Here is a 144179-nt window from a genome sequence, read left to right on the forward strand (position 1 = left end):
TGGTAGCTGTGCGCAGCAGGAAGAAACTGCAGAGTAAGCCATAAAAGAAGAGATTAAGAGATAACGAGGGTCTCACACTGCAAAGGATAGTAGAATGCATCGTGGTTTGCGGTGTCATACTGGCTCAGACTCTTGCCTGGTATAGTTACCACACTGAGCAAATCTTTAGGAGACAAGGTGCCTAAGGTGAATTCTTAGGCAGAGCACTAGTTAACAGCTTATGCTGCTAATATTTAGCGCAAGGCAGAGAGAAAGTGAGATGAAAATATTTGTTGTTCTGGGCGCCCTAGATGCGTAGTTTGTAGGTTTTCTTGCCCTCTTTTCTCTCTCCCTTTCCATCTTTGCTACATAGCCACCTGTCCCTGGCACCTGCCAACTGTAGTTCCAGTGGCGATGTGGAGGCCAGGAAGCAAAACCTCTGAAACTTATCTTCAGGTTCACATGGAAGATGCAGGTGGCCTTTGAAGGCAGCCGGGACCCATGCCATTAATCAATTTAAAGATGAAAACCATTACTTTTAAATGGAGTCTGGTAACAAAGAGGCAACCCGAGTAATCACAATAAAATCCCAGGAATAGGCAGGGATCACCTCACTGTTACTGGAGAATGTGTGTGGCTCTATGTCTCATAGAAAGCACGGAATTACTTCCAAGGTGCGCGTGATAAGATCGCCGCCTTAATACGAGCCACATTTTAGATCCGCCTTAAGAGGGAACACCCACACTCGACGTCATCCAATCGAAGCCTCTCTCCGCCGCCCGGATTCATGGTTTTCGCCCGTTCGGCAACTTCCGTCGGTTTCCGCCGGTACCTAGTGCGCAGAACCCTTTTCTCCTTTCCTTCCCGCCGCTTCCCCCCGCCTTCCCTTTCCGCCGCGGTGCGCATGCGTCCCTCCGAGGCGGGGCCGGGCGGGGAGTTGTTGTGGAGCAGCTAAGGAGCACGTGAAGAGAGCAACGTCATCATAAACACTGGTAGCCAACATGGCGGCTCCTGGGAGCGGAAAGGTAAGAGGAAGGGAGGATGAAGGGAGCTTTTGACCCGCTGTGGGGAGGCAGTGGCGGCTGGGAGGGTTCCCTGAGGGGCTCCGGGGGTGGGAGAGGCTGCTTCTCCCTTCGCTGACCCCCAGATACTGCACAGTTGACGGGGGCGGTGGGGAGAGAAGGTGGGAATGACTCGGTGCTCCTGCCTGGTGGTGCGGGGAAAGGCCTTTGGCTTGGCTGGCGGTGGGCCGTTAGGAAGCGGGGGGGGGGGGTTCTTTGGCGGGAGGCGGGCTGTTTCTTAACCTGATTGGCTGAGAGAGGTAAGATTCTTACACGTGGAATTGATAAGGCCAGGGGGTTGTGCTACTGCGCTGAGGCTGCGTGAAACCCTCCAGGCTGGAGGTGGCAGGCAACGCGGGTTTCCTCGGAAGAAAACATCTCTTAAGGCTGAATAATTTACACAGCCTTCGCTGCCATTCCTCCTTTTATACTTTTCAATTATTAATCCTGTTTTACAAGATAGCCGCTTTACACCAGCATTCCCGGAGAGGGAACCTGTCCAAACCTTTTGCTGCTTTCTCACTTCTTGTACTCTGTGTCCAAAAGAGGAGTTTTTTGTTTTTTAAAGCCTATTAGGAAGCCAAACTAAATCGGTCTTGTGTCACTAAAAGCTCTTGAACTACTGTTATCAGGAACCAGCTGTTGCGTTGTTAAAATTTACTGTGGTTGACATTTACTGTCAGATTGTCATTATTATTTTCTGGTAAGATGATTCATGAGGTTAACTGGCTGTCTTGTAAAGTGAAATGCTCTTAAGAGGCAGGGCAGTCAAGAGTGCAGCTGAGAAATATGGCAGGTTGATGACCTGGTGGTGATTTTAATGTCAGGATGTGAAACACTGAAGGAGTAGGGGCATTTTTATAGAAGGTAATCTTTCACTACAGTGGTGTACTTTTCACAATGATTGCTTTAACAGTGTGATTTGGAGAAGTGACTTAGACACATTTGATGTTGCATTTCCAAGACAGCATTGAGACTTCAGCACACTGGCTTCCATATGTTAATTACATGTTATATGGAGAGGTACTTTCTTTTATTTATCATAAATCTACTCTAATTCACTTCATTGTATGACTTGTAAGTTCTGGTATTATAAAAGTGAGATAAATATAGCTCCACTTCCTCCATACCCTGCATTATTTTATAAACTTATATAATGTTCCCCATTATTCACATTTCCCCATTTTAATTCACATTAAAAGCCCCAAATTCCTTAGCCTTTTTGATGGGAAACTGCTTCAGGCTCTTGAATATTTAGGCTGCCATGTTCTTCACTTTTTCAGTTATTATTGTGTGCAATTGTGGTCTCAAAAAAGGATACAGTATTCTAAATGTGGCTGTGCTGTAGGTCTATATAAGGTATTGAGATATGGCTGTCTTATTTTCACTTCCTTTCTTATCTGTAGCATAACTTCACCATTAAAAAAAAATTACTGCTGCTGCTGCACAATGAGTTGTCATTTTTGTTGAGCTATCCACCACTAACCCTGGAATTCTTTCTTGATCAGTCACTCAAAATTCAGACCCTCTCTGTTGATGTGAAGTTAGGATTTTTGTAGCTGTAGATTGATAGAGCTGTGTATTTCTGTACTTAAACCAGGGGTGGCTGGTCCCATGGTATTGGTGGGGTGGAAAGCAGGGAGATTGACAGTAGGTGGAGCCAGAGCCAATGGCCGGCAGAGCAAATTCTAGTTTGCTCTATCCTTCCTGCTGAATTCTCTAAAGCAGTGGTTCCCAATTAGCTAATTACTGAGGATTCCCTATTTTTCAAAAGCTAAGCCACAGACCCGCTACTTTTGAAAATTTTGATAACTCTATGGTAGTTACCTGTGCAATGCAATTTTTTTGAAGAAAATGTGGGATGGCCCCTAATAAGCAAAGAATTTTAGGTTAAAAAAAAGACCATAAAATTTGCAGTTAGAAGTTCTTTTCCGTTAAAAAGTAGAGAGCAAGGGGAAGGGATCCCTTACATTTTTAGAATGATAAGCATGTGAACCTGCCCTGTGGAGCAAGCCATTTGCGCTCTCTCGCTCTCTCTCCCCTCTAATTGCAAGAGCCCGAAGAAACAGTGTCAGAGGTAATCCCAGCTCACTTGCCATCCAGCAACTCTTTCACAAGTTTTCCCCTGGCAGCAAGCAGGCACTGGTTGCTAGCAGAGGCTGGGTGATCCATGGATCACCATTGTGGCTTTCACTGTGCAATTAACAAGATAAGTGAGTCCCTGGCAGGGGCTGGTGCCGCGGACCCCCAGGGGTCCCTGGACCCCTAACTGGGAACCACTGCTCTAAGGCAGTGTTTCCCAACCTTTTTTGGGCAAAGGCACACTTGTTTCATGAAAAAAATCTCGAGGCACACCACCATTAGAAAATGTTTAAAAAATTAACTCTGTGCCTATATTGACTATGTATAAAGTAACTCTCTTTAATAGGAATCAAATAAACACAAAGAAAGTATTTTATAATTACTTTATTATGAAATAGTAAGTAAACAGAAATATGAAAAATTATTTTACTTTATTCAGTGCGCCTTTTGTCCCTCTCCTCGAAATGCTCCAACTCAATGTTCCTCCGCGGGCTGGCCATTGGAGAGCCGTGTCGCCCACACCGCAGCCCAATACAATATGAACCCTCCCCTCGCAAGCGGCAACCCCTCCACACTCCCCACCTTAAGCCTCCACACGCGCCCTGCCCAAAGAGATGCCCGTCCGCGCGGGGATCCTTTACCTCAGCATCCCGCCAAAAAAAAAAAAAAGGGCGGGAGACTGCGGTCCCTCAGAGGCTGGGCGTTAGGAAGAAGCAGCCGCCTTCATCCAAGCAGGAGCAGCAGCAGCTGTAGCTGTAGTAGCGCCAAGCTGTGCCGGGGACTCCGTGCCCATGAGGGGAGGGAGGGGAGAGAGAGGAGAGGGAGCAGGTCGCCCTCTTAAGTCACGCGCGCGCAGGCACCACCACGCATCCCTCGCGCCCTCTCACAGAGCCCCTGCTCAGCACCTCCCGCCTCGGGGACGCCCGTCATGAGCCGCTGAGAGGCCGCCAAGCCTCCAGGCTGCTCCCATTCAGCCTTAGGCGCGCGCCCGCCTCGGGAAAAGCGGTGCTGGGAGGCAGAGAGAGAGAGAGAGAGGACGCTGCTGGCCGCGTCCCACCCTCAGTCAGTCGGCTCGGAGCTACTGAGGAGAGGGAGGTGGGGACGACGGCGCGTCTGTTCCGCTCGGGGCCAGCGCGCCCCCGCCCCCCTCTCCAGAATCCCCAACTAAATACGATGCGCTAAGGGAGGGGGGAGAACCCACCTACAAAGAGGACGCCTTTCTGCAGGGCGCCTAAGGCCTCTCGCCGCCCGACTCGCCCGCCTCCCTCCCACGGCACACCAGGCAACGTCTCGCGGCACACTAGTGTGCCGCGGAACACCGGTTGGGAAACACTGCTCTAAGGACAACACTGAGGCTAAGGAGAATGAAGATCATAACCAGTGCCAATGAATAAGCTGGACCAGTCGCAAGTAACAAGGTAGGCAGGTAGGGCTGGCTAAGAACAGACTGAGTTTGGCGGGGCAGTGCCCCTGTTGCCTTACTGAATCAGCCATGAGTGACCTAACTCTTTAAGACACACAGAGGATAGAAAGAAAGGATTGTACATGTTTCCTAGTGAAAAACCTTTATCCATGATGTTATATCGGACCATTGCCATACCTAATTTAACATGAGGGAAATTATAACAGAAAAGTTCATTTTCCTCAGGGCAGCAAGACTGAAAAACATGGGGAAGGTACAGGTATATGTATAATTTAGTTTGCTGCCCCAAGGCCAATTTTGTATTGGACTTTAATTTTACATTACCTTTCCTAGCTCTTTGTATGTACACCTTTTTTCCTTCTAAATTCCTTGAGGCATGCATGCTTCCACTCTCAATTATCTTGTAATCTCTGCCTGAAATCTTGTGTATATTAGCTGATTAGTGCCTTGTGCTAGAGAATGAAATTAAAAAGTAGCTCCTACATTTTCTTTGTTCGTCCCACTATCCTAATAACGACAAGTTTAAGTGAAACTTAATTCCTGTTTACTGCATGAATAGTTTAATTAGCTGATATATTTGTTCATATGCACCCACCTACAAGTGCTTTGATAGTGTACCTACCTGAGCAGAGGTGCAAGTGAATTTAATAAGAACACTAAATTAATAATTGGTCTATTTTGAGAAGGCAGCAGAAGCTGGCTTTTCCTTCTATCACTGTTACATTGAAACTGCCGTTCTGGATTGTTGCAGTGATTCATTTTGTTCTGTTTTGTTACACAAAGTATCAGTGTAATGCTTTCGAAGGAGAATAAAGATACTTTTGAAAACAGTTGTGACAAATAATACAGTTGTGGTAACGGTGAAAGCCGAGGCTGCCTGCTTCAAAATTTGTAGAATTTGTGTTTTTAATTTGCTCTGTTTGTTATTTTTTGATTTGCTACATTTTTATCCTTTTCCTGAAAGAAGCTTGGAGTGGCATATGTGGTTTTTCCACTCCCAAATGTATTTTATTCTTGCCTTGAATGAGTTGGGCTCAGAGACAGTGATTGGTCAAAGTGACCTTCATAGTTGAGCATGCATTTGAGCCTTCCTATATATTCAAAGTTAACAGTATGTATGTTAATAACTTTATAGGACCAACTGCCAAGTCACATGCAGGCAATAAGCAAGTTTCTGAGTTATGCAGATTTCTTCCTAGGCTGAAATTTTTGTGTGTGTGTGTTTGTAGTAGGCAGAAAGCTGGGGCTTTTTGCAATGGCCCAACAGGCTCTCTTTGGGATGCTTTTCTACATAGGATAGAGGTAGCTGCTTAGGAAGAAAAAGAGTGGGATACAAATTTAATAATATAAAAAACAGTGGTACCTCGGGTTACATACGCTTCGTGTTACATACGCTTCAGGTTACAGACTCCGCTAACCCAGAAATAGTACCTCAGGTTAAGAACTTTGCTTCATGATGAGAACAGAAATCGTGCTCTGGCGTGGCGGTGGCAGCAGGAGGCCCCATTAGCTAAAGTGGTGCTTCAGGTTAAGAACAGTTTCAGGTTAAGAACGGACCTCAAGAATGAATTAAGTACTTAACCCGAGGTACCAGGTGGCGCTGTGGGTTAAAGCCTCAGCGCCTAGGACTTGCCGATCGAAAGGTCGGCGGTTCGAATCCCTGCGGCGGGGTGCGCTCCCGCTGCTCGGTCCCAGCGCCTGCCAACCTAGCAGTTCGAAAGCACCTCCGGGTGCAAGTAGATAAATAGGGACCGCTTGCCAGCGGGAAGGTAAACGGTGTTTCCGTGTGCGGCTCTGGCTCGCCAGAGCAGCGATGTCACGCTGGCCACGTGACCCGGAAGTGTCTCCGGACAGCGCTGGCCCCTGGCCTCTTAAGTGAGATGGGCGCACAACCCCAGAGTCTGTCAAGACTGGCCCGTACGGGCAGGGGTACCTTTACCTTTACCTTACCACTGTACATTGTATTCTTGATTTTTTTGCATTTGTTTATTTAGGAAGAGTTGCATTAATTTTTGTTACAGGCTTCTGTTCAGTTTGCTTCAGCAAAATTATTTCTTTTATGTCTTAGTCACTCACACACTCATCATCTTTAGTTGTTGGTTTCCTGGTTCAGATATAAGCAACGGTCCAGTGTTGTATGCACAAGCAATAGTGACCCTTCGACTCAAACACTTCTCTACGCTGTCTCCTCCAGTGTGGTCATGAGGAGATCAGAACACCTGCTTATTATTTTAATCTATTCAGAGCTTGTGGAACATTTTTGTATGAAGACCAGTTGACCAGGAGGACTATAGCCAATACTGGGTAGAGCCAGAGACAAAAGTGAGTGGAATTTGGAAGATTGTACAGTTTCTCTGCCACCCCATCTTTGCAGTCTGCATGAAGTTAGTTTGAGAGTTGCATATTTTCTCATAGCCCCAGGTTTACATTACGGGTGTTTTAAGAAGCCAGGACAATAAAATGTGGTTTGATCCTGGGTTGGTTGAACAAATGATAGCTTATACCTAATTGGAGTTCCCTGCAGTTTGAACATAATGAAAAATGTTGATTGAAGTAGAAGTGGATGCTTCTGATGTCATTGATTGACTGAGCTAGGGGAAGAGAGGAATTTGAAAGAGGAGTTTGAGTCCAAGGCTTGTTGCTGCTTCTACATATAACACTAAATCTATAACACTAAATCTATAGTTTGTCTGAAAAGCGACCAATTCACCCACACTTTGCCTGCCATTTATCCAGTATTGGTTTCTCCCTTTGTGAATGAAGGTAATTGAAGCTGATGTAGTTATTGATGCATTAATATTTTGATATTTATTTCTCTGTTTCTGATTTCTAATGCAGTATTCATTGCAAACATGTAATTCTGTTTAATTTCCTCTCTGGATCAGCATATGAGGAGGCATGACCATAGCCTTTTGTAACAGAAATCTTACCCAGTTTCTTGCATGATTGTGTCACATATTGAGAAGAACAGGTCTTGTCACCCTAATTCAGAAGTGGGGAACCTGTGGCACTTTAGATGCTGTTGGACTAAAACTTCCATCACCCCGACTATCGTCAGTATTGGCTGTAGCTGTAGTAGGAGTCCAAAAACATATAGAGGACCACAGGTTCCCCACCTCTGCCCTATTGAAAGTCCTCAGGTTGGGTTGGACCTGCCCCCAGAACCAGTTCAGGATATCAAATTGTCAGAAAATGCTTTTAAGAAACAACTTTGCTTAACTTTTTTTGTTTTAGGTTGTATATGAACAGGAAGGAGTTTTCATTCACTCCTCCAGTGGAAACAGTGATGATCAGGATTGTTTGTTATCTGGGATACTGAGAGTCATAGAAAAGGTATTAAATCAATATTTTGTGTGTTATGTTTCTTGTGACTTTACCTTATGTCTTTCTATCCTGCAAAGATATTGTCTTACTGACCAAAATACATAGTGTGCAAAGTAAATGGAGGCTATTTTTGTAAATTAAAAAAAAGTAAAACCTTAATGGCATTGAGTCACTTGAATAATTGCATAATTTGTGTTGTAGGATACTGAGGTGATAGTAGATTGGAGATCACTGGATGATTCATTAGATTCGTCTAATATACTATATGCTAGAAAGGTATGTTGATTACTTGCAGCAATCTTTTTTGAAAGGTTTGGAAAATTGATTTTTTAAAAAGTAAAACAAAATCTCCCTTTGATTCTCAGAAACCATAGCTGTTACATGGTAAAGTAACATAAAGGCCTAATTGTACTATCTGATTGTGGGGTACAGGATCCATAGATCTTTGATCTGTTTATGTGATGGATGCTTTTTAAAAAATGCTATTATTAATATTGGTACATAAAACTGAGTGTATTGGTTGAGATCCATCTATTGCAAATGGAAAATACGCATAACTAAGAAATGGGGATGAGACAATTATTTGGCTCAAATGGCCTTAATGGAGACCATCAGTAAGAATGGAAGGTAGGTTATGACCTGTACAGTACTTTTATACATTTTCTAGTATAAAAATATTTGAGTAATATGTTGTACGTTCTCTAGATAGTGATCAGTGAAAGATAATAAATCCAAATCTGTTGCTTTAAATTACAAACTCATGTTCCTTGACTCTGCCAGAAATACTGTTATTTTGTCCCAATCTTCCCCTCCTACTAAGGATAAATATGGTGGTTCTTGTTTTTAAATTTAATTTAATAGAACTGTCAAGGCAAGGAGTATGCCATTTTTAAGTTATTTAATTACATTATCCTATGACTTCCCCCTTCTAACTTAAGAATCTGTATACATGACATGATTATACATGATATCTATCATGTCATCTCTTGCTGATCTTATATCTAAACTAAAAAATCCCAATCTTTTCCAGAAGGGTAGTTGCTCCATTCTCTCAATCACTTTGGATGCTCTTTTTGGAATCTTTTTCCAACTCTATAATCCTTTTTGAGGTGAGGAGATAAAAACTGTACACAGTATTCTAGGTGTGGTTATACCATAGATGTGTATAACAATATTGACAGTTTTACCTAATGATTCCTAGCATGTAATTTGCCTTTCTCACATCTGCTGGACTGTGGGTCATCATCTTCATTGAGCTATCCACCATGACCACAAGGTCTCATTCCTGGTTAGTTGCTACCAGTTAAGACCCAAGGGCATATATGTGAAACATAGATTGTCTGCCCCAATGTGCATTACTTTACATATGCTTACATTGAATTACATTTGCCATTTTTTTTACCATTCACCCAGTTTGGAGAGATCCTTTTGGAGCTCTTTATAATTCCTTTTTAACCACCCTGAACAAGTTGCTATCGTTGTCAAGCTTGGCTACTGCACTACTCACCCTTAATACTAGAACATTTATGAACAAATTTAAAAGCACAGGTACTTATACTGATCTTTAGGGATTTTTAAAAACTAAAAAACAACAACAACAGGAATATTGGGGGGTGTCTATTTTTATTAATCACTAGCTGCAAGTGAAGCTGTTTTTGATTGTTTTGATATCTTATTTAGGATTCCAGTTCTGTTGTTGAGTGGGCACAGACTCCTAAAGAGAAGACTCCGCGAGGAACAGAACATCCGAACAGTTACGAGGCAGAATGGGATATGGTCAACACAGTCTCTTTTAAAAAGAAACCACAGTCAAATGGAGGTAAATGAAGAATACTGTGTATAAAAACATAGAAGCTATTCCAGTGGATGATACTAGACACTGAGGTTTCTACATGTGGAAGAAACCACTGGGTTGGGCCCCTTTCCTTGCGCAGCTGAAAGCTGCAAACCTTTTGCTCTGCTTGTGGAGCTCCTCTCATCTGATAGTGCTGATCATCTGTCTGTAGTGGGCTTTAACACTCTGAAGTGGGGTGAATTTGTGTAAAATAATGCACTCTGAAAATATTCCATCTGTAGCAGGTAATGACTGCTCCCCACATCAAATGGGGGCACCTTTTGTGTGGTTGCACACAGCTCCCCTGGACCTATGCTGCACCTGGTGGTATAGCCTGGCTTCGCCTCCCCCCCCCCAGCTGGACACCTGGAGGTCTCCGCCTACCTCTGCCCATTATCCTATCCCGGCTGGGGAGGCGTTGCCAGGAGATTTGGCCACCCTGCCCACACAATAGAAGGCGGAACTTACCTAGGAATTCTCAGTCGCCTCCAGAGCCAGCTGTGCATGTAGCATACTTGGGTTTTTTTCCCCTTTTGGGTGTTAATGTTATAATATGAACTAAATTAGTGCCGGTTCTTTTCTAATAATGACAGTTTTTACCATCTGTCTTTGATAGGGTATATGCTATTGGTTCGGCGAGAAGAGTTGAATGAATAAATACTTCAGTTTTTCAGATCCTAGTCAGGTTGCATAGGAATATATCAACTGCGTTTTACTTTCAGACCATTGCTCCATCCCTGTTCATTGAGATAGACAGTAATGGACATGATTCCCCAAGATCTTGGGCAGGGGATTTTCTCAGCCTTCCCACTTCAAATTCTTTTTACCAGAGAATAAGCCTGGTGCTTTCTGAAGGCATACCACCACTAATAGTGGTGGAGCTAGCCACACTGAAGGATTGGATGAAATGTGTGCTACCGTGATGTTAAGTGCACTTATTCTTGGAAGTAGTTTTAATATATTCCAGTGCTATGCATTGCATATTGGCTTTAGATCAAGAAAATAACATACTCTTTTCCCCATTAGATGCTGCTGTTCACACAAATGGAGAGAACAAGTGGTCCTTCCTGTTCAGTTTAGCAGATCTAAAGTCCATTAAGCAAAACAAAGAAGGAATGGGATGGTCCTATTTGGTATTCTGCTTAAAGGATGATGTTGTCCTCCCAGCTCTTCACTTCCATCATGGAGACAGCGCCTTATTGATTCATTCCCTTAGAAAATATGTGGTGCTCTGTGAGTAAGTATTCATTGTGAGGAGTCTATTTGGTCAGTTATTCTAGCTTTACTGTTTGCATAGCCATCATAATGAATTGATCAACTTTTTTTTTTAAAAGCCAGCCAGTGAATAAATAATGCTTCTAGTCATAGTTTTTAAACACATCAATAGGCTCAAGTTGTGATTTTAAAAAGAAATACTAAATTGTAATTATCAAGCACAACTCTGCCAGGAACCTGTAATGTTACTACAGGATGCATTTATTCATTTATTAACTGCCCTTCACCCTAAGGTCCCTGGGCAGGTTACAATATTAAAAATATACACCTCAAGTGTCAAAAACTAGGGTAAAAAGGTGCAATTTTAGTTGACATTTTGCACAGAAACTCATACAGAGATGATTTTAAGATGACAGCCCAAGCTATAGCAAGCAGGTAACACTACATATGGGAGAAAGGAGTGGCAGGTACAGAATCTCCTGAAATACTAAATTCTCCTTCTCCTGCTGGCTGTCTACAGTAGGGAGAAGGTGGGATGCAAAATAGAACACCCCAGCATTCTTTCTCCCTCTGCCCAGTGGCTGTAGCTAGCAGAAAAGCTGCAAGGAAATCCAAATGCAGCGCTTCTTAGTTTTCCAAGAATGGCAGCTTAGTTCAGAGACACTTCTCCAGATGCTGGTGGTCAGGCTTCTGTAAACAAAACATCCTTATTGCTTTCAGGACTAATCTCTTCAATGATATTTCTCTGTTGGCTCTGCTGGATCAAAATGAGTGATCCAGGTAATAGGCAATAAATAATTTCTTTTGGAGACTGGTAATAAACAATTCACCTACGATAAGCTCTCCAGTAGTATATAAACCTAAGATCACAGTACCAACTAGTGAGTGGTTTGAGGGGAAGAGGGAATTTCTGTGATGCCCTGAACAAATACAAACCTAGGCCATTGGCTACTAACAATAAATATCTGACTGACTGACAGATTGTTTCCTACATCTTGTATTTAGTCCCAGACCATGACTGGATATCTTCTAACTTCTCTTAAAAATATACTCTAAATGAGTAGGCATTTTCTAGTTGGCACACAAATCTGACAGAAGCTTTTTTTTAGTTTCAAGCAAGTAATGCCTAATTAGAGAATTGAAGTATACAAGAGAGTAAGTAGGACTTCAAAGTTTCTTTTTAAAGACTCTGAATTCAGTTTAATATTACTTGAAAAATATTTCCTTGGTACAATATCGTAAATAACTGCTCATAGCAAATAAAGTGATGCTAATTTATTGTGAATATTACTCAGGATGAGTTTAATTAAAATGGAAGTATCTTTAAGAGGTTTTCTTATTCTGATGGGTTAGCTAAGTATGACGCATCACAACCTTTGCTTTTTGGGCTGTATTAGCAAACCTCAGTTCTGGTTTATTAACAGCCGTGTCATCAAGACTGATTATATCGCCTCTTCTGACTTTAAGATGCAATCTGTTGTTGAATTTCATATCCTCTGGCACAAATGCTGCATCCTTCCATGCCAGCACTGGGAAGCGATAGCATTTATTAAAAGTCTTATCTTTAATAACAGAATAGGTGGTAGGTGTTCCAGGTAACAATGAATAAATGTAATGGTGTTTTGTTTCAGAAGCTAGTAATAGTGAATCCAACCAGCTAATTTCCTGAATAAGCCTGAGGTGGCAATCAAATACTTTCAACTTTTTTAATAGTGATGTCTTCTTTCCGTATATTTCTGTGTGCACATGCACACATACAATCCTCTTAAAATATTGCGCAATGAATTCACTCTTCTCAAATGTGATGGCTATATTGTTGAATTTCCCAAAAGAAAGACTCTGATTCTAGAAGGGAAAATAGTTTCTTTTTGTTCACAGATCTCCACAGGACAAGAGAATTCTTGTGAACTGCCAGAGTATTTCACAGTCCTTTGAAAATCTCCTTGATGAACCAGCATATGGTTTATTAGAGGTTTGTGTGATTTCCTATTTGTTTAATATTCAGTTTAATATTCAAGATTTTTAAATGTCCAATTATTGAAGGAAACCAAATTTCAACCCTGGGAATTTTCATACTGGCAGATCCTTATTTTTCTTTGCTATGTGTTCTGTACAAAATGAAGTATGTATTTGATTTCATTTTAAAATGTCCTTATTAGTATCCTGCCCTTCTTCCCAGTGGGAACACTGAACTGGTGAAAGAGGCTGTAATGCGTTATTTTGGAGATGCATTTTTCCCAACTTCCTGTAGCCCTTTGGACACAGCTTGTATCAGTTATTACTCTTTGGGCAGCTTGCTTTTGAGAATGAATGTCGTACTATCAGAATTTTTTAAAAAACAAATTTGTGTGAGCCATTTCAGAATTTGTTTACCCCTGTGCCATTCTCAGAAACTAAAGACTGATCCTTACACAGCAACAATGGGAAGATTTTCAAAAGTGACCAACTATATATTTGATAGTATACGAGGAAGTGACCCCGCAACTCAGCAGCGGCCTCCGTCAGAAATGGCAGACTTCTTTAGCGATGCTATACCAGGCTTGAAAATAAATCAGCAGGAAGAACCAGGATTTGAAGTCATTACACGAGTAAGCGTTCTTGATAGCGAGGGTGGTTTTAAGATAAAAATTAGTGCATTGGTAATAATTTAACAGCTTTCCTGGTGCATATTTTAGATTGATTTAGGAAAGCGACCCGAAGTGAACAGAAGACAACCAGTGTCAGTTGAAGAATGGACTAAGAATATGGATTCTGAAGGGAGAATCTTAAATGCTGACTCCATGAAACAGATGATATTCAGAGGGGTAATATCTTAGAATATCTCTTTAAAAATTGTACCGTATTCGCCCAAATGTAAGCCGTACCCAAATATAAGCCGCACCTTTAAAATTCAAGAGGGAAAAGGAAAAAAAGACAATACCCAAATATAAGCCGCTCTCTTAAAATTCCACAGGCACTCACACCTGTTCCGTTATACCGTATGTCTATTTCAGCAGCGATATCATAAAAGCCAATTTTTGTAAGGTTACGAATTTAAGCTGCACTTTAACTTTTCACAGTCGGAATTTGCAAAAAAAAAGGTTGGCTTATATTCTGGCCTATACGGTATTTGATTCCTTATTGCTAGGACAGTAGCTAGCAGGTACATGTATTTGGTTATCCCTCCAGAAAAGGTTAACTGAAATTCTGACTCATGCAAATAGCAATACTCCGAAGCGGCTGACCATCAAATCAGGGGTAGCTAGCCTGTGTTCCTCCAGAAGTTGTTGGATCCCAACCCTCATCCACCCCATCCAGTATGGCCCATAACCATGGATGATAGGGGTTTTAGTCCAACCACACAGCTAGCCATGTTTGATGTATAAACCCTTTAAGTTCTGTTTTGAAACCAGTGATTCCACGCCATGGATTTCTAATGCCATGTTTGGAGAAGCTCACTACTTTTCATGTGTGTCGATACTGCCTATTGCAGAACTGGTCCTTGAGTGGCCAATACTGAATAAGGCAGAGTTATGTGAAAATACGTTGGAGTGAACAATACATAAATAAGAATTTAGCAAATAAAGAATGCAAATCTTTTAGGACAGAAATGAGGATGTGCTAGCCTTAGTTTAAGGTTTAAATGAAGTCCACTATGGCCTTAGCTTTTTACTCCATAGCCGCTGATAGAACATGGGTGTCTTGAAGGAGTTTGCCCTAGGGCTGAGAGGGGGAACTCATGACCCTCAGGGTGCTGTAGGAGTACAGCTCTCCTCTTTCTTGACCATGCTGCCTGGGGCTGATGGGAGTTGGAGTCCAGCAACACCTAGACATCGCATCCTTGTGCACAGTGCCCCTTGCTTAAATCTTTTTTAGGTGGCTCTAGGTAAAGCCAAATAGAACTACCTTTAGAACCTGTTGTAAATTATTTGTAATGTTTTAAGATTTTCCTTCCCACAGTGACTTCAATTTAACCTGAACAGTGTGTTATAGATATTTCGGAGTAATAGCTTTAAAAGACAAATGGTTTCAGTATTTACACTTAAAGCTTTCAGATAAATTTAGAAAATGTAAGTTTCTGCCCAAAGACCTATGAACCTGCATGTCAATAAGATGTGACATGAGAGGGAAGGAGGCAGGGAGCTTAGAAAGGGGATGTTGCGGAAAAACATGTAATTTAATTAACCTCCAGGTTGATAACTTCGTTTTTTTCCAGTGCTACGTTTATAAACATAATGCAGAAAAATATTAAGGCGGGGAAACAAACATAAAAGGTTAGGTCTTAATGAGCATCCTAAAAAGACGTTGAAGAAACTAGGTGATCTCACAACAGGGGAAAGACCCCCCCCCCCCAAAAAAATATACTGACCAGAGGAAATCAAACGTAGGAAACAGTAGCAATAAAATGAGGTAATGTTAGCTCCTGCACAACTACAGGATTTGAATAAAGTTGTTCTTATAAAGCTCCTGATGTTGCCATTGCTATTTTATTATGTTCTGCTTAGGGCCTTTGTCATGCTTTGAGAAAGGAAGTCTGGAAGTTTCTTTTGGGTTATTACCCTTGGCACAGTACTAGGGAAGAAAGAACAAATATACAGAAAAGGAAAATGTAAGTACGGCTCCCTTAAAACAATGTCATAATGTGGAGTAAACTTTGCATACTTGCAAGACAACTGCTTACGAATATCATTACTACTATCATTTTTTCTTCAGAGATGAGTATTTCAGGATGAAGCTTCAGTGGAAATCTGTCAGTGAAGAACAAGAAAAAAGAAACTATAGATTGAGGGACTACAGAAGTCTTATAGGTAATTTTAAGAAACATAGAAGGCAAAGAGATATGTTAGTGATAAACTTTTACTCCTTTTTTAAAAAATCGAGGTGACCTCAATTATCCACCATGTTTGTTAGACATTGTTTCTGTAACAAAATTATGACCTGTTAGGTTCAGTGTGTTAGGATTCATGGCTTCTTTCTCTTCCGTGTCCTCCACTGTGAACAGAAGACAAATATCATAATAAAAGGCTTAATAATGAATAAAAATTAGACAAACAAACAAACTCACCATTCTTTCATCCAGTGATCTCAGGGCTGCCATGAAACAGTGTATTTTAGTCACCAAATGCCTGGATAAACAGGAATGTTTTTAATTTCCTCTTGAAGTCAGCATGCATGCTGTGCAGCCATTTCTTTTCTGATCCTTGTAGTTGATGCAATTTTATTTTGCTGCTGACTGAAATAAAGGAAAGCTGAGTGTGTGCTGAACTTGATTTCACTTTAAATAAGTTTCTGTAGGTTGCTGACCATATGCTTTAGTAACCTGTTATAAACTAAAACTAACATCAAACTTTATTATTCTCTGCTCTAACTAGCAACGGCAAACATTTTAAATGCTTTATAACCTTAGCACTAACTCTTAAAGGCAAGTGGGAAAGTTTGAGACCAGAAAGCTAAGTTGTGTGTTTAATGTGCATCACAGCAGGCATGCAGTCACACCAGTGTAAGAAGCAGAGTAATATCTTTAGTTTAAAAGCAGCAAAAAGGGAGGGGCATATAACTTTTTCCCTTTTTGCTGCTTTTCCAAATTTCTTTCATTTAGCCACTTTTCTCCTACTGACAAGCATGTATTTTGCTACTGAAAGCAGACACACATTCAGAATACTGAAATTTGACTTGGAGATATGCTTTTGAGGGGAGAAATAGTTAATGTTCTTGCTTTTGGCATTTGAAGGCTTTTTAATTTTTTGCCTTTTAATACAACACGAAACGTATTAGAAGTGTCAGCGTTGAATGTAGACGAGAAGCTTTATTCTCCCATAGCTTTACTATCATGATCTTATAGTTTGCACAGTAGGGTACTTTGCTCCTGTCCAGTCCTCTTTGCTCGGGTGCTGAGCTAAACCAGGGTTAGGCTTAGCATGTAGTCTAAGGCAGGACTCATGGTTCAGCACATTCACTTACCACAAACTCTTAAAGTCCTGGTTTAGCTCAGCACAGTGCAGCAGTACAAAATGGCTTCAAAATCCTCTCTGTCTCCTCACATGCTTCTGCTGTTTGAAAAAGCATAGCTAGATTTGATTCGCACAACAAGCTTAGTCAACGCATTTTAATCAGATTCTAATAGTGTGTGGAATGTTACAGTAGCGTAAAACTGTACAGTATATGCTCAGAGACTGAGCAGATAAACCAGGGGTCGGCAACCTAAGGCCCATGGGCCACAAGCGGCCCATGGGGGTCATTTAACCAGCCCAACGACCCCCACCGCCCGCTTGGGGACCCCCACCGCTTGCTCGCTCAGCTCCCGTGAGCTGCGCTAAACAGGCACGGAGCAGACGGCGGACCACCTTCTGCGATGCTGGCCAGCTTCCCATTGGCTGCAGGAAGCTCCTGTAGCCAATGGGAAGCTGCATACGCCTCCTCCGCGCCAGAAGGAGCGCCGGAAATAGTGTTTGCACATGTGTGCGTGTGCGCACACACTCCGCCCCACCGTGGCATTTGCAGGACCGTGAACAGGCCCAAGCCACAAAAACTTTGCCGACCCTTGAGGTAAACTAACTTCAGTAACAATTAAAGAAACATGGGGAAATGGAGTGTCCTAATAAAACATTCTCATGCTAAACCAAGCAATTAAACCTTAAAGGCTTGATTGCATATCAACTCCTCACCATTAGGTTTAATGTAGCACCACATATCTAGTACATTTGAGTGACGTTTTACATTTAACATATTTCAAATAGACTCTGCCGTGTGTTAATTCAATGAAAATGTTTTACATTTTAATCAGGAGGTTTCTATAAAAAGTATACCGTTTTCTAAGTGTTTGGAAATCTGCTTATAAGAAATCATCTTATTTGAGACAGGAAGAATTTGTCTTAAATACTCTTAAAAGCTGCTTTAATGCATTTTAAATGACACCCTCTGAATTTAGTTGTCTTTACTAGGCACTTCAAAGCTCAGCACAGTGTTTGAGAAATTGGAAATTTGAAGAGCATCCTGCATTTTTTAGATATAGGCTTAGCAGAAGCTGTTTTGAAAATGTATTAAATCTGTGTGCTGTTTTTCAGAAAAAGATGTAAACAGAACAGACCGAACAAACAAGTTTTATGAAGGTCAAGATAATCCTGGGTTGATATTGCTTCATGACATTTTGATGACCTATTGTATGTATGACTTTGATTTGGGTAAGTAGGATCCTACTTATGTATGTGTACTACTGTATCTGATCTAGTGTAACTTATTATAATTACCCTTCAGAGAAGACTTGATGTACATTCTGTCTTAGATGCCCAAATTAATTATGTGTTTTACCATTGGTTGCAACAAGTGGGACCTGCAACAAACTTGTTTAGTATCTGTACTTGTGTACTCCTGATTTTGGAGATCAAATAAATGTATCAAAAAGTTTCCATTGCCTGTATGCTTATTTCAACAAATAGCATATTTTTCCATGTATAAGACGCCCCCATATGTAAGACACCCCCTATTTTTGGGGACTCCAAATTAAGAAAACACCCCTCAGCTCTGGCCGTGTATATGACGAGCCCCAATTTTAAACCTATTTTTGGTTAAAGAACAAACAAAACACCTAGTCTTATACATGGAAAAATACGGTAGTTTTGGAAGAGGATGGGAGAAACTAAATACAGTAGTTACTTTTCAGTCTTTTGAGTACAGTTTGCCGCATATTACCAGTTTTTTCTCTCTCTCTGATACAAGGCTATGTTCAGGGAATGAGTGACCTGCTTTCTCCGATTTTATATGTGATGGAGAATGAAGTTGATGCCTTTTGGTGCTTTGCATTGTACATGGATCAAATGGTAAGTCTTTTCATCTTCATTCCTGTTGTTAACTTCAGTTACCGTTTCAGTGTAACTTATTTCTGTAATTTCTGTTTATCATTAAACTTTAGCAATTTATGTAGCATTTCTCTTGCAGCGTAGCAGCAGATATATAAGCAAGAAATGTATGTTCCATAATTATAAAGATAATGCTGTGTTTCAATGTTGTAACCTGCCCTGGGAACTTAGGGTGAAGGGTAGGTAAATAATAATTATTCTTGGCATCTATCGGTCTCGAGAGACAATGGAAGAGTGTGCCTTCAGGGGTAAAGTCCAACTGTTGAAGAATTACAGTGCCTGCTGTGACTGTAGAGACCAATATGAGAGAGACCTATTTTATTGCAGGTGGGGCGGATGAAGGTGTCCAGTCTCACTGGACTCCATATTATTCTAATTGGCTTAATTCAATCAATGAAAATTATCAAACCCATATCTGATCTTGAAAGTGAGCTGCATGGAATGCTGTTAGCATCCCAACAGACCAAAATTACATTAATGTTTAGTTTTGTTATTATATATTTGTTTTGATTTAATACTCACTTTGGCCCTCATGTAGAATAAAAATATTCTAGATGCTGTTTCAATTTGTTTCCCATTAAGCACCAGAATTTTGAAGAGCAAATGCAGGGTATGAAGACACAGCTAATTCATCTGAGTACTTTACTTCGCTTGCTAGATAGTGGATTTTGCAGTTACTTGGGTATGTATGACAGCTCAGAACAACTTACCACTGATTATGATTATTATTGTGATGATGATGTTTTTCATTTCCACATTTCCCCATTCTTATACAGTAGTTCTTTTTGACTTCCCACCCAGCATTCCATGACTGTTCTTTTTACATCTTGTTTGGCTGCATATACATTATTTTTGTCACCTTATTTTCCACGCTTTCATGTCTTTAATCTTGTCAGCTGTTGGTCACAAAGTTACCTGGAATTTATATTTTAAGCTGTTGGTCACAAAGTTACCTGGAATTTATATTTTAAGTCATATTTCTGTAAATATTCCCCCAAGTACCTCCACTCACTTCTCATCTGTTTATCATATTGATTTCTTATTTTAGTCATCACACTGGCTTCTGGTTTTGCCACGCGAAGGGAAAGCTGCAGCTCGTTGCTCTCTTTCCGAGGGAAATCAGGCTGTCATGGAAGTGGGGGGAAAGTGTGGGCTCCATGTCTCCTCAAAAACTCCAGAGCTGAACTGGATTTCCTAAAGAGCTCCTGCAGCACTAGAGGGTCTTCCCCCCAACCACCTTTCACCAGGAGGAAACTTACCACTGTTCTTATCTAGAATCTAGACAGTGGCCCTGTTGGCATGGCCTGTTAAGTCAGACTTTCTGGCTTGTTGTGGTTTACTGAGAATGAGCAGCATGTGCATGCTGCCCAGTTGCTCCCACTTCACGTCTCTGGCATGACCAGAATAAACAAATCAGGAAGCATTGGTTTCACATTACAGTGGCACCTCGGGTTACAGACGCTTCAGGTTACAGACTCCGCTAACCCAGAAATAGTACCTCGGGTTAAGAACTTTGCTTCAGGATGAGAACTGAAATTGTGCGGTGGCAGCAGGAGGCCCCATTAGCTAAAGTGGTACCTCAGGTTAAGAACAGTTTCAGGTTAAGAATGTATACAAGGTACCACAAGGTACCACTGTATATCCGAACCAGGGATCCATGATCAGCAAGCCAACAACAAACAATTTCTTCAGATTGGCTCATGATCATGGTTCAGATGTATTGGCTTCCTGGTTTGTTCATCACATTTAAGCCAGAAGAGGAATGGGAGCAAGCAGGCAGTGTGCATTTCCAGAAAACCAGAGCTTCCGATTCCTGGTAAACACAGGAAGCCAGAAAGTCTGACTTGGGACATTCAAACACAGCCAGTTGCTTAAAATACTTTTCCTACACCAATTACTTTCTCAATTGTTGTAAAGAGAGTTCTGTGCTACTTAGATACTGTTTCAGTCTTGCCTGTCCTCAGTTTTTCACCCTTACTTTCAGAGCCCTTTAGGTAGCAATGATTAGACTCCCACTGACAATTGATGTTCCAAGAGAGACTTGACTAGGACCACAATCTCTCAGCCTATCCTACCTCACAGGGTTGTTGTAGGGATTCACTGTGGAGGAAGGGAACCATGTGTGCCACTTTGAGCTCTTTGGAGAAGAAGGTGGGATATAAATGAAGCAAACAAATGAAATTATGGTCCATATTTTCCTCAGTTTTCCACCCCAAAAAACTCTAGAACAAACTAACTTTTTGTAAGCAATTGTAGCCAGCAAAGCTGTTAATAGATGCATTAATATATTAAACATACTTTAATCGATTCACAACCAGCATTTCTGTCAAAGATTTATTTGTTCATGTTCTTTTTTAAAAACTGTTTTAGAATCTCAAGATTCAGGATACCTTTATTTTTGTTTCCGGTGGCTTCTAATAAGATTTAAAAGAGAATTCAGTTTTCAAGATATTCTTCGCTTATGGGAGGTAAGAAATAGCTTTTTATTTTAGCACCTACTGCCTAAAATGCTGAAAATATGGTTCTGGAGGAAAATACATACAATTTAGCTGAACTGAATCATGTTAAAGCAAGGTATAAACAGTGGCATCTAGAGGTGGTAAGAGTGTGGCCATTGGGCCTTGAGTCTGCCAGCTGGCTGTGTGGGTTGGTTATGGATCAGTGCAGCCCTTAGCCCAAAGAAAACTAGCCACACCTGGCTTATAGCTTTGAATAACAATCTTAGGACCCACTTAATTGCTCCAATACTCCCTGATCTGCTACTGCATGGGTCTGTCACTTTTGCTACCACTAAGAAGGTGACTTGCCCAGAATATCAACTGGTGGCATCAGACCCAGTTTCCTGGCAAATACAACCTGGTCACTTTTGAATCCCAAAAGTCCTGGAATGTGGATGTTTTGGCTCCCAAACGTCGCAAACCTGAAAGTGATTGTTCTGGTTTGCAAACGTTCTTTTGGAACCCAAACGTCCGATGGGGCTTCTGCAGCTTCTGATTGGCTGCAAGAGCTTCCTGCAGCCAATCAGTAGCTGTGATTTAGTTTCTGAAATTCTGGAACTGATTCCGTTCAACTTCCAAGGTTTGACTGTACTGGTTTTCTGATCCTGATTTTCAGTGAGGCATGAAGATCTGAAGGATCCACCCAAAATATCTGAAATTCATTGAGGGTGACAGATGCTATCAGGACATAGCTCTACCGTTTGCCCTTGTCAAGATCTTCAGAATGTAGCATGAAATTAATTATAGATAGTTATTAAGCAAGCTATTATGTTTTTCTGTCTAGATAATAGTTTAATTAGCTGGCAACCTCTACTGAAATATATAATAAGTTAGAAAACTATCCCCCCTTCCTCTGTTGTAATTGTAAGTTGCCAGAAAAATAAGTGTTTGGGGAGACTGTTAAAACCTTTTAGTACCTTACACTTGTGGCATCATGTTCAAGTTCTTGATTCATCAGCAACTTCAATATTCTGCTAGGTAATGTGGACAGACTTGCCTTGTCAGAACTTCCACCTTCTCATCTGTTGTGCTATCCTTGAATCCGAAAAGAAGCAAATTATGGAGAAGCATTATGGCTTCAATGAAATACTGAAGGTATCTGTTGCATGTTACTCTAGATCCAAATTATGTTCTAGCCTTTGTTTCCTGTATTTGAATACTATTAGCATTTCATTATGCAATCTTATGTGAGATGGAACAAATGTTAATTCTCAGCCACATTTCTACTGTGATGAAAGATGCTCGGTGTAGCTTAGTAGATCTTAGTAATTTATTAACTCATCAAGTTGAGAGAAAGTAATATGAAGCAGAGTTTTCATACAGTATATAGACTGGTTGTTTGATTTTCAGAGCTAAGAGAACTTACTGTTTATACTGAGGCTGTTTTAAGTGCTTAATCGGTGAGCTATCCTAGACCAGAGGATTCCAGTAGAAATAGGAAGCTCCAGTTGGACCTAGTGATTTGGCTTCAGGTTATGGTGTGAGGAGAGGCCACACACAGAAACACACAACAACCCACAATTCAAGACAAAACTATCCTAGACTACTGAGGATTGTGCAGGAAGATAGCAGTCTCTTCCAGACTTTTTCTACTCTTCTCAGCATCGCTGCATAGAGATGGTGGTTTTGTTGGGTGGTTGCCCCTGAGCCTGGGGAGGTGCAGTGCTGAGGAACTACAAATCCAAGTAGCAGACATAATTTACATATTGCAATCTTAACCAGATGCTAATTATGCGTGTGTATTACTCAAGTTAGCGTTTCTTGCTTAAGGTTATGCTAACACTAGGAGCCAAAGTTCCATGGCTCAGAAAGCTGTGCATTTAGCGTGACATCCTTGGTTGCACTTCGTCATTCTTTTTGTTCCGTTTTAGCATATCAATGAACTGTCTATGAAAATGGATGTTGAAGACGTACTTTGCAAAGCAGAAGCCGTTTCTATGCAGATGATAAATTGCAAGGTAAAAGTCAAGCATATTTTATGAACTTTGCATAAACAAATGAGATTTAACCAGGTTGATAATTATTGAAACAAACCCTTTACGGTGTGTGTCGCCTCTGATGCCTTCGAATGAAGGGTGGTATGCAAATTTAAGAAGTAAATAATGATGTCATAAACTGCTGCAATACTCAAAATGGTACTGTGCCTACAGATAAAATGAAATCTATCTATACCAATTTTAAATGATACGGATTTTCTTGTCATCCTAAAACTGCTTATTGAACATCTTTTCCTTCTAGAATTAAGAAAAGGCATATTTTAGCTCAAACTTAAATGCCTTTAAGGATATGCTTCTTGTGTACTTAGCATGTTAACTTTAAAGAACAGCAGCACTAACTTAAAAGAGCAACCTGTGCCACATTTTTTCCTCTTCATAGGAATTGCCTCAAGCAGTCTGTGAGATCTTGGGATTAGAGAACAGTGCTGTAACAACACCAGATTCAGACACTGGGGAAGATGAAACTGCTGGTGGAATAAGTCACTCTGCACCAGCCTATCCAAATATCTCCAAGCCTGTTGCTGCTGCCAATGGAACAAGTGAAAGTATTGAGCAAGTGTCCCCCACCATGCTGACAGATTGAATCTTGCACAATTATTTGTCTGCATTTTTGAAGAGACACTTTATTATACCTGTTTTGTTTCTTTCAAGCACTTGAGGTGGATATTTAAGTTTTTGTTTTGATTAAGCTTTAAAGATTTGGAAAACAGATCATGTACTGTAATACTCTTACATCAAAGCTTTACAACATGACCTAATTATTTTTGTAGTTTCTTCTACCAAAGTAGCCTTCCCCCCCCCTCCCCCAGATAACATTCCTTAATACTTTTGTAGCCAAGTGCATTTTTTTCCTTTTTGGTAAAATGGAAATCAGATGAATGTGAATGGCATGGAAATAAATGCTTCTGTATCACTTTGACTTAGAGAAGTCTTGAGCATGGATGGTTCTTGAATATCATAAGATTCAAAAGTCTTCTATACTATTTCCTATGTGAAAAGATGCTAACTTCATAAACAGTGCTTTGTAAATGAAAGGATTATGTCCTTTCTCAAATGTTTACAAAAACACTTGTTAAGTATTTGTGGTTGTTGAATGTAGATTTGCAATGAAGATTTACATTTGTGCAGTTCCCTGATCTTGAATTTTGTAATCCAGGGGGTTGGCTGAACAGTACATTTTTACATTTTAACACCTCTACACTTATACATATGTATGTATAAATTAGTTACATATTCAAACTTGTGAGTATTAAAGGATAAATCTATTTTTGACTAAGTAAACTTGGCTTTTCATTCAGGCAATTTTGACCAAATTTTAATACATAACTGTAAACCTGCCTATTTTTGAAAAATCTTTTTTTCTTAAGGCTATATTCAGGTTCTGAAATACTTTTACAATGGCTTTCTCGCTTACTTAACAAATAACGTTTCTTTGCTCAATAGTATAGTAACTGATTAAAAAAAATCAGCTTCAACTGCCTTTATGCTAGACTACTTGATTAAATAAAAGCAGTTAAAAATAAATGCAAAATACTAATTATGTTGGGTGTGTTTCCCTCATGTAGTTCTGCATAAGCTCCCATGGAGGGCACAGATAGAACGGAAGATTCTTATGGCGGATTGTGCCCATTGTCCTTAATAAATGACTTACATATGAGAAAACTCTATGCTTATATGATACCATTCTTTCCATTTTTATAGTAATGTGGGATCTGACATAGATTCAGTTGTATTTGTTCCTGAGAACCATTGTACATATTATGAAATAAAATGCAAAAATTACTTAATGTTTTTCATTTAAAACAATTAAGAGAATTTTGTGTGGGGAAAAGCCTTCCTAGATTTCAGTGATTTGCACACAGATTTCAGTTATACAGTGAAGAGCTATCTAACTTTCCTCTGGCAGAACACTTTGCAGTTGACCGGTGGCAAAAATGAGGAGAGTTGAATCATCTTGTCCCCTTGAAATCGTTGGAATTGTGTACGCAACCAAAGCACTTTCGTTTCAGTGATTTCAATAGAATTGCATCATGTTTGGCAATGTGGGTCCCTGCTGAAAGTCATCTTTGTAAGGCAGCTGCCTAATCTGAGTATTAACTTGAGCATTCCTGGAGAGATCACAGCCCTGGTGCAGACAACATACAAGCCAAACCATGACTGGACTCTAGGAATTCCCCTGCATTTGCCAAGTCATGTTTTGGCTTTGTTTGGCCTGTAAATTGGGCTAATCAGGGTTGCTGCAGGAGGGGCGGAAGGAAATTATTATGTTAAGGGGTGACAGTTCTCTCCCAGAGGTGAATTCATCAGCATGTGGGGGAGGGATGTGATTTTTTAATTCTTATTTTTTTGCAATTCTTTCATCTACAGCACCCCACAACTCTTCAAAATTAGGTTCAGAGGGTGTGGGGGCCCTGGACCAGCTTTAGGGGTGTTCATGTTTCTGTGGGGAATTGCCAGAAATTGCTTCCTAGGGTTTGTGAAGGATTGTTTTTCTCAGATGTCTCTTTCTGGGGTGAAAACCAAAATCCAAAATGAGTTAAAAGCAAATGTTGTATATATGGACTTGGTCACTTTAGAAGAGAAAGGTGAGTTGTTGCTGCATGAACATGAAAGAACTGGCGCAACTTTCAGTTATGAGCACATAAATCAGAAGGTGAAATCTCTTCAGTCCTTGGCTTTAATATCACCGGCGTGCTTATCTTTTATCAGTTAATAACTAAAGAGCCCATTCTGCAAATGCCAACAATTCAAGGCCCAGCAGCTGTAGGCTTTCATTTCCTGCTTACAGGAAATAATTTTTGAACCACTTGCCCTTGTTCCGTCATAGAGCTTTGGCATTTGCATTATGTTGTACACAGAGCATAGAATATGCTTCTGAGAATTTTTTTTAATGAATACCATTTTATGATACTGAGAACCTCACACAATTTAATGAATACATGTGTTGCTGCTGGAAATGGGGAGAGCATTACATGGTGTGGCTTCCATGTGTATGTATGTATGTATATTTCTCTTTAGATCTTAGTTGTGATTTTTTTTTAAAAGTTTCAGTAGAACTGGTGTAAGTTACTTTCACAGAAATGTGCTAGACACTCTAAGTACGACAGCAGGTCTGGGAGCTTCTAAAGGCATCAGCAAGCATTTGTATGTGCACAAGTAGGGTTTATTTTTATTTTATTTTATATTTATTTATTGAAATTACTAGTCTATCTTATTAAAACAGTGTGCAGGATTGTTTTCCTCATTAAGAAAGATCATATTCAACAAGATAAACTTAATAGTCATAAAAGGTGAGACATCTGCTGCCAATAATATGAGAGGCAGTTTTGACAATTCTCCCTCCTGTAACCTTCCACACCCCCAAGGCCTCCAGAGCAGCCTTTTAGAGAGCTGCCATAGGGGTGGGGGATGAGTAAAAATAACCTTTCCTCACCCCCAACCCCTTCCGGACTGTGTTACATTTATGTAAATAATGGAAGGTAATTTTGCACGGGCATGCTTGCATTATAACTGATAACAATTTACATTTCAGGTAGGCTAATCCTAAAGTAGTAAAAGTCTGCCATTGGTCTAATAATGACTGATGGCAAACCTCTATCTCCCCCTCCCTTAAAAAAAAAATGTCCAATTTCTCATTGACATACTGAAAGTAACATTTGTAGCAAGATCATGGCAAATCGAGCTGGAGAGGTGGTGGAGAAGCAGCCTTGTTTGTACAACTTCATCATTAATCTTCACAGATTAATTGAATTGACCAGATCAAGTGGTTCCTAAGAGTATTTGGAGGAGTGGAATATAGCTATCGAGAGTGCCACTGTGAAAAGCGGCAGACAAACATAATGCAAATTGATTTCCCCTTTCATTCCTTTTATAAAATATCAGCAATCTTTACTCTGGGATGGAGTGATCTGGGTGATACGTTGTCTGTGGCAGCATCAGATATAGACGCCCCAGCTTGCTTTAAATATCAAACTCCAGTACCAACGTTTTATCCAAGTTTGTTGCACTGTCCTCCTTTGGTAAAGAAACACATTTCCAACTCTGCAATGAGTTATTAAAAACATTGCAGCTAATGTTCAAAGCTTATCAACTCCTGACAAAAGGAGCATCTGGAAGAAGCAGCCAGCAGCCTGGGATTGCTAGTTAATATCCTGCGTTTGGAAGAGAGCACGGTCAGTGTGTGGAAAAGAATATTTCCCTGCCGCTGTGGGGCTTTAAAGGTGCCAGCTCTAGCGAGGCTCTCCTAATCAGCCTTCCATCAGTTCTTGCCTAGGCGTATAAAAACCTTCACCAGGGGGGAAATCTGAGATTGCTCCTTGTTCAGCACCAGGAACTGGGGACAGCTCTCTGCAGGCAAACCTGAAGCCCGTTTCCCCCTGCTGTGGAGAGAGAAAATTGCACAGGCCACTATGCAGCCAGCAATGATGATGTTCTCCAGTAAATACTGGGCAAGAAGGGGCCTGTCTCTGGATTCCGCTGTGCCCCTGGAACACCCACTACATGGCAACGTAACTGTAAGTATCATGGGCTGCGTCAATCTAGGATGAATAAATCCGATGTTTAAGACAGCTTTGGGATTTCCCAGTAACTTCTTGGAACACATGCAGGATTCTTCTTTAAACAGATTTGCTTGCTCGGGCTATGGCTCTGCTGGGTTGACTGTCAATTTTCTCCCCCCTGTCCGCCAATCCCATAGCTAGCTCAACCTATTTACGCACAAGTAATCAAGAAAGGATTTTATGGGAAACAAGCCTTTGGAGGGAGGAGATGTCTCTCACACACATCCTTTGAGTGACTTCAGTTCTGTGCCTAGATCCAGAATTTAATCCGCTTTTGTACTGAAAGGTCACTTGCCTCACCTTGGGATTTGCAATATCTGCTTGGTGATTTATTATTTTTTTAATTTTTACTTGTGAAGTCTAATTTTTTTCTCTTATGACAGTCTAAGGCTATGATCCTAAGCACATGTGCTCAGAAGAAATCACATTTGAATTAATGAGTTTCCTCCAAGTAAAGCTGATGGAACTAAGGTGTTAGATTTATTTCTGAAACCAGTAATACCTACAGAAATTCAAAGGGTGTGTGTGAGCTGTCCTGGTTCAGATGCATTGATATGTCATGCATGATAACTGTTGGTCATCACTGGTGATGCAATTTAAAACCGGGGTAAATTTCTGAATGATTTAGAGCTATGTGGACATAGCTTTAATTATTATTATTTTAATAAAAAGATCTGATGAAAATAATGAATGTCCCTTAGCTGGCAGTAAGGCTTCTGACAAAGGAATGAGAAGGGAAACTATTTTCAGCTATTTCCCCTCTTCGTGGCAGTCTCAGCACAGCCTTAATCGGCTTGACAGGGTTGGGGCTCCTCTAGCCAAGCAAGACCATTAGGAACAACCCAGTGTCTCTGCCATAGCTGTGCATTCGAAGGGTAATCAATCTTTCCCTGCAATGAACCTTTCTTCGGGATTTCTTTTTTTAAAAAGACTGGTGAATATTTGATGGTGACAGCAAAGCAGTCTCCTGCAACAATGAACATGCCAATAAATGTAGCTAAAATACACAAAATGAAGAACACGGTGTTAAATGTCTTAATGTAAGTGAATTCTGCACATACATACCTGTTATTAGAAAGCAATTGAACATAAGAAAGTCAGTCCTTTCTGTTATCAGGTGTTTTTTGTTTGTTTGTTTTTGGAGATACATTTTGTGATTCAGATCTTGGAAAGGCATAACTTTTTGATTGTGTCAGTGATTTGTTAGTAGATGTATATCTTTTGCAAGTGGACCTGCAAACATATAATCTAGTTTGACCTTACATTTGTTGCTTCTGCAGCAGTGGTAGCCAATGTCTGGAAACTCCCTAAGTAAATGCTTAGATGTGTTTCCTGCCAAAGCAGGAATAATTTATTCCTTTGTCAGTTTTGTTTGGTGGCAATATCACTGGGTACACTTAAAGAGAGAGATGTACAGTAGGTCAAATTCCACCATTTCATTCTGTCAGGGATTCTTCAAATGTGATGAATTTCTATTTTCCACACAGAACACTTGTATGCATGGAATAATGAAAATCATTCTGGTTTAGCTGCATATGCTGCTGGTCCCCCTGAGGAGCCACAATTTGACACAGCATCTCAACATGCCTACATTATGTGCACATGTAGCAAAATAGGAAAATCTCTTACGAGTGAAACTGTATTGTCGTCCTTAAGCCAATTACAGTAGCCACAGGTTCTTTTAGATCCCACTTGAATGGAGATGAAATTACGCAATGCCCAGTCAAGAGTTTATGAACGGATCGTTCTATTTTAGCACATTAACCATAACACATGGAGCAGAAAACAGATAATAAAATGATCTATATTTTATGTAGATCATGTGTCATCCCTCTGGGTTAGACAGAGGACAAGTCTTTTTACCACAGCACCAGAAAAAGAAGCTAGATCTGGTCTTCAAAGACACCCTGTTTGGTTTTGCAATGGTGGAGAGCAGGGAAATAAATGCCCAGTGTTCCTACTCCCCCCCCCCTTTAATGAAGGTTTCTCTCTCTGCTTTTATACCTGCCTGATTCTCTCACCTGATTTCAGTCCTGGCTGGTTCTTTCAGTCCAATATATACAAATGTCAACAGCAATTTCTCCTAGCAGCAGCTTTCACATGTGGCTTTGAGCAAGGTGTCCTGGTAGGTTTAGGCATCCTGGTTGCCCCAGACATGACCTTCATCACACCTGTTGCATTTTCTATATGTCACACCACACATAGTCATTGTTTGTGTAGTAGCTAAATCATCTAAGTTGTGGCAAGTTCTCTAATTCCCAAGGTGTTTCCTGTGATGGGGTTCCAAGAGAGTGAGCATTAACCAACTTCACAGCATGTAGAATATCTAACTATATATAGACAGAAAATTTCCACCCCCAGAGTCCCTCTGATATGGCAGTTTCTGCTTAGATCCATGTTCTCAGATTCTAGGGACTTGTTTCAGTCTGAGGGTTTGGGAAATCTAGCATTGTTACACTGTCATATGTAAAAGCATTTCCCCACACAGTATCTTACAATAAATCGCAACCTGTTTAGGAAGTTTGTCATGGTTGATGTGGCCCTGAGAGCCCTTTGATTAAGTGTTTTATCTTGTTTGCTTTCGTTCTTTGATTATACTTGCAATTTTCTAACAATTAGCAATTGTAGAGAGTGGCTTTCAGTGTATTAAGGCTTTTTATCTACTTCACATATTAGTTGTCTCATACATTAATGTGCATTCATTGACTTTAATAGAAACAACCTACTGAGTGCCCTCAAGTTAAATGAAGCTGAGTATCCCTATCATCTTGCACTAAAGAGTGCTAATTCAACAGATCCTCTCGTCACAATGTGAGAATAAATACACAGTGGAAAATAAATAGGCACAAAGTAGGGGCGTGTGCTAAGCACAATATTCAGCTGGAACACAGATTTGGCGCTTTGGAAATGCCCCTGTCCAAAGCACTTTGGAGACTACCTGATTTGTCTCAGGGTCAAAAGCTGTATCTGTTTCAGGAAAATGAAGCTTTATTCCCATCCCACTTATTATTATGGGGAAAGATATTTAAAAAGTTGTAACTTTTTCCATTTTGGCAGAATTAGCTGAAATCTACAGGCATGTGGCTCTTTCAGAGGGACTAAAGCCTGCTGAGATAGACAAATAGATCCATGGGTATTTGTGTTGGTCATCTTTAAGATTTAATATATATATTAAAGCCCTTTAACTTTTCCACATTGGACAGAATTGGATGAAATTTGCCATAGGACAGGGCAGGAGGAGATCAGAAGGGGATGTATCAAAAACATGGAGTTGATCGTGGTATGTGTGACTGTTCTAGGTGAAGTTACACAGCCCACAAAATAACAGGTTTGCATCCTGTATCTGCACCCGCTCTTTGGAAGCCATCATCAGTGCTTTGTATCAACTTTACCTGATATATCAGAAGTGATGCCTCCTGCAAAAACCACAGTTATACAGGCCCTCATAACCTCTTAACTGGTAGTGTAATGTAATAATAATAATAATAATAATAATAATAATAATAATAATAATAATAATTTTTTATTTATACCCCGCCCTCCCCAGCCAAGGCCGGGCTCAGAGCGGCTTAATAGGTGGGATTGTCCTTAAAAGCAGACCGGAAACTACAGTTTGTCCAGAATGTAGTAACCAGAGTAGTGGAGCATGTTACACTATTGTTGTAAGAGCACCTAGATTAAAGCCTAGTATTTAAAAGCTTTAAAATCTCATATAGTTTAGACCTGGGCAATGTGTGAGGGAACTTTTAGAAGACATCTGAAGGCAGCCCTGTCTAGGGAAGCTTTTAATGTTTAATAGACTATTGTATTTTAATATTCTGTTGAAAGCCGCCCAGAGTGGCTGGGGAAACCCAGCCAGATGGGTGGGGTATAAATAATAAATTATTATTATTTATTATTATAACATCTCCCATATGCGCCTCTTCGCTCCTTGAATGAATCTAGCATCACAATCTTGCAATCTGGTGGGCAGTGGCTGTGCTTTTAATTTGTAGGAACACGGGTGGTGTTGTGGTCTAAACCACTGAGCCTCCTGGGTTTGCCGATCAGAAGGTCAGCGGTTTGAATCTCTGAGATGGGAGTGTGCTCCCATTGCTCGGTCCCTGCTCCTGCCAACCTAGCAGTCAAAAGCACGCCTGTGCAAATAGATAAATAGGTGCCGCTGTGGCAGGAAGGTAAACGGCGTTTCTGTGTGCTCTGGTTTTTGTCACTGTGTCCCGTTGCACCATAAGTGGTTTAGTCATGCTGGCCACATGACCCAGAAAGCTGCCTGAAAGTGAGATGAGCGCCACAACCGCATAGTCACCTTTGACTGGACTCAACCATCCAGGGGTTCTTCCCCCCCCTTTTGCCTTAAGTTTATGGTACAGTGGTACCTCAGGTTAAGAACTTAATTCATACCGGATGTCCGTTCTTAACCTGAAACTGTTCTTAACCTGAGGTACCACTTTAGCTAATGGGGCCTCCCGCTGCCACCGCGCCACCGCCGCACGATTTCTGTTCTCATCCTGAAGCAAAGTTCTTAACCCGAGGTACTGTTTCTGGGTTAGCGCAGTCTGTAACCTGAAGCATCTGCAACCCAAGGTACCACTATATAGTGACTAGTAGCTATGTTATGCATTAAAAAGAGCAGCAAGCTCTTGTTGTGAGTGGCAATTCCATCAAAGGTGAGGCTGAATTCTCTTGATCTGCTAAGTAGTGTTCCCCTCATTTCTAAAATTTCCTTCCAAGAAATCTTTGACTGCGTGGAATATTTCAGCCATGTTGGCATGCCATTAAGCTCTGTTAGGCAGGCTTTGAATAATTGTATCACCACGAATTTCACCATTTCAGTCTTTCTTGTGTCTCTCTGACTAATTAAGCAAGGTCCTGAGCTGCCCCGCCATTGCTTCCATATTTAACCTGAAGAGTTCCTTCTAGCTTCCAGCTATAGGCTGCTAACTCTGAAAACACATTTAGCAAGTCATCCATATGATTAAACAATCACTTCATTAAACGTTTAGCGTTAATTGTGTTTTAATCAAAGCCGGTCCCTCAGGAAGAGTATTCAGTGCTGAGGACTTGACTGTCAACAATTCTGCATTATTTTGACATCACTGAGGAAATGATTCCCCCCCCTCAAACAGCTATATGATTCTATGTGGAATCTCATTTTCAAGCAAAACTGTTCTTCATATATCTTCCAAGTGTTACTTTTAAGGAAACATGTCCCAATCAAACAAGGGAAATCTGTGAATAGGTTCAGGTTCCTTTGCTGGGTTAGGTCCTGCACAGAAAAAGGGATGCTTCAACATCCACACAATTATTAAACAGTTGGCAAAGAGAAGCACCTGACAGAAGTAAGCACAAGAACATTAAGAAAGAGTCTGCAAGATTAGGCAAATGGCCCAACTAGTCCAGTATCTTGTCCTCGCAGTGGCCAACCAAATGTCTATGAGAAACCCGAAAACAGGACCTGAGCACAATAGCACTCTCCCCATTTGTGAGGATAAGGTTGTCAATGGCTACTAACTCTGATGATTATGTTCTGTCTCCACTATCTGGGTGTCAGGAATGAGCCAGCTCCAAGCAAAGGTTTTCAGCCAAATACAGAAAGCAGCCAGGAACAGGGAGGCTTTGATGTTAGTGAGACAAGGGAGAGCCGGCAGCTGCAGAATTTGGCTCTTCCTGACCTTGATGGGCGAACTGATAAAATTTTTTATTTACAGCTATTAGCCCATAAAATATGTACAAAGAACTGATAAGACAGTAGCTGAGAGCAGGCTAGAACACAGCCAAAGCTCGCTGGAAGCTCAAATGGGCGTGAATACACAAGGAGACAGTTCACTGGAAAAGGAAGAGGTTGGTACTAATTCAATCTCTCCGAGGAGTCGGCGAATAGAAGGGCTTCTAGACAGGATACAAAACAAAAGACACAAGGGGCGTTGGTTCAATATATTCTGTAGATACAGGAAGGAATCTTCAGAAGGGTCATCTTGAGTAATGGTGCTGGAGGCTTTGCTAGAGCCGTCTGGAGCTATCTGTTTGTTTTTGCAATAAATTCTCCTTTTTAATTATCTACACTTACTGTGTTATCAAGCTGGGAACCTGGACTCCTGACACCGAGGCAGTATGCTTCCAAATGCCGGTTGCTGGGAAGGGAGAATGTTATTCAGCTCAGGTCCAGTCCTGCTTGCGGGGCTTCCCAAAGGCTTCTGCTTGGCCATCATGAAAACAGAATGCTGGACTAAATGGGCCACTGGTCTGATCCAGCAAGCTCTTCTAATGTTTGTATTTGATTCCAGCAACTTGTATTCAGAGACACACAGTGGAGGCAGGACATTGTGGTAGGACATTATAGCCTTAGTCTCCATAAGGGTACATTTCTATTGAATCTCTGCAAGGACGGCAAAAGATATATTGAGTATCTATGGAATAATTTGGTATTTTTTAACCATTTTCACCTGCCATCTCCTCTTCACTTAGGATCATTAATATTTAAATAAAAACTAAACTATCATAAATATGCAAGGCAGGGTTGTTCCAGAGGGATACTTCTGAGATGAAGGCAAAACACAGATAGCAGGCGTCTTTCAGGGTTCACCATCCACTGCAAAAGGCCACCTTGCCTCACAAATCTCGTTAGACCATTTACTGATTTTCCTTGCTCTAAAGAGGAAGATCTTTCCAAACTCCAAAGCCATAACTAAAGCAAAACTATTTTTTATATTAATAAATCATAGCTAGTCTTTCATTTGGCTTATCCGAAATGGTGCCACTTTTCTTTTTGACAAAAAGGGCTGTAAAGTAACCTCTAACCTTCACCCAAAGCCCCCACCCCCCCAAAAAACCCCCACAGATGTGGAAATGCTTCAATGGGAGAACAAGATATAAAAGTGCAATTTTCATTTCCATCCAATAATAGGTAATCAAGCAAAGGTGCAATCATGAAATTTTGTAATGTTCTATGTGTGACTCACATTTGAGTTTATAATGCAGAGCTCAAGAACCATAGTTCTGCAAAGCTTGTGAAGTCTGATTTCTCATTGGCAGAAGATCCTAGCCGGATTTTTATTAAAGAATTATAATAACCAAAGTTGTAGCAGTTGGATAACATGCTCCATGATGCTATTTCATTGATCTTTTCTGAAAGAGTAATCATTCATGTCTGCTTGTAACCTGCACTTCTGTTCCTGAGCACACCTTTCAAAAGGGAAAAGAACCTCTCTTGTAGGAGATATCTCAATACTAAAATCAAGCAAGAACAGTCTGCTTGAAAGGAAAGCTTAACGTTTTCTGAGGAGTGCACAGAAACCCTTCTATTTTGCAATGTATTTTCTTTCAGCTAAACAGAACCAGTTCTGGTAAAAACGATGATATAAAGGACAATAAAGGTGCAAGCAAGAATGAATCAACATCAGAAGGAGGAAAGACCGCTGTGGTGTTTTCTTTGAAAAATGAAGTTGGTGGCTTGGTGAAAGCTCTCAGACTTTTCCAGGTAAAAAAACAAACCCATCTTTTTAAAACAGGTGATTGGAAAAATCTATTGTGTGGATCTATTATGTGTTTACTTCAGGCCTGGCCTTCCCATGAGGCAAGGTGAGGCGACCGCCTTGGGTGGCTGGATCCACAGTGGAAGCAGACCCAGCCTCCAAGGTATGCATTGTTTGTGCTGCCGCTGTGGTGGCATCGATGGCTGTGGCACACTCCTTGGAGGCTGAGTGCGCTGCCTCTATGGCAAGCCCCCTCATGCCACACCTATTAGTGAATAGGATGTGCTGTTGGTATCTTCCCTATCCCCTAGTTCCCGATATAGAGCTTCACTCCCCCCTTCTTCTCTGGTGCCCCCTGCTATTTTGTGACTTGCCTAACATGCCAAAATATATTGGACTGGCCCTGGTTTATTTAAATCCCAAGACACTTTGTGTATTGATAGCTGTTAATTTGAAGCTTGAGCCAGACAAGAGGAAGAAACTGAAAGATCATAGTCTCAGCTTGAGGGTTTTCCTGGACCCAGTGCTATCCTGGGGCCAGTAGCTAAATATGCCGTTTGCTGACTTCACCTAGTGCACTGACTGCAGCCTTTCTTCGAGAAAAACAGACCTGGTTCCAGCCCTTTCATGCCGTGGTTATATCCCAATTAGACTACTCTATGCGAAGATGCCTCTGGAGTTTCCAGACTGTCTCCAATTGGTACAAAATGCAGCTGCTGGAATTTTATAGGGCCTATTGATTGGATCACACCCCTCCCTCCACTGGCTACCAATTTGTTGCTGGTCAGAAAGCTCTAAAACCAGGGGTCGGCAAACTTTTTCAGCAGGGGACTGGTCCACTGTCCCTCAGACCTTGTGGGGGGCCAGACTATTTTTTTTTTGGGGGGGGGAAATCAACAAATTCCCATGTCCCACAAATAACCCAGAGCATTTTAAATAAAAGGACACATTCTACTCATATAAAAACACGCTGATTCCCGGACCATCTGTGGGTCGGATTTAGAAGGTGATTGGGCCAGATCTGGCCCTTGGGCCCTAGTTTGCCTACCAATACTCTAAACAGAATACTTTAAGAACTGCCCCCTTCCACAGGAATCTACTGGATTGTGAGGTTGACATTTGAGGCCTAGCTCTTTCCTTCTGATATTTGGTCAGCAGGGTGGGCAGGCTCTGTAGATTATCTCAGGTGTCAATATCCTCCTGGTGTCAATACACCTAGCTCCATCACTGCCCTGAACCCCCAGCCTATCTGGCAGCAGGTCAGTATGTCAAGTCCAAAGACTGGGCGTCAAGCCACACAAGCAAAGCCCAAAGGTCAGGAAACACAGGGTCAATCCAAGTAGCCAAGTCTGAAGTTCAGCAGTCAGGATACAGTCCAGAGTCAAACCCAGACACAGTCCCAAGTGAAAGTCCATCAACATGGGCAGAAGAGCAGACACAGCATCTTAGCTCTGGGGCCCTTTCATACTTTGATTGCTGATTGCAGCATCTGTGCTTGATGAGGCAGGTGACCTTCACTGTTCCAAGCCTACTCCAGCTGAGGAACCACACACCTACTCCCAGAGCTAGCAAGCTCCACCTGGCCAGAGCTGCACTGTGGGCTCTTGCTTGGCTCAGCCTTCAATAGCACCCCTCTTGCTACTCCCTATGCCTCGGAACCCACCTTGTTTGTGGGGTATGGAGTCCTCTGCCTCTGGTGATGGGTCCTGCTGCTCTGGTTCCTGTGCACTGAACTGCATTCCTTCACCATCCTCCATCAGCCTGTGAGTACTTCCTTCGCCACCCCCTGCTTGCCGTGGTGTGTCCCAGTCCTGACTACACCCCATGACGGGATCCTCTTCCTCCTCCCCACTGCCCTGCCAGTTCATGACAACCATTAGTAACTTTTTCACATGGCACTTGAAGTGAATATGTGAAAAAGCAACTACTTTGTTGCAGAACAGAATATTGTTTCCATGCTCTTGATGTGGCTGTTTCTTTGTAATATGTTTATGAATGCTATTTGGAATGTTATCTTGGGGTAACATTGTTCAGTTAGGCTAAAGTAGATTGCAATAAATACTTTTCTTGTATCTTCACACTATTTCATTTCTTGCCCATTAATTTAACTTGTCTATAAATTGGGCATTGAATAGTATAATTTTTTTTTTACAGTGAACACCTGTTTTATAAGAAATGGCCATGGTAAATCACCTTTAATTATCCTACAATAGTTACAGTTTTCGGATATCTAATAAAATGGAGCAATTAATACAAGCATAATTTTACAGCACACTTATTGAACTAAAAATAACAAATAAGTAATTTAATACAGATGAAGGATTTTCTTAACTCAAATGCCTTTATATGTACATTAAACTATATCCTGTTCAGAACACCCATTAAACCACTTCTCTTCTAAATGAATTCAGTGAGTCAATGAACCAATCTTTCGTTCTGTCTACAGGAGAAGCATGTGAGTATGGTTCATATTGAATCAAGAAAATCCAAGAGAAGGAGTTCAGAGGTAGAAATTTTTGTGGACTGTGACTGTAGCAAGAAAGAATTCAATGAGCTCATTCAGTTGTTAAAGTATGAAACGAACATTGTAACTCTGAATCCACCGGAAAACATCTGGACAGATGAGGAAGGCAAGGCTATTGTTTTCTCTTTCAAAATTTATCTTGAAATTAGCAAAGCTTTGTGAAGAAGCAGTGAGAATCTGATGCCTCCAATCACTCTGTATTTCCTGCAGAGCTTGACTGTGTTCCTTGGTTCCCCAGGAAGATTGCTGAATTAGACAAATGTTCCCAAAGAGTTCTAATGTACGGCTCTGAACTGGATGCAGATCACCCTGTAAGTGTTCAGTAAATGCAGCCAAGGTTGGTCAAGTAAACATTTGTGACAATTTGATGATAAAGAACTGAACATTCTTCTTCTTCAAGTAATTAGAACTATTGCTATAATTAACAAATTATTATTAAATATTATGATTCAAAAGAACTTAAGTAGCTTAACTTATATCCTCTCTTTCCACCAAATGGCACCCAAGGCAGTTCCGTAACTATCATTGGAAGAAAATACGAAATAACAATGGAACAAAACATTACAGAGTTGTTATACAGTGCATTATGCAGCCCATGGTGTTTTTTACTTACTCCTGTTGTAGAAATGATAAATTGCTTAGGATGAGATACAATGTCTTGTTGACAAAGCCAAGCCATGAGATGTACAATATAATAGGCAGTGGTATTTTCCTAGAACTGGATGCATTTTTTTATTAAGTATGCTTGATCCCTTCAGCTCATTTCATAAGCATGATGCTAATTTCAATAACATTCACTGAATGCAAAAGGGCGGTGGGTTTCTTTAGAAATCCAGGGATCTTTTGTGACAACGTATGATTCGGAAGATATTTCAGGAGTTTCCTTGAACCTGCCCCTTTGCAATGACAGTTTGTTGCATGGGCCAATGTTGTAGAATTTGTTGTAGGCTATCTAATTCAATTCCCTGCTTGATACTGGAAATCCAGAGCTGTCAAGCTTCTGCTTGGAGTTCTCCAGCAATAAGAAGTCCACCAGCATCCTAGAAAAATGGTACTGTTGTTGAACTGCTTTTAGAAGGAACATAGGGAATGATCTTTTACTGCAGGGATGGAGAATCTATGACCTTCCAGATGCTGCTGGACTGAAAGTCCAATCAGCCTCCCATCAGCATGGCCAATAGCCAGGGATAATGGGAGCTGCATTCCAGCAACATCTGGAGAACTACATGTTCCTCATCTATGGTCTATGCCAACTGCCAGTGGCTCTCTAGAGAGGGACTTAGACCGGAGTCATTCCCAAACCTACCTGGAGATGCCAGAAATTGACCCTGGGCATTTGTTCTACCATTCTTTCCCTGTTCATATTCCTACAAAGTTGCTTCTAATGTTCAGCTGCAATCTACCATCCTCTACCTCAAGTTCCTTAGATCTAGCACGAAACAAGCCATTTCCCTTTTCTGCTTTCTGAGGACTGATTCACCACTCTGATTTGTCCTGCCACCTGACAAGCTTCGATATGACAGACTGATCCCAAAAATATTCAGCTAATGCATTTCAGATTAAGGTGCAAATCCACTCAGGCCATTTTCATGGTCTACAACTTCTGCTTAAAAAAGATTCTTTAGAAGACTTGGGATGGATCTCTTCTGCCCGCTCCCCACCCCTGCCAGCTATTATACTGTATTTTCAGTATGACAAAGCTACACAAGGTATCGCAAAATAAATAAATGAAAATGACAAACTATCCCATTGCTTTCTCCCCCTTTTTACCTTTTAGATTACTTCCCCCCCTTTTAAATGGTGCGTATAAGTGTTGCTCTCCAAAATCACCCGAGTACTTAAAGTCATGCCCACTGCTATTTCACTTAAAGAATATAGATATTAAATGAGCATTCCTAGCGGTGTGGGAGGGGAAAGAAGAAGGCAATTGAAAAGCTGCTCACACTCTGGGAGATAATTATGAGGTAGAAATCATAGCATCCTTTAGGCTCAGCAGGAATGCAGCCTCCATGCAGGTTCCTTGTGTTTCATCCCTGTTTTTAATACGGCAGCACTGTTTCAGCTCATATTTCACACATACTGCAAGGCCCACGTACTGCCAAAAGCCACGACTCCAAAGCTGGGGGAAATTAACCTCTTGCCTTGCCTTTTTTCTCTCTCTCTTCAGGAAGGGAAGTCTTCTCCACTTAACTGTGGGAGGAGTTGCGGTGGGCCACGTGGCCACCCATTCTCCTCTGGGGGCGGGGGACAAAGTCCCACTTTGCTCGGAGGATCCTGGCCTTGTCATCAACCAGCCAGCCAATCCGCTGGCTGGGGATGTATGGCCAGGACCCATTTAAGTGGAGGCATGAGCTGGGGCGCCCTTTCTGCTCTCAGCTGGCAAGGCTATCTGCCGGACTTCAATCATCACATCATAGGGTGCACAGAAGTGGCACAGAAGGTGCACATGCTGGGTGGCCGGGTGATTGCACACCCCACCATTGTTTACAGCAAGATGGCCCTATTTTGAGATGATGGCGTACACCTTTCCGATTGGGGAAATGATATCTGGTTGACTGATATTGCAGAGGGCGTGAAGGATTGGTTGCAGGTTTGAGGGTATTTGGCGGTGAGCCTTTGGGCTCTTGTGGCGGTTAGGCATTGGGTGACCTTATGATGGGGAGGGGAGGTGTGGACATCACCTGTCCCCCCAAGCTTAAGGGTATTCTGTTAAAGGAATCTTGTCCGAAGCAGGTGTGGATCTTGTCCGAAGCCAGGGGCGGGGCTAGGCCACGCCACGACCCCTGTGGGAACCCTGGGGGAGCTCGAGTTGGTTTGCATCAATGGGGCTCCCCCTTCCGGTGGTTTACCCTTACCGGACTCCCTGCGCAATGGGCAGGAGTCAGATATAGTCAGGTCTATTCAATGCCTAAGCCAATACCACTCACATTCTGTAACCAATAAAGTTGTGGCCAATATTTGCCCAATAACACTAACCAAATATTCTGTGTCCTGGTGTTTTATTCATCTTTGAGGGGGTGGTTACGGGGTCTCGACACGCAACCTGGGAAAACTGAAGCCGTTCTGGCAATTCAATGGCTATTGAATTAAAAGAAAGAAAGAAAATGCCATAGATTTTGTTCTGTGACTGGCAAAGGTATCCCAACTCTTCATGATTTAGAGCATCATTACCAAAATCAGCACCAGGCCTAATGGAAGCTTGGGGTACTCAGAAATTGACTTGCTTTTTACAAGCCTAGTGCAAACTCCTTCCACTTTGATTTTTTTTGTAGCCCTCCAGAAGCTGTTGTACTATGACTCCCATCAGCCACAGCCAGCACTGCCAATAGTTAGGGATGGTGGGAGTTAGAGTCCAACAACATCTGGGGGACTCTCCATCCCTGCACTAGCAGATCAGTTACTCTTGTGTGGTGGCAAGGTGCTGGAAGGTTGGAGTTAGGTGGACCGTATGGCCTGCCCTGCCCTTTGAAGCTAGCTTTCTGCCTTCAAGTACAGTGGGGTACTGCGCCGATGATGATAATATTGAAGTAATATTTAACTACTAGTACAGTTGTACCTTGGAAGCTGAACGCCTTGGGTCCCAAACAAATTGGCTCCAAACAATCAAAACCCAGAAGTGAGTGTTCTGGTTTGCAAACAATTTTCGGAAGCCGAATGTCCGGCACAGCTTCTGTGGCTTCCAACTGGAGCTTCCTGCAGCCTATTGGAAGCCACACTTTGGTTTTCAAATGGTTCTGGGAGTCGAACAGCCTCCCAAAATGCATTCTGTTCAAGAACCAAGGTACAACTGTACAGTCAGATTCTGTCCTAGAGTGCTCAGGTGTAAATGAGGATTGGGGAGGCCCGTGCAGAGAGGGAGGGCAGCCGGCTACACTTGCTCGGGCCTTGGAGGGCTAAGCCAGCCAGAGGCCCCCCACCATGTACTGACCGCTTTCTTCTTCTTCTTCTTCATCTTCATCTTCTTTGTCATTGTCTTCTAGTTTATAACTTTATTCTAACAAGACTCCCCACCTCAGACAAGCTCTGCACGGGCCTGGAAATGGGGTCCTGCACCTTTGGTACAAGAGGTATCTTAACAGATTATAGCTAAGGACCCCCTTTCACCTTTTGCCTGTGACCATCCTATTTTGTGTCTGGAGGGGTGGGGACTACATTGTCCTTCACCTCAAGCTTCAACTTGCCTTGGGCTGGCCCTGAGCAGGAAATCCCTGCTATTCCAACAAGCCAGTTTGGGCCCTGATACACCAATTTAGATCCGAGACAATCTTGAACTGACCCGAGCCCTGGATCTGGATTGTGATCCGGTAAAAGCAAATCTGCAGAAATCCCAATGACTTGCATTGGGAAGCTATAGCTTCTTCTCCTTCTCCTTCTCCTTCTCCTTCTCCTTCTCCTTTTGTATTTTTACAAAGGTGCATGAAATTTGGACACATGTTAGCCCCTTAAGAGGGGATTACCAAAGAGCCACAGGTTTTCATGGTAGCCACCTCTAAAACTTGCTTTTTAAAAAAGCAATTAAATACGGTACTACATGGGTATATGGAATGTTACATATATGGAATGTTACATTGTATGTGTGCTGCTTGTGCACTGACTATGAACAATACACCCACAAGGCTCTCTGTCTCTCTCTCTCACACACAGAGCAAAGTACTAATAAAGGCAGACACATAATCCATACCTATCCTATTGCTGACTAGGAAATACAGTATAGTGCTGCATTTTGATGTGTTCCCCGCTCCAAACCAGCTTTGATCTGAAATAAGAAAAAGAACAATATTACTGCATTTTAAGCTGGTGATGTGTGCATAGTCTTAGTCAAGTTTTGTTGTAGTAAAGGGCTGTTCTTGTACATCTTGTTTTGAGTTTGTGCATGCAAGGCACCAATAATTTCTGCATTTACTAAGTGTTAGAAGTTAATCAGTGCTTGGAGTATCAAGATGGGCTGCCAGACACTGAATTTAGTAGTGTCAAAATATAGGCCAAACCAGTTTTTCCCATGCTCAGGAAATCACCTGGATGAAGAGCCATCATGGAGAACAAAAGAAAGGTGATTAACAAAGCAAGTTTTATATATGTGTACATAAACCATATATCATAAAGACACCACAGTCTCTGCTGTGCTTCATTTCCAAAGGAAACGTGAACCCCTGGAATCTCTTGCCACTTAGAGATTGGAGTGTTTGCTAACTGTTCCACAGATGGCATGAATTACTATATTAATAAGCGTTATTTTAGAAACCACTTTGATTACTGATTTTCTTCTTCTGTTAATTCTCTTTGGTACGCATTCATTTTCTTTTATCTGCTTCAGGGATTTAAGGACAATGTGTATCGGCAGAGAAGGAAATATTTTGTCGACGTTGCCATGAATTATAAATAGTGAGTACAGAACTTTGTTTGTTGTGAAATTGCTACTGATTCAGAAAAAAAGACACCATCTGCTTGGGTGATAAACAAGCAGCAGCCATGAGGAGTGGCCCATTTACCCAACTGAATTGGTAGGGTGAGCATCTAAACTGGGCTTTTTGGAGTTGAGCTGTGGAACATAGGAAGTTGACTTTTACCAAATCAAGCCATTGTTCAACTGAATGGAAAGGCTGAGCTCTACCACTGAACCACAGCCTTCTCCTTGACACTTCACTTTATTTATTGATTTGTTCATATCAGAAATGGAGAACCTCTCTGTCTGGCTCTCTCTACTTGCTATACTCCTCCTAAGCCACACTCCTGCTTTGAACCTTCCTTGAGAATTTTCGTCTAGCTGGCATGTGTCCCTTGAACTCTCATAATGCTTCTTGCTTGGTTGGTTGAGAGAGGTGTGTGAGGGCCAGGGAAAGGGGGACAACAATGACCTCCCTGCTCACTCCCCCTTCATGCAGTGTGTGTGTCAACTCACATAATGGGCTATGTAAAGGTCAAGTTAACAGAAAGTTAACACCAGGAATTAAATGACTAGCATTTTTGTTTCTTGATTTCATAAGAAAAAAAGATGTTACGGATCCTAGTGTGAACAAGGGGATATACCAAAAGTTGTAAAACAAGCAAAATACTTTATGGTATGACTAAGAAGTTAAAAACTAGTATGCAGCTTGCTTTCTCAAAAAATTAATTTAAATCTTGTAACCTGACAGCACCAATTCAAAAACTCAGGTTTAGAAACAGTGCAAGAGCACCTTGCAATGCAACTGTAGACGAGCATTTGGAGACAGTGATTTGGAGAGAGTGATGCTGAGAACAATATGCATAAGCTTCTTGTTGGAGCCAATGAGATTAAGTCCTTAACTGGATAAAATATTTACTGCATAGTTGACTTTCTTTTGCAAATGTACGAAATTGCTTGATAAATACACAAGAAAGCTTTCTGAACAGTGGGTTCACAGGGCAACTTTTCAGAGAGAGCGCAAATGCACAGCACCTGGAAATCATACTTTAGAACAGGACAGTCTTTGTCCCCCCCCCCCAAGATTAAACTAACGTAAAAAAATGCATCAAACATAAGGGTAGCTATCATGAAAAACCCATCCTGAATGTGGGAAAGTACTGAGTGAGCAGGCCTTATTCACTGAATTTTTCAGAGGCTTCTATTCCTAAATTGCTTCTGTTCTCAAACAAGATGTCATTCTTTAAATGGTCACTCTCATTGTCAGCCATGTCACAAATTAAAAGGACAATCAAAAGAAATAAATTCAGAGGGCTGGGAGAGCGAAACACAGCTGGGAGGGCACCATTTGCCCCACCTTCACTGTGGGGCTCTCTGAAGAGCTGCTATCATGCCTTGTCACCTCAGCTGCTAGCTCAACACACCAATCACATTAAACGGTTTATGGCACGGGTAGGCAAACTAAGGACTGGGGACCGGATCCGGCCCAATCGCCTTCTAAATCCGGCCCGTGGACAGTCCATGAATCAGTGTGTTTTTACATGAGTAGAATGTGTCCTTTTATTTAAAATGCATCTCTGGGTTATTTGTAGGGCATAGGAACTCGTTCATCTCCCCCCCCCCAAATATAGTCCGGCCACCACAAGGTGTGAGGGACAGTGGACCGACCCCCTGCTGAAAAAGTTTGCTGACCCCTGGTTTATGGCTTCCACCACCACATGAAAGGTCATGTATTTCCCTTACCAAGAGCAAGCCTGCTCCTCTCTCCTTCTCTCACCTCCCCACTTTCTTTTTGAGTCAGGCTAACTCAGTTCGCAGGACGCGGGTGGCGCTGTGGGTTAAACCACAGAGCCTAGAACTTGCCAATCAGAAGGTCGGCGGTTCGAATCCCTGTGACGGGGTGAGCTCCCATTGCTTAGTCCCTGCTCCTGCCAACCTAGCAGTTCGAAAGCATGTCAAAGTGCAAGTAGATAAATAGGTACTGCTCCAGCGGGAAGGTAAACGGCATTTCCGTGCGCTGCTCTGGTTCGCCATAAGCGGCTTTGTCATGCTGGCCACATGACTCGGAAGCTGTACGCCGGCTCCCTCGGCCAATAAAGCGAGATGAGCGCCGCAACACCAGAGTCGGCCATGACTGGACCTAATGGTCAGGGGTCCCTTTACCCTTTACCTTTTAACTCAGTTCACAGAATTTTGTGTGTGTTGGGGTGTGTGTGTGTTTCCACACAAGGATTTTTTCCCAGCCAGAACTCACCAGAACTGAGTTCCGGCACCTCTCAGGTGGGTGCCATTGCCATTATAAAAGAACAAGGGAGGTGTTCATGGTGGATTCCAGCATTTCTTTTTCTAGAAAAAGAGCATTGGTTCCACATTTTGGATTATATCTTGGTTTCCATTTAAGCTCCTATCTGCTCTAGAACCTAACCAAAATCCTAAAGCGCTTGAGCTAGAGCAAATTTACCCTTGGATTGCACCTTTACACGAGTGGCTTACCCTATAACAAATAATACCACCTCCAAATGCTACACTTGCATTTTTCTTTTCTTTTTTTAAAAAAAGTCTTTGCAGATCAAGCCTACATTTTGAATTCATTACGATCCCCAGGAGTTAGTAAATTTTCAGCGCTACCTACAAATACCTGCTGCTTTTTGCAATTTTCTTGTCACGCGAGCTTCCAAGTCAAGCTAATTCCAATCACATTCTCATTTTACTCATAATGGGCCAAACTCTTCACATTCCCGAGAAGGCACATGCTAATTTGATGTACTTTTCTGTTTCATGCTTTCTTTTTTTAAAGTTCTCCTTTCCCCCTCCCCCCCCCCCGTTTGTGGTTTCTGCCTACTTCTTTGAGTTCTCTAAGCGCACAAGGAGGGAGTGGGGGGGGATGAAAACATTTATTTCTCCCTCAGCAAACAGTAAAACTTGGCAGGAAAAGAGCATGCTTAAAAGCCCATAAAAAGACAGACACACACACACACACACACACACTATCAATTCAGAGTAAGGAGAGGGAGGGCATTTGTGTCTTGTGAGCAGAGGCAGCAGTTTTTCTCTCTGGATAGATCACTGCTGTTCTATTAGCATTTTATATGGATATGGATCTCCTAAATGTTCCTTTTTGCAAGTACCTTTTGCATATCTCTGCTCAGTTTCAGCTGTACTTGACTAGTTTCAAACCAGCCTGAACCATTCCCTGCCCCCCCCCCCACTTCTACCCTGCTGTGCTGGTGTAAGAAAATGGGGAAATGTTTAAATGTGTATGCAATTCAGCTTAATTAATGCATGCAAATGAGCCATGACTCCCCCAGCTTCTGAGTAGGGGACGCCTACGGTTGGCAGCTATTGTTATTTACCCAGACTGTATTTCTGAGGTTGCTTTGGCCGTGAAATTCTGCTTGCTGCATAAGATGCAATCAGCATCAGTGACTGGTCATTTCTAGAGGACAGTATGTCTTCTTTGACTGTCCTTAATGGTTTCTTGGATGAATTTATAATGATAGCAAGAACCTGTGCGTTGAATGTATTTATCATCTTTGATTTGTACCCCATCTTTCTTTCAACATGAGACCCAAGGTAGCATGCAGAGGGCTCTCATCCAGGGACTGGCCATAAAAAGACCTGGTTAGGTTCAGCAAGGTGGTAGCTTCATGTGGCTTCAGACCATACCCTGATTTGTTGGTGGGAAGGCTGGGCAATGTTTGCATCACCACGTTCTCTCACACTTTCCAGTGCATTTTCCCTCTCAGTTTCTTTATTGCAAAAAGCCCAGTGTTTGGGGGAAATAGGCTTGTTGCTTACAGCTTCGCAATCAGCTTTAATTGAGTGACCTGAATTTTACGGTATGTAATTGAATCCCACCCAGAAACAGTGGCAGCATGGAAGTAGTCAACTCCTAGGAGGTTTGATGGAAAGGCCCAGGTATGTTTAGCCTGGAGAAGAAAAGATAAAGGTGGGGGAAAGAGCCATGAGAGATGCCTTCAAACCTCTGAAGGACAGCCATACTGAAGAAGGCTTGGTCTCTGTTGCTCTTCCAGAGGATACTATAATCTATGGGTGGGAGATTACCAGGGAGCAGATTCTAACTAACATGAGGAGAGCTTTCCTAATGGTAAGGATTGATCAGCCATGGAACAGACAATTGGTGGGTTCCCCTTTGCTGGAGGCATTGCAGCAGCTGCTGAGCAGCCATCTTCCAAAGATGCAGTGATTACAAGAGCATTGAGCAAGAAGTTTAGGTTTTGTGACCCCCAACTCTATGATTCATTTCCGTCTTCTGTGTACTATCCATTCAGTTCCACCACGGCTTGCTAACAACATCCGCCCCCCACCCAGCTAAGCAAAACCCTTGTTGTAATTGTTTGTTAGTGAAAGAAAGAAGTAAAGGTGGGAAGAAAAGAAAGGAAGACGATTGTGCTTAATGAGAATTTCCAGGCTGAATAGGCAGCCTCAAAGCACATTAATTCCAGATGATTCTTTCTCCGCAGAGGATACTTATTATTGGAGCAACTTCTATAGTGAGGATTGGTATCAGTTCCTGCATCTAAGAAACATACTGAATGCTTTACTGGAGTTGAGAAAAGGTCTTGAAAGGAGGGGAAAGTAGAGGGTTCGTCTAGGCAGCAACAGGCCTATCAGTATTCAAAGTGCTTTATGATTGTTATCACATTCACAATAGCCTTCTGAGAAATGTCATTTTCTAGGTAGGAGACTAAGGTCACAAACACACGATGCATCTAAAACCATGCTTATACCACTTTAAGTTACGGCTTCCCCAAAGAATCTGGAGAACTGTATAGTTTACCCCCCCCCCAAGAGCTACAGTTCCCAGCACCCTGAACAGTTCCCAGGATTCTTTGAGGAAACAATATAGTTTTTATTGGTTTGTTTAGATGCATAGCAAAATACAGGTAGCCAGCTAAACCAAATCATAACCATAGCTGTCAATGTTATCCTTTTTTTAAGGGAAATTCCCTTATTCCAAATAGGATTCCTCACAAGAAAAGGGAAAAGTTGACAGCTATGATCATAACACTTCTCCCTCCCTGAATCTTGCCAGCTACCTGGTAGTATTCATGTCCTTGTAATATTCATTGCCCTTTTCGTTTTCTACAGGGTTCTCCTATGTTACTCCATCTGGGTTGTATGGAAGCATCCATCATAGCTATCAATTTTTCCCTTTTCTTGCAAAGAATCCTATTCAGAATAAGGGAATTTCCCTTAAAAAAAGGGAAACGTTGACAGCTATGGCATCCATCCACAGCACGGTCATCTCCAGCTGGGAAGGCTGAGACACAGGGCAGTGAGTTCTGTGGCCTGTGGAGAGTCTTGAGAGCAAGATAAAGAGATTTGGAAGGGGCTTATGATGGGTTGATGGGAGCATATAACCGAGAGGTAATTGTTTTCAAAACCTTTTTCTTTTGTATTTTTTTTTCTTAGTGGCCAGCCAATCCCTAGAGTGGACTATACACCTGAAGAAATAAAAACTTGGGGAGTGGTGTTCAGGGAGCTGACCAAACTGTATCCTACTCACGCCTGTCGAGAGTATTTGAAGAACTTCCCTTTGTTGACCAAGCATTGTGGCTACCGAGAGGATAATGTCCCTCAGCTGGAGGATGTTTCTATGTTTCTTAAAGGTAAGGGTCAAATCTGGCTCCTAGCAGAACAGGGTGCTGTAAAAATAATTGTGTCGCATTTCAAGTGTTGCACAATTGGCCAAGTAATGAGAGCTGTTTATACCTTTATTCTTCGCACGACAATTCTGTGCATTGAATAAGCAGTTATGGAACGAATCTGTATGCAGGGAGGGGGAAAAAACCCATCAGGAATCTCTACCGTCTCTCCTTTGGGGAATTGTTACAGCTGAGAAAATTCTCGCTGTGTTGAGGGAGTTTTGCACAAAAGTCCTGGCTGACCCCCAATCCCATGAGAACATCTCTATTATGACATGTGTCTTTTTTACTTTACATGCCTAAAACCATCTGAATACAAAGCAAAGCAGTCAGCTCTGTGTTTGGAACAAACCAGTGCACTAACAGTCTTATATGGAATATGAAAAATGCCTCCTTATTCACTACATTTTGTATTTTCAAGATGGGGACTCCATATGTCCTGCGTAGTAAGGTTTGCCTGGTTGAATGTTTGTAAAGCAGCTGGAGGTGGTGGGGTCAAGCTTGTCCTCCAAAATGGGCCTGTCGCCAGATGTTCCCAGCTGACTTTCCTGAAGTCATAACTGAGCTGGAGGTTTGCACACTTCCAGCGACAACTCTGAACTTGGCTGGAAGGTGCACCAGTTGGTCTGCTCCCAGCCTCCTTCTCAGATGTGGGATTTCTCGGTGGATTTCTGCACAGCCATTGTGACCTTGATGCAACCCTGCATGAGGCACACAGGTGGCAGGATGAACTAATTAAACGGACCCATTTTTCCCCCTCAGGAAGACTGCACCCAGAACCCTACATAAAAAGCCATTTTAAAACAAGTCAAAGGGGGATTTATTTGCAGCTGTTCTTTCTCTCCGCTTGGATTGAAACTGGCTTGGGTAATCACACATCACCACACACAGTATTTAATAGGAAACCAAAGGATAGACATGGCTTTTGGCTAATATCACATGTACACTGCTTCCCAGACCACTGGTGGGAGCATATCAGGTGTAGAATAAATGGGGGGGGGGTTGTAGACACAGCCTGTGTCGAATGATCCACCAAGGCCATAATCTTCCCTTATCCTTCTGGAGATGCAATGTGGGCATGTTAGTTTTAGCCAGGGCAAACATCACTGAGGTCGCATGTGCTGCAATCTGCAGGAATTGCTGTGGGAAGTCTCTGGTGCTGACACAGTTTTTGTCAAAGAAGATGAGGCAGATGTCAGACTTATTTGCCCCTTATCTCTGGGTTCAATTTGACCTGGTTGCTTGCGTCTTCTCATTGTTCCAGGCCCTGGAAGATCTCTTTTGAGTTTCAGGGAGTTATTATTAGGGCTGCCTTTTCCGGTGATTTGGAGTGCTGATATTTCTTACAAATATTAAATGTTTAAATCGGGGGCAGGGGAAAGACTGCCCCCCCCACCAAAACAAGTTCCCACTATGACCGCAGAAAAGTCACAGCAAAATATAGTCCTAAGAACCTGAGAAAGATTTTTCCGATCAAAAATAAAATACTGTGCATGGCTTGAAAAGCTAACCTGCCCCAGCTCCCATTCCTTCCTTTATTCTGACTTTATGGCTACTAGCACTTAACATTAATTGGCTGACTGCTCTTTGAGCTGGGTTGCATCTTTCAAAGGTGCATCCTGCATTGTTCTCTGGATCCCTGAGGAAGAGCGCTGAAACACAGTTCCTTTTTTTCCCTTTGCTTGAAGGTAGAAAAACACTCCAAGGTTCAAATGTGTGCTCTCAGCCAAAGACAACAGTCACAATTTTTTTCTGAAGAGGACTAAGCTTAGCTCATTTAATTCTAAACAGTAACTAATGAGATGAGAAAGAGCTTGAGAAAGAACCAGCCTGTTCATAAGTGAGCATAAGTTTTGGAGGGGTGTCAGCTGAAGACATTCCTTTTTTTTCAACAAGCCTTTTGAGTGGAGATTTTTTAATCCCAACCTGTATTGGATCTGGGGTTGTTAGTTGTATGAAATTTGTTTTGATGGTTAAATTGATTTGAGATAATTTTATAGGAAGCTCTTCATAAATGGAATGAAATGATAGACAGATAATAAGGTAAACTTCCCCCATCTGACCTTTTCGGCATTTCCTTTCTTTTCGACCTCAGTGTTTACAGTCAACCCCACATCATCACTCAGGATAACACTTTGTGCCTTTGGTCCATAAAAGCTCATGCCATAATAACATCGTCAGCCTTTAAGATGCCACAGGGTTCTTTGCTGTTACAGAAATGTTTGCCGATGATTTCCAAATGAATAATGTGCCATCAGATTTCATGAAAGATCTGAGGCTATTACACATAGAGGTAAATCAGTGTTTGCACCAAGTATCCACCCAGCACGAAATTGCTTGCCGTTCAGATAATTTTTGCATATACTACCTGCATGATACCCACAGCTGGCAGCATGTATTTGCTCCCCCTTAATGTTGACAATTTTATGAGGATACTAAAGATAAAATGCTTTGTTCAAACCTGTATAATGTATAAAGTGGCCCTGAATCCCTCCCCTTTTTAATCTGCTGCTGTAGATAAAACAGGAAGGTGATTAGTGATATTGGCACATTGTAACCTTGGTGTTTTTCCCTCAGCTAAATGATCTGCATCAATTCATACATTTTATTTTCTTAAGGAATGTCGAGCTGGTACAAACGACGTTTGATTCTGTAGGAAAAATATGGAATAGTTTGTGTTTTCTGTTGATTAACACATATACTCAGATAATTTTGGTTTTTCTACCACTTCAGAAAGGTCTGGATTCACAGTCAGACCAGTTGCTGGATATTTGTCGCCTCGTGATTTCTTAGCTGGCCTTGCCTATCGAGTTTTCCACTGTACTCAGTACATACGCCATGGCTCTGATCCTCTCTACACTCCAGAACCGTGAGTATAATTTCTCATAACTTAGCATTTATTACATTTATTTTTTCCATGTTTCCTCCAAGCAGGTGATGATGAGGTGCATGGTTCTCTTCTCTACCTCCCCTCAACTTTTTATTCTCATAACAGCCCTGTGAGGTAGGTTAGGCTGGGAGAAAGTGACTGTTCCAAGGTTACCCACTGAGTTACCCGGCCATGAAGACCATAGGGTGTCTTTGGGCAAGTTCCTGTCTCTCTGCTTAACCTGCCTCACAGGGTTGGGATGAGAATAAAATGGGGAGGAGAGGAAAACCACTTAAGCAGCCCCGATCCCCTTGGAGGAAAGGAAAGGTGACATGACAAAAAATGTAACAACACTACTTGGCTTCTTCAGTTAGAGATGTTGCACAGTTCCACAAATCCCATTTAATTTCAAGCCTGTGGTTCTGCCTCTTTGAACTGTTTCATGCTTCTGGACCAGCTACAGCACACCCTGCCAAAATCATGTACGTTTGCACAATACCTGCCTCTTTTCTCCAGGGCAAGGCCCAGCTGCTTCTGCGTCCGCCACTGTTAATGGTGTGTGTAATGACAGAGAAGCAACTTCCATGAAACTCACCTGACATCCCAAGGACTCTCATATAGGAGGGGAGAGAAAATATCCTCATTGTCCTGGGGAAGGAAAAGGTTCAATCAGCAGACCCCTGTCCTTTACACCATGGTGTCTTTCCTGTATCTAACCAAAAGGAGGAAAGGTGCAAAGCAGCAAACGGTGTGCTCAGGCTCCAGGGATGCAGGACATTCACAGAGCATAAAGGGTTTTTGAAAGCGCTCAGCTTCCTCTTTCTCTGTAGCAAATGCTCAGGACTGCTGTGAAGGCCAATCAGTTATTAAACAAGATGATTCCTTGTTGCTTGAGCTTGTTGTCATCTGGCTTTTATCTGTGTAACAGCAAGCACCTCAAGAGCGTCACTCTCTCTGTGTTAATTCTAACCCCACTGCTGGAGGGCACCTTCTCTGAACAGAAATCCATCTAGAGACTTACATGAACCCCAGTCTCACATTTGCAGCCAATATTCTAGTTTCAACCTCTTCCGAGGGATTTCTAGATCAATTAATCTCTGCCAAGTCTTTCCTGAAACCAAATCCTGGTATTTAAGACTGGCAGTGATGAACATTCAGACGGCTTCAACCCCCCCCACTCCACCCAGTCCTGAGAACTGCATTTTGTTGAGGGGCAAACTAGAGTTCCCAGGATTCTTTGGGGCGTGGTATAAATGCGCTTCAAATATATAGTGTGGATGTGACCAAAGGGGTTCTGTTGTAGTGCCTTCTATTAGCAAACTCAGATAGTGAGAGCCAACAGGTATGGAGTGAGACGGGAGACCCTGAGAAATAAGATGGCAGTACCAGTATGCTCAAGGGAACTCTAAAGTCTGCAGCAGCAGAATTATTATTTTTTTAAAAAGCCCTGAATCGGGCAAGCAAGCAAGCAAGCAAGCAAACCCTTAGCTCAATGAGGATTGAGCATGCTCAATAGTCACAGAATAATGAGTGTCACTTGGAAAAGAAAACCAGAAAAATGGGCCTCCACATCTGGTGCCAGTCCTGAGTACTCATCATCATGTACAATCTACCTGGGATGGAAACTGAGCTGCTCCCTCTGTTCTTCTGCAATCATTGTTTCAGCTTATGCCCACAGCTTTTTGTTTATTCTCTACATCAGGCATAGGCAAATTCCGACCCTCCAGATGTTTGGGACTACAATTCCCATCATCCCTAGCTAACAGGACCAGTGGTCAGGGATGATGGGAATTGTAGTCCCAAATTATCCAGAGGGCTGGAGTTTGCCTATGCCTGCTCTACATGTTCATTGTTTTCTCGCTGGCGTTTCAATATTCTTTCGTTCTATTTTCCCACCTTTTTTTTAAATAGAGAAAATAAGCCCAAAGGGAATTCTATTAATATTGATGGCTCTTTGTTGAAATATCTGCTGTTTTTGGCACTGAATTATTTTATTTCTTTTTTATTGTAATGTCTTTTGACTTGCACCAGTGAGCACTGGCATTGGTGTTATTTCTGTGATATCACGTTTGGTATGATCCCCAAAGCCATGATGGATTTAGAGCAGCCATCGGTAAGTGCCCTAAACAGTATGATGTTGTGAAACAATCCATATCCTAATAGACACATGAGCAATCCCAGAGCACGGAGATGATGTCAAAGACCACCAAGTGTCCACGGAGAAAGGACTTCACAGGTAATCAGCGCACCATGGCCATCATCTCCTGCATCCGGGATTGATCATGTGTATATTAGGATATGGATTATTTCAAAGTCTCATACTGCTTTGCTCTAGGATATTTTCATGCTAGCAACAAATGGTAGCTTGACTTTGTTTTTTGTTTTTTGCTAACCTAGAAACTACTCAATATTGATCCAGAGCAGAACTCTGATGTATAGTTAGCAGAGTAAAAACTTAAACATGTTGCAGGATTCCCACAATATAGATCAGAGGCAATTATATTTCATCCAGCAGAGCTTTACTGCTACTATAGGCAAATGAGCATAATGGTCACAAATTCAATACATTCAGGATTGGCACTGTCCATAAGAAATCCAGTTGCGGCAGACTTAACTTAGACTTACAATAACTTATAATAAGTCTAAACCTTAACACTAAATACAGAACACCACATCAGATGGAAAAAGAGACAGAAAGAGAGAGTGGAACTCAGGTGCCTTCTGGCCTATTATAGCCAGCATGACCTTGACTGAAAGAGACAGTGCTTTTTAATATATATATAGAAAAGTTTAGGGGGACTCTCATTTTCCTACTCATATTGAAATACTGCCCTTCAATGAGGCCAAACTTAGATTCACAAAATGTTTAGGGGTATGCGTACCCCTGCGTCGTCCCCCCAGAAAAAAAACCACTGGAAAGAGATAACAGAACCAGTTTAAACCAGCTGTACTCAGCTTCTCTGAAGGAATAACCCAAACATCACGAACCTTCTGCTTGTTTCTTTCACACAGAGAAGCTTCCAGAACTATTCTAAATTAAGTAGAATAGGAAATATCTCTAAACATCAGATCAATACTTTCCACACTAAGAAATGCAAACTGATGTGACCTTCAGAGTTCACATTTACAAAAAAAAAAAGGGGGGGGGGAAAGCACCTGGACCTGTAATAAAATGTTTCCGTGTGACTGTTCCTGTTCAGTGTTCCAGCCAGCCATGCCTTTCAGGGCACTCCATTCCACACTTACCTGCTCCAAACAAACACTCAGTGTTTTGTGGCTACTGAGCATGCTCAGTACTTGCTAGGTTATTTTGGGGGTGTTTCCCAAGAGGTTCTCATTTGTATTTCTGCCAGTGAAAGACCTGCCCAAGTCATGCAGATCTTAGAGGGTCTCATTTAGAAAGGTCTCTTTCAGCCCCACTGGTTGAAAACCCTTTCCTGGCAAAGCCCAACACTGAACTTGCAGCAAAGCATGGTTGCTAAACCAGTGTTGGCCATACTCAGAGTAGATCTATTGAAGTCAATGGGCTTCTATCTATTAATTTCAGTAGGTCTACTTTATGACTTAGCTGGATGTTTGTTCCATAAAAAAGTAAAAATAAATAAATTGTTCTGCCATTGAGACTGCTGCACCTGTAAAGAAAGGTTACGGCAGGAAGTCAAGTTCCGAAATCAATTGAGGCACTCATGTTCCACTCAAGAGTGTTCTCACATATTCTTTAGAGAAATGCTTGGCATTGGGTGAAAAGGGGGCATTGTAATGTGAAACTTGACACATGAACTTGTCGCCTGCAGGAGAATTTGGATTATTGTTCACCTGGTAACAAAGTGGCCCTATTCCCAACAGACGAGCCTTTCACAGGAAGCACAAGGTGACAGCTCTGAGTTGAAAATGAATGCTGAGCCTTTAAGACTTCGGCTCCATTCACAATCCCCATGATGTCTGTTTCCATATTGTCCAAGACATATGAATACGAAAAACAGACAAACTGGGAAACTCCTGCTTGCTTCCTATTGTCCTGCTCATGCATAGCATATTCCTGGTGTGCATGTCTGTGATTCAGTGAACAATAGTGGATGGGCTGGCATGAATAACTCAGGCATGTGCTGTGCTCTTTTGATGGGCAGTATCAGGAATATAATGGGGGAACAGAGCATAGCATAAAAAAAATAGGAATACATATTCCAAGTATTGTTTTGCCTGAAAACAGAGGCAGTGGGCTCTCTTTATTTGTACAAAAAAAAATTATGCAAACTTGCTTTTTCCCTCCTTGAAGATGTTGCTCAAAGCAACTAACAACATGCAAAACACAAAAATAAATACACATTGGGGTTTTTTTTAGCGCTGCTTTACAGTGTCAAATTTGGACCAAAAATACTTTAATGCGAGTCTGCATGGGAAGTTTAAAAACCCCCACAGTATTCTCCAGTTACCGTCAAAGTTTTATTTTTGTAAATAAACCTTTTAATACTTATGACAGCAAGATTCATATTTTTTTTTAAGCCCACTGAACTGCTTCAGGTTTGGCTAAGAGGTTTGCATGCATCAGTTCTCTGAGTCCAGTGATGCTTTTATACTCCTACTAACTTTGCATTTTAATTCCCTTGCAGGGATACATGCCATGAACTTCTGGGGCACGTGCCTCTTCTCGCTGACCCTAAATTTGCCCAGTTTTCCCAAGAGATTGGACTGGCCTCCCTGGGATCTTCTGATGAGGATGTCCAAAAACTTGCAACTGTGAGTCACTAAGTTTTAAAAGTGTGAGTTTTGCTTGATTCTTCAGAATCTGTCAAGTTTACTAAAGTGAAGTGTTTCTCAGTGTGATGACAAAACAACTCACCCACTTTCTTTGGCAACACCTCCTCTGACTGGTTTGTGGCTGAGGTATGCATGCCTCAGTGGCCCAGAAAGACCTGGCAGCTGTGTGTGGTTGTGTGATTGAAGGCAGTGGTGCAATGAGAGAACATTGATTATAACACTTCCCCCTCTTTCTTTCTTTCGCCTAACATCTCTGAAATACAGAAATGGTTTGTAGCTGTAGAATATAAAGATTTGGGACAATGTTTGCACTCATTACACTGTGTTATTTGTCTCAGTGTGCTTTTAGAAAAGGTAAAGGTAAAGGTAAAGGGACCCCTGACAGTTAAGTCCAGTCATGAACGACTCTGGGGTTGTGGAGCTGATCTCGCTTTATAGGCCGAGGGAGCCAGCGTTTGTCCGCTTCTGCAGACGGTTTTTCCGGGTCATGTGGCCAGGCCAGCATGACTAAGCCGCTTCTGGCGCAACGGAACACTGAAACAAGATCAGCGCACAGAAATGCTGTTTATCTTCCTGCCAGAGTGGTACCTATTTATCAATTTGCACTTTGACGTGCTTTCGAATTGCTAGGTTGGCAGAAGCTGGGACTGAACAACGGGAGCTCAACCCATCGTGGGGCCTTCCAATCAGCAAGTCCAAGCGGCACAGTGGTTTAAACCACAGCACCAGCCATGTCCCCTTTAGAAAAGATCACCGTAAAGGATTATTATTATTATTATCATCAATACCACATGGGGGAGATGGGTGAAAAGCAAGCTAATTGTGAAATGATGGGTGGAATGAGAACAGGATAGCATATTGGGATCGAAACAGCCACAGCTTTGTTTATAACAGATGTTAGTAGGCTTTGGCGTAGGCATTGGGTATGGGTCCAAAACAGAGAAGGGAAGGCCTGGAAAAATCCTGGAAAAATCCTGAATCAACCTGACCATTTGCTGGTAGATTAATCCTTCAGGGTCAGTTCTGGATTTAAGGATCACTTTACAATGAGAGTCGATTCTGGGCAATCCTTCCAGGACACCATTGGGAAGTTCTGTGGCCCATAAACCCTCACCTGGGCCTTCAGACAGAAACTTTCTCCTGGACCCCTTTACCAGGGTGTCTGATACTTTGACTGGAGTGATGAGGGGTCTCTTACACACACCCTTTTTCTGGACTTAGGATCCAACCCAATGCCCCCCCCTTTTCGCCAGCAAGTTGTAACAGTTGCTACTAGGTAAGCAAAACCTCCAGACAGGCCTAGTTTTGTCTGCCAGAGAACTCCTCTCTTGCCCCAAATAGCCCCATAACAAGGTCTTAAGCACATCCTGCCTGCCCACCCCAGGTAAAGGCAAAATTATAGAGAGGAGGGTGGAGACCCTATGCTGACTGTGCTGACCAAGCCACACACTGCTGATTTAAAAGAGATTCGGCAGACCTGGTTGAAGCCAGCCAGCTCACCAGCCAACCAGAACCACCCCACAATTCCCACCACCAAAACCAGCACACAATTGGTTTGACAGGGTTTTGAATCTCACAGGTAGTTCCCAGCCTCCTGTGCAGATATCCAGTTCAATAATGACATCAGGGGGCTGCGCAGGAGAGGAACAATTTGCACCCCCAGGTTGCCTGCGCCCATGTTGGGCCACAATCAAATAGTAAGCGATCTTTGCATTGAAAGATCTTTGCATTGAAGGATTGAAGTTGAATCCTGACAAGACAGAAGTACTTTTTTGGGGGGACAGGGGGCGGGCTGGTGTGGAGGACTCCCTGGTCCTGAATAGGGTAACTGTGCCCCTGAAGGACCAGGTGCGCAGCCTGGGAGTCATTTTGGATTCACAGCTGTCCATGGAGGCGCAGGTCAATTCTGTATCCAGGGCAGCTGTCTACCAACTCCACCTGGTACGCAGGCTGAGACCCTTCTTGCCCGTGGACTGTCTCGCCAGAGTGGTGCATGCTCTAGTTATCTCCCGCTTGGACTACTGCAATGTGCTCTACGTGGGGCTACCTTTGAAGGTGACTTGGAAACTACAACTAATCCAGAATGTGGCAGCTAGACTGGTGACTGGGGGCGGCCGCCGAGACCACATAACACCGGTCTTCAAAGACCTACATTGGCTCCCAGTACGTTTCCGAGCACAATTCAAAGTGCTGGTGTTGACCTTTAAAGCTCTAAACGGCCTCGGCCCAGTATACCTGAAGGAGCGTCTCCAGCCCCATCGTTCTGCCTGGACGCTGAGGTCCAGCGCCGAGGGCCTTCTGGCGGTTCCCTCATTGAGAGAAGCAAAGCTACAGGGAACCAGGCAGAGGGCCTTCTCGGTAGTGGCGCCCGCCCTGTGGAACGCCCTCCCATCAGATGTCAAAGAGATAAATAACTACCTGACATTCAGAAGACATCTTAAGGCAGCCCTGTTCAGGGAAGTTTTTAATGTGTGATATTTTAGCGTATTTTTGGTTTCCATGGAAGCCACCCAGAGTGGCTGGGGAAACCCAGCCAGATGGGCAGGGTACAAATAATAAATTATTATTATTATTATTATTATTATTATTATTATTATTATTATTATTATTATTAATTTGCATGCATGAGGAACAAGGAAAGGCCTTGCATGTGTGGAGCTCCATGTCTGATCAGAGCTCTATACAAGGAACATCTGAACCAGGAAAGAAGCAGCTCCCTCCTTCAAAACTGGGTTGTTGTTGTTTTTTGCAGAGATTCACATAAAGACAAAAGCCCTAGTATTCCTTTAAGTGCTGAATTTATGGCATTGGCTGCTAGAAAATGTTATATATAAATGGAGGGTTTGGATAGACTATAAATATTGAAAGAAAACTCCAGTGCTACTTCCCAGGTAGTTTTAGAAAAGGGATTTAAAAACCATGGTAGGAGGAATCAGAAATATTTCTGAAAGTGTGTAACAATGCAGGAAACAAGTGGCTAATGTGCAAGGACTGTGTCTATCCCAAGCAAAAAACTAGATATTTGGATGTGTGAACTTTCTGTTTACACCATGACAAAAATTAGCAGCTTGGATGAACATGCACAACTCCACTCATGCAAATGTTTCATAGTGTTTTCTTCAGTGAGCTGAGAAATAACTGGTGTTTTCTTGCAATGAAGAATCTATATATGTGCCTGGATATGCCCCACAGAGTCATGAGGTGTCAGAAACACCCAGTACAGTTATACTTTGGTTCTCAAACGGAATCCGTTCCAGAAGTCTGTTTGACTTCCGAAAACATTCAGAAACCAAGGCACGGCTTCTGATTGGCTGCAGGAGCTTCCTGCACACAATCGGAAGTTGCAGAAGCAGCGCCAGATGTTCAGGTTCTAAAGAAACATTTGAGTCGCAAGGCATTTGACAACCAAGGTACAATTGTATTTATAATTTTGGGGAAATGAGTGTCTGCTGTGTACTGCCACAGTTCACAAGATGGTTGTTTAGTGATTGGTATTGTCACGGCCACCCAGATCTGGCCCCAGCTCACAAGAGACCTCACTCCGTTGCAGCTTATTTACAGGAAAAGTTTATTGAAGATTTCTGCTTCTCATACAGTTCAGCATTGTGGCCGTACGTCTGCCACGTTAGACCGCTGAAGTCCCCTCTGACTCCTCCCCTCTTCCGCACCAACTTAATAGCCTGGCTCTAGACCACCTCTTCCTCTCCTTTCTTTTCCGCAGGGTCTTCCTGCCCCCCTGGGTTCCCTCTCTCCGTGACTCGCCTGAGGCTGAATCCTCTGCCGCCTCTTCCCCCCTCTTTCTGGCTTTAGGGCCGGGCTCCTCCCCTGAGCTCTCTCCACTTCCGCGCGCCTCTACGCTTGAACTTGGCGCGCGTACGTTGCTGCTGACCTTTCTTTCGACCGCTACACCACCCCCTGCTCTGCTCTCCACCCTTTCCGGCTGAACACCCTGCTCCAACCCCCTCTCTCTGTTCTCTCCTAATCCTGCTCCCTCCGAGAGGCTGACGACTCCACCCCCTTTACTCCGTTCCGGCTGAGACGTCTCTTGCTTCCTCTGTCTTCCACTGGGCTCCTCTCCGCTTCTCCCTTCTCCTCCCCTTTGCTTGATTAAGGTAACCCCCTTTTGAGAATCCTCTGACTCGCTGCTCAGACTCGTGGATTCCCTCAGAATTCCGTCATCTTCTTCCTCATCCTTCTGCCCCTCCTCCCACTCGCTCTCCGTCTCCTCTGTCATCTCCTCCTCTCTCCCAGAAACCCTGACATCCATGTTCTATCTTTATCCTTTTTTGGTTGGCCTACACTATTTGGGTAAATGTATCAGTGCCCATTACTCTGGAAATGAAGATGTTAGTATTTGGTATGCAAGCCTTCTGTGGCTTTTTCTGTTACAAAACTATCTGAATATCTGTCCAATTAAGGAATTGCTGTCAGGAACTAATTGGTTTCATTACACTCTTTCAAGCCCCCCTCCCAATCTTTAAAGTAGCTTTTCAACCTCTGTCTTTAAAGTGCTAAAAACTACAGTCTTCTCTTTCTTGGTAACATTTATTGTGATATTTTAATCTACTGCTGAGGAATGAAAACCAAACAACTTTTGCTCTTTTGCCACTGCACTGTGTACAGAAATCTGGAGATATTAATTGCTCCTGAAGCTGGGAGAAATTGAGGGTTTAAAAAAAATGCTTATAAAGTTCATATTTATTAATATGAATGATTTTAAATGTCATATATCTATATATAGCCAACCTCAAAAGGAGGTTTACAAAAGGAATGGAATCATCAGTGAAAAGCAACTTAATTATTTAAGAATTATTAAAACCAGCGATAAACTAAAAAACAGATTAAAACACTTGTCAACATTTCACTAGGCTTGCCTGAGCAAAAATGTTCTGAGCAAAAAAAAAAGAGTACAGGGAAGACACCTGCACAGAGCTCTAAAGTCCAGGTGCTGCTACACTTAAAGATCAATTTCTCACCTGTGGAGAACAAGTATTATGTGGCACCTGTAATAGTGCCAGTTCCACGCCAGTTTATGGTGTAAATCAGTCTGGGTCCCTAGTTGTTAAGGGCTTCATATACTAATAACAACACCTTGAAGTTCACCTGGTAGCAAATTGGCAACCAGTGCACGTCTTTGCTGACAAGACTCCTGTCCGCAGTCGTACCACAGCATCCTGAACTAACAACAGCTTCCGGATCAAGCCCAAAGGAAGCCCCACACAGGAAGCCCCATTGCAGCAATCCAGCCTTGAATGAAGCAATGCATAGACTACTGTGGCCAAGCTTTTCCTGCCCAGGAACGGCCATAGCTTTTGCTAGTAGCAGCTAGTAAAAGGCTCCTCTAGCTATTGAAGCTATCTGGGCCTTCTCCAGGGACAGAGCTGAGTTCAGAAGCACTTCCAGACTGTGAGCCTGCTCCTTCAGGGAGAGTGCAACCCTGTCCAGGGTAGGCCAAATTATCCAGCCCGGGAGCCCCTCACCCACAACGCCTCCATCTTTGCCAGGATTCAAGCTCAGCTTGTTTTCCCTTATCCATTCTGCCACTGCATCCAAGCACTGGCATTTTAAATGACGGTTACAAATCTTTTAGTGATCTTCTTCTTCTTTGTAAACCACTTTGAGGTTTTCCTACCATCTAGTAGTATGTAAATTTTATGAAATATCAATCAATCAATCAATCAATCAATCAATCACAACACCACCACCCAAAACATGCCTTTTGCTGCAGAGTGCTTAAAACAGGAAGTGCTCTCTGCTATTCCCCAGTCAAGTGGGATTGTAGGGAGAGGAACATTTTACACCTTCCCTCAATTCTGATGGAAATGACCCCCCCTTCTATTAAACTCAACAGCATGGAGTCAATAATCATGGCAATTGCAGGGGAGTGAAGATTTTAGCAGCTGAGAAAGGGTTGCCCACCAGGGAAAAGATGACTAGGAGATCAAGAGTGTGAAGTAGTTCTGATCCTGCTCACTGCCATTTCTGACTCAGTCTACCTGCTGGCAAATTACCTGTCCCTGGCCTTTCACCCCAGGTGGCAGTAAATGTTCTCAGTTACACTAACATGTTTGTCTGGGTGTGTGTGTGTGGCAATGGGTTTATACTACAGTGCCTGTTGTGGCTTTTCAGAAGTGGATGTAAACCCTAAATCTGTAATGTTTTCAGTTCCCTGTTTTGAAGTGGAAGTTTCTGGCATATGTAAGCCCAGCGTATGTAATTCAGAAATGTGTATCAGGGTGTGATCTTTGGCCTGACAACAGTGTGCCCCTCTTTTCGTCTTTAAAGCACAAGAGCATCTGCTTCCTTTCACCAGCAAAAGACCGATAATTCAAGGCTAGGTTGAACAGATATCAACAGTGGATCTGTTTTTAAAGAACCCACTATTTGCAAGCCAGTTGCAATTTGGGCAACATAATTGGTATTTGTTGAACAGCCAAGACTGGCAAACCTCCCTATTCTGTAGCAATGCAATTTCCTCTGCTATGTAGCCATAGTCTTGATGTCAAAATACTCTCCTCTCAGTAATGACTGCGGTATTTGAATTGGTAGGAGTCCACCACGCACATGGAAACTAGACATCATTTGTAAAGTCTGTGTAAAGTCCTGGAACTTGGAGCCGGGCAGGCGTGATGTATTCATTATGATGAGCATGTCTCAATTTATATTCTTCAGAGTTCCAGGTAGATGAGAGCAGAAAGCAACATCTAGGGCACTGCAACATTTCTCAGATCACAAGTGACTGCAGATGCCAGGTCAAGTGAATCAGAATTCTGTAGACTTACTTAGCATTTATATAGCACTTTGTACGCTTAAAATACTTCACATAACTTTATCTCATTAACCTTGACACCAACCATGTAAATCTGCCAGTACTGATATCCAGCTATTGAATAATAGGTTTTTTTGAAACCAGGGCTGGGAAATCTGAGGTCCTCCAGATGTTGCTGGAATCTAGCTCCCCTCATCTTATCACAGCCAAGGTTTGGGAATTACAGTTATGCAAAAGAAACGGTTTGATCATTTAGTTGTTAAAAGCTCTGGGTGATATTATTTATAGTTTAAAACCGCACTTGCACTAATAGAAAGTGGCTTTCACCAGTCACGAAACTGGAGAGATGTGCAGGGGGGAAAGACACGAAAGCTACCCAGAAGTTTAGCAGTATTCAGCACGCATTTTCTTGATGTTTTATGGCGATGTTTTCCGAGGGCCCCCTATAATGAGCATTAGCCTGCATGTCAACTTTCAGGCACAAAAACGCAATAGATCTTGATATTCGAGTTAATAAGAGAATAATGTGAGCCTGACAAAGCATTTGCATGCTCATTATGTCTGCTGTTTTCAGGGGGAAGCATCATCATCATTAAGAAATTGCCGAATCGGCAATCACAGCCCTCGGTTGAAGTTCAATCGCTCATGCTGTGAATCTGTGATCTGTCGGAGTGCGGCTGCGAGAGGAGGGGAGGAAAGAAGAAGAAAAGCTCTTAAAATGAGCTTGATGAGTTCTTCAGTCGTCAGGAGTAACTGAAGTAATTAGTTGAGTAACTAAGGTCATACCCCTAGCATCCAGCTCTTGTAGGAACATTTCGCCTTGTTTTCATTTGCTTGTTTTCTATTGTTGCATATGGAGTAGATATCAAACTAGCAAGGAAATACGTGTGAGTGAAAGAGTGACCCTCATTAACACAATCAAGCTCTTTAAAAAAGAAAAAGACCAGATGAAAGATTAACTACTGTTCTGCATTGAACTACCAAAAATGTATTGGTTCGCAGCCATTCTGAGTTTATAATTACCATGGACGGTATCCAACAAAGTACTTCTGCTAGCACAAGGACTTTTGGCTGTGCAACATAACTTCTTTTTCCTTTCCTCTTCCCCAAGTCCCCAAATCGGCTCTGGAAGGTTGGAGAAAACCCCAGAACAGATTAGCTTAAGTAGTCAAAAAGAAACCAGGATAAATTCTTTGAACCAAAGTGGGGCTGGCAATTTGTACATGAATATGCGGCATTTCTTACCTGTTTTAAAGGTATAAAATGGATGGCCGTACTTAAAAAGGAAGAGGAAACAACGACTTTGCAAAGAGGTGTAATTGGAAGCAGCCCACTCTTGCTTTGAAGGCTGGCATGTGTTTGTTCTCCAGGATTTAAAAACCTGCCACTTTTTGGAATTCTCCAGATTGACTCTGCTGAGTGACTATGTTAGGGCTAGACTTCAGAGCATAGGACACAGTCGCCTGAACCTTCCCACCACCCAAAAAATAAATGCCAGAGGAGACCACAGTAGTGGACCCAGAGGGGGATTGTAATGAAACAGGTATATCAGGGCAGACACCAGTTTCTCCACTATCCCTTTTCTTTAAAATTAAGCCAGGCAGGTGCCCTGCATAGCACAATACCTGCTGCTAAGGCTCCAGACATGTTTGCCATCTTAATTTTCCCACAGTGCCCAGAACCTGACCGTGAAGGACTCTGTAGAAATTACGATGGTATGCACACCTGGAGCCTCAAGCACTAGACGTTTTTATGGTGCAGGGTACCCACCTGACTCTATCTACCTACCTACCTATTTAAAAGGGACCTCTTCTAGCTTTTCTTTACCAGCTTGGGGGTGTGGAGGAGAGGGGTAAGAGTGGAAGGACCAGGCAGTGAGGAAGGAGCATCTAGGATGCCCAGTATAATGGGGTGGGGAGAGAAGGTGGCAGTGATGAAGCAGCCAGGGTGATGAACAGCAAAGTAAGGATACCCACAGTGGGGAAAGAGAGTCCCCTTGCCCATAGACCTCTTAATCTGACAGGGTCACTGATTGTTGCTTTTCAAGTAAGACGGGATATGAGAGAGGTTTGCATCGTGTGGAGAAAGTGATGAGAGAGCTTGTCTGCACTTCCACTTGTCCCGCTGCTTCCCTATGGGAAAGCTCACTGTTGACCACTGAATCGGAACAAGCACCAATTGGTTTTTCTGCAGATAATGAGATTTGTTCCCATTCAGCAGCAAAGAACAGGTTTTCCTGGGGAAAGTGGTGGGACACATGAAAAACTGCCTGGAACCATTCCTATAAAGCACAGGACAAGTGGGAAACATATTGGACCTGGGCTTTCTAGGCACAGGAGAAGCAGAAGTGTGGATGAGCCTGAGAGAGATGTTTCCTTCTTTAGTCGAAATACTAGAACTCATGATCATCTAGTGATCACGAAAGACAAAACGAAGTGCTTTTTTCACATAGCACATAGGTAAGCTATACCATTCTCTCCCAGGTATGGTGAATGTCACCAGCTTGTTGTGGTTTGAAAAAGGATTTGAACATTCCTGGAGGATTTGAAGCTATCAGTGCTTAATTTCTCCAGTACCAGAGGCAGCACACCTCTGAATACCAGGAGAGAGAGAGAGAGAGAGAGAGAGAGAGAGAGAGAGAGAGAGAGCGCCCTGCTGTGCTTGGATCCTGTTTGAAGGTTCCCCATAGGCATTTGGCTGGCTACTGTAAAGGCAGGATGCTGTCTTTGGACTAATCCAGCAAGTAACTTTTTATGCCCCTTTGTTAGAGACAGAATGCTAAGACGAGAGCGTGGCTGCTTTTAGTCAGTGGGCGGTCTCATCTGAGTTAATAATGTGAATGTTTGAAAACTTGTAAAATTGAAACAAGAGATCAGACCAAAGAAATAATTTCATAATTCCTGTATAGCAGTATGACTTCAAACATTCGGGTCTGCAAAGAAAGATTCAAGCAGTTATGGTTCTTTTCAGCCATGTGAATCAAAGCTATTTTTCTTTTCGGTGGAAAATAGACTCCTCTTAGTATTCAGTGTTGCTGTATATTATAGGAAATTGTATTAATCACTTTCCACTGTGAACAACCAAATCAAATTTGTGCAACCTGATTCTTTCTCTCTGCTTGATGCTGGGCAGGGTGCTTTTGTTTCTCTGGGTAGCTGAACGAATGAATGAAAATTGGACATAATAACCAGAAAAAAGCTAACTATTTGTCTAGGGTATGGCTTAATTAATTATTTGATGATGCAGCTTAGAAGGATTGGCATCTTAGCATTAAAGGGCACCAGGGATGGATAATGGAATATAATCTTCAAAAATTTTAATGGAGGTGTGATATGATCTCTTAGTAAGAACGGCTTAATGAAATTTTTATAAACCCAGCTGTCCCTGCCTAGAACCAAAGAGGAATTTTGTCATTGTCTTGAGTTCCCTTTGGAGCAAATATTATCTTCATTTACATTTAGTAGCTGCATAATAGTAAACTATACATATATAAATGAAAGCAGAACACAACCCTGCATTCTTTGTTGTTCTGTTCTCAGAACTTCATGTATATATTTTTAGAGCTGAAAGAAAGCTGCTTTATCATCTTACTCAGCACCAGAACATCCTTATTTATAGCAAAGAATACCTTACTAAAGCTATAATGTTTGGTATTCACAGCACTGAAATGATCTGGAGCAGGTGCCTTAAAATCAAACTTCTTCCGGTTGTTATTTAGTCATTTTAGTCCTTTAGTCGTGTCCGACTCTTCGTGACCCCATGGACCAGAGCATGCCAGGCACTCCTGTCTTCCACTTCCTCCCGCAGTTTGGTCAAACTCATGCTGGTAGCTTCGAGAACACTGTCCAACCATCTCGTCCTCTGCCGTCCCCTTCTCCTTGTGCCCTCCATCTTTCCCAGCATCAGGGTCTTTTCCAGGGAGTCTTCTCTTCTCATGAGGTGGCCAAAGTATTGGAGCCTCAGCTTCAGGATCTGTCCTTCCAGTGAGCACTCAGGGCTGATTTCCTTCAGAATGGATAGGTTTGATCTTCTTGCAGTCCATGGGACTCTCAAGAGTCTCCTCCAGAACCACAATTCAAAAGCATTGATTCTTCGGCGACCAGCCTTCACTTCTTACAAACATGCAAAGAGAGATACAATGTCATTGGAAAACCGCTGAGAGAGAATGTCACTTTAGGCTTAGGTGGGAAAAACCTGATAGTATTTTTTTTTAAAGGCTCTGATATACAACTACTGAAAACTAATGGATAATCATGGCATAGAATTAGAGAATCGTAGAGTTGGCAGGAACTCCAAGAGTCATCTAGTTCAATCCTCTGTAATGTAAGAATCACAGATAAAGAATCCCTGACAAATGGTCCCCCACCTCTGTTTAAAAACCTCCAGTGAAGGAGATGTAGACCCTTGCACTGTCAAACAGCTCTTACTATCAGAAAGTTCTTCCTTATGTTTAGCTGGAATCTCCTTTCCTGTAATTTGAATCCATTGGTCCAGGTTCTACCCTCTGGAGCAGCAGAGAACAATTTTGCCACCATTCATTGCAACAGCCCTTCACACATTTGAAGATAGCTATCATATCACTTCTCAGTCTTATCTTTTCCAGGTTAATGTGCATTTATTTCCTAAGGCTTAGTTAAACAGATCTGTGGATATATTTCTGCTAGAAGAGAAGGGTAATATCTATATCTAGCTCCAAAAATTGTGACAGCCATTCCTAAATTCAACCATGCTTTGACAAATCGAAGACTTGTTCTCCTGAACCTTGGAAGGGTTTTGGTCATGGATATATTGAACAAGCAGTGTGTATTGTCTGTTTCTGAGCCGAAACATTTGCAGTTTCACCACATTTAAGCCTTTCATGGCACACCAAACCACACAGACCCAAGAATGGTTATTTGTGTATCATTGTGTTTCTATAAAATCAATGATGTGAGACACATGTGTGAACATCCAGCACCATGAGTGAAAGCAATCAATTGACAACATTGAGGGCATTTACACACATCCCTAGCTGGCTGAAATGTGAATCACTGGAAGGTTTTCATCAAAACTAGGGAGATGGAGTTCATAGAGCTAGACTTTGATGTGTAAGTATAGGACTCTTCAGCCTGTCCCTACCCCAGCCAGTGCCAGAAGAGGACAGAGAGGAGGCAGAAGATGAAGGGAAGCAGTGCAAAACAGATCAGGGTGTCAGTATCTAGCTTGGGCTGATTTCAGTCGAACTGCAAGATTCTTTTTTTTTTTAAATAAAAATTGGTCAGACAAGAGCAAAGCAACTAGTTGGCATGGGAGTAGATGGAAGATCAGCCTCGGTGGTGAGTGCTTTTGGTTGGGGAGTGGCCAGGGCAAGGGACCCCCAGGGCCATGATGACTAAATGTAATGTATGAAACTCAATAGCAGTTTCTGACCAATGAATGATTTGCTTTCTAAATAAATGTACCTCTCTGTTTCCCCATGATATTGATTCTACCAAGATACTGAATAGATTCTTTTGTCCACAAGATTTATTTGTTTGTTTCTGAGAGTTTACAGTACTCCATTAACTTGCCCAACGTGGTACATACAAACACTCCTCATCCTACTTTCAACGTTGCCTCAACAGGACTTCTTGACACTCAAATGTTGGACTTTCCACTGTCACTAATGAAAATACTGGTCAAATTAATGATCTCCTCCTAACCTCAAAAAACATTTTTGACTGTCTGCTTTTCATAATTGAGATGACCACTGATGATAGACCAGGTGCAAACTTTGTCATGAAAATCTTATCTTTGCTTTTGCTTTTTATTTTGTTTGTTCAGCTCCTTTATAACATGTTTACAGATTCTGACAGGTAACTCAATGGTGAGTCACCACTCAAATCTGTATTTATGGCACATTATTTCAGGCATACATTTGCTGTTGAAAAACATCCCAGCAGATTTTAAATTCTCTTTGAAAAAAATGTTTTGTATTAGAGGTGTCAGTTTGGCGGATTTTCTTAATAGCGTAATTAGAAGGTGCATTAAAAAAGATCCATCCTCTCTTCTGCTCACAACCCACGAGTTACTCTGTTGATGTATTAAAACAAAATTTTTTTTCTTCCAGTAGCACCTTAAAGACCAACTAAGTTAGTTCTTGGTATGAGCTTTCGTGTGCATGCACACTTCTTCAGATAACATGCACACGAAAGCTCATACCAAGAACTAACTTAGTTGGTCTTTAAGGTGCTACTGGAAGGAATTTTGTTTTGTTTTGACTATGGCAGACCAACACGGCTACCTATCTGTTGATGTATTGTTCAGGTTCAAATCAGGAAACTTATATCTTGATCCAGAAGCCTCCCAGTTTTTACAGCCAATCACAAACAGACCCTTCCCCAGCAAAAAATCTCTTACCCGACTGAGAAAAGCTGTCCACTGGCAATCGCGCACGCCCCAGAACAGCAGCCACTAATCATGGCAGTGATAGCCAATCAACAGCAGTGTTTGCTGCAGAAGCCAATCACCAACCCAATTAGAGAAGCAGCAGCCAATCCAAAGCAGCCCTTCTAGCAGCCAACAATTGTCGCTGACAAGCTCCTGCTTGCAGCTGCAGCCAGTCACCTGTCCACCCCATTCACTATCCTTGTATAGGATGAGGCACGTTTTTGAACATAATTTTAGAGTAAAAAAACCTCATCTTATACACGGAAAAGTACGGTATATGGTCTACCATCTTTCAGAGCAAAGCCCTCCCCAGGCTGCGTAAAACATATAACAGGAACAGCATACTTCCAGATGATTTACAATGCAGTAGAATTCACTTGCAATCTAGATAAAATATCTTCCATTGAGCCATCCATTCCACTGCGTCTATCCACAAAGCTGTTGCCAGCACTTACCCTTCGTCTACTCAGGGCTCACCTCCCTCCTTGAATTGTCAGATGCCTTACTTAGTCCATGAAATTTTGTTTGAACGATGGAAAAAATGTGTTCCAGAAGAATAATGTCTCAACCATGATACAATATATATTAGAAACGTAATTGTTTAAACAAAGTGAAACCATTTTAATTAACCTGCAATTAATTAAAACAGGGTTAGATGAATGTTACCATTATAAACACACACCCTGATACTTGCAACTTTGTTGGACAGTGTCCTAGAACTTATTAAAATGTGTACCTTACCAATTTAATTAAAATGAGCAATTGCTATATTGTTTTTGTTGGAGGCATCATGTTTTATTTTTAATATGTGTGTGTATTTGTAGAAACAGGGCCATAAGATGCAGCTCAAACAACTGACAAGGTGGTTTTTCCTTGTTAGCAGCTAAATTAGGTCTCATGAGATCACCCAAATGAACTCACTATTCATGACCCGGTGTCAGGTGACACATTCAGCAGATTCTGAAATCCTCTTGACATTGTTCCCCTGGGCGTAACTTCCTAAGCAGAAACATGAACATGGTTATTATGTTTTGTGTATACTACCACAATGGCTGTGAAGGCAAGATTCCACACATTAACGCCTTGTTTTTCTTTTGGGTTTTATATGCAAAGCTCTAGTTATTTCTGAGCACATCTGCTTCCTAACTGTGAAACTTAAACTTCTCGGTGGTACCAACTTTACTGTAGAATCTGAATGCCCATAAAATTTTACCTTTTTTATTTCTTGTATGTGCTTTCCTTCATTTTATAACCTGCCCACATGCCTATTGCATGGGGGCATATTGATATCTGTATTAGTCCAGAAGGGATTAACAAAATATAGCTAATGCTAATGGAGTTGCCCTATTGATGAATTTAAAAAGCTTGATCCTAACATGGAGTTGCATCTTGATAATGCTCATATGTTGCATGAGAAGGGCTGCAACATCTAGCTTTGCCCTTGTAGCAAGAGAATAAAACAGTGACACCCCCCCCCGAATATTCTCACACTTTGGTCTTTGTCGGTGGTAGCTGCTGAGTGGGGCAGGGAAGCATATAACACTTGATGACAACCTGTCCCATGGTGACATTTTATATGTTATATTTCCATATTGATGCCAGCTAGAGTGGGTAATAGGTAAAGGTAAAGGGACCCCTGACCATTAGGTCCAGTCGCGGACGACTCTGGGGTTGCAGCACTCATCTTGCTCTATAGGCCAAGGGAGCCATCATACAGCTTCCGGGTCATGTGGCCAGCATGACTAAGCTGCTTCTGGCAAACCAGAGCAGCACACGGAAACGCCATTTACCTTCCCACCAGAGCGGCACCTATTTATCTACTTGCACTTTGACGTGCTTTCGAAATGCTAGGTTGGCAGGAGCAGGGACAAAGCAACGGGAGCTCACCCCTTCGCGGGGATTTGAACCGCCGACCTTCTGATAGGCAAGCCTTAGGCTCTGTGGTTTATATATGTAATGCAAATTGAAGAAGGGGGTGGGGGGCACAATTCTGGCTCCTAATGTATTCATTTCGGTTTACTTTGTGTGGGGTATTGTTGTTGTCCTCGGAAAGGAAAGATGGCAGCTTGTATTTTTCACAACCGAGAGAGCACAAAAAAGCCCTCCAAAGTCAGTTGAATGATTCTTATCCCTGCCCTGCAAAAGGGAAGTGATGTTTCAATAATTTTATGGAAAGCAGAATCCCCCAGTGAAGGGCGTGGGAGGATAAGGATGATGCATGCTTACCCCGCTTTTATTTTGTAGCTTGGCATTCAGAGGATCCCTTCTTTAGGAGCCCCGGAAAGAATGTCAAAAGGCTGATTCTGCTTCCCTTGAGATAAGTGTGAACTATTTTCGACAGCCAAAACTAGAGCAACAGCTTGAAGAAGCAGCGACTTAAGCTACTCAAGAGAACTTTGAATATAAATGAATGTGACACACTTTTTAATGTCAATTGGAAGGGGAGTTGTTTTCACAGCATATTGTTCTTGCTTTGGAATGCCAGGATAAATTAAAGACATTAAATTCCAAATCTTTGAACCTGACGGAGATAAAGAAACAAATGGTTAGGGAATGAAAACAGGACTTACAAAAGCTTTCAAATATCTGCACTGGGGTGGTCTGGCCCAGGAAAGCCAGATACATCGTTTTGCGACTGGATTCCCCTCCCACCACCCATCAAATGCGAAGCTGCATTCTTGAGTGGCTTGAGTGAGGAGGAAATGTGTGTGTAACTCATTCTCTTGCCAGGTATTATCTACTCAAAAGCACCTGCCACCTGCTATTTTCTCTAGGTTGTTTTTTTTAAACGAATGTTTTCTCCTGCACCAGTGGTGGGGCACTTTTGAGCTGACACGCAAATGGTTAAACACCCCCCCTCCTTCTCAACAGTCACTCCCATTACAGGTTTTCCGCTAAACCCCAAACTACTTATAGTTGTTTTGTCTTAAAAAAGAAAAGCATTGGAGAAATAATAAATAAATAAATAAATAAATATCACACAGCAGCTGCTAGATGTAATGTGCTGGCCCTCAGCAGCTTAAATAGCCTGTCACCACTCCTCCCCATTGGGCGAAATCATCCTCAGGCTATCACATTCTCCTCTAGGGAGATACCACCTCTCCTCTTCTTCCAGGGGAGGAGGGGTGTGGCTACTTTGTCTCTCCAAAATGGTGGGAACGGCATTATACTGAGTCAGAGAGTGTTGTGAATTCTTCGTGGAGCTTTAGCAGAAATGCTCAGAGTTCCAGGTTCTTCAGTGCAGTATATTTATTGTGAGCTCTATATACAAATACCTACAGGCTATCGTACACGAGCAGTTCGTACAGTCAAACAGAGTACCTGGCTGCACCTTAAGGCAAATAGGAAGACCTCTGACACTCTCTCTCTGACCACACTCTTCTACACCACCACCTTACTGCTGGACAGGTTTCCCTTTTAAACCAATGACAGCCAATCAACTGCCTCCATAGAAAGTATTGCAGGCTGACTGCATCAGCCAGTTGCATCAGCCAGCAAACTCAAGCCTGCAGACTTACTATCTCACACAGCATTCTGTGTATCCTGACAGAGAGCAGGGGTTTCAGACCAGGGACATTCGCAGCCCTGCCTGGAGATGCCAGGGGTTGAACCTGGGGACTTTGGCATACTAAACAGATGCTCTACCACTGAGCTACAGCCCTTCCCTTGTTAAAAAACCCAAGTCACCGGGCTGGTTTAAACAGCATGCTCAAAGTCATCGAGGTTGAGGGAAATGACTGTTTGGCCATGTTGAATGGAGAGTTGTATCCACTGCATTGCGATTTTGCCTCCTTTCAGAGGCTGAGTGATCTTGATCTTGTAATAAGGAACATTATTGACATTACAAAGTGTTTGTTTGTTTGTTAAAAGAAGGTTGTACCAAGGGGCAGGCAGAAGATTGATCTGGGCTTTACTGGAAGATCTCTGGCAGGTTTGCAGTACATCCATGAGGGTTTCTGACACTGAACAAAATGGCTTCCCCCCACCTACAATTCTATTCCAAAAGGTTTCTATTCCAAATTAAGTTGCTGAAAGGAAGAAAGCTAGCAAAGTGTGGACTTCTGTGTGAAGGAACTGTGCACTCAGTTCAGTTCTGGTACTGGAAACAAATTCATAATGTGCTCAGAGGCACCCTGTGGTTTAATTTTAAGTAGAGTTTGTGGTTTGTTTCTTTAAGAGACATGTCTCTAGTATGTAATAGAAACTCTTCTCTCCTCTCTGGCTGTTGCTCCCTCCATAGCTGAGTGGGAATTCTTTGGAACTTTAGCCTTACCTATGTAGCAAGTCCTAACTGCTATGCTGTTCTGTTGTCCATAAAGAAATGCTGCTGAACTTCTCCAGCTTCCTAGCATTAGGGCAGCCTCATTGCAAGGTTTCTTCACATGGTGAGTACTTTTTCCCAAAGCCATGTGATACTACACACTTGGGAATCAGCCTCCAAATTATATAATATATATCTTGATTGTTTAGAAGTTGCAGAAGCCATCCCAAACAGTCACCAGTCATTTCTAACAGAAGTTGCACCTGAAGATTGCCTGAGAAATGATGCTAGGCATTGGACTGCACTTTAGCTGAGGCACTACAAATACTCGTGCAGCAATAGCTAATGCCAGTATATAAGTTTTAGCTACCTGGAGGAAATTCTGCTGAAGAAGCATAATGGAAACTCTATAGTCTTTTCCCTTTCCTATTATTTTACCAAGTCTTGCTATAAAAATAACTTTTAAAAAAAGATCAAAATAAGTTTGAATGATTACCCTCTCCCACTTCTGGCACAATACAAAAAACAAAACAAAAACAACTCGCTCCATTTCTACCAAATACAAAGTCCATTGACAGTGTCTATCCCAGTTATTCATTTTTAAATATGGTTCATTTCATACCAGAGTCCCTTTGCTCTTCTGTGACACTGTGAAGTTAGTTGGAAGCACAATTAAAGCAGGGGTTCCACAGGAAACTTTTAATTAATGGAGGCTGGGATCCAACAGCCACACTTGAGGGTGAGGCTGGGATTAAAGGATACATGGCCTCTTTCTTATGCTTTCCTCACTGAGCTGCCTTCCAAGGCTGGGCTCAGTCTAGCCTTGCAAAGCGGCTCAGGATTGGTGTTGCTCTGGTGGCATTGGTGGTGAGGGCTGGGCTGGCACATGGCAGACTCTGTTTGCCCTCCACAGCCCGTGTCCTGCCTCCCCGGTGCACCAGCGCCCAAGGCAGCATGAGAACACGCAACACCACTGCCAAACACTCCATGAGAATGTGGCCTGTGAGTTGATCGTATGTCCTAGTTGCGTCAACAGAATTATATGGACAATTTTTATTCTATTCATGTTACTGTTTCCAGTGTGTTTATCTTTTATTTTTTTCTTCCTTTATAATTTCCTTTCAAGAATTTTAATTACTTTTGCATAATGAGAGTTTGGAAAGTTCTGCTGAGAGTTACACTTGACTCTAAAATAGATTATAGATTAAAAAAAAGGTATGTACATAGAAAAATCCACATGCTTCAATGTCAGTGTGAAAAGTAATCATTCTGGCTTTGCTTATATAAGAATGTAAGAAGACATACCTCCCGACATTTCTCTGATGAAAATAGGGATGTCCCATTCCATAATGATAATTTTACCATTTATACCTCACACATCTTACTGTGTAACCTCAGCCAGTTTCCAACATACATAAAATCATAATTAAACATTAAAAAACTTCCCTATACAGGTTTGCCTTTGGATGGCCCGGGGGTCAGATAACTCCATACCCTCCAACATTTCTCCAATGAAAATAGGGGCACCCTAAGGAAAAGTGGGACATTCCGGGATCAAATCAGAAACGAGGATGGCTTATCAGAGACATCCCTAGAAAATAGGGACACTTGGAGGGTTTGAGAAGAAGCTGCTGGAGCAGGCTTGTGGCCTATTTAGTCCAGCATCCTGTTCTCACAGTAGCCAACTGAACGCCTGTATTATAAAATACAAGAAAGCAACGCCACACTTGCTTGGCGTTCTGTTTTTTGGTTGCTGGTTTGTTTGTTTTAAACAAATGAACTCTTCCAAAGTGCGTGTTAGCAAAAGCCCTGTGCAAAGTTGAGGGAGAATGGAGAGAAATGCAGTGCTATTACAAAGAGTTGTGTTTGGAGAATCACGAAAGAAGCCTAAACACCTTTTACGGTAGTAATTTGCAGAAAATGGTTGAACGAAAGAATGTTATGAAAACATGCTCTATTTCATTTGTTTTATTTAGAAACCAAGTTTGTGTTTTAAGTGATTTTATTTACAAGTGAATTTTGTCAAGTTCTGATTACAGTGGTACCTCAGTTTACAAACTTAACCCGCTCCGGAAGTCCGTTCTTAAACCAAAGCATTCTTAAACCAAGGCATGCTTTCCTATAGCAGCGGGGGACTCAATTTACAAATGGAACACACTCAACAGGAAGCGAAACATGTTCTCATTCCAAGGCAAAGTTCACAAACCAAAACACCTACTTCTGGGTTTGCGGCGTTCTTAATCCAAGTTGTTCATAAACTAAGCTGTTCTTAAACCAAGGTACCACTGTAGTTCACTCTGTTAATGAATGACTATTATTCAGGATTACTCCTGGATGTACGTATATGAGAGAGAAACAGAGTGAGTGAGTGAGTAAGAGACAGACAGACAGACAGACAGACAGACAAAGAGAGAGAGAGACTGGGCACATTTTTTCAGATTTAAATATTTCGCAACCTATGGCATATTGATTAGTTTCCTCCACAATATGATATTATGGAAATTTTCTCTTCATGATTATGCAAACCACCAAAATACCCATACTTAATTTAACACTTCCAGATTTTTACTGCAATCCACATGCCTTTCAATATGCAAATACTACAGGCATTTAAGATTCTAATGTGAAAAGCAATGATTAAACCACTGCCACATGCATTCCTGCTAGCCATGTTAGGTAAAATTGAGGACTGCCTCTAATGTTATGTTGAAAATACATGGTTGTACTCTTGGGAGAGGCAGTCATATTTATGACAATGTAATGTCTGACTGATAATAGAATAGATTGTAGATAATAGTAGAGTAGATTGCAGAGTAACTCTGGAGGTCTTGTGTGTCCTCTCCAAAAGAAGTGTGCATTATTGTTCAAGCATGACATTGCCACAGACGTTTAGGAATATGAGACACTTGAGAATAATCTTTTGTAAGTAATGTTTAAAGGCCCTGGTAAATGTATTGGAAGAAAGTAAACATTAGAAAACTACTGTGGCTGATTTTCAAAAAGTAGCAGTAGCATACTACTCAAGAGAGTTTTTTAAACACTCCTACACATTTTCAGCTTTAGTTTGTCAGTGTAGACTGCCACTTAAGCTCAAACAGTGTGTGCTTCATGAACTATTTCATCCATGGCTCTGTAAAATGTCATGAGACTCTGGACAATTTATATCCGTTTTGCTACTATTTTCATTTAGGAAAAGGTTTTCTTTATGTTAAGATGGTAATTCCAGCCACAAAGATGTGCATATTATAATATTTTGTAAGCAGTTAATTAGTTATTGCAGCCAACAGATCTTTGGGCCATGTCTCGGCACTATTAATACCATAGGTATCAACATTATATTCATTGTAATTTGGAACTGATGTAGAATATATTGTATAGAAGAGATAAGCAAAGTTTCTACTCATTTGAAGGGAATGTTGCTTGCAGGGAACAGCATATCCGTTTGGCTATTAAGCTGCAGTCACATTGGGACTGGCCTAAGCAACATCTCCACTCAATGATAACGGAATTAACTCGTGAGTTACAAACTGAATGATCCTTCCTGTTGCTGTTTTCACAGTATCCAGTTGCTGATGGGAGACTTTTTGATCCAATGGAGCGATCTGTCAGTGGAACAGGGTTCAAGAAGACCTTTAGTGAGTGAGTCTCCCTCCTACACTATGTCCACCTGCTCTGGAGGTGATGGGGGAAAGAGTTGCTAAAGGTTCCCTCACTCCTCCTTTCACTAACAGAAGGCTCTGCTGGATCAAAGAGCTTTCCATCAGAGGGTGGGACACCAGTTGGATAACCCCGCAAATCTTAACTACATCTGAACGTATATGTTTGTATTTGCTTTATTGCATACTTTCGAAAAAAATTTTGTGTGCCACAAATTTTTATTTGCTTACACATGTATTTTACATGCTTTTTCTTATGACCTATGGTGCCAACCCATTCCCCTTACTTCAGCAATGAATGTAGCATGAATAGTGTTTCTAGCCCTCTCTTGTGCTGTGTGCTTCTAGTTCAGAAGTGACACAGACAAGACTCCCTATGAGAAGAGAGGGTGATGCTGTGGAGATATAGAAGTGGAGGCCAAGGATACATGAAAGGTCAAGGTAAGCTTCCCTCTTCTGTTTAGGATGGGAGGGAACACAATTCTGCTAGAGCTAGGGATCTGACAATGCCAGCAATTGAATTGCTACTGTTTCTTAGTGCTTTAAAATTATGGGTATTTTGTATCTTTAGATGAGTGGTACATTGTGTCCAGTTCTTGTCCTCTTCCACCCAAAGTTACACCACTGATATCAGTGGGTCGATTTCTAGAATATATGCTTAGCATAGATACTAAATCAATGAATGATCTGAGAAGCTCCTATGCTGTTATGAAGGTTTGTGGATTTCTGTCGTACACACTCATCTTTGAAATAATCACCTTCATATATACAGTACCTCAGAAGTCAAATGGAATCAGTTCCGGAAGTCCGTTTGACTTCCAAAATGTTCAGAAACCAAGGTGTGGCTTCTAATTGCCTGCAGGGAGCTCCTGCAGCCAACTGGAAGCTGCGTCAGACGTTCGGGTTCCAAAGAACATTTGCAAACCGGAACACTCACTTTTGGGTTTGTGGCATTTGGGAGCCAAAACATTTGACTAGCAAGGCATTTGGGATCCAAGGTACGACGGTATATATATTTTTAATAATGATCTGTAGCCCCAAAATGCTGCTTCAAGCAAATGCCTTCCAGCCTCTATCAAATAAATGCATAGTAGAGTAAGAAACTTTGTTTCCTTTTATCAGGTGAGCTTCTCCTGGCCCAGCGTGTTGCATTGATCATTTCCACAGGAGGCCCCAATTTAATGGCTCGACAGAATAAACTCCCTGCCGATTGTGCATTTCTAGGGCTTCCTCTGGTTCCTACTGACATTAATGGGGCAATTTCCACTGGCCCATATTCAAGAGACATTTGAAGGTGTAAAGTTGCCTTCATGCATGAGGAAGCATCACTTATGCTCCTGTTTAGGTGAAATTGGGCAAAGGCCCTTGACTTCAGTTAAAGGAACAGGAATGAGCATTTGTAAAAGCATTTTGTTCTGATGAGATATGATAGCTGCATCTGCTGTTATCTCAGTTACTGAAACTATTAAGTTTAATAGGAACTGTACAAGCTGCACACCTGATGTGTTTGTGCACTTTTGATGGACAGGGAGCCAGTATTTCAGAATACCTTTGTATGTTGAAAGGCATCTAAATTGAGAATCACTATTTATTTCTCTACTACATTGTTTTAGTAGCTGTGGAAGGAAGCAATAAATATAACCAAAGAAAGGAGAATCTCAGATAATTGAATTGGTTTGAGGAATGCTTTTAATTACTCCCTTTTAAATTAAGAATACTTTAAAAAAAAACTTTAAAAAGCTTAGCAGAGAATAACTCAGTACATTTTAAAGAAATTAAAGAAAACAGAGTGAAGCCTGATGGGAGCCTACTCTTATTTAAAATGTGAATCCTCTATTTTTAGTTTATCTTTTCTTAATTAGAATGGATTTATTGCCAGAATAGTTCTCCAAAGCAGTGAAATCAACAGAATATTCTACAAAGGTTAAAATAATTGTATTAAGGACTAATGATCTGAAGATGGCAGCATTGGGCGAGATACTTCGTTCTCTATCCTAACAAAAGCTTTGTGAATCAGAATCTACCATAGATGCTGCATGCAGGAAATAAATTACATTTGCAGTAGCTTTTTCTTATTATTCATATGAAGGGTTGTTCTAAATATATGGTATTGATAAAAATTAGAACTTGGCATATACAAATTACATTTTACCATCTGGACATTTTATCTTTAGTTTATCTATCTATATATATTCTCAAAACTCAGGCTTTTCAAAGACTGTTATCCCTTATAAAATGAAAATGAGTTATTTTGGCATGTATATACGGTGATGGAATACATCCCTTTTAAAACACTAATTCCACTAGTTCTCTGTTATCAGCAACCTTACGCATAAGCATAAGTGAATTAAATTCTAGAGCATCTTTGGCAGACAGGTAAATAATACCCCATTTCTACAAATGAATAGATGTGACAAGAAGATTACAAACTATTCCACACAATGGCTTGGATCTTAACTAGGCATCCACAAAGAGAAGGGCTTCTACTGTTCACAAAGAGAACTGGGATCACTAGGATCCTGCTAACAGAACTGGGGGAGGTATTTGCCAATTCTCTTTTCTCCTGCTCCTGCACGGCCTCTTGTGTTGTTCCAGAGGGTCCCCCAACTCTCCAGAGAAGATTTTCAAAGGGCAGAAGAGGTGGAAGGGGAAATTGATGGAAGTTGCTTCCATTGCTGGGAGCATACTAATGCTAGATGAAGCCTAGGTAGGACCCATGCCAATGTTATTTCTAGATCCTTTATAATCTATAAAATGAGGGAGGGGGCTAGTCAAAACGAAAGGAGGAGAAAATGCTGTCACTAACCTTAATTACCTTGGCTGCTGGCATTAAACTGCAGATGGCTTAGATCAGGAGTAGTCAACATTTTGCATTCCAGATGTTCTTGAACTGCAGCTCCCATTATTATTGGCCACTGGTCTTGCTGTTGTGTATTGTCATTGTACAACATCTAGAGGGCTCAACACTGGCTATTCCTGGCTTAGATTGCATTCTCTCTGCAACAGAAATAGTGACATCAGATAGAACAGGAATTAACACCATGACTATACAACCATGTATCCCTCTCCAGAAATATGCCGTTATTCATTAGCCTGTGCTAATTTGTTTGTCTGCCTGTCTTTATAGATGACTTAATCACATAGAGTCAAAACACACTCTCCCTGCACCTCCAGATGCTAAGATGAATGCAGTGGCCATTGTCCGCCATGACAACCACTCCCTTTCATTTTTAAATTTATTTTTGGCCAAGCACATACAAGCTGAATTTGCACCAGTTAAAGGAGTGTAAATTGTGAGTCAACTGTATTCAGAGTAATATGAGTAATTCATATATCTTGAAAACCACAGGAGATAAAGGCCATGTTCTATGGAGAATGTGGAACTTGCTATGTGGGCCTGAGGGACTTTTTAGATTTGTTTTCCTCAAACAGCAGCTCCCGATGCCTCGTGGCAAACTGATAGAAGCATTCTAAAAAGCACTTTCTGATAAGCAATGGAAGTCAGCTGTTCCATGAAAAGTCCATTATTCCACTTGGCTAGTGCAAGCCCCATATGTGCGCTTTAAACAGCTTTTGGGATCCCTGCCAACAGTGAATCACATGGAGAAGGTGGTTAAAATCAACAGCAAAACAGCCTTGCAACCTTGTGCTTCTTCCTAACCTACTGCAGAAACACCACCTGGTGGTAATCATACTATACTATCAGGCTAACTTTCAGATTATGTGCAGCTCGACCATTCTGTTAAATAAACTGGTCTGATTCAGGCTTTCGGGTTTTCAAGAATACCTACACATTCGTCTTGACTAAGATTACAAATTCAAACCTGCAGGTTCTTTCACAACTCTCCTACAGAAGGTCTTTTTGCACCTCATTTTTCACACAGGTAAACAACAACAACAACAATTTATTATTTATACGCCGCCCATGTGCCTGGGTTTCCCCAGCCACTCTGGGCATCTTCCAACAAAAGATTAAAAGTACATTAAAACATCAGTCATTAAAAACTTCCCTAATCAGGTCTGCCTTCAGATGCCTTCTAAAAGTCAGATAGTTGTTTATTTCCTTGACATCTGATGGGAGGGCATTCCACAGGGCAGGTGTCACTACCGAGAAGGCCCTCTGTCTGGTTCCCTGTAACATCTCTTCTTGCAGTGAGGGAACTGCCAGAAGGCCCTTGGAGCTGGACCTCAGTGTCCAGGTTGAATAATGGAGGTGGAGACGCTCCTTCAGGTATACAGGACTGAGGCCGTTTAGGGCTTTAGAGATCAGACCAACACTTTGAATTGTGCTCGGAAATATACTGGGAGCCAATGTAAGTCTTTCAATACTTGATTATTTCCATGGCTGCAGGGCTTATTTCAGGCGGAACTCACCGGAACTGAGTCCTGGCACCTCTTTGCTGCATTCTGCCACCTCTGTAGTGTTGCCGTGCTGTTTACCTGCATGGTGCTTGGGGCAGCATGACAGAGGTGGCAGGCATCACGGTGTTTTTTTGGGCGCTCCTCCCCCAAAAAGCTCAACTAGTTCTGCCATCTCTTTTTCTGGAAAAAAAAAATCCCTGGATGGTTGCAGTAATGCCATCAACAACTAATGCAGTAGGAAAGGGTGGGTGGGAAGGAATGGAAGCATTTTCAGAGCAGGGTGTACCAGGCTAAGCGATGCCCCCTCCTGGCATGGGCAAGTGACTGAAGTGATCTTGAGGCCTTTAGGTGTTTCCATTGTTTATGGTTTGTCATTCCATAGAAGAACTCTGAGAAGGAGGAAAAGAATCAAGCAGAGGCTCGACACTCCTTTCCATTTAGGGGGTTCCTATTTCCTGCTAGCAGTAAAAGCTTAACTTTGCAGAATTTTTGCATTGTTGAATTAAAAGCTAAAGATTGCAGATATGTTAATAAAGCTAAATGTGCTCCATAGGGACACTGGTGGCGCTGTGGTCTAAATAAACCACAGAGCCTAGGGCTTGCCGATCAAAAGGTTGGCGGTTCAAATCCCTGCAACAGGGTGAGCTCCCATTGCTCGGTCCCTGCTCCTGCCAACCTAGCAGTTTGAAAGCACGCCAAAAAAGTGCAAGTAGATTAATAGGTACCACTCCGGCGGGAAGGTAAAACAGCGTTTCCGTGTGCTGCTCTGGTTTCACCAGAAATGGCTTAGTCATGCTGGCCACATGACCTGGAAAAACTGTCTGCGGAGCGGACAAACGCCAGCTCCCTCGGCCTGTAAAGCGAGATGAGCTCCACAACCCCAGAGTCGCGTTCGTGACTGGACTTAACTGTCAGGGGTCCCTTCACCTTTACCTTTAAATGTGTTCCATAAGGTGGCTATGCAGTAAGAAGGTAGCACAACTGAGTTCAGTGAAGCTTACTCCCAGGCAACTTTGTATAGGATTGCAGCCATGCCACTTGGCTGATCAGGGATGTGAACCTGGGACTCCTCAGCTAAACTTCAGCATTGTAGCCAGCCACTACTCGACCATTTGCAGCTTCCTAGTCTATGGCTGTCAGTTGATTCTAATAACTGGGTATTACACCATGCACTGCTGCTGTTTTGGATGTGTGTGTGCATTAATATTATATATACTGTATTTTTTGCTCTATAAGACTCACTTTCCCCCCCTGAAAAGTAAGGGGAAATGTGTGTGCGTCTTATGGAGCGAATGCAGGCTGCGCAGCTATCCCAGAAGCCAGAACAGCAAGAGGGATTGTTGCTTTCACTGTGCAGCGATCCCTCTTGCTGTTCTGGCTTCTGAGGTTCATAATATTTTTTTCCCTTGTTTTCCTCCTCCAAAAACTAGGTGCGTCTTGTGGTCTGGTGCGCCTTATAGAGCGAAAAATATGGTATATGGATCAATACAGCTGCCTGCATTTTGGATTCTTTCTTGGTAGCATTTCATGATATGCCTGCATTTCAAAACTGTATATAAGTGTATGTATATGTATATATAACCTGTGCCTTTTTTGTTGATTTTGTGTGTATGTGGGCGAAGATGGTTTGGAATAATATAACATATTCAAGCAAACACTTCATACTTACTGGCTGCTACAAAGGTGCACGTCTACTGCCTCAACCATGGGTGCTTCTTTCCATGAATCATGCTGATTCTAATGGCGACACTTCTTAAACAGATTTAGGACGGAGCCGGAGGAAATAAATCAGAGCGTCCCTGATTTTGCCCTTTGTGGGAAAATTACATTTAAAGTACTGAAATGTGTATGTCCTTGATTGAACTTATTTAAAAAACATGAAATTCTGAAGTAGTGGTGTACGCAAGCGAAAGCCCTGATGACATGCTTTCTTTGAACTTGTGCACACATCCAGACTCAGGGGCATCTATTTCTCTTTCTTACAGTGCTATTTTTTCACTATTGAATTTGGCCTTTGTAAGCAAGACGGGCAACTCCGGGCTTACGGAGCAGGGCTTCTGTCTTCCATTGGAGAACTCAAGGTAGGAATGTAAACAATAAATATACATAAGCCTGCATTATTTATGGCTAGTAACCAGCTCTCTGCTGCATAAAGATACATATTTCTTGTATAATTCGAGGCTGATTGTATTTACCTACTTCTAAACAGCCCTGGTAACCATTAGTACATGTGTTTTGGAGTGCTTGAAAAACGCATTTCAAAAAGGTGCCCAATTCCAAATAAAGCATGCATTCCTTTTCCACAAGTGCATGGATTTGAAAGAAACAGAGTGGCAAAATGCAGATGGGCAGTGCAGTTCCAACCTCCAAGCAAAGCCTTTGGAGAGTGTTGGAATGAGGCAGAAATACCCCTCTTCCAGGCTCTACCAGAAGTAGGGTTCTGCCAACATGTGGGCTTTTGCCAAAAGCACATTGAAATGATACTGGTAAAAGACATAAACTTGAGGCCGGGGATATATTTTGGGGGCTCTTGATCTTTATAAACTCCTTCGATTTGTGTAAACAATCTATAACATTACATCGGTCTAAACTTAATTTCAAAATAATTCTGTTGATGTTGTAAAACATTTCTGGCAATCTGAAAACACACCATCCGAAAATGCCTGTTGCCATAGGCAACCTTCCAATATTTAAGTGTGTCTTTTCCAGAAGGTTTGTTTTCTCAAGCAGAATTTAAAAAAACCCACAATTAAGAAACCTACAGTGTAGTGAGGCTAGCAACTTGCAGCGTGGTTTAACAATCAATCTCTCTTCACATGTAACTCTGAGAGTTGTATCTCTGTGAGGGGTATTGGGAATACCCTCTAAGCGTCCCAATTTTTCAGGGACAGTCCCGGAATTACAAAAACCGCCCCAGTTTTGGATTTGATCCTGGAATGTCTCTCTTCCTCCTGCCAGTGCTGCTGCTATTTTTACCAATATATTCGTTTCAATGCACACTTTCTGCTAATATAAGCATTTTAATAAACATTATCGGTTGGAGAACTGCATCGCAAAAACTGGGTATGTGTGAATTGTAAATGGATAGCTGTGTTGTTTGCATATTATTTTAGAAAGTGTGAATTTAATAGATTCACCTTTAAATTAGAACTGAGTTGAATTTCTATACCATCTACATCTCCACATGTTTTGAACAACACGTCTGGAGAGGAACAAGTGTGGGAATGTCTGATTTAAAGTGTGTCTGCCTTTGATATTGAACACTTAAAAACATATATATACAGGCAACCCCTGATCTGCATAGGGGTTGTGTTCTAGGTCATTTTGCATGACGGCAGAGAATGTATAAGCCTGTTATGCCCTGCTTTTGGCTAGCTTACAATTTATCGTATTGTCTGAACCAATGAAAGTTATTGTGCTTTGTTTCAAACAAGCCAATTTCAAACCATACTTTCCAAATCTGGCCTCTTTAAAGTCATCATAGTTAAATGTCAGACACTATTCTGGCCCTGCTGACTCTGGTGAAGCCACGCAGAGGAGCATCTGTGATCAGATTGTGGGGACCCTGAAAGAGGCTGGGCCTGTTCATGCTCCGCTAAACTATAGTTTAATATGGTGTCCAAACACAGCAAGTTCATTTCTCTTTCTTATCACAAGGATGCTGTTCAATTGCTCTTTTGGAAATACATGCATGTCTTCCTTTGCTTCCTCTTATCACTATAGTCTATCTGTTTGCCTAGTCCTTCCCTAGCAGTATTTGCGTGAAAGGGTAATAATGTCTTCTATCAACATACAATTTTTAAAAAATTATCAACTGCTCACCATATATCTATTTCACTTGTAGACCGAAATGCATTTTCAAGATACGATATTGACTGTCACACAAATGGCATAAGTTGTGTGAATAACATCGTAAGATTAAATTTTACTTGTAAAATGGGCAAACGTTTATTGCCTGGAGAAGCTGGTAATTTGTGCTACCCCAGTAATTCTGCTTGGAATATTTATTGATAACTGTCTCTTCAAGGTTGATGATTTAAGCCGCTTATGCATATGGGGCAGAGATAGCTCTTAGTTGTTTTCGATTATGTCATCATTTGGGGGAAAGGCTCTTACAGCAACTAACAATTTTTTGAATAAAAATTGATTCATCCTATTGATGAGTAAAGACCACTCTACATAAAATGGGTGAGACTAGCAACTGTGTTTGAGAGCATACTATGCTATAAAAGCTGGGTGTAGAGAAACACTTGAGCATTCTGTAATATAATTTAACAGATGATGTCGTGTGTTTTGCAGCACGCTCTGTCTGATAAAGCCAATGTGAAAACATTTGATCCAAAGACAACCTGCTTGCAAGAATGCCTTATCACGACTTTCCAGGAAGCTTACTTTGTCTCTGAAAGTTTTGAAGAAGCCAAAGAAAAAATGAGGCAAGTTCTCTCACTTGACCCTTAAAAACAACCCCCAAATCTAATTTTCTCTTATCTGAAGGCACAGAAATAGGAGTTAATTTTCTTTCTTTCTTTTTTTTTTTTAAACTTTCAGGGACTTTGCAAAATCAATCAACCGTCCCTTTTCAGTATATTTCAACCCATACACCCAAAGCATTGAAATTCTGAAAGACACCAGAAGTATTGAAAACGTTGTCCAGGATCTTCGGAGTGACCTGAACACAGTGTGTGACGCTTTAAGCAAAATGAACAGATACTTAGGGATATGAGTTATCCAGTGTTGTGGGATTTGGAGTGTAGCTACCTTAACACCATTATACGATGCGATGTCTGTTCCTTCTCTGTTGCATGACCGTTACACTTCCTTAGTGTGTGATATTATCCGACTGTAGCTTCAGATACGCCAGTGCTAACACGCAGATCTGCAAGGAAGTGGAACATGTATCCTTTGCTTATTTGTTTAAATGTTTAGCTTGCCACGCAGCTTTTAAAAAGCTCCCAGGGCAGCTTACAAGCACATAAAATGAATACACTTAATAAAAAGCAAATACATCAATAAAAATGCACATATTAAAGACAAAAAAAGCATCCATCATCATCATCATCAAGCAATAGCAGCTGTAAACAAAATTACAATAAGAACTGCATTTTTAAAAAAAGTTTATGTTCTCTGATACTAAATGGTTCTCACTAGCCTAGCAGACAGATCTGATGACTTCAGTTGAGGGGATTGTACCATAAATGTGACACCACAACAAAAAAGGCACTGTCCCTTGTACCAGCCACCTTGATCTCAGGCAATGCTGGCCCAAGCATGCCTCAAAATGGCACTCCGCTTCCCACCAGCGAGGAAGGGACGACTGAAGATCAGGAACAGGGGGCAAAGGAGAGAAAGATTGACACTGGGATCTGCTGCCTTTGTGGATCTGCCACCTGAGATGATCACCTCCCCTAGCCTCATGGGTGGGCTGGCCCTGTACTTAAAGCAGGGCCAGAATGGGGAAGTTCATGCAGAGTACCTGGGAATCAACCTATTTAAAGATCTAAAAGTTTAGTCCAACACTTCAAATTGTGTCCTGAAACAAACTGGGAGTTAGTGTGATTCTTTCCACATAGGCATAATGTGCCACCGAGCGATCCAAAACCTTGACAAGGAGAAGCACGGTGGGGGACATTGGCAGATGCACTACAGCACCCAGCGCTCTGCCACCTTCTGAACCAGTTGATGTTTCTGGAAAATTCTTAAAGGTAGCGCCATGCACAGTACATTACAACAGTTCCAGTTTTGAGGTTATCAAGGAATCCATGGCCACGTCACTCTCCTCTAGAACTGGTTGCACAGATGAAGCTGCTGAAATGAACTTGGGTCTCTGGGAGCACAATAAGGTCCAGGAGACTGTCTAAGAATATACTTCCTTGATATAAGCCTGCAAAGCCCTGATATAGCCAGAAGTTCAGACGTGTTTATGAGCTGGTTTACACACGTTCGCTCATTCATCACTTTGCTACTTCAGCTTTGAGTGTTGATTTGCATGTCTGACCCAAATGAACACCTCATCATGAGCTCAACCACAATGCTTTACAGTGCAGCCCTCACTTTCAGCCGTGGGTCATTGAGTGTTGAGTAATAAAGTGATGTACAGAGATATGCGAGGCCACCCTTAACACCATGCATAAATGTGGTATTGAAAAACCTGACTTGGAATTGATTTTGTTTTCTTTATGACGTGGTGGTTGTTTTTTGTTTTAAAGGAAAATGTAACAAATGTCTCCTCTTTTTTTGTTAGCAATGCACATGCCCCTCTTCCCTCACATTTTCACAACCACTGGGTTCCCACCAGAACTTGAGCAGCAAAGAACTGCAATCTTTTTTGTTTTCCATGTTCAGTGGAGACATATTTCTTGCTTGGCTGGTGATGACTGTTTCTGTCCCGGCGCCTTTAGATTCAACTGTGGTTTATGTGACATGGTGAAGAACATAATATGTCTCTGTTAAATGGCCTTTGGGGTATAATATACATAATGGACAGTTATTTCCAAACATTGAAGCACCTTTTCATTTTGTGTGTGTAGCCCTGTTCCACTTGCATATCATACAGAAATCCCTAATTTATAGATCCCACCAAATAGGAAAAAGATGCACAACATCGTTCTTCATATATTTTTCTTGAAAGATGGCACATAAGAAATTAAAGGCTGCAATCTTTTGAACTCAGCAAGCTTGCTTCAGAGTAAATATGCACTTAGTCAGTTATCTCTGTAATTCTTAACTAACTGTTATATGAAAAGAATTATTACAATGCATCAATCGATAGTAGTAACGCCTTAGTAGGATGTTTAATCAGGCACAATTTTTCTCAACTAAATAGGAGCTATCTAGTTGCTAGTTTGAATTTTTTTTTTCAAATCATAGCCTAAATCAAGAGATATAATTTATGATAACTCTGTGTGTCCATGTGTATGATTAGCTATAAAGAAAGCATCTGTCTTTCACAGGGGGCAGCTATGACTACAAACAGCTTTTAAAAATAATAATAATAAGGAAATCTTAATTTGTAATTGAATGTGACAAATTAATCACAAAATGCACTTGGCTCTAGAGAAATTGTAGATTCTAAATTAGCTGTGGAAATCCTGACATGGTTTTCTCTTGCTTGCAAATTATCTGGGGCCATCATATACTCCTTGCTGCATTATCCAGAATATTCCAATCAATTTTTCTAGATGTGTGTAAGTGGTGTTTATTTAGTGGGTCACTTTCACATGCACAAAAGAGGACTGTTAAAGCTGAGGAAATTCCGATTCCTTACAAGTAAACGGATGTGCATGGAAGTCATCTTTTTGTAACAATTGCGGTCTAATTTCTGAAATGAAAGCAGTCTGGGCAGCCTAGGTTAGTAGGAACAGTAGCACTTCAGGGATGGATCAATGATATTTTTTGAAATTGCTTGTTCAGATTAGAATAAGTGCTCATGCACAAACATCAAAAGTAATATTAGTACCATACAGCTAACTTTTGGGAAGACTGACAAGACCCCAATGAACAAACATTATGCTCTGTCTCTCTGGCTTTCTAGCTTGCTGCTTTAGTACTTCTAGGTCACATTATTGCTAAGTCTCACCTCTCTAAACTCTGGCTTTACCTGTTGAGGGAGGGCCCCCTCACCCATTTGCCATCGCCTGCTGAGCCTTCTTGATCCCTTTGTTCTCTTAATGGCCGTTCACCCAGGTGCTCACAGAAAACTAGACTGGCTTAATTAGATTTTAACACTTGCTGGATCCACGGATTAGAGAGGTCTGGCACCTAGTTTAACACCCCAAGCCTTGATTAAATTCTAACACTTGCTAGATTCAGGGATTATAGGAAACTGGCACCCACAAACTCATGATACATCTTAAAGTCCATCCCTGGCATCTGCAGGTGGGGTTGGAAATACTCTAGTCCAAAACCTCAGAAACCTGTAGCCAATCAGTGTAGGCCATACTGGTGCCCTCCAAATGTTCTGGGCTACAGTCATTCAGTGTCATGAACTGGCAGGATACAAGGGAGGTGGGAGAGGAGGAGGAGAATCCCAGCGCCAGGTATAGCCAGGACTGGGGCAACTAGGGCAAGCAGAGGAATGGGGAAGGGAGTACTCGCAGGGTGATGAAGGATGGCAAGGAGATGGGTGTCAGTGCACAGGAACCAGAGCAGCAGGACCCAGAGCCAGAGGGGCCCCTGTCTCCACAAACACCGTGGGCTCTAGGAGGCAGAGGGAGCAGCGAGAGGGGCACTCTAGGAGGCTGGGGCAGGCAAGGGCCCACAGCCCAGCTCCCTAGCTGGCCAGGTGGAGATTGCTAACTCTGGGAGGAGGTGTGTGATTCCTCAGCTGGAGTAGACTGAGGACAGGTGAGGCTCACATGGCTCATCAAGCACAGATGTTGCAATCAGCATGCAAAAAGCAAAAGGGAAGCAGAGCAGAGGTGCTGTGACTGCTCAACTGCCCATGTTGGTGGACCTTGGCTTGGATGCTCCTGGACCTCTATGGGACTGTGCTTTGGGTTTGACTCTGGACTGTATCCTGACTGCTGGACTTCATATTTGGCCTACTTGGATTGACCCTGTACTGTGTTTCCTGACCTTTGGACCTTGGACTTTGCTTGTGTGGATTGATCCTCAGAGTTTGAACTTCGGACTTGATATACTGACTTGCTGCCAGGTAGGTCAGGGGTTCAAGACATTCAGGGATGATGGGAGTTGTACTCAAAAGCATCTGGAGGGCAGCATGGCTGACATAGGCAATACTGAACTAGATGGAACAGTTGCCTGACTCAGTCTAAGGCTGGAATAGCCAAACTAGCTTCTTGGTGAGGTGATGGGGAATTAAGGGGCTTGGTGTGAGGTGGTGAATGGGTGGACAAAGCTAGAATTTGGAGTAGAGAGTTGCAGTGATGTAGGCCAGATGTGAACCAACAAGCTGGAAGAATGCAGAGAGACAGAATAATGATGTCTGTCTGAATCCAAGGCTGTGACTATGGGAAAAATAAAATGCTTTGGGGGTGTTGATGTTGGGAACCCCTCCACTGTAGGCTCAGGTTTTATATATGTATAAGTAAGCCATATATCATAAAGACACCACTGTCTCTGCTGTGCCTCATTCCAAAAGGAAACATGGCCTGGATCCCCTGGAATCTCATATCATTTGGAGACTGGGGTGGCAGGCAGCACTGTTTTAGTCCTCACACCAGGAGCAGCCACTGAAAAGGAGCAAGCGAGCCTTGGCCAGAGGTTTTGCGGATTTTGTTGTGTGCCACGCTTAAAGAGCACCTAACAACTCTCTTGTAGCTCTTCACCAGGAAATTGCAGGTTATCGAGATTTACTTCAGTGGCTCTCAAAACCTCTATGACAGAAATAATAGGATTTACTTGACTTCATCAGGTAATCAAACACAAAAGAATAATGACCGTAAAGCTACCTGCCTCCACTCTGAAAACAACTAGGGTCAAGCTGTCCTTGATGCTTTCTCCTCTTTTAAAAAGTAGTTGTGAGGAAGAAGCTGGCAGGCTGGCTGCTTGCTCATGAGTAGCCTCAGCACTAATTATCATAGATGGGCTCTGGTGAAGTAGGGTAGAGGTTGATGAGAGGCTATAAGCCTTCAGACTCCTCCCTGAAAGGTTATACAGTGGTACCTCGGGTTACATACACTTCAGGTTACAGACTCCGCTAACCCAGAAATAGTACCTCAGGTTAAGAACTTTGCTTCAGTATGAGAAGAGAAATCGTGCTCGGTTGGCGCAGCAGCAAGAGTAGGCCCCATTAGATAAAGTGGTGCTTCAGGTTAAGAACAGTTTCAGGTTAAGAACAGACCTCCAGAATGAATTAAGTACTTAACCCGAGGTACCACTGTAAGCCTCAGAGGGAGTCCTAAAAGGAAGGAAGGTTGCCTCCAGAGAGCCATGGTTGAATGCTAACACAAGAGCACTCTTGCTCATCTCTGCCCCAAATATGCTTGGGTGGGACAGCATGCAGAAAGAACAGCATGCAGAGAGAGGGAAAACTCTTCCATCTGGCAAGTGGAAATGCTTGCACAGATGCAACTATCCTCTTAACACAGTGTTGAATTCCACCCTCAGTATTTTGCAGCAGGGATTCAATTGCCCAGGCTTGCGCCATTAAAGATAAATGAAAGTGCTCTGTTGTGGTGGTGCAACAAATCCGCTTACAAAAATCAACACCCCCCTGGAGGGTTTTGCAGTTAGGAAACTAATGGGGAGATGCATGGAGAAGTGTGGGATGAATGAATGATTAATGGGCAGATGTATGTCTACCACACAAGCGGATTAGGATGAATTCAGGGTAAATGTTCATTGTCATATAATCCTCTCACAAGCAAATCAGAAAAAAAATATCTCAATGAAGACAGGACATAGTATAACCTCTGTGTATGCTGTGTGCAAGCAAATCGGGATGGATACACAAGAAACAGGTTGTCTGGAGGAATCCAGAAGCTGCTGCTTGAGGGATGATAAAGGAGCTGATGGGGTGTGGAAGGCTGGAATATCTACTCCACACACTCACTGGTGACTGAGGGGAGGGCAGCCTGTCCTTGTACTGCTGCCCTCAGTTCTGAGACCCTGGGACTGTGATATTGGCACTATGCAAAGAAAAGCCCGAACTAATAATTGTATTGCCAGGATTCATTCTAAGCTATTCTGAAAGTGTCCACAGCCTTTTGCTTTTCTCTAAAGAAGTGGCACATCTTAATTGCTAATAGTTAAGAAGTAAATCTTAGTATGGATTAGAGACCAGCAGTTGAAATCCCACAGACAGTTTAGGACAGATGAAGTCAACAAAGCCGTCTTCTGTGAGGATGTAGTGTTGTCACTGAAAATGGACCATTGTGGAAGCATAAAGGATTCCTGCTCCTAAAAAAGCATGCTTAATGCATTGGTTTGATTTAATTAGAATGCAATAACAATTAATGAAATGTTATGGGATGCTGTGAGATGATTGCTTACTCTTTTCCATATTCAAATGCTTAGGGATGATACGTGTAGGATGCATCCAGCTGGAAGACTGCCATCTTATTTTGGCCAAACTAGATGTTGTCTTGGCAAATGTATGGTGCCAATCTATGTTTAATGATATAACAGGAGAGAGAGAGAGAGAGAGAGAGAGAGAGAGAGAGAGAGAGAGAGAGAGATGGGAGGGAGAAATGGATGATCCTCAGGGTCCCTTCCAGTTGTACAATTCTATGACTCTATGATGCAGGAGAAAAATGGGGGCAGAAGTGGTGCTTAACTCCTCCCACATCTTCTATCTCCCCGCCCCCTACGATTGTGGTCATTTATCTCTTTGCTGTGATCACTCCAATGGGAGTTCAGGAGGGGATAAAGAACGACCCTGCTTTGTGGAGTGGTATTGCACAGAAAAATGGCAGGCAAGTGCGGGGTTGACGCTGCGGATTCATCCATGCAAATGTTACCAACCAAGCATTAGTCATGTCATGGGTTCCTTTCATAATGTGTGTGTTGCTGTTACCCTCTTTATGTCTCCATCTTGTGGATTGGAGTGAGAGCAGCAAAAGTCATTTCACCCCACCCAAAAGAGAGGGTAAGGATCAAGAAGACTGAAATAGGGTATCTCACCACGGTCCAAATTTCAAATTTGTAGTTTAAGCCACAGGCCTACCACAATGCCATCTTTAATGTACAGCCTTGTGAGTTGTGAGCAGAAAGAAAAGTTTCTATTTTAATTGTGAATTTATGTTTTCTACATTTCTGAAAGGACACCATGCTGGCTCCCTTGGGGACTTTTGTGCCAAACACCCTCCTCTTTCTGCTCTGATTGTGATGCACCTACCCTGAGAAAGAGTCATATGAAGCTTGCTGGTTATTTTGCAACATATTGGTTGATCCTAATTAGGGAAAGATTCCACTGAAGTTTTAATTTTATTAAAATTGTCATTCTATTGAACCACTGCAACAGACCAATTCTTCCCCAAGCATCATTTTTCTGGCCTATTTCATTGTGACATCAGGAATTATCTCCAACAAAGGAAAATTCATACTTGATAGACAAAATTGCCTAAGGATGAAATTCTAACCCCACTTACCTGGGAGTAAGCCCCACTGAATTCACTAGGACTTATTTCTGAGTAGACATGGTTCTGATTGTACTGTAAACCATTTTTTTTCACCAAACAGTCAAATGTGTATAGTTTCTGATGTGTGCAAGCTTCTGGAAATGTCTTCCAGCTTTTGCCATAGTCACGGCAGTGTGCTAAAAATCAGTAGGGCAATGAAGGCTAGTTGCAGTTGCTTTTGTGTGTTTGTATAAATCTCATTTAATAAAATAAATGGAGCAGTTCATACTCTTTTCCAGATGTAGACTTGGAAGATCCTCCCCCCCACCCGCCCAAATATGGAACATTTCCCAAGGAAAATTCTCAAAATGATCTGTAGGACATTTGTAGACATATAGAGGGTTCTATTATTTGTATTTCTAGGCAGGCATAGCAGGAGTTGGTGCTCATGTGTGCATGTGAACTATGTTGTACTCTACTCTGATTGGTCCTGGTAAAAGATAGTACACAAACAAGCAAATGCTATACATTAATCACATATAATTGGGGCTTATATACAGGATCTGTAACTCCCACTGCCCCAGGGATCAAAGTCCCTGATTATTATGGCATGTTGTCCCTCCCATTAGCTGTCTATCCTTCCTGACTAGGCACAAATAACTCTGATTCTGGTAGCAACTGAGCTACCATGTCAAATAGAGAAGCAGAAAATTATCTGTCTTTCACAGAACAAGTCCTAGTTTTACTATTCAAGCACACTCTGTTCTAGAAAATGCCTGGGCCACCAGCTCACTGTTCAGAATATTGCTTGTTCTCCATTGACTCCAACAAATCTCATAATATCTGGAACAACAGGAACATAGATAACACAAACTTTCTGGAACATAGTCTACAATTGTCTCGTCTCCCTCCAGCCCCCATTATAGTAAATGAGATTGCAGTCTGGGCCAGGACTCTCTGATCTGATCTCTGAACTCCAGTGAAGTGTACCCTTCCACCTGCATGCTGTCTCAAAATGTTATGTCATATCCATGTGCTCTTAGAGAAAAACTAACCGTTCTAAAGGTGGCAAGTATGCTTTTAAAAAAAGTGTGCTGTGCCTTTATGGCTCAGATAGTTTTATCTTAGTTGCAATATCTTCTCAGACTTTTTATTAACAAATTAAGATCAACCACCCAGTAGTCGTCTTGGTTGACAAACTCATTTGGCATAATGAGGGAATTATCGACAGTTATCAAATTGCACTCTCATTCCTTTGGAAATAGGTTACATTTATCTAAGGTGTTTCACTTAGCTTTAGTGATCTGGACTCTGGAAATTGGGTTTCTGGCTCAGACTCATTTATTTACTGCGTAACTCAGAATGGATGCTTTACGGGTATGAGATATAGGCAGGCACTTGCTTTGCTCGCACATAGCAAATGGTCCTGGGCTTAATGAATGTAAAGGATTGCAACGTTTACAGCCGTACAATGTCTAAAATGAACACCGGTGTATTATCAAAGGGATGCACACCAAATTGCATTCGCAAACAAAGAGATGGTGTGCCACATTTTTGTTTCTTTTGTTGGAAAAAGTCATTAGCAGGCAATGCTCCTTAGCTCCTCTCCGTCTGAGTGCCTGTGAAATGAACTATGGGGGAAATGGTCGGGAGACCTTAATGAAATCCACAAGATCCATTTAGGATGGCTACTCACACATTGCCAAGGTGGAAATGTATCAGGAGAAAAGAGGACCAGAGAGGATACAGATTTACAAATGCTAACTTTATATGTACAGTGGTACCTCGGGTTAAGTACTTAATTCGTTCCAGAGTTCTGTTCATAACCTGAAACTGTTCTTAACCTGAAGCACCACTTTAGCTAATGGGGCCTCCTGTTGCCGCAGCACCACCGGAGCCCGATTTCTGTTCTTATCCTGAAGCAAAGTTCTTAACCTGAAGCACTATTTCTGGGTTAGTGGAATCTGTAACCTGAAGTGTATGTAACCCCAGGTACCACTGTATAGATATGTATTTAGAAATAATCACCAAGGAAGATACAGCTCACCACAGTGGAGAAGACTATGAGCAGATGACATGTGTACCTGCCCAGTCTGCTGTCCAGGAACTAACAGCTGATGGACAACTTCAAGGCCCCTGCTCTCCCTTCTTATGTTTTTTAATCTATAACTTGGACCTGGACAGGACACTCCTCCAGAAAAGGCATGTTGTCTGTGAAGCAGAACCCCTGGCTCCCCTAGCTCCGTATCCCAAGTTCTTCTCAATTTTATCCAAATAACGTTTCCCAGGAATTTCAAACAACAGTACCTAAAGGGGCATCACAAAAAACTAAAGGGCTGCACTGGATTCTTTCTCGTCTCCTGTAATTCATGCTCTCTTTATTTGGAGCCAGATCAAATGCCGAATAAAGTCAGTAGGAGTAAAATTTCCATTAATTGCCAATGTCACTCCATTTTTATGTCTCTGTTTACTTTGTTATGAAATGAAATTGCAAAAGAAAAGCTACATGGATACCAGCAAAACAAGCAAGTGAACAAAAAACCCTTCTTGCTTTCACAGGGTGGCTTTGAAAGGATCTTCTGGAAGATTTGGTAATTCCAATCATGTCTGCTGATTTCAGGAGCACAAATCTATTTCCTTCAGTGCCAGAGAAAACTCTGAAGTTGAAGCCCGGTAGCTAGGTTCTAGCCTCAGGTCAATTAGATTTCTTTGTTCAAATCCCACATTCCCCAATAAAAGACTCTCAGATTTCTTACAGACCAAAACATGGCAGCCAGTCACTTGTTATATGGAGGAGTCAAGTGTCCATTTTTCTAGGAGAAGGAAGATCTAAAACACTGAGCTGCTCAGCATCAAGAACACTGCATCAAGGAAAACCCTGCAGGAGGATCAGACTAAAGGCCTGTTCTGCTTTGTTCAGCATCCTGTTCTGCACAGGGGTCAACCAAATGCCTCTGAGCAGCCCACAAGCAGCTCATGAAGACAAGAGCCTCTCCAGTTGTTGCTCCTCAGCAGACAAACAGCTTCTGAATCTGGAGGTTGCATCTACTCATCATGATTGGTAGTCACTGATAGACACATCCTCCATGAATTGAAAGCCATCTAAGCGATCCATTGCCAATCGCCCACATATTGTGGAAACAAATCCCATCAATTAATTAAGGGCTGTGAGAAGAAGGTACAAATCCTTTTGTCTATCCTGAATCTCCTACTAATTTGTTTCATCGGAGGACCTTGAGTTTATCATATCAAGGCAAGGCACATGAAAAGTCTGGCATCCTGCTTAGTCTGTGTGCTATGAGTGTGTCTACAGCTTGGTAGAGATTTGTATATGGTAGTCATAGATAAACCCCTGCGATTGTACTTTGGATTCTTGTGTGTTTTCTGGAAAGCACAACCTAGGGATGAACTGCACACAGGAAGTCCACCATCTCCCCATCCATACTAAGCATGCCTAAGAGCCATTACACACATTACCAAGTATGAGGACACCCTCACACTTATTACCGTATTTTTCGCTCTATAAGACGCACCAGATCACAAGACGCACATAGTTTTTGGAGGAGGAAAACAAGAAAAAAAAATATTCTGAATCTCAGAAGCCAGAACAGCAAGAGGGATCGCTGCGCAGTGAAAGCAGCGATCCCTCTTGCTGTTCTGGCTTGTGGGATAGCTGCGCAGCCTCCATAAGATGCACACACATTTCCCCTTACTTTTTAGGAGGGAAAAAGTGAATCTTATAGAGCAAAAAATACGGTACTTATGAAAAGTCAAAAGGACGCAAAAGAGCCACACTGAATCGGAGCATTTAGCCCAGTGTTATGTCCTCACATTGGCCAACCAGATGCCCAACAGAAGCCCACAAGCAAGACATGAGCACTACAGCCCTGTCTCCATCTGTGATTCCCAGAAATTGCATTCTGCCTCCAACGCTGATGATAATACATAGCCACCATGCTAGTAGCCATTGATAACATTGGGCTGCATTTATGAATCTCACTTATTTGGGAGGAAGCCCCACTGGCTTTTATAGGATTTACTTCTGTTTAGGATTGCAGTGCCAATCAGTCACCTTTTTTCTGTGGCTACTTTCTCTGTTAATGCTTTAGCACTGGAGTACTGAACCCCAAGCTTAGGAGGTCCTGTGCAAATGAAATGTATATGTAATAAATTTGTGGATTAAGTGCCCTTTTCTACCCTGCCTTCCCTACTCTCCTTTATATTTACCTCTCTCCATCTGTTTTATTCCTCGCCATTTATCAGTCTGTCATTTTGCTATGTTCTTTCCACAGTATAGTGGGCATGGCATATTGTCCAGGTGGGGAAGGGACAATTATGAGCTTGCCATTTTTTCAACCTCCCTCCCCACCCCCCATCATTTCCCCCATCAAATATTTAATCTGCTCACGTCATTTTTAACTGAGGCGATGTTTCGAATTTAATTTTTCAAGGGTAGGCTAAAAAGTGTTTTAGCACCAATTAAAACATCTTCAAATGTAATGGTGCTAAAATAGCATCGCTTGTAAAGACAGCATGTTTTTAAAACCATTTTTTTTAAAAAGGTGCTAAAATGCCTTTTCTGGGCAACTTGGAGATCAGTGGGCGATATTATATTATAAACTGTTTTATTATAAAGTGTTTTTAAAAGGTGTTACCCTTGCTGTGTTGGCCTGCAAAAAAATCAGTAAAGAAAACTAACTAAAATCAGTAAACAAACAGAGCACATAATATGGAGTCAATCTCTGTTGAAGGATTTAATGGCTTGGGTCCTAACCATAGCTATTAACCTTCCCTTTTTTTTGCTGGAAATTTCCTTGTTCCTGCTGCTTCCTGCTGCTATCCCAGATTGTTAGATATCCCGTAGACTGTCCCCGGAACAGGTGAGGCTGCTGATCCCTTATTTTCAAATCTGAAAGTTGACAGCTATGGTCCTAACTAGGTTTCTGCTAGCAGATGCCTCCCCTGAGCAGCACTGCATTCATGGGACACATTCAACAACAACTCCTCCTTCCCACAGTCCTTTGTGCCCCTCAAAGGTTGTGGCAGACCAGCAGCATGGTGTGTGTGTGTGTGTGTGTGTGTGTGTGTATGTGTACAGGGAGCTGCAAGGGAAGGAGGAGTTAATAGATTTTTTTTATATATAAAATATTTATTAAAGTTTCAGCAAAGTTACAAAAATGAAAAAAGAACAAAAAAGAAAAAAGAAAAAAAGGATACAAAATACAGAAAAATAAAAGCAGTTAAAACCATTTCCCTCTTTCCATGTCTTATCTTTCATTAACTTATTTCCCTGACCTCCTCACACCTCCCTTTTTTGTATTCTAGTTCACTTAAATATTCCAGCAAATCCTTTCCAACTTGGTTTTTATCCTACTAGTTTATCCTAAAATAATATAATATTACATTCTGATCTTTCAACAATTAAAAAATCAATTTTTACCTATTCTTTTATATCATTTCTGCTAATCCCACATTACTTCATTCCAACATCCTTCTAAGATTCCTGAATTTTACACTGTTTCTGTAGATAAACTTTAATTTTTTTCCAATCTTCTTCCACCAACTCTTCACCTTGGTCTCGGATTCTGCCCGTCATCTCTGCAAGTCCCATATAGTCCATCACTTTCATCTGCCATTCTTCCCGGGTGGGTAAATCTTGTGTCTTCCAATACTTTGCGATGAGTATCCTTGCTGCTGTTGTTGCATACAGGAGTTAATAGATTTTGCCTCCTCCCTCCCCCTCCCTTTCTACCAATGGATCTCCATCTCACATGTGAATGGGAAGAGCCACTCCATGCACAGTTTCTTTTCCTTTTTTGAAATCATTTTTATTTGATTTTACAATACAAAATTTAAATGCATATCCATATATACAGAGATTCCTCTCAGTCCCATTTTAAACATTAAAACTGCATCTTCTTCCATACTCTAACTATTATATCAATCCATGTTTCCATGGCAATTGTTACACTACAAGTAAAATCAAAATCCCGCCAATGTTTCCACCTGCTTACAGTAGTCCTTTAAATAATTTATAAATGTTTCCCATTCTTTTGTAAAGTTTTTGTCGTCTTGGTTCCTGAGTTTTCCAGTCCACTTTGCCATTTCGGCATAGTCCATCAGCTTGGTTTGCCGTTCTTCTCTGGTAGGGACTTTGTCTTCTTTCCATCTCTGGGCTAGTAGCATCTGAGCGGCTGTTGTTCCATACATAAAAAGTCTTTTCTGGTCCTCTGGGATATCGGTAATTCCTCATAAAAAGGCTTCTGAATTTTTAACAAGAGTTATTTTAAACACCCCCCCCATTTCATTATATATCATCTCCCAGAAAGCTTTTACCACCTTACAAGTCCACCACAAATGACAAAAGGTACCTTTTTTCCTTTACATTTCCAGCAGATATTTGAACTTGTCCTGTACATTTTTGCCACATGCACAGTTTCTTAGTTAGGGTCCATGTTATCATTGAACAGTCCTGTCTGGACAAATTACATAGCATGGTTCAGATTAATTAGCTCTTTCTTTTTTATAAAAGTGGAATTTATTTATTTGTGTGTGGGTGCATTTCTTATCACTACATTGCCTGGGGACATTTATGCTTCTCCTGCATGTGTGGAAATGCTTGTCCCTCATTTCCCTGAAGGCATGCTTGTGGTCACTTTATTCTATTAACTCCTGCTAATTAGAGACCCGGAACCCTGCTGAGTCAGTGGCATTATCCATCCTTAGAATTTGCAAACTAATGAAAGCTTTTTGTATATGTTCCCTGATTCCAATGAATAGCTAATGAGGCCAATTATTGGTAAATGTGTCTAAGTCTAAGAACACATTGGATATGCCGGCACAGCAGAAAGCACTCCTGAGAATCAATTTGGATGAATTCCCTTTTGATAATTATATCTGATTGATCATTATCTATGGAACTATGAGAGCACAAGCTTCTCAAAATCAGACATGTGCTTAGGATGGAAATCTCAGCCTTGCAAGGGCAGCACATATTCTGTAATGCATTTTATTTTGAAGGCTGATCAATTAAATTAAAATTTGCTTGAAAAAGCTCTTTTAGATTCGGCCATTGCATTCTGGTTTTGGTTCGAGAGATGGATTTTAATCTGAGCCATAATTTATCTGCCAAACCAAATTTATTCTGATCTCTTGGGACATTAAAATAAAAAAAAATGTTCTTCCTCTAAAGAAGTAGGGATGGAGGAAATGGATTCTAAAGAGCCACACACTATGCTTTTCCTGCAGGCTCTGGCCAAAGTTGTTAGGTCCCCAAAGAACATATCTGTAAAGATCAGTAAATAATTCAAAACAACAAAAATCAACCATTGAGCAAACACAGAACAAATTCAATCTTGCAAAAAGAGTCCACACAATCTAGGCGTAAGTACATAAATACAAAGCAAAAACAAAAGTTAACCAACAATAACGTTTCTGGTACTGGTTTTGCCACACTCCAGGGAACGTGGCTTAAATACAGTTCAGACATGGTGGGTAGTCAATGACCTGCAGTTGGCTACCATATCCTTGCTCCAGAGGAGGCTGACAGCAGCAAAGGGCAAATGTTGGGGACTACCATAGTCACAAGATCCTTCCCTAGCCTCCTGGAAGTACCAGTGGTTCTATCCAATGATAGAACCACCCTATCCATGTCTAATCAGTAGTATGTTCTGTCGAGAGCCAGTGTGGTGTCATGGTTAGAGCTTTGGACTAAGCACTGGGAGTGAAGTGTAGGTGGGTTCCCATGAGGCATGACACAGTGATAACAGCAAAAACCTTTATTGAACTAACAGAACAGAGGCAAAGCAACTGCTTATATACATTTCTGAAAGCCTGGGTCACTCCTACTCCCAACGTGATTGGCTGTCTGAACTTCCAATCTGCGAATCATAACTCAGAGTTTAAGGGCCAATGGCAGAGGCCCAAATCCTGAAATGTTCTGTGATTGGATATCATGTATCGAATCAGAACACAGGGGCTCAGAATCCTTAGTCCAGACTCAAGCTCAGGCAAACACAGACCACTGAATACATAATAAGGAATGCCAGTCCCCACTCAGCCATGAAGCTCACTGGGAGACCTTGGGCCAGTCACTGTCTCCCAGCCTAATCTACCTCACTCTCCTCTGTGCAACCTTTATGCGCCATTCCAAACTGTTTTTTCCTTTTCATCTTTATCTCATGGGGGGAAAACAATGGCAAATTAATTATTATATAGAGGAGATCATATATTGGAATTCCTTTTAGTTTGTCTAACTGAAATAAATGGGCCAAGTGCATTTCACTTTTCATTCATTTTAAAAGTAAATGCAACTAGTATTAAGAAATGCACATGCATGAGTGAATTAGCTCAAAGACTATAGCTCTGTGGCACACACACACTTGGCATGCAGAAAATCCCATTTTCACTTCCTGGCATCTTCAGCTGAGGATGGGAAAGCCCCTGTCTGAAATCTTAGAGAGTCACTGTCTGTCCACATAGCAGCTGACTTGGTATAAGTTGCTTCCTATGTCCCTATAGAGAAGTGGGGCATGATGGCAAAGGGATATTCATCCTCTGTTGTTAGGATGTGAACAAATAAGTATGTGACAGTTAATTGATAAACTGGTAGAAAACAATACAGCCTTGCATTTTCATGACATGCCCGGTAGGCCTCTTTGAAAAATATGCTTCCATATCCAGGGCATTCTCCAGCATATTTGCCAAGCTAGTAATTTTATAATGCTCACTTAAAATTAAATATAGCATTACAAAATGGGTTTATTCAGCAGACTTACAATTGAAAGCACTAAAAAAACCAACAGCCCTCATAAACACAAAGTGTATAACAAACAGTCTCATCATGGCTGGCAGACTGGATGGCTTTTAAACTATTGGCTGACATTTTAATCCATTTATGTGCTAAGGTCAGTGTGTTTTCATTTTTCACATGTCATTCCTTTAAAGCCCAGGAGAATCTGAATGGGTGACATTTGTAGCCATTCTAGTATATGAAATATCATACTAGGCTATGTCTTTCCCCTTGCCTTTCCTCAGTTACCAAAAAAGGGAGGTGGTAGCACATGAGACTGTGGGGGGGGGAGGGGGGAAATTGGTATTCACAATATTATGAAAAGGCTGTTGTACTCATAATGCTCCATTTCACAAAGCAACTTCAGTCTCTCCCTCCCCACCCACTTCCCGTTAAAAATGAAAACCTGGTCCAAAAGGAGTGCATTAAGTCTATAATGTAAATGTCCCTGTGTTTGCAGAAAGGGAAATGCTAAATGAATATTGGGAGATGCTAAGTGTTGGGAGAGCAATTCTTTCTAGCTGTGGAGCTAATGGACTGAAGAAGGGAAAAAGTGAACAATTTGTTTCATATGATGATTCACTAGCACTCCAACTGACAAGGTTTCAATTTCTGTGCCCTGTTTCACATTCAGCGCCTTGTTTTACAGTGCAATAGTACAATTACCTGCCTATCTGTCGAGTGTTATAAACAGGGATGGATTGGACACGGAATAAGAAAAACAGACATAAACCCTTGCTGTTAGAGGCAAAATTATGTTTGGGTAGACAAGGGAATCCACGCCTGTTAAGCACCTCTGTAACTGAAATTTGAACAGCTTTAATTTACCTTTAAACTTGTTTTTCAAAATTACAATATATTATAACTTAGGCAGCAGCCCACCGTAAAACCTTATCAGATAATATTGAAGTCAGAACAGCAATACTGGTGCAGCAACAAAGGCAAAGGACCTGCCTTGACCCCCAGCAATATCAATCCAGAGGGGAAGTGTAGGTATGTATGGGGACTTGTTTTTCCATTTCTGTTCAGCATTGAAATGCCTCCCTCCCTCCTCTGCCTAGTTTCTCAATGAGAATCACAAAGTGCTTTGTGTTTGAGGTCACTTGGCCAGCTGCCAGGGGTGTACGCGGGACCCTATTACAGAAGTGAATTGACAATGCAAAGCTTTTAGGGGAACTGAACGGTGATCCCAAGGGGCACTGATACAGCGTACGTCAGCGCGGCTGCCTTAGAAAGCCACCTCTGTGACTTGCGCTGTATTGCCAGCTTTCCTGACAATTGGAAGCCACCCAGGCTAATCCTTATCTCAGATTTCAATGTGTAAATGTTTTTGGACCTATGCATTATGTGCTGAAGCAGGAATACGCTCCAGATACACGCCATGCAAATTGGTATACCTAGGTGGTTGCCCCATTTGTGACCTCCCTAAAATACACCTTACCTGCTGCAATCAGGCTCGAAAGGATTCTTTTACCGTAGCCAAGGGAAGGCTTCTCTTAATCCTAGTTGTGGCTACGGGGGACATTTTTGGCAGCTACTAAGGGGAGAATGACTGGTTTCAGGGCTTTCCCAGAACAGTCAGCTTATGTAATGACCCTAGAGCGATCTTTGGTTTCAGTCTGCAGACATAATCAACTCCATCTCTCTGAGCATTTCACCAACACTTGCAGTCTTTTCTCGAAAGCCCTGTTCTGGTGCTCTCCAGGCACCAAGCCCATGACCAGAGAAAGGTTGAGTGGTATCACAAAGCTGACCTCGCCCTGGTCATCCTGCATAATGTTGGCTTTGTCTCCTTGATAGCTGTGCCAGTGATCAGATATCCAGGAAGCAGGGCCAGCATCAGGCAGGTTACCGGTGCCAAGTCCCACAGTCTCCTTCTCCAAGCAGAGGCTCAATAAGTAGAGAATGCCTGGACAGGGGCTGCTGCCACTGCTTTTCACAGCCACTTTTCTCCCTTCCTTGCCCTGGGGAAGGGCAACTCTCCCCTCCCCCCAAGTCACAGTCAAGAGACAATGACTGCTGGGAAATAAAGTCCTTAGACTCATTGGCCGCGTTATGATCAAACATTTGGAACCAAGAACCTTCTTTGGTGTAAGTTATCTTAATTACCTACCAATGTGAAGCCAAGGCTAGAATTCTGTATCTGAACCACTTGGTATGTCTCAGTCTAACCTACCACAGGGCAGATGCTTCTGATTCCACAAAACTTTGTCATAATAAAATTGGTTAGTCTTCAAGGTGCCACAAAACCCTTGGTTGATTATACTTCATGGAGCGCTGTGTTGCTAAAATGTTACCTTGATTATCTTGAAGGAAAAGTGGGATGCACATAAATACATTTATGTTGATGAGCTACTTTGCCTACTAGGTCAGAGTATGAGCCATGAACTGCAAATGGAAACATGGAGTACACTGACACATTTAGCACTCAGTTGTTTGGCCCTCAGACTTCATTCTAAGCACATATGTAATATGGGGATTAAAAAGGTGGCCTGCTTTATAGGGTTATTATAAGAACCATTGAGATGTTTGGGAAGTGCTTTGGACATTTAGAATAAGCAACTGTATAAATACTAAATACCTACATACCAGTGTTTTGTCTGTTTGTCACAGTCTAGCATGACCAAGAAATAGAACCCACAAAGCTGCAGCATGCTAGATTATTAGAGTCTCTCATTCAGTTCTGTGAAAGAAGGTAAATAGGTCAGAGTTCAGGGCAAAACCAAGCCAAACCTTGTCACCTGCTTCCATCACTGCTGCTAAGGGCTCCCTAGAGCATCCAGGCCTTGCCTCCTTGCCCACTCCCTATCTGTCATAGTGGCAGGCCTTTCATTAGTTATTAAACTCACCTTGGGGCTCTTAAATATGGCAAGGCTATTGAGATTTAACTTGGAGATATTTAATTGAACAAGGCTAGCTTGATTTTCAAATCTCCTTGCGGTAATTGCAGCCCAAGGTTCTGTAAAAATTGCTCATGGGATTATCAAGCGGAAAGCAGAGTTGACATTATTTAACTAACCCGTATTGACTACCATATGCCTAGAAGTGTAGCAGACTTGTGGTAGCTAGCTATGAGCAGGAACTGTTTCACCACTTTTTGACATTTTCCCTCCGATATGTTGTGTTGTGTCCTTGCTGCACATCAAGGCATCCTGCTCCACAATCATAGGGACAGATGGACAATGGGTTTTTTGTGGCATCTTTACATCCAACACATCCTATCATTTCGCTCATCATATAACAGAAGGATGGCAACCAATTAGAAAGAGCTAACAGCTTTAGACAAATGCTTATTAGATCTCTGCACAATATAGTTTTTTTTTTAACCTCAGCCAAACTTTTCACATTCTTGCTGAATGAGCAGTTTGTTTGTTTCATAGTACTGTAGTGATAGCAATCATTACATCGTCTAATTTCCTCCACACACCCTACCACCTAATTCGTGTGCTCTACAGTTAGTACTCTCAAGCCTACAAAAATGGATCACTTACGTTTTATGGGGAGACCAGTGGGTCTCTGTGCCAGCATCAGGAACAGAATCCAATGACAGCTACACCAGCGTAGTATCATAGAAACATGATTATGACCAGGAGCTTTGCTACCAACCCTGCATGGGCCGCTTAACTGGATAGACTGGTGCAACAGCACTGGTAATTTATTCTGCGAAAATGTGTTCTGCTATATTGTGTTGTTGCACAAAAATGGATGGAGAAAACTTCATTTACTACATTTATAACCCACCCTCCTCCAAGGGGCCCAAGGACGTGTCCATTGCTCTTCCCTCCCATCTCATTCTCATTGCAGCCCTGTGATGTGTGTTAGGCTCAATAGCCCAAAGATGCCCAGCTTCATGGCTGGGTGGAGATTTGAACCTGGGTCTCCCAGTTCAACACTCTAGCTGCTCTATCGCACTGGCCCTTAATATGGAAGAAACAACAGAAAGAACGCATTCCGTTCCATGTGTTCAAAAGGGCATTTGCTCACTGCCAGGCAATTTAGACCGAATCAGCTACCCTTCTCTTCCTTCTGAAATGTTCAAGTATTTAGACAGATATCAGGAAATGAGGAATAACAACTGTTCAGTCTATGGGTTATGGGCAGCAGGGCAGGTTTAGATTTAGAGTTGAGAAGGGGATATAGCTCACTGGTAGAGCATGTGCTATTCCTGGTGTCTTAATTATAATAACTATGGGACCTTGTAACTTCTCCAGATAGAACTGTCTCAAATAGCAAGGCTGGGTGTGTGAAAAGAGCCGCACTGGGGTAGGTGGGCCAATGGCAGCTTCATATGAATCTTTTATTTGACGGGGGTGGTCAACCAGTTACATAGGCCAAAAGTTAGAAACCCCCAATCAACAAATTCTCAGTTCACTCAATATAGTGCAATAGGCACCCAAATCATAGACCCAGATGGGCCCTCCTGCTCCCCAGGGGTGTCCCTTGCCATGCGGCTTTCAACGCACCATGTCAATCAGGCAACGCACTGATTGTGAGCCATGGCATTTCAGCATCATCCATCCCGATTCCTATTCTTCAAGTATGACAATGGCTGATGGCTGAAGACAAAGAAAACTATTTAATCTTAGGGATGGTGGGGGGAACATCCTCCCACACAATAACTCCTATTGGCATAATCCTCAATTCTGGCAAAGCTGTTGAGCATGAGGGGGCATTTATATACCTTGTGCTATTTGTCTGTTGTGCCAGAGCAGCATGCATTCCTTATATCAATTATTGGTTTTCTGGTCCTCATATCACAGATTGATGTAACAATCTCTCAGAGGCTCTAGTAATGCATATAAGTTCATTACGTTATTCCTCTGCTAGACAGTTCCTTAACTGACATAATCCATATTTGTGAGAAAAACAAAGAAAACAGTGGGGGAGGTTTATGTACACGTGATGCACCAAAATCTGCATGGGAGGGGGGTGGTTATGTTTGATGCTCTCCACCATGAATACAAGGCATGACCCCTAGGACTCTCAAGCTCTGTACATACTCCCATGTACACTTCATGCAGTGCATTCCTGCTGGTGGTTTGTGAAGCTGCGTACGCAGGACATTAATCACAATGCACATTTGCCCTGCAGTTTCTTGAGAAAAACTGCATTTTGAGGTGTTTTCCCCAAACTAGTTCAACCAGATTTGAAAATATCAGCCATATGAAGACAGACACACCCATTCTTTGCACACTGGTGTAGACAGACAAAGGGAGATGTGTACAATGATGTACCCACAGCCTCTGGATAAAACTAAAGTAATACAGAATTACCGGTACCTTTGAGTAATTGCTAGAATTAGAGCTTATTGGGGAAATTCTGGCTTTTAATCATATCCTAGATTAGTTTGGTTTTTCTTAATTAATGAATCTTGCAAACAATGTTTTTTTCATGCTCCAAAAAGGGATTATTTCTTAAGATCTAAAAGACACAGCAGTAATTCCCGACTCCATGTCTAGTAGAGAAGAGATTCTAAAATAGTCCATAAATACCTGACTTAGTTGTAAACCTTTGGTATATTTGGTATAGTTCAGGAGTGGGGAACCTTTTCTCCATCTAGGGCCATTGACCAATAGAGGGGGAAAAATCATTCAGGGGCCACACAATTAATTAATAATTGTATTTTTATGCACATCTCACTTTCCAAGCAGTGAGAGGCTTAAGGGGTGCCAGCACAGACCTCAGATTCTGTTTGCTTAAAATGAGGCTCATTGAAGATTATGGTGTTTTAGGCAAATATATGTTAAGAGGAATGTGAGTTCAATAGGTAATGTGCATAACAACAAGCCATTCTGCATATTCACCAATCCTCATGGAGAATGTGCACATAATAATCCCACAAAGAGGGAATTCTGCACATTTCCTGGTCCCACAGATTAATGTGCATTGATGGACTGAATTTTATCCATTCTCTGCCATTCTCTGAGATTATGCCATTATGCATAATCTCAAATAAACTGTCATAGCCTGGATATCACAGGAGGCGGAGCATCAGTCCTCGATGCCAGTGGCATTCATCATTGGTGGCGCCATGTGGGAGGGAATGGGAAGCTTGTGCCACTACTTGCAGCTACCTCTGCTGGTTTTGCAGACTGCGTCCTGTTCTTTCACCACCACAAGACCTGCAGTTTCACACTCTTGTCCCCCTTTGCAGCTATCCTTTCCCCATTTTGCTGTCCTTGTTGGTGTGCCAAGCCTGGTGCAGAGCTGCCTTCCTCAGCCAGGTAACATTTCACTTCCTCTTAAGAGGAGCTTTCCCTTTTATGCTGGTCTTGGCCCTGAACCATCACTTTACCTGCCATCTCAGTGATGAAGAGTCTCTAGAATTGTCAGAGAGCTGGCATAAAGCAGAGACCAAGGGTCAGAAGTTCCCCATCCTTGTTCAAGGTGGTAAATTCCCATCCCACGCAAGACAACTCATAATCATGTCCCATTAACATGTAACTACTTACTCCCAGATAAGTATTTAGAGGATTCCAGTCTCATTCTAGGTTGAAACATTACAGCCTTCAGATGGGGCCCTCCCATGTTTTTCTGTACAATCTTTCTCCCCACAAACCCTCCAAGTACCCCTATTTTCCAGGGGCTGTCCCAAATTTACAGAAACCGTCCTGGTTTCTGATTTGATCCCTATTTTTATCTGAGAAATGTTGGAGCGCATGGTTATGCGACCCACAAGCCAAGCAGATAATTCATCTTTAGAAGACCCCTGAAGAAAGACTTGTGTAGGGAAGGTTTTTTTTTAAAAAAAGTTTACTATTTTATTGTGTTTTTATATATGTTGGAAGCCACTCAGATTGGGTGGGACAGAACAGCATCATCATCATCATCATCATCATCATCATCATCAATTAATTAATAATTTTATTTGAATAGGATGTCCCTATTTTCATCAGAGAAATGTTGTAGGGTATGTCCCCACCCGGGAGCAAGGCTTGGCTGCAACAGTTTCCCCAAATATGCAGCTTTCTGTGTGTGGAAAATGGTTTGCGCAGTCTGAAATTGTACAACCCAGGTACCGGCATATCACCTTAGTGAGAACTAGGCCTCTGTTACAATTTTATATTGTTTACTAGGTAGAATTTTTTTCTCATTTTTTCAGGCCCTGTATCGGAGGGCATATCTGACTAAGAAATAAAAGTGAAAGGCCATCATAAATCTTTGTGATCAATTCCCCCTTTCTCCAGGAATATGTCTGCAACTTCCAAAGAACAATAAAATAAGAAGGGCATAAGACCCACTATCCTATACTACCCTGCTGAAACCATCCCACAGTTTCATCCTTACAAGATCAAGGCAATAACCCTTCACCATGCATTTGATATTCCAGTGAGATAAAGCCTCTGTTGCGAGTTACAGAAATAGCATTTTAATTTTCTTTGCAAAGGAAAAAAAAAGTCACTTAAAAATAACTCCTTGTACTTTTAAACTCTGCATCAGGCAGCCGAATAGCTGTAATGAACTCTGAAGGGCTTTTAATTGAACAAAATAAAGATGTTAACGAAAAGCAAATAAGAGTCATGTGGTGCAAAGAAAAAGGAAATGAGATAAAGCCGTGCTTTTTAAAAAAGCCCTTGGTGATTTGTGGGTTTGTTCTGTACTTTGTGAGAAGGCTTAAGATTTATCTAGGCTCTAAATATTTTATAAGCAAATTATCACAAGCAAGGCTGGCTAAAAGGATATGGGGATGATTCAAAACTACCAGCTAGGGACCTGAACATCTTTGACCCATATTTCTAGGTGCAGAGAACAACCCATTCTTTTCTGTTGGTATCCACATAGGGAGCCTGGGCCTTTAAGATGTTTAAAGGGCTCCAAGTAACATCACCTCCAGCTAGCATAGCCTGTGGATGGGAATGATGGGAGTTGTAGTCCAACAGCATTTGGAGGGCCACAACGTTTCCACTCCTGCCACACAAACAACATGCAGACCACACAATGGGAAACAATGGTGTCTATAACAAGGGTGTCTCTGGACCTTAAATTGAAGCTCATACAACAATAAATAATATCTAGAATATACTGGACCCCATTATGTTTGTTTAAAAAAGAGCTATCTAAGGTATCTAACTGTTGGAGATGCAATAGGGATAATGCTTCTCTAAAACATGTTTTTTTATTGTCCTATATTGAAAGATTTTTAGCAGAAGGTAACTGAAACTATCAGCTATCAACAGAACTGTATGAAACAACCTAACGTTTACAAAACAAAATATCCTTTTGAATTATATATCCAGCACATGGAACCTTACAAAAGGACAATATGAGTGGACTTTCCATGCCCTTACCACAGCAAAAAGACTGATACTGATGAATTGGAAAAAATAAAAATGCGGCTCCCTTCTACGATTGGATTGAAGACTTATACATACTCTCAACATATGAACAGCTTGCATATAAAGGCAGACTTGCCATCGACAAATTTGTTGATATTTGAAATTCATTCTTACAAATACTGTAATAGGTTAAGATCCGGTGAAGTACAATAACAACTTTGTAAAGTATTTGTTTAAAAAACCAAACAACTTGCATGGACCCACAAAGACAGACACCCTTTCACCCTTGAATTCTTTCCTACACCCAAGGCCTGTAAATTTGCCCACTGATCCTGTGTATCATATACATCCCCTTCAGCTGAAGAACAGTGAAACTGCCTTCAGCTAGAGAAAGTTAAAAGGACAGAGAGGATGGGGAATGGTGGCAATTTTCTACTGTAGGCACACTGTAGAAAGTTCATTGAACAATTATTCAAAAGTTTTCATGAGGAAAGAAGGTCCATGAGAGCAGTTGCAGAAGATGGAGGCTAGACAATGTGCTGAGAAAGACTTAATTAACTTTGCTTTCCACTTGTCTTATTCAGCAAAGGAGGAAGCAAGAAACAGAGTAAGCAACAGCTACCTTCATGGCCCCAGAAGGGGTGTAAGATTTTTTTTTGCATGCAGAGAAATTGGCACAACAAGTGGTGCTTTTTCACGCCAGCAGATTTTTCACATGCATCCCCACTCAAGGCCTGTGGGTGAGTTAAATTTATGCTCTCTGTCGCATAGAAAGAAGCAATTAACAGAAGGACTTTGCTGAAGAGTCTGTAATTCTTGTACGAACCAGAGAGCACATTTAAGAGTTTCTTTTGTGGCTGTATGAACTAGTCAAGGAGAAAGTGGCAGAGATTCAAAGGAAAGAATAAGGCTCAGAAAATAATTTGGGTCAAATAAACAGCAGCTGTTAAAGAGTGGTGAGGAATTAGGGAAATATTGAAAAGGGAAGCTGTTAGTAGTTGCAATTTCAGGGCAACAGAGCTCTAAGTGGCTTTCCCTGGCTCCTTCTGTCCTGTGTCTAGTTATTGCTTGCTCTTGAAAGAAGCGATCAACAGTAGTTTATGATGCTAAGACATTTCTATGCCCTGTTCTCCGTTAAAAACAACAATGCATTGATGTTTCTGCTTTCCCTGGATTTAGCAATTTGCGGTTGAAAGACTTGCCCTTTCAGACTTTATATTTTACTAACTCTAGTGGTGAAGTTTTTAAATATATATGTGCTGCACACCCCTTCAAGGGAAGGTGGAGAAAATGACCCGCCATCCCACTGGACTATTAATTATAGCTGCAAAAAGCACTCCATGGCTAGCCGAAGAGAAACTGAGCTTGCTCTTCTAACTGCAGGGGTCTCTGGCAGACTCCACAGCAAATGGGGAGCCACGTTCATCAGAATGCACCAAGCAAGCCTGTCATTATTTTAACGGCTCTTGTTGGAAGGTATGATTACCGGTCACTGCAAAATTCTCTGTGAGAACGGCCAAATAATATTTCAGGTGGCTTGCTTGGGGGGATGTGATGCCTACACAGAGCTCATCTTTTGAAAAGGAGGAAAGAAGGAAGAGAATCACAGTTGGTGATGGGGTGGAGAGAAAAGGAAAAGAGGGATAAAATGAACTGGGGAAAGGTATGCAGGAGAAAGGGGGCGCAGTTATTACGACTCGTAGGTATTTTGATGAAAAAAGTATCCAATTCAAGGCTCAGGAAATTAGAACAGTTTTCATCTCAAGTTCCTAAAGCAAGGGAATTGGAGCACATTTGGAAATCTAAGGCATTGTCTTGGGTACGACAATAACAACAACCCATTTCACAGAAGACAAACTGGTGATGCTTAATGTGTTTAATGTGGTTTTGAAGCGGCTTGAATGTCAAGGTACCGGTATTTTTGTCCTCCATGATGTCATCCTCAGTCAAGTGACAGCCACCCCTTAACAAATTTGGATTTCCCTGATCTGTGGCTAATCCAATAAGGAGGGCAGGAATCCAATATAAAATTGCATGTTACCCAGCTGTGAAGCATATTGTGTGGGTGGTTTTCTGGGGTTTTTCTTTCTTAGCTGTTTGGTCATGGTGACATTTTGCTAGGTACTATCTAACAGCACACACACACCCAGTTCCATTTGCTTCTTGCCTGAGACCAACCTAGTCATTTTGTTTCCATCAGGAAGAAAAGGAAATGACACTGGTTGATCCCGAAGTTACATTTACGATACATTTTTAGAATTGTTGCTGTTTTGCACAAAACTGACCTTATTGCAGAATGAAGCTTTTGATCGTTTATTTATTTTTAATTTGGTATAAATCATTACAGCAACCATAAAAAAATATTAGTTACTTATATGGCCTCCCAGTACTGCAATGCACTGTTTCAAACCCAGAGTATTGTACATATTTCTTAAACCATCATACGCTCTGTATTTTCATAGATCTTTTACAGAGGAGAAATGAAACAGTGGCAAGGCACACTCATCTTTTCCCTTCAACAGTAGGCTGACGTGTTTGAATATTCCTATATCAGACTGTATTTTAATGGCCTGTCTACATACAGTCCTGGATGTTTTTGCAAATAGCACCAAAGCCCAGACCCAGAATAACAGACCTATTGAAATCCTGTCTACGTTGATGTCTTGCGTACTTTTTGTCAGGCTATTGTAGTTAACAAATTCCATTAAGCCATGCAGATTCTGTGGATGTTACAGGTAAAACACTAGCAAAGGTGTGCCTGCAGCTTACAAGAATTTCCAGGCCGTCACCTGGGGAGCCAAGTCTGGTCTGAGCTGTAATAATGATACACACAGAGAATTACTTGCCCAGCTGCCTGTCAGATATGTAGCACTGGCAGGTGATAGAACTACAAGCAAGTGATTTTTGATTTGCTACTGGTAGAAGTTAAGTGATTCCTTGCTGCTCTGAAAAGGAATATATATATATAAAGAGAGATATATATGTAGATATATAGATACATATCGCCACAGTGTAGGAATTGTCTAAATCTGCAACAATTTAGAATATCCAGCCATACATCATTGCCTTTTCTGTTCCTATAATCTTTAGATGTCATTGACGTCTTGCGGAGTCTGATGCTTCCTTTTATTTTAGAAGATCTGCTAATGTCAATGAGGATAAGCCAAAATCCAGTTTTAAAGCATTAAGGGAAGTGGTGGCTCCCCACTGCCCTGCCTGCTATGTTTAAGCAGATGGTCCTTCTGATGGAGAATAAAGCTAGACTGTTCTTCAGGGTAAAATCCCAGACAATCTTGTAGAGTGCAAAGGAAAATTTTGCCTCTTTAATTACATTTTAATGATTATTTAAAGACTAATTCTGTGGCTGGCACTCAGGAGGGAGATGGGAACACTTCTAAAGATATGTTGCTTTATTCTAGCTGTTGATTTCTCAGAGCTCTTTTGTGGTTCTCTGCTGGAGCAAAAACCCAGGAGATTTATCATGTAGTAACATTAAAAATAGTTATGATACCATAGTGGTTTAATGGTGGTGAAATATATACATTATCTCAAGATTTCTACAAAATGCTAGAACTATAGGATTCCTGTCCACTAACATGGAATTTTTTGCCACATGAGTTACTTGTTGTGGTTTAAAGTAAAATAGAATATTCTGTGCTGAAACCACTTGCTCTGTCAGCTCAAGTTTAGTCTTTCAACAGGAATACTTTAGAGTAAATGATGGCAATGTTGTGTCCTTCAGATGATGTTGGACTACAGTTCCCATCATCCCTGAACGCTGGCCATGCTGCCTGAAATCGAACATCACGGTTGTCTGTAGGCTTCTACTGGTATTACAGTCTTTCTTTTTTTAAAAAAGCAAAATGTAAAGAATTCTTATCTCCATATGCACCACATGAGTTATCTGAGCAACTTCCAGAGACAATATATGGACGAAATTAAATGTGTCATTGCATGTAACATGCAGGTTTTTAAAAATGCAAATTGCATTAGCTGGATGTGTTTATTGATAAGTAATAGGCCCAGAAACAGGTACTGAAAGGGGAATTTAGCTCTTCATTCCTTGGCTGAAAAATCCTTCTGAAGCTGGTATTTTGGGGGCTGCAGAATCCATTAAAAGTAGAAGCCCCATATGGAGGGTGGTGGATGGGCCAACTGCAACAACTGTAGGAAAGATGTGCAAGCCACGTGTAATGTTTAGGTGGGGGCTATGAACTCTGGGGAAAAACTCAGTGATATAAAATTTCCGGCAGTTGGGCTAAAACTGTCCCTCATCCAACCATGGAGCCTACCCTTCAAACTATGGTTTCACCTTCTACTGCACTAAGAAAAATGCCCCCAGATTGTTGTATGTCCTCCTCCTTTCCATGGACCAAACCTAAAACCTATTGTGACTCAACAGGAGCCAGCAGACTCAACCACCCAGACACTGCTCTTCATGGAAGAGATGAAACCACGCAAAGCTCAAAGCAGGCCATAAAAGCATTCCAATCCAGCATACCTCCTCCCCTCTGGGGAGCATAACTTCACTTGCATTTATTGCCTAATGACTGGTCTGGGTAGTAACCTAGGATAGCCATATGTCCTACTTTACAGAGGACTTGCATCCTTCCGTTTGAAGGCCTATCCAGTCCAAGTCTAGAGGAAGGGTCCTGATGTTGCAACATCATTACTAGCTGGACAACATGTGCACAAGTCGCAGTCTTCCTCACTATGCTGAGACACATGGTATTCCACTCCAAGTTGCAGTAATCATTTCTAAATGTGCATCTCTACATATAAATTAGTTATGCAAATATTATGCAAAGCCAAGTCCTCTTTTGCCCTCTTTCTTTGTGGTGTGTGAGTGCCCCCCACTTACAGGAAGCAGACGTTTGATACAAGTCTTTCTTCAGCCCTCCTGCCTGAAATTCTGCAAGACCCAGGACTAAGGATCTCCTATACAATGCCACCTCGCTCTTCCTTCCTCCCTTCCCATTCTCCCTCCCCCACATGCTAGGCGTTCTCTTTAAACTTGGCAGTAGAAGCAGCTCCGGATCCAAATGAAGCAGCAGTTGACAGAAAACAGCTGGTTCCTTCTTTGTTGCCTCTACCTCTTTTCACCTGCTAACTATTTTCAACGTGTTTTACCTTTCTCTCCTCAGTGGGGATACATTGCATAATTGGACCGAGTTTTTTCCTCCACTTGAACACCCACCTGCACGGGCTGCAGAGAGTGACTTGGCACTGCTGATTCTAGTGAAAACAGTGGCATATGTTTTGGAATTGCAAATGATGAGATGTCTTGGTCTGTAGGTTTTAGGGAAAATAGTTCCTGATGGCTAAGAACCGGATTAGGGCTTCAGTTTGTTTTAAATAAATGCAGAGGCAGGCAATGCTGTGTGTCTGTCAGTCATTCAGTGTCATGATCCCATTTTGAAAATGGAAAAAGTAGTTCTAAACTCATAGGGTCTATTCATGGAGAGCCCAGCCACATTATCATCCCAGTCCTCTTTTATGGTATACCAGAAATTATAATACTGTTACATGCCACCCCAATCTGCCAGTGGTGAAAAACTCCAGGAGTTCCAAATGCTTAACCAGGTTTAGTTTCCTTATCACGAAGCTCAGTGTAAACTGTGTTGTCTTTAGGATATATATTATTTACACAAATATACAACTTGAGCATAAGATGGAGGAGCTCCATTAACACCTGAAAAGATTTTGCTTCTCCATTAATGACAGCTTTGGAGCACAGCACAGAGCAAACATGCACAGTGGTACCTCAGGTTACATACGCTTCAGGTTACAGACTCCGCTAACCCAGAAATATTACCTCGGGTTAAGAACTTAGCTTCAGGATGAGAACAGAAATCGTGCAGTGGTGGAGCAGTGGCAGCAGGAGGCCCCATTAGCTAAAGTGGTGCTTCAGGTTAAGAACATTTTCAGGTTAAGAACAGACCTCCAGAACGAATTAAGTTCTTAACCTGAGGTACCACTGTACCTGTGTATCCAGCTTTCATTCTGCTTTCAACTCTCACACACCCTGCCCAGAACTAACAAACTCAGCTGGATGGTGGATGAGAGAGTTTGTGGCTGAAGGGAGAAGTGAACTGGTCACACACCTAGGGCCAAAGCAGAAGATGCAGTTAAATTGGACTTAAAAGTAGCTGTGTATAACCCTGAATTGGATAGGAACAGTCACACAGAGTTTTCCCCTCTTTACAAATGTCATCTCTTAATCTAATCCCCACCTTGCTTTAACACACACACTTCACCGTAGAAAATATACTGTTGTTAACTTCACAAGTCTCCTGTTGTTATCAATCCTGTATGTTTGGAGTGTGGGTATGGATGGGTATATATACTTTCTACTTATGATTTTCCCCCTTGATGTTTTTGTTTTTCCCCTTGAAGTTTCTTTGGAATGTTTTGATTGTTTTATATATGTATGTTGTTAGAAAAGGGGAAGGAAATATACTGGCTCATAGTTGTAGGTAGGATAGGGTAGGATTGGGGAGACATTTTTTTTTACATTTTCTGATTGAACCACATTCCTTATCCCTCAACTGAAATGAACCACAGCAGTCATATGACCCAAAGAAATCCAAAGAAATTATTTGCTTCTTTTTATTTTTATTTTTTTGGGGGAGGGTTCTGAACTCAAAATTGTTTTACTCAGAACAAAACCTTTAAGGCAGTTAAACACACACACACACAAACACACACACACTAATAATAATAATAATAATAATAATAATAATAATAATAATAATAAAATGTTCACCCCACCCCTGAGACCATTCCAACTATCCAACCTCCCAAAATTTCAACACCCCTTGCGATGGTTTGACCCCTTTCCATTTTAACAGTACAAAATTCTACAAATACCTTCCATATCCCCTCAAAATCATTTCTCCTGCATATTCCCCATCTTATTTTAATGGCACCTGTTGATTTATCATTAATAGCTATATCCCACACCTCTTTATACCATTCTTCCATTTATTATTTACTGCTATCCATTTTTGTTACACTTCTTGCATAAAATGCATTCAAAGCCACATATCTAAATATCAAAGGAAACACCTATTCTGATGAAAGGGCATTCGTGGCAAAAAAAATAAATTACCAAGAATGAACCTTTAGGAATAGCACTTGTGAAGTAGAGGAAGTGATGGAACAAGGAATGGAATAAGAGAAGGGAAGTGGAGGTACATCGAGAGGTGTCCCTGTTGGCAGGAAAGTAGAGAAGGAAGCAGAGGGACAAACAGTACCTTGGAGCAATCCCCCAGCAAGTGGAAGAATACTCACACTTGTGAAACTGCAACCAACCTATTTTCAGGTGGAGATAATCTAAAAGGAGCCGTTCCTATGGAAGGAAGTGCTGGTACAGAGAAAGTTGCTTCTATAACGAGCAGGATCAGTGAACATCCACACCACACCCATTCCAGCAGGGCATTCTGTATGCACCATTAGTTTTTAGATCCAAGTTAATAATCCTGTTTACAAGCATTTTCAGAGCTCTATTGCCTGAGATGAAGTTGACCCCAATTTTCTTTGACTTCATAGGATGATTCATGTCACACAAGCCCTTCCTCACATCCTTCACATGCCTTTTGAAAATGTACACTGAAAAGCGTGGGGATCTTTATTGGGCTATTATATTAGTGACTATTAAGGAAGCACCATTTACCATCAGTTAGTAGGCTTTACATAAGCCTAGGAAGAATGGGCTCTCTTCTCCTCTAGTGTTACCAGAGAGCATTATCTTGGCAGCACAGGCTGAAAGTTGGCAATTTAGCAAGGGAAGTTGTGGTTGTGTTTCTTTCCTCGTGAGTAAAACAAAATAATGCAATATTTAGAAAGACAAAGAACACAGGACCAAACAGAGTTGTATATTGCAGTACATGTACAAACACACGATTGCTAATAAAAGATCTAGCCACTAAGCGGAAGCTGGGGAAAACAGATACGGGCTTCTTGGGACACAGTGAATAAATATGCAGTCTGCTTATCGGAAATCTGTTCTTGGTGCAGGCTCTCTTACAGAACAAAATATCGTGTTTGTGTGCGTGCATGCTTTTAAAAGAGGAGAAAAGAATATAACTATCCATGGGAATACTGCGTAATCCAAGGCAAATGCCACTTGAGGAAAGTTCCAAAAGCATCTAAATACCAACCTTTGTAAACAGGAGAGCCTGCAAATTGCCAATTTGTTTAGAGGCCAGCTTCCTGTCCTCCAGCTCCCCCAAGTTCTACATACTGTATAACCTCCATGTGTATTTTGAATTCTAACATAACAAATTCAGAATAAAAATAAAAATGAGAAACTGAATAGACCTAAATAACTCCCAGAAAGGGCTCAGTGTTTGCCCCTTCTAATTCCCAAAATTGCCCAGGATACTTTAATAGCATAAACAATCACCTAAAGTTTTTAAAAATTAGTCAATTTTCTGTCCTTGGGGTGTTCACAGACTCCTCAGTACTGATAGGTTCATGCAAATGTAGCTATGACATTTCAAGGTACCTGTTTAATTTCTCTAGGTGTTTTCCAACATACTTGACAGGCTCAGCATCCCTGGTCCCTCCCCCGCAACAGGTAAGGAAACGCTGGGTGGGACTTGAGTACTGGATTCAATAAAGTGGGACTTACATTTTTACCTCTGCACAGGGGTTGAGCAATCTTCTTGACCCAAAAGCTGTCTGAGGTGGTGGGTGGTGGGCTCCCATTACACCTTCCCCTCTTATAGCAACAGAGATAAATAAGACAACTCATCTTTGCACAGCCACATGCATCGATCTCTCCCACTGAACTTTCACTGCATCTCAGCATGCAAGGATAGGAAAGCTTATCCCCCCTCTCTCAGCACATTGAGATCTCATCATGCATCTCCTCTCCCCGCTGTCCAGCTGGGAATAATTGTGGTGGGTGCACAACCCAGCTCTTCTGAATGCAACGCAGTTGGAATGTGGGGAGCTAGTGATGAGATCACAGCGAACCCTTCATGTGCCTGCCCCTACCCTGGCTGATCGTTGTTGCAAAAATCTGAGGAGCGCCCTGGTCAATGCGGTATTTGGCTTTTTCTAGCACCAAACAGCTGGGAATCTCATGTGCTTCCTCCCAGTCCATAGCTTATTGGCACTGGCAGTCACTCCATTCTGTCAAACAGCTGAGGGGAGTGCAGTTGTGATGATGAGAAAGGTACATGAGAGCCGTCCTAGTCGCTCCTCCTTCCCCATGTAAATTGCTCTCCCTGAATCCTGTCACACAGCCCTTTGGAAGGCTGAACAGGACGTAGTTGCCGCTGCTGTATGGGGTGAATTCAGCTGCAGGGGCAACTGTGGAAAACTACAGCTGGCCACATGTGGCCCACTTGCTCTGAGTTGCCCACCTGTGCTGCACTCACAGCACTGCCTAGCTGACATAATGCATTTCAAACGTTTTAAGTACCTACATCTTTAGATGCGGCCACAATGGCCAACTATCGCCCAGTCTCAAATCTTCCATTCTTGGGCAAGGTGATAGAGCGAGCGGTTGCCGAACAACTCCAGGCACGCCTGGAAGAAGCGGACCATTTGGATCCCTTCCAGTTGGGATTCAGGCCTGAAACTGCCTTGGTCGCACTGGTTGATGATCTCCGGCAGGCTAGGGACAAAGGTGAGAGCTGTTTCCTAGTTCTGCTGGATCTCTCAGCGGCGTTTGATACCATCGACCATAACATCCTCCTGGACCGTCTTGAGGAGCTGGGAGCTGGGGGCACTGTCCTACAGTGGTTCCGCTCCTTTCTCCTGGGCCGTGTTCAGAAAGTGGTGGTGGGGGATGAGTGTTCAGACCCCTGGGCTCTCACTTGTGGGGTGCCTCAGGGTTCTGTCCTCTCCCCCATGCTTTTCAACATTTACATGCAGCCGCTGGGAGAGATCATCAGGAGGTTTGGGCTGGGTGTTCATCAGTATGCGGATGATACCCAGCTCAACCTCTCTTTTAAATCAGAACCAGTGAGGGCAGTGAAGGTGCTGTGTGAGTGTCTGGAGGCGGTTGGAGGATGGATGGCGGCTAACAGATTGAGGTTGAATCCTGACAAGACAGAAGTACTGTTTCTGGGGGACAGGAGGCGGGCAGGTGTGGAGGATTCCCTGGTCCTGAATGGGGTAACTGTGCCCCTGAAGGACCAGGTGCGCAGCCTGGGAGTCATTTTGGACTCACAGCTGTCCATGGAGGCACAGGTCAAATCTGTGTCCAGGGCAGCTGTTTACCAGCTCCATCTGGTACGTAGGCTGAGACCCTATCTGCCTGCGGACTGTCTCGCCAGAGTGGTGCATGCTCTGGTTATCTCCCGCTTGGACTACTGCAATGCACTCTACGTGGGGCTACCTTTGAAGGTGACTCGGAAACTACAACTAATCCAGAATGCGGCAGCTAGACTGGTGACTGGGAGCTGCCGCCGAGACCATATAACACCGGTCTTGAAAGACCTACATTGGCTCCAGTATGTTTCCGAGCACAATTCAAAGTGTTGGTGCTGACCTTTAAAGCCCTAAACGGCCTCGGTCCAGTATACTTGAAGGAGCGTCTCCACCCCCATCATTCTGCCCAGACGCTGAGGTCCAGTGCCGAGGGCCTTCTGGCTGTTCCCTCATTGCGAGAAGCAAAGCTACAGGGAACCAGGCAGAGGGCCTTCTCGGTAGTGGCGCCCACCCTGTGGAACGCCCTTCCAGCAGATGTCAAAGCGATAAACAACTACCTGACATTCAGAAGACATCTTAAGGCAGCCCTGTTCAGGGAAGTTTTAAACGTGTGATATTTTATTGTATTTTTGGTTTTTATGGAAGCCGCCCAGAGTGGCTGGGGAGGCCCAGCCAGATGGGCGGGGTATAAATAATAAATTATTATTATTATTATTATTATTACTACATGAATGCTAAGCATACGTACTGCTGCTGTGATTGCTTTGTATTTCCCTATCAGATACAGTTTGGTGGTGTGTGTGTTTTAATTAAAGGAATTGTGGAATACAGTTCTCATCTCAAAAAATGTACCATAGAAATGTATGACAAAGTATGTATATACATACAGATTTCTCCAAAGATTTTTCATTAATGCAGAAATGGCGTGGAACACACATGTATAAAACTGACATGGCCTGGAAATAGACTGGTCCATCCATTCCTAATGTGAGAAACCCAGGTAGATGCCAACTGAAGGGCTTTGGTTTAGTTTTCGATAACCAGACTGTTATCTATTCCAGTACATGCCACATTTCTTTCTACAACCCGAAGGAGTTTAGGTCTGGCTTTCACTGCCATCTCAATTCTGCTTTAATTATGGAGTTGCTATGGTGTCAACAAACTCAAGTGGTGTTTATTTCTTTGTGAGTAATTAGGGAACCGATCATAGTCCTTATGCTTTTTAGCAGTATAACTAATGATCTCTTTCCTTATCGATGCCTTCGATGCCTTCTGGACTGTGCCGGATGGGAAAACACTTGTTTCATTTAATTCAGAAAATTCAATGATGGCTTTGCACAAAATTGATCTTCGTGTTGAAGAATTAAACCCTTGCCAACTGCATGGTACATCGCATTTAAAGCTGTAAAAGCAAGCATAAAGTGAAAGCATTATGTACTACAAAAACAGAAACAAATGTATATTTTGAACATCAATGTGGGTTTCTCGAATTAAAAAAACCAACCCACATTGCTGTTCAAAATATACATCCACTGGTTTTCTGCTCAAATATACTCCCCATTTTGCTTCTTTAAATGATGCTAGAATAGAAGCATAGAAATCTAGAGTGGCTGCTATTCAGACTTGCTCATGTGAACCTTTAATTCAATGCACATTTAAATCTGTCCTTTGACTTTAATGAAAGCAAGGGGCCTGAGCTATGTGCTTAAGTTCACTGCTGAATAGATGCCATGGGGCAAATGCCACCAATGAGTTCCATTTCTGTTTCTGAGATGTATCTCTTTGCCTGAGGAACTGGTGCAATCATGTCCATTTAATCTTTGTTTTCTATGTTCCAACTGCCAATTGATGCCCACTGTGATAATGATAAACAGCTGGCTGCACAAAAGCTGAATGGAGATTATCACTTTGGGTAGCTTCATGCAGTGATGATAATGTCTTGGGCAAGATTTGAACTAATTACCTAGAAATAAAAGGCCATATTTTTTTAAAAAAGCAACTAAGGCAGGGGTTCTCCAATTTGGTAATGCCAGGCCTCTCTAATTCAAGAAAAGAAAAAAGGACACAAGAGTGTCCTTTTTATTCCAATGAAGCATGCAGAAACACCATCTTATCAACAGAATGATTGGACTGTTTAGCCTTCATACCCTTGTCCGCCTGGTTGATCCATAAGCATGCAAATTAGCTGATCATTGATTGCCAGTCAGACTGAGGATATTTACAGTCTTTGATGCAATGCACATTTCTGGGTAGTAATTCCTGTTGAACTCAATAAGATAAATTCCAAGCAAATATGATTAGGATTTGTGTCCCTGGATTATTTGCAAATTTCTCTTTTCTCTGATCTCATTAAAATTGCTGCATTGCAACTTTGCAAAAATCTCAGTGCAAATATCTGATTTCTCTGAAAGGTAAGGTTTGATCTGAGTTTGTGCCCCCCCCGGCATCCGTGTGCTGCTTTATCAATTGGCATCCCTTGTACTGCACAGGGAGAACCATGAATGGTGTAGTCTCCAGGGGAAGCATCTAGGAAGCCCCATTTGGGTTCACACATTTTTTTAAAAAATATATCATTTCCCCATTGTCCTGCACATAGAGTCAATGCAAGACCTAAAAGAAGGTAACACTTTATGTAACCAGCACATCTCTGAAGCAAAACAAACCACCCCTGAGAACAAGTCCAGAAATATATTTGCTTCTTTCTGCTGGGTGACCTCATTCAGCACATAATGTGACGTTTGGGTCACAAAAATATGGAGTAAGCTTTTATATTTACCAATAATGTAATTGTCATTAGATTGTGTGCATTCTGGGCATAAATTTAGGCCCAACCAGATGCATTCTGGGCCAATTCAGAAATGCTGATGACTATGCTAAATAATGAACGTGATGACTTTCCCTTTTCATTGTGAAATGGTCGAATTACCTTACTTCAAATCTTACCTAGCTTGTCTCTTTTCTTTATTTCTATAGAGCGAGGTCTTTTCCTAGTATACACATCAGCTTAATTTCAGACAAATCAGTCGAGCTATGCTGATATACAACAGCTGAAAGTATGGTTCTTATGTCTTTTATTACTCAGATGAAGATTGAGTCTGAAAGGGGGATCAGACACTGAAAGCTATGAAGGCTTCTATGAATGGGGGGGGGGAGAGAGAACTGATTAAAGTTCTATTTGCTGATGTCCCCCACTAATTTATGTCCAAGTGTTAGTTTGCTAATTAATGACTGCTCAGGAAATGCCATGTGTCAGCAAAGAATCACTTACTTTTGTTGCACCTCAGTAGTGTATGGCTAATGAACTAGGACAAGTTGTATAATTAAAAACAAAAATAGCCTCATTGTAAGATTCAGTTATACCTATATTCTGTAGGTAGCATAGATGAAACAACTTTCCTTCTCAATAATTTAATTTAAAGTAAGGTAGAATAGTTAAACTAATGAAAAATAAAAATCAGCTCCTTTTATATATATATGAGAGAGAGAGAGAGAGAGAGAGAGAGAGAGAGAGAGAGAGAGAGAGAGTTTGGACTTGATATCCCGCTTTATCACTACCCGAAGGAGTCTCAAAGCGGCTAACAATTTCCTTTCCCTTCCTCTCCCACAACAAACACTCTGTGAGGTGAGTGAGGCTGAGAGACTTCAGAGAAGTGTGACTGGCCCAAGGTCACCCAGCAGCTGCATGTGGAGGAGCGGAGACGCGAACCCGATTCACCAGATTATGAGTCTATCACTCTTAACCACTACACCACACTGGCTCACTTATGAGGGAAAAGAGTTAAACAGAAGTTATACTCCATTATAAAAGACACTCCACAGAGTGCTGCCAGGTTGTAGTCTACAACAGGAGATTAGGAGGGAGGTAAAAGTTTCCTCTCTGATTCTCCATTGCCAATGCAACTCCTTTGTCTTCATGGTAAAAAAGATACATGTATCTGTTGCCCTTGCCCCATGGTGCTAAAAGCAGCTTGTGTGTGTGTGTGCTTGTGCTGATTTGGAGGTGGAAAGTTAGTAGAGAGGTATTGGAGTCAAAGAGTGTCACGTTCTGGTCCAATGCTGGATCTCACAGAGAAGAAGAGAAGGCAGAAGTTGCAGGACCAGGGACAGCTCTGCGAGAGCTACTTGCTCCCGCAAAACTCTAAGAGCGGACTGAGCCCTTTAAAGCTCAAAAACACGTAGCTCAGCATGAAATGGAATAATAGAGTTGTAGAACTGGAAGGGACCCCAAACACTATCTAGTCCAGCCTTCTCCAATGCAGGAGGGAAAACCCTGGAATGCAAACAATCTTGGAAACATTTCTAGCCCACCTGCCTGTGCAGCACATGGATAGCCCGGGAAGGAAGGAAGATGCCATTTGCTTTCAGTTTACAAAGTGGCTCTGCCTAATCACCAGGGGCCATGCTTAGCTACCACGCACAACTAGGCTAATGGCTGTTTACTAGGCTGGAAGGAAGTGTGCTCATTTGGCAATTTTAGATGGAATTGATACGTATTTCATAAATCTCGTCAATGTTCCTAACCTTGAGGAAATGATCTCATGCTTCTCAGAGCATAATTTGTGGCTTTTGAGCGCAAGGTATGATGAACTCAGGAACGAAGTGTACAGTGCACACTGGGGAGGTTCTGGGGAGTAGTGAACACACTTCCACACACCTCTTTCCGACATACCTACTCTGCGTTGTCGAGGAAAGGACTTGATGCTTCTTTGGGGTAGAAGTTGAGTGTGAGCTATCAGGAAACCTCTGCTGGATGGGTGAAAGCCACTGAATAGATCCAGCTCAGGTTTAAACCGAGTGAAGTCTGTGTCTCTCCAGCTGTGCTGCAGGCTTTGTCGAAAAGCTCTCCCATCAAATGTGGAGTGCCACTTATTCAAGAATCTGTCTGTCTTAGACAATGGCAATGGCACTTTCCACCTGCTCTCCCTGTGAAATTAAGCTGCCAAAGCAGATGTGCTGACTGCAACTTATCCTTTTTACAATCCTTCTGTGATCTCTAATGACATCATGAGACCGGACAGTTCAGTAATGACAAACCAGGGAATAATTTCTCTTGCAGACATCTGCTCTTCTGTGTTCCACCGCTTTGTTTTGCTTTGCAGCAGCTACGCTATTAGTTCACATCGGCAGGGCTATGGATGCCCATCTCTCATCTGAGCTATGAGACGGCGACACCTTGAATTCAATTAATTTCTGTTTTTCACTCAATCAGAATCTCTTTTGGCTGAAAATACATCCAGGTTTAATGGAATGTAAGAAGCGTGAAGTAAGCTTAAAAGATGGAGAGAGCAAAGACAGCAGCAAGCACCTGGGCCTGATGTTTGAAAATACATACAGTGTTGTGGATCAGAAGTAGGATTTGTGTCATTAAAATGAATGGGAAAAGATTCTAAAGCTCCAATTCTCTGGAGAAACACAGAAATGAAAATATAAAGAAGAGAAAGTTAAAACGACAATAGCTTCCCCCCAAACCCCCCAATATTCAGTAAACAAGGAAGAAAGTCTGGAATGAACTGTGAGGACACATATTGTGATTTCTCCAATCTCTAAGGTTGAAGCTGAAGTTCCCATTATATCTGGAATTCATATGTAATCAGGTGGGTTTTTTTGCCTTCCTTCTCCACAATCAAGGATCTTGATGCAAATCAAGAAGACCAGTGTGCATTGGAAACATATGAGCAGGGTTCGAAATTAGCGGGGCACCAGGCTCATTTTGTGTTGAAAGATTCTCCGTTTGTGAGCACCTCAAAACGTCTGGTTGCCATTTTTGCACCTGGCTGACACTTAGGTATTACTGAAATGTATGTGTTTTGAAGCCTCAAAATATATGTTAAAGGCAGATAATATGTTAAGGAGTTTAACAATAAAGAGTAGAGTGTTTTGAAAACTTAAATATGATACCAATATTTTTTATTGCATACACCAAATTAAACATGTATTAACAATTTCTGATAAAAATGTGTTATTAACCATGTGTCTCTTAGGTGAATTGCATATTAGTTCATGTTTATCAAAATAATAAATAAATAGTGTTGCCAACTCCCAGAAAATGGCAACTAGAGATTCTGTTTTGGCACCTACAACCAAGGAGCCATTTGACTCCTAGCTTTTCTATGCCAGTTTCTAACACTGCATATGAGGGGAGTGGAACAATGTTTCTAGTTCCTTTGATCCTGTGTCTCCCACCACCTGTAACTACTTCACCAGGACCATAACATTAAAAGGTTTAAGGCAGCATTTTTCAGCCAGTGGCACTTGTACCCCCTAACACTAGTCAAAACACTCAAGGTGACATACATGTCTCCCCCTCCTCATTTAATCTTCACACCAACCCTGTGAAGTGGGTTTGGCTGAGAGGCAATGACTGGCCAATGGCCACCCAGTGTGCTCCATGGCTGAGTAGGGATTTGAACCCTGGTCTCCCAGGTCCTAGCCTGACACTCTAACTACACCACACTGGTGTGGAAGGTCAAAAAGATCTGCCAGAAGCACATTCTAACTGTTTTGAAAAAGAACTAAGGGAGGTTGCTTGAGTCAGTTCTCCAAACAGTGGTAGAAATATGTTAGTGAGGTAGGGAAAGTTTTAAGAATGACTTCATGACAGAGAATGTGAGATGGGTCACTGAGAGTTCTCCTTTATGAACTAGCACAAACCGGGAGCCTATAGGAACTTGTTCTGGAAGGGATATACCTCAATACACCTTTGTTTTCCTATATGAGCCTCTGTCACATGTTCTCGTTTCCTGCCTTCCAGCAATCCGTGTGAGTTTAGCAGCAGCTGGCATCTTAGATTCTTAGATTTAGCCCGATTCTTTGCATCGCTTGCTCTCCTAGATGTAGTGCATTTTCTTTATTTTTGGAAATGACCTTAATTTATTCTTTGACTAAAATTACTACTTGAGTCAAATGGCTTTGCTCTGATCCTGGGATTTCCTGCATTCTTAAGGTCTGATCCTCTAAGAAATGCATGCTTAGCACTGCAGCAAGCAGAACATTGTGTAACCCACTGATCAGATTACTGAAAATACTATTTAAGGAATATAAATAAATCTTTTAAAGGCTGAGATTTCTTCATTCTGAATCATGTCTCACTCAAAAACAGCCCAGAGAAGGGATGCCAAAAGGGTTTCCTGGGCTTGGTACACTGCATGTAATGGGGGGCCCCACACCTCTCTCTCTGCCCCACCAGCTCGCCACCTGCAGCTCTCTGTTGGCAAGTACTGCTGCTTATGTATATATATTAACTCAGCCTAGCCTACCACACTGGGCTGTTGCAAATAGAAAAGCGGGAGAGGAAAACATACACAATCTTGAGCTCCAGGGTGGAAAAGAAAGACATAAATGTATCAATTATTTTGATTGATTATTTAATTTCTCTACTGCTTAATATACTAAAAACATAAGTAGTATAAAAACCCCCTGAAACAACAGACAACAAACAAAATATTACAAAAATATGTGTTGTTGTTGTTTAGTCGTTTAGTCGTGCCAGACTCTTTGTGACCCCATGGACCAGAGCACGCCAGGCACTCCTTTCTTCCACTGCCTTCCGCAGTTTGGTCAAACTCATGCTGGTAGCTTCGAGAACACTATCCAACCATCTCGTCCTCTGTTGTCCCCTTCTCCTTGTGCCCTCCATCTTTCCCAACATCAGGGTCTTTTCCAGGGAGTCTTCTCTTCTCATGAGGTGGCCAAAGTATTGGAGTCTCAGCTTCACAATCTGTCCTTCCAGTGAACACTTAGGGCTGATAGAGCTAGCTATCATCTATATCTATCTATCTATCTATCTATCTATCTATCTATCTATCTATCTATCTATCTATCATCTATCTATCTATCTATCTATCTATCTATCTATCTATCTATCTCAGTGTTTCCCAACCTTGGGCCTCCAGCTGTTTTTGAACTACAATTCCCATCATCCCTGACCACTGGTCTTGCTAGCTAGGGATGATGAGAGTTGTAGGCCAAAAACATCTGGAGGCCCAAGGTTGGGAAACACTGATCTATCTATCTATCATCTATCTATCTATCTATCTATCATCTATCTATCTATCTATCTATCTATCTATCTATCTATCTATCTATCTATCATCTATCATCATCATCTATCTATCATCTATCATCTATCTATCTATCATCTATCTATCATCTATCTATCTATCTATCTATCATCTATCTATCTATCTATCTATCTATCTATCTATCTATCTATCTATCATCTATCTATCTATCATCATCTATCTATCATCTATCTATCTATCATCTATCTATGTATCTATCATCTATCTATCATATATTATCTATCTCAATTCATTTTCTTTCTGACACCCCCCCCCCCCAGCCTCTAGGTTCTCACGCAGGGTTCAGACAAATTTTAAGCTGACCCACAAAAGTCTCACAACGAGAAGAGTTCTTGGAAACAGTGGATAGAAAAGAAAACACAGGTCTGTGCGGTTTCCTAACTTTGGGTGTTTGAACTGCCAGCTCTCAACTTAGTCTACTTCAGAGGGTTATGGCGTAGATCAACTTACAAAAAAAAATTTAAAAAATTAAACTCCTGAACTTTGGTGCCTAGAATAAAGGGCATTACAGGACTTGTGACTGTCCTGCCAATCTTGACTTGATTAGATATGCCCAGTTGTTACACTTTGAATGTTTCTATTGTTGTGGCATTTCTTAAAACCTGTGGTAATGTTGGCACACACTTAATTGCAATGGAAAACATGTGCCATCAGAATTAAAGTACAAGGGAGCAAAGGAAAGTTCCTAGTCACTGGTAGAAAATTGATGTGAAATGCCATCTGACATGGCTTCAGCAACATCTAATTAGTTAATCAATTTAATAACAGAACATTTAAAACAGCACCAAAAGGGAGTCAGTAGGCATAACCAATGAAGTTTATAAACCAGGCATCTTGGCCATCTATTTTCATACTTTAATTACATTCTGTGAACCAATTGACAGCACTTGATGAAAATTGAGGGTGTAGACAGAATATAGCAGGTAGAGTGGCCTGCTTTCCTAAGCTAATTGTTACTATCTCCCCCACAACACGCAACACGCAGAGACACAAGCCAACGCAGACGTAGAACCTACGTCTGAGAAAATGATTAATTGTGATTGTAGCTAATCTCTTATGAGACATGTTTGGCGCTTCATGACACCCAGTGGCAAACCACTTCTCTGTGCATAGTTTTATCACATTTTTTGTTTTATCCTTCTGGAATCATTTTTGAAAGTTTTTCTTTTCTTATCCATTTTTTCCCTGCGATACTGGCGAACAAATAATCACATTGTGCACAGGTCTTCATGTTGCATGTGTCAGCTTTCTAAATCATAAGAAACTGATGATGATCTCTGAATTGCATATAATGTATGTCAAAATGATTTATGGTGACTCTCATGAGATACACTGAAATGATTTTGGAAAGGAAGAACAAGAAGAAAGCTTAAAAAAAATTCCTGTCAGAACCCAACTTGCTGTTTTCATGAGGGGTTGTTTTTTGTTTTTTTACTATTACTTTCTGTTCACCTTTTGAGGTGACTTGAGTTGGTTCAAAAACATTCCATCTCCCTATCTTTTGAAAGCCTCCTAAATAATATTCAGTTGTATTGTGGATACTTCTTCTGGTTTGAGGGAACTTGGTTTGAAATTCTTGGAGCAGATGTTTAAAATCTGGCAGATCTTGGCCCCTAAAAGAGGCTGGGAGAGGTCAGTGAAGGAAAAAGAATCTTCTTCCAAAATGAAAAGGCATTTGTTTAAAGCTCTCTAGGTGACAGCAGTTGAAATCATCATAAGAAACTACTTGTTTACCCTAGAAGAGAACCGACAGCACCCTCACCTGGGAGTTGACGTTTCTTGATTTAGGGGAATGGTCAATCTCTCAACAGCTGGTCCCCTCTGCCTACCATTGCTCCCCTGGATTTGGGCCTAACGCACCGTGCCGAAACCACCACCCACCCCAGGACTGGGTAAGCAGCCATTGTTGTCTAAGTCAGATTCCTTCCATCTCTTGTTTCCCTCAGTCTGGGCCTGTGGTGTGTGAATAGAGTTAGCTGTAGTAAAAGGAGACTTTGTGTGCCTCCATAACTTTGATGCAGCAGTGGAAGAAACAGATATTAGAAGAAATAGTTCAGTGCTGTGTTAGTAATGATTTGGATTTATGCAAAAGAACACATTAAGTAATACCTTGGAAAAAGATGGTAGAAGCATTAAAATGCTGGATAAATACTGATAATAAAATTTTTTTTCAATGGTAAAAGTATCAGAGAGACCTAATAGATCTTGGTGACAAGTGAAAGGTGATAACTGTAAAAGATATTCTGGGAATGGGTAACTCCACAATTCAAGTGACTGGCTTTTCTCCAAGTCTTTTATTTCTGAGTCTTAAAAATGATGTGTGTCTAAACCTCGCTACTGCTTCTTTTTATTTTAAAGTGGAAATTGCTGTAACTAAGAACAGATATGATTGGAATTTGGAAGGGGACATTTATCATTTTTAAAATAGGTAGCTTGTATTTACGGTTCTTCAAGATGTATCAAACATGGAACGACTCAGCCTACAACAAATCTGCAATATTGTTCATTAGTTGAGAAAATATGGGTGAGAAACCCCTTTGAGACATACTTTCATTCTCTCTTGTAAATATACTCTGGCAATTTTATGTAGTGTATGGAAACTGAGACCCATAAGCATCTATACACCTCAGTTCAGTTCCTTCTGTAATATTCTGCATCAGAACATATCATTTTTAAAAAAACAACAAAAAAACCTTTCAGGTCTCTTATACTGGTATATCACATCATGAAATTTCAATTATAACACTGTAATAAATATATACACGCTTTAATGTATACTGCAAATTGTCCACAATCATAGGGGGGAAATAACTAAACACTTGGAGCATATTCTTTTTGCACAGATTAATTTAGGCTCTTGTGGTCTGCTTGCTTTGAAAGCAAGATTATTTTCTTTTAATAAAAAGGGATGTTTTAAGATTTACATTTGCAGGAGACAGCAGGAGGCTATTGTGTCTGGTGAGAAAGATAGAAGTTCTATAATCTGCTGCCTTCTAAATCAATATATTCATATCAGCCTGTAATTTCATTCTGACCAAATGAAGAAAAGGAAAAAAGTCGAACTGGAAAACGATGTTCTTTATACTGTTTACTGAGCCCGCCCTGGTTCTTATTATGTCAAAATAAGCTTCGTAGATATGAACTCAGCCGCACGGCGGAAAATAAAAGCTATATAACCTTCTTTTGTGAAGGGGAAAATAAAGAAGGCTTGGGGAGATAAGTCTGAGGGCTATAATTACACAACTATATAAATGAAATCTTGGGTAGTTCTTTTGAAGACGATTTCTAATATGTGTTTGTGAAATTGAGCAATTCATATGATGCCAAGTGCCATTAATTGAAACCTCTGCGTCTTCGCTTTGATAAGTTTGCTTTAGCCACTCTGTGCTCAAACTTTTTCAGTCAATGGGCTCTATATATTCTAGGAGCTGGAGATGGCAAAGAAGTAAATGCCTTTTCCGTGGCTTGTATTTTTTGTGATGCAAGAGCAAGACAACCCTGTCAATGCATGCCTGGCTTCTGCGCAAGATGGAGGTAGTGGTGGCATAAGACCACTACTTTGAGTAGTAATTACATTAGTCTAGCTGTTGGTTTGAGTGCAACCTTGGCAAAGTGTCAAATTGGTATCCTCCAGGTATCCTTATTTTCCAGTGACAGCCCCAGATTTACAGATTTGATCCTGGATTGTCCTGCTTTTCCTCAGGATGCTCCTATTTTCATTGGAGAAATGGAATAGGACATGCCTAGGGCGGTTTCCCCCCAGCCGGAGCTCAGTTCTGGCACCTCTCAGGTGGGCACCATTGACATTATAAGACAACAAGGGAGGCATTCATGGTGAGTTCTGGCCCCTCTTTTTCTAGAAAAATAGCACTGGACGTCCCTATTTTCATCAGAGAAATGTTGGAGGGTATGTTAGAATACTGGGTCCTGGTTGAGGGGAGTAAGCATGGTGATCAGAGCTTGGCTGATCTGCAGTTTAAATTTCTCACAATGCCTGGAGCAATGGTACACCTGAGGCATTGTGGGAAATGAAGATGTCAGCTTGCCCATGGCCACCCACTTTGGGGAACACATGGTAGGTGTTAGCACAGCAACAGGCCCTGCTAAGGGTGCCCAGGGATACCTCATACTGACACCAGGCTTGCTTGGCTCAGTCAAACTGGACGCAAGAATTATTGTGAATGCAATGAATGAGCACAGGGTTTTGTTTTGAATTACCCAAATAGCAGCTGAGGACAAGGCTCTGCAGCCTTGAGACCTCCCTGAAGCTGCTATTTGCATCTCAAGGGATGTTCCCGTTGGCAACTATCTACTGGTTCCAGATCAAATCCCTTTTCAAAGGTGGCACCAGATGGGTGGGAGGACATTAGATCATTAGCTCACCCCAGTTGTTGGACCCCTGTGGTTACTTTGAAAGAAGCACATCTTTCATGCACAAATTATAACTCCATCGCAAACGGGAAACAGGAAGGAGACTGCAATCCTGTACTTGCTTACTTGAAAGTTTATATAACAAAATCAATAGCTAGCTAATTTATCAAAAATATATTTTGGATAGAAGCATGATTGTGAAACATGCCATTATTTTTGTTTTCAAATTTTAGCATATGGGACAAAACCTGCGCCCTCCCTCAGTAATGAATTCTGCTTCCTTTATGCTCCCTCCCACAGTATTTTTTCCTGATGCCACAAGTGGCCCTTTTCAGCACTGAAACTCATTGGGTTGCTTTGTGTAAGCCACAGTCTCCCATCCTAACATAGACTATTTTAAGAATGATTTGAGAAATTCTTCACACTGAAAAATGCTAAAGAAATATCAAAAACAGTAATAACTTGGTAAATCTTGTTTCCATAGCTGCTTCTTCCATAGTGGTCTTGGAGGGGTCCATGAACACATTTCCCTCCTCTTTTTGATTATTTCTCTCTTCCACTGAAGCATCGGAATCGGTTAGATCAATGGATATTGCTAAGAATCACTGGGATTTTTTTAATGGTCATTGTGCTTTACAATTTCGGTCTCATTCATACACATTCAGCAAAACTGTCACCCTTCTTACTGTTTACTCTTATCTGCGTTCTACAATTGGCAAATGGAGGCTACAATATAGTGGCTTTCCTAGAACATCTGAACTGGGTAAATTGGTTGAAAGCATTAGTAAAGATCAAAATATTAGGCATGTAGAAAAACCAGTCTTGCCGAAGAATAATAATCATAGCTTCTACAAAGGTAAGTCCTGTCACACTAACTTCTTAGAGTTCTTTGAAGTGTCAAAAGCATGTGGATGAGAGTAATCCAGTAGACACAGTATACTTGGACTTCCTTTTTTATTTTTTACAAAGACCCCCGTTAAAGGTTCCTGAATAAACCTAGCAGTCATTCAATAGCAGGCTGGATTCTTTAGTAATCAGTACTTGGGAAAAAGTTCAGGAAGCAGAGAGCTGAAATAAATGGATGGTACTCACAATGGAAGGCTGTAAGAAGCAGGGGCTGGAGTTTTTTAACTTCTTCATCAATGATCTGGGTGGTGTGGTGGGCCAGCAGCCAGCTTTGCCTGCTGAACAGCAGCCTGAAGGGGGAGAAGGCGGAGTGATTCCTCCTGCAGCTGATCAGCCTCCAAGGACACAGAGGAGAAGGCGCTGATGAGGACCAGCTGGCTTCAGCTTTCTTGAGCAGAGCTTCCAACAGCAGTAAGATGCTGATAACAACGCTTGTAGTTCCTGGCCCTGCCTTGCTGCTTCCTGCTTGTCTTGACACTTGAGCCCAGGATCATCGGATTCTCAGGCCTCTGGACCATCTGAACACACAGATTGCTGTTCTCCCATCCCTAGAACTGGACCTGATTTTGGATGCTGACTCTTCCTCCAGGCAAGTACACTTCAGAGACTCTTCTGGGTGGCTGGCCTCCCACACCTCTGAGCTCTGCGTGTTGTTGCTCAGCAACAAGAATATACCAGGTGGCCATGTTTGCTGGTGACACCAAATTTTACAGCATGGTAAAGAGAAAAAGCAATTGTGAAGAGCTCCAAACTGAGGAAATGGGCAATAAAATGGCAAATGCTGTTCAGTGTAAGGATCAACCTAATATTCCCCAGAGTGAGTGAGGAGTGAGTGAGTGGCAGACAGGAGGAGAATTAGAACAGGAATGGGGCTAGATTAAGACTAGGGAATTAAGAAGGGATCATTTCCCATTCTGTCCTGTATTAATCACATGCAGCCCCATTTCCAGTCCATTGCAGTTCACCTTCTGCCAAAAGTTATGTAATTCCTTTTACTGGCCACTGTGGTGGAATTTTCACTGGACTTCTCCAGCATCCCTGATTGGGACCGTTGTGTGGTGAGAAGGGGCTTTAACTCTCTGCTGCCATTGTGGTCCTGCCTGCTGTTCATAATGGGAGGACAGCTCCCAATGGCACCAACTGTTTAGACTCAGGTATGGCAAACACCAAGTAACAGACACCATGTCTAGTCCTATGTGTGAAGTAACACACAAAGGAGCTTCACATGTAGACTGAGCTGATGATGACTGACCAAGAAAGGGTTCATTGGAAATGAAACTAGTCTGATTCAGCGGAAGTCTTCTTATATTCTTAATACTGCATACGTGAAGTCTTTTGGGTCCAAGTCCAACGCTATTCATTGAAATACACTGAGAATGTCTCATGCATGCATGTGTGACTCAGATGAATGAGCAATTTGCCTTTGCTGAAAAATATTTTCTTTTGAGAAGGTATGAAAGTGTCTGTATTGCGTTTGATCTGTGATAAATGTTTCAAAGGGGCAGGTCATTGGGTGGTTTTGTGGTTGTGGATGTAGTAGGAATGCTGATATCCTAACATCCAGCCATGCATGTTGATATTAGTGTAATCAATAACGAACATCGTGTATGAAATCCAGCAACCCCTGGATGGCTCCCTGCTCTAGGTAATGCATCCCTGATCTAGGTAATGCATAAGAAGCACTTTGAATTATGTAAATGTTAATGGTGGTTACTTAACTAAGCTAATTCCCTACCTTCCCTTAAGCACTGGCGTATTGAGTCTGGCTTGCTTTTTTCTCTGTGCTTGTGCCAATTCACAAAGAGCAGCTCGGAACAATTCTGATTCCAGCTTTTCCCCAATATATATCAGTAGCAACTTGCGCAGAGCATGGGCAGGAATGATGCATGATGCATATGTATAGGGAAAGCCTATGCATGTCAGCAACATGAGTTCCCTTTTGGAGATGTAACTGGCACTGCATGTGTGCACACAGGAAATTCAAGTACTCACACAGCCACTCCACTAATGTCTAAATCATTCTGTTCTCTTTGACTAAAGGGACATCCATCCTCCAGAAACCTAGGCAATAAATGACCTCCACATGCTGTAAGTGTTTTGACCATGGCAAGAAGGTTTCGCTGAGAAGAGCAGCAGCTTTGAGTTAGCATTTCAATCTTATTCTAACACACCTATGATTTGGGTGATGCAAGGTTTTGATCCTTTGCTAGCAGGAGTGCCACAGCTCCACACAGTTATGCGATTTGGAGAGCTATTTTCTAGATCGGGACAGAGTGGTGCTATTAAGTCAAGAACGTACAGGGCAGTGTGTGAAACGTCAGCATGCGGTGAGACAATGAACTGGAATTACCATTTGGTGGAGTGCATTAGCACAATTACTCTTGACACATTATGCTTTCTAGATATTGATAACATAATTATAGTTATTATTATTAAGTGGTCTCATATTTGAAAGCACAGCTTGATCAATAATTTGATGTTTCTGTCTTCTCCTGTTCTGAAGTCATTTTAAGCACTTAGGTATTATGACACAACGCATGATAGCGCAATTATCTCATTCTGAAACTTGGCTTTCAGAGTAGGCTTACTTTTTGTACAGGCTTCTAGTTCTGTAATGGCAAATTCTGTGGAAGCTTCTGAATTCTATAGTAACTTCAAAGGCTTCCACAGAATTTACTATGTTTTTACTGGCTATGTTTGCTACAGTTTCTTATTTATTTACCATAGTCTAGGAAAAGATCAGCAGCACTTAAAAAATGGGATTCCTCAACCACATTTATTCACAAGCAAGTGTCAGTGTTCAGAAGAAACCTTTTTTATGGTTTGAGGTCATTAAATGATTCTATTTTGCTCTATTGCAGATGGGGTGGGGGATAGGAAGGCAGAAAAACAGGAGAAGGGGTGGGGGCTCTAAATGCTCAGAAGTACATTTGTTCTGACCAATGCATGTTATATATGAATCCTCCTTCTGATCTCAGACACAGCCACTCTGAGTCTTCAGGTCTCTGTTGCATAAGAGTCTAAAAGAGAAGTGATATGTAGGGTTATTGTAGAGGCAGTTGCCGTAATCAAGATATAGTAAACTGGTGCCTACAGATAAGTAATACTGTTAATATTCAATAAAGGTTATAGTAGAGTTGTGCTTTTCTGAATGCATGCATGATCTTAAAAAGAATACAGTGAAGGCACCTGCTTGTTCTTCAAACATTCAATACAGTAATGCGTCTTTTATGCTAGCAGTAGTTTTATTTCTCTCTATAATTTGGTTGGCATCCGTCTGTCGTGGGAGACAATAGAAGAGTGAGCCTTCAGGGTTGAAGCCAAACATTGGAAGAGTTACAGTGCCTGCTGTGGCTGTAGAGACTGATAGGGGAGAGACATGTTTTGTTTCAGCTGGGGCAGGTGAAGGTGTCTGGTTGTGCTGATGCAAGTGTACCATGGCTTTTCTTCTTTCTGTGCTCGTCTTTGCCTTTCTCACTGCAGCTAGCATCTTTATGCAGGGCACACACTTGTAGCTCACAAGATCCTCACACTTTGCAGCGATAATAGGCTCCATGTCTTTAATGCTGGATTCAAGTGAGTCAGGGATCTTCTGTGCTCTTTTGCCAAAGGAGGACATAGCTGGGTTGTCAGTTTTCTCTTGGTGTGCTTCCACCTTGCTTCAACACTGTCTCTGGGGAAGTTGATCAGAGCTTGTTCAAAGGAGACAGAGAAGCAGCCACAAAGTTCAGGTATAGATCTTCTGGCAGTATTGATTCTGCACTTTCTGCTTTGGGCTATGGGTCCTCTTTGGCTAGAGAAAGAACTTGCTCACTACCAGGGAGTGATCTGTGTCACAGTCGGCACTGTGGTTGCTCTATGTGACACAAACACAGGTCAGTGCTAAGTGCCTGGTGGCAATCAAGTCCAGTTGGTGACAGTGGTCTGACCTTGGATGTCTCCAGGACACTTGCTGTCTTGCTTTGGTAGAGAAGAACATGTCTGTGATGCAGAAGCTGTGATACGAGCACAGTTTAAACAACCGTTGTCCATTCTCATTCATGCTGCCAATATCAAAGTGGCCTATGCAGTTGTCCCATGTGTGATGACCATCTCCAACTATGGCATTGAAATCTCCCAGCAGGAATAGGTGTTTGCAGGCTGGGACTTTTCTGACAGCCTGGTCTAGTTCCTTGTAGAACTGATCCTTGGCCTGTATGTCAAAGCACATAGTTGGGAGTATAGCTGTTCAAGATGCTAACCTGGCCAGAGATGGTTGAGAGGTGGAGGGAAAACAAGCATTTTGAGCTCTCACTTGGTGGCTCCATCAGAGCCAGAAGAGAGTTCCTCACTGTAAAACCTATACCATGAATATGTGGTTCTTCTGGCTGCCCTCCTTGCTATAAAGCAGTAGAGTTCTTCTCTGAGAGGCTGATATTAGAAGCGAGTCTGGTCAGCAAAGCAGTGAAGGTTTAGGATCAGAGTATTCCTTCTGCTAGATGGAGATTGATGAGCCCTATTTGCCCTTCATCTCCCTCAATTGCCTTCTTAACCATTGAACTTGCTATTGGTGTCATCTGCTCAATTTTCCAAAGCATATCTTCACATGCAGGGGATAGACAATTCCCTAAGTCACCTGATTTATCAAGTGTTTAAGACCCATTGGCTGTCCTCACCTGGTTTAGCCAGTCAGTCGAAGCCATTTCCTGGGGTGTGGCCACTGTCTCATGCTGATAGCTTCTAGGAGCCACAGGTGAGAGCTGAGTGCAGGCTGGGGCCCAAAGTGGATGAACTATCCCAAAAGAAGCATGACATGTCTCCCCCCAGAGATCTTCAAATCGCAAAAAGGTATATAAGACACAGGCCTGGAAATGGCCTGAATTTAAAGCCGTTTCTGCACTATCAGTTCTGCTTGCCAACTGCATTTGTAAGTGTGGATTAAGCTATACTGTGGTGCAGACAGAAGATTTTGCTGATCCGCAGGCTGCAAGAGCCTGTGCTTTTTCAAGCAGGGCCCAGCACTGGGGCTTTTCTTTTTCTCTTTTTTGTATTAAACTGGTGTATTCTTCCATTTCTATCAAGAAAATGCACTACAGACAGTGTCTGTGCTATAATCCCAATCAATACCTACTGCTCAGTGCCTGGAGCCTGAAATTGCTTTCCATGAACTAAAATATATTAGGGCAATTCAGGTTATTTCATGGAATCAAATTCAGAAAGGGAAAACAGAAGGCTGACTATCAGCAGTAGTATCCCTTCTGTGAGATGCATTAAATGGTTGCTCAGCCTCCCACACACCCTCACAGAATCCCTTTTGCTGGGTATAAGAATGCAAAATGAATAATATCTAAAGAAAAGAACATCTGCAGAATGTTACAAGGGCTGGAAGACGGTGAGACTTATTCAAAGCAACCTATGCCAATTTATTTACTTGGAGACAAGGCCTGCCAATTCCAAGGTTTAGCCTCAATTATAATTAAACAATAATACAGGCCATTCTAGAGCAGAACTAAAGTTGGTTGCAAAAATTTTCTCCCCTCCCCCATGTTGACTCTGTGAATGTGGGCTCTGCAAATGTTGAGTATTTGATATCTAATTATATTTGATATATGACTGTATTTTATAGTTGATATACAATGCTATTTGGCGTTTTACTATATTTTGACAATTGACATACAGTACTGTTCAGTATTTGACAGAAGATAATAAAAATGGTATTTAATTGTGTTGCAAAGCTGATCGGCAATAGAATTTAGTTTCTCCGCTACATAATAACTGACATGCAATGGATTTAATACTTTATTGTTAGTCAACAAGTTATAGAATTTACGAAAAGCAAATGCTGAAGAATTTGTTGGCAAATCCATAACATTCACATTTTACTTTGAAATGTTGATAGTTTTTATTCATGCCACTCCCATTATCCAGAGACCAGGATAACCTAAAAGAAATCAGTGAAATTTGTACGAAACTATGCTCATCTCGATTCTGTGCCAAATGTTTGTGTGTGGAAGAGCGCATCAGTATTAAGTCACTTCCATTCTTTCTGGGATGTTGTAATTCCAAAAGGAAAATAGTAATTTGTTTTGTGCTGATATTTGCTTAACAAATACTACTCATGGTTACACTCCCTGAAGCTTTCATTATGTACACATTATTATGAATGCAGATAGTTTTCTTTCTCTTGATGCCATAATAAATAAATACTGTAATTAGTCAAAAGTGCATTTTTGGAATCCGAAACGTAGCCAGAGAAAGATATTTATAGCTATTGTGACTGGCATATTTTAGTAGATAAAACTGAATTGATTTAAGTACTTTGTGTGTGCAACTTACAATTGATGTTGATTGATTTTGAGTAGCCTGTGAGTTATGGGAATTGTAGATATCTTCCCCATTATGACCGCTTTGAGGTTTCCTATTAATCTATGTAACCATTGAATAACTTGCTGTTTATTTCACCACAGATAGCTACATTTCTTTTTATTATAAAAATGTGCATTAACATGAATGGAATGCTTGGTCTTTGCTCTTTCAAAATGTGGTTGGAAACCACCATAGACCGCTCTGTGTAAGCATTTCTGTGCTCGGGATAATAAGGATTTGAAGTGAGGTCAGTTTCCAAATTAAAAATATCTGGTAACACCTAGATTTTTCAGCTAACCTGTGCTTCCTTTTTTGTTGAATCCACAAAGTGAAAATACAGTGCTAAACATCAGGAGAAAACTATCTATTGCTTAGTCGAAGCAATAAGATACATTGCCCCCTGAGACATTCCCCATGCATATGTGCTCTTAGACACCTCCCATTCATTTCAATGGGACTTGGGGTCACCAGCATATCAGCCATAGGCACCCATGTTCCTCTCAAGACCTCTAATAGCACCTGTGAAAGGTCTCAGTAGACATCCGCTCAAAAATCCAAAGTGCACAAGCAACTGTTTGCTCTTCCCGCTCAGCTCCTATTTCTGCAGGCTTGACCTCTCATGCGATGAGCATTTAAACACACCCAAATTGCACTGGATGCCAGGTTTAGACGCCCAGCCTCCCAAACACATTTTAGGTACAAAGAGCTTCTTTGAAAGCAAGTGTGGCAGTGGCTAATGTAGATTCCTTTCCCCCATTGATGGAGCTGGGACTCGGAGGGCAGACGACGGGCATATCCGCATCATTTTCAGGTCCCTTATCTTTCCCTGGTCTTTCAGATGCAGCAAGCAGACATCTTATTTATTGAATTTATTTCCTCCGAGGAGATCAAGGTGATGTACAAAGATCCTCCATCTCCTCACAACAACCCTGTGAGGTAGATTAGGCTAACAGACGGCAACTGGACCAAGATCACCCGGTGACCAGCTTAATAATAATATAATAATAATTATTTATTATTTATACCCCGCCCATCTGGCTGGGCCTCCCCAGCCACTCTGGGCGGCTTCCATAAAAACCAAAAGTACAGTAAAATATCACACGTTAAAAACTTCCCTGAACAGGGCTACCTTAAGATGTCTCCTGAATGTCAGGTAGTTGTTTATCGCTTTGACATCTGCTGGAAGGGTGTTCCACAGGGCGGGCGCCACTACCGAGAAGGCCCTCTGCCTGGTTCCCTGTAGCTTTGCTTCTCGCAATGAGGGAACCGCCAGAAGGCCCTCGGCGCTGGACCTCAGCGTCCAGGCAGAATGATGGGGGTGGAGATGCTCCTGGATGAATCTCAAAGGGCGTTCCAGAATCTGGCGCAACAGCAATAAAAAGCCCTCGCTCCTTGATTGCTGCTCATTTCCCGTAAGTGTTTGGAACAGGCCACTCCCACTGCTGTGGGAGAATCATGTAGGGGGAATGAGTCCTAAAGCATTTGAGTCCCAAGTCATGAAGGGGTTTAAATTTAAGCCTCTTGAATTCCACGCAGAAGCAAACTGGCAGTCAGCACAGTTCTTTCAGCGTTTGCCAAATACCTTCCCGTCTCCTGCTACCCAATCAGGACGAGCGATGGCATTTTGCCCCAGCTGCAGCTTCCAACTTGTCTTCAAGGGCACTTGCCCTGACACTTCCAGGTGGACTGTACAGTACTCTATTGTGGAATGAGCAGCAGGGAAGGGAGAACAAATACATGTGTGTATTGTAAAACCTTCAAAGAATCGGTAGAGAGGAAATGTTCCATGTGATATATGAACTCTTGTCTGATACTACACAGCAGCGGAGCACTCTTTGATTGTTTCATTTACTGTTTGCAACTTGCCATAAAGAATAAAAAAGGCTATATAGAGCTCTTGGCTCAGGGATTCTTAAACCTTGCCTAAGATACAGCGAGGGGCAGGCAGTGGGGAAGAACGAGACAAAGCAGAGAGAGAGAGAGAGACTCAGCTTGTGCCTCTTGCACCCATTGAGACTGCATTGAAAAGCTGATCAAAGAAAGGAGGGAAAGGCCGGGCATTCAGGTCCAGTGCTTGCTAGCTTCTGAGGGAGATAGCACAGGAAAACAAAGAAGCCCATGAATGCTCGAATGCTGCCGCCTTGTCTCCAGTATTATGGAGAGAGAAATTGCTTGCATAGCTACCCATAAAATGTTAGGCTTATTCACATGTTACACTGAACATCTACATGCCCTCTCTACCCATGTGCAAGTTTTTGTGTGAACACTTGTTCAGGCATAGGCAAACTCGGCCCTCCAGATATTTGAGAACTACAACTCCCATGATCCCTAGCTAACAGGACCAGTGGCCAGGGATGATGGGAATTGTATTCCCAAAGCATCTGGAGGGCCAAGTTTGCCTATGCCTGCACTTGTTGATTTGTACAGCTCAGCTGTTGTGTTCACAGGTGCACCTCACTCATGAAACATATATGAAAAGCTGCACAAGTTTGTGTGCACAAGTTGGCAGATTGCACGCTCCTTGAATGTAATGTGTGAGGGGACGTGTGATTCTTATAAGATGGGGGAAGTATGGCATTGTGCCTTCTGGCCCTGAGAACTTGCTAACAGATTACTGTGGGACTTGTTGTTGGAAAGATTTGTCCACTTCTCTTGCATAGGACTTAAAAACACACACAACCCAGTTCCCAAGATGATTTTAAAGAATAGAGAGGTCAAATGCCACTGGCTGCATTGATTGACAATGCAATGTCCATAATAGTCTTTTGGTCTGTAGCTCAGGTCATTGGAAAACTGCCTTTGTCGTGTGTTACTCACACCCTTTTCACATTTTGCCAGTTGCAGAGAAAAAATGCCTTGGAAGTTACATGCCTTCATTATGGGTGAACAGGCAGATGAAGCATGGGCAAGTTGTGCCCACTTATGGTGCCCTTCTCTAGAGTTCAGGGACACCCATTCTGTGAGGCAATGTGAAACCATCGCACCAGGAAGCAGTTTCCATGGGGATCATTTATCTCTGTTTCCAGTTTCCATCTCTCTACTTAAAAAGAAAAAAGAAAATTAAAAATATGTGTGCATGATTCTAAGCCCTATTCATGCACCAATAGTATTGTGTTTGACAACTCATGTAGGGAAGTACAGGGGTGTGCTTCAGTCATCACCTTCCATCTCTATAATATCATGGCCCAATTCAGACAAAACAATAATTGCGTAGGTGACTGAAAACTATGTGCTATTCCTGCTTCCACATGCAAGAGGAGGAGAATAAAGGCTTTCATATGCCT

General features: G+C 41.9%; 2 protein-coding genes across 2 annotated transcripts; both read left to right on the forward strand.

The window, feature by feature from the left end:
- Window positions 1-851: 851 nt before the first annotated feature.
- On the forward strand, window positions 852-25030 carry TBC1D15 (TBC1 domain family member 15). Its single transcript, XM_081928035.1, has 17 exons — window positions 852-1004; window positions 7780-7878; window positions 8071-8145; window positions 9550-9688; window positions 10730-10940; window positions 12797-12890; window positions 13309-13506; window positions 13594-13722; window positions 15403-15506; window positions 15611-15705; window positions 17962-18078; window positions 18614-18714; window positions 19336-19435; window positions 21124-21221; window positions 22230-22346; window positions 23123-23209; window positions 23628-25030. The coding sequence occupies exons 1-17, from the start codon at window positions 981-983 to the stop codon at window positions 23829-23831; spliced, it is 1992 nt and encodes a 663-aa protein (XP_081784161.1). The 5' UTR covers window positions 852-980; the 3' UTR covers window positions 23832-25030.
- A 2555-nt stretch (window positions 25031-27585) lies between these two features.
- TPH2 (tryptophan hydroxylase 2) lies at window positions 27586-88090 on the forward strand. The gene is made up of 11 exons (XM_081928142.1): window positions 27586-27762; window positions 35132-35284; window positions 37726-37909; window positions 38014-38114; window positions 43118-43185; window positions 48623-48819; window positions 51589-51724; window positions 56335-56461; window positions 83924-84019; window positions 86238-86371; window positions 86487-88090. The coding sequence occupies exons 1-11, from the start codon at window positions 27658-27660 to the stop codon at window positions 86659-86661; spliced, it is 1476 nt and encodes a 491-aa protein (XP_081784268.1). The 5' UTR covers window positions 27586-27657; the 3' UTR covers window positions 86662-88090.
- Window positions 88091-144179: the final 56089 nt, after the last annotated feature.

Source organism: Podarcis melisellensis (assembly GCF_964234715.1).
Source record: "Podarcis melisellensis genome assembly, chromosome: 10".
Taxonomy (NCBI): domain Eukaryota; kingdom Metazoa; phylum Chordata; class Lepidosauria; order Squamata; family Lacertidae; genus Podarcis; species Podarcis melisellensis.

Excerpts from the sequence above, each read along its gene's own strand:
- TBC1D15 (XM_081928035.1), top strand. The coding sequence starts at position 981 with ATGGCGGCTCCTGGGAGCGGAAAG. Across the intron at positions 13,507-13,593 it reads GATTTGAAGTCATTACACGA|ATTGATTTAGGAAAGCGACC; the intron begins GTAAGCGTTCTT and ends TGCATATTTTAG. Across the intron at positions 21,222-22,229 it reads ATATTCTTCGCTTATGGGAG|GTAATGTGGACAGACTTGCC; the intron begins GTAAGAAATAGC and ends ATATTCTGCTAG.
- TPH2 (XM_081928142.1), top strand. The coding sequence starts at position 27,658 with ATGCAGCCAGCAATGATGATGTTCTCCAGTAAATACTGGGCAAGAAGG. Across the intron at positions 43,186-48,622 it reads GTTGCCATGAATTATAAATA|TGGCCAGCCAATCCCTAGAG; the intron begins GTGAGTACAGAA and ends TTTTTTTCTTAG. Across the intron at positions 48,820-51,588 it reads TGTTTCTATGTTTCTTAAAG|AAAGGTCTGGATTCACAGTC; the intron begins GTAAGGGTCAAA and ends CTACCACTTCAG.